General features: G+C 44.3%; 9 protein-coding genes across 16 annotated transcripts; 5 read left to right on the top strand and 4 right to left on the bottom strand.

Annotated features, from left to right (window-relative positions):
- The first annotated feature begins 408 nt into the window (after window positions 1-408).
- DPAGT1 (dolichyl-phosphate N-acetylglucosaminephosphotransferase 1) lies at window positions 409-7,802 on the top strand. Its single transcript, XM_074215234.1, has 9 exons — window positions 409-748; window positions 1,311-1,431; window positions 1,946-2,159; window positions 2,728-2,874; window positions 4,142-4,226; window positions 4,614-4,802; window positions 6,819-6,906; window positions 7,021-7,176; window positions 7,319-7,802. The coding sequence occupies exons 1-9, from the start codon at window positions 585-587 to the stop codon at window positions 7,382-7,384; spliced, it is 1,230 nt and encodes a 409-aa protein (XP_074071335.1). The 5' UTR covers window positions 409-584; the 3' UTR covers window positions 7,385-7,802.
- Window positions 7,803-10,491: 2,689 nt separating this feature from the next.
- On the top strand, window positions 10,492-12,295 carry H2AX (H2A.X variant histone). The gene has a single exon (XM_074215232.1). The coding sequence runs from the start codon at window positions 10,880-10,882 to the stop codon at window positions 11,315-11,317; it is 438 nt and encodes a 145-aa protein (XP_074071333.1). The 5' UTR covers window positions 10,492-10,879; the 3' UTR covers window positions 11,318-12,295.
- Window positions 11,787-18,442, bottom strand: HMBS (hydroxymethylbilane synthase). 5 transcript variants are annotated; one of them, XM_074215229.1, is made up of 14 exons: window positions 18,333-18,440; window positions 16,199-16,252; window positions 15,772-15,844; window positions 15,356-15,405; window positions 15,211-15,266; window positions 14,230-14,307; window positions 13,902-13,979; window positions 13,705-13,780; window positions 13,419-13,532; window positions 13,143-13,181; window positions 12,803-12,922; window positions 12,585-12,638; window positions 12,309-12,395; window positions 11,787-12,227 (listed from the first exon to the last, which is right to left on the bottom strand). In XM_074215229.1, the coding sequence occupies exons 1-14, from the start codon at window positions 18,360-18,362 to the stop codon at window positions 12,054-12,056; spliced, it is 1,083 nt and encodes a 360-aa protein (XP_074071330.1). In that variant the 5' UTR covers window positions 18,363-18,440; the 3' UTR covers window positions 11,787-12,053. The 5 variants fall into 5 exon arrangements, with proteins under 5 accessions (XP_074071330.1, XP_074071328.1, XP_074071329.1 ...); XM_074215227.1 differs by lacking the exon at window positions 18,333-18,440 and adding an exon at window positions 17,608-17,929; XM_074215228.1 differs by lacking the exon at window positions 18,333-18,440 and adding an exon at window positions 16,475-17,563.
- Window positions 18,443-20,170: 1,728 nt separating this feature from the next.
- On the bottom strand, window positions 20,171-34,070 carry VPS11 (VPS11 core subunit of CORVET and HOPS complexes). The gene is made up of 16 exons (XM_074215226.1): window positions 33,876-34,070; window positions 33,467-33,615; window positions 33,229-33,364; window positions 32,414-32,577; window positions 31,664-31,911; window positions 30,448-30,649; window positions 29,710-29,861; window positions 29,228-29,414; window positions 28,397-28,543; window positions 28,093-28,281; window positions 25,122-25,283; window positions 24,793-24,932; window positions 24,498-24,700; window positions 24,229-24,400; window positions 20,934-21,156; window positions 20,171-20,769 (listed from the first exon to the last, which is right to left on the bottom strand). Exons 1-16 carry the CDS (start codon window positions 34,042-34,044, stop codon window positions 20,605-20,607), a joined length of 2,808 nt encoding a protein of 935 aa, XP_074071327.1. The 5' UTR covers window positions 34,045-34,070; the 3' UTR covers window positions 20,171-20,604.
- Window positions 34,071-42,236: 8,166 nt separating this feature from the next.
- HYOU1 (hypoxia up-regulated 1) lies at window positions 42,237-62,541 on the top strand. 2 transcript variants are annotated; one of them, XM_074215224.1, is made up of 26 exons: window positions 42,237-42,335; window positions 42,856-42,952; window positions 43,062-43,155; window positions 43,332-43,410; window positions 43,604-43,758; window positions 43,945-44,021; window positions 44,226-44,407; window positions 44,642-44,757; window positions 44,903-45,095; window positions 45,328-45,462; window positions 45,601-45,683; window positions 45,791-45,923; window positions 46,489-46,673; window positions 47,413-47,551; window positions 47,794-47,854; window positions 47,986-48,065; window positions 54,003-54,191; window positions 54,301-54,473; window positions 55,403-55,490; window positions 55,606-55,728; window positions 55,925-56,058; window positions 56,289-56,373; window positions 60,473-60,710; window positions 60,827-60,892; window positions 60,984-61,034; window positions 61,168-62,541. In XM_074215224.1, the coding sequence occupies exons 2-26, from the start codon at window positions 42,871-42,873 to the stop codon at window positions 61,233-61,235; spliced, it is 3,009 nt and encodes a 1,002-aa protein (XP_074071325.1). In that variant the 5' UTR covers window positions 42,237-42,335; window positions 42,856-42,870; the 3' UTR covers window positions 61,236-62,541. The 2 variants fall into 2 exon arrangements, with proteins under 2 accessions (XP_074071325.1, XP_074071326.1); XM_074215225.1 differs by lacking the exon at window positions 42,237-42,335 and adding an exon at window positions 42,442-42,512.
- A 26,457-nt stretch (window positions 62,542-88,998) lies between these two features.
- Window positions 88,999-95,962, top strand: SLC37A4 (solute carrier family 37 member 4). Of its 3 annotated transcripts, XM_074215220.1 has the most exons (10): window positions 89,104-89,192; window positions 89,360-89,443; window positions 90,445-90,677; window positions 91,026-91,269; window positions 91,958-92,116; window positions 92,378-92,463; window positions 92,915-93,028; window positions 93,238-93,303; window positions 93,558-93,696; window positions 93,822-95,961. In XM_074215220.1, exons 3-10 carry the CDS (start codon window positions 90,516-90,518, stop codon window positions 93,986-93,988), a joined length of 1,137 nt encoding a protein of 378 aa, XP_074071321.1. In that variant the 5' UTR covers window positions 89,104-89,192; window positions 89,360-89,443; window positions 90,445-90,515; the 3' UTR covers window positions 93,989-95,961. The 3 variants fall into 3 exon arrangements, with proteins under 3 accessions (XP_074071319.1, XP_074071320.1, XP_074071321.1); XM_074215218.1 differs by lacking the exon at window positions 89,360-89,443 and having other exon boundaries at window positions 88,999-89,192; window positions 93,822-95,962; XM_074215219.1 differs by lacking the exons at window positions 89,360-89,443; window positions 93,238-93,303 and having other exon boundaries at window positions 89,000-89,192; window positions 93,822-95,954.
- On the bottom strand, window positions 93,384-97,750 carry TRAPPC4 (trafficking protein particle complex subunit 4). Its single transcript, XM_074215222.1, has 5 exons — window positions 97,365-97,750; window positions 97,003-97,177; window positions 96,809-96,912; window positions 96,137-96,263; window positions 93,384-95,810 (listed from the first exon to the last, which is right to left on the bottom strand). The coding sequence occupies exons 1-5, from the start codon at window positions 97,537-97,539 to the stop codon at window positions 95,732-95,734; spliced, it is 660 nt and encodes a 219-aa protein (XP_074071323.1). The 5' UTR covers window positions 97,540-97,750; the 3' UTR covers window positions 93,384-95,731.
- Window positions 97,751-97,981: 231 nt separating this feature from the next.
- Window positions 97,982-102,057, top strand: RPS25 (ribosomal protein S25). The gene is made up of 5 exons (XM_074215223.1): window positions 97,982-98,092; window positions 98,309-98,404; window positions 99,505-99,688; window positions 101,810-101,905; window positions 102,005-102,057. Exons 1-4 carry the CDS (start codon window positions 98,090-98,092, stop codon window positions 101,899-101,901), a joined length of 375 nt encoding a protein of 124 aa, XP_074071324.1. The 5' UTR covers window positions 97,982-98,089; the 3' UTR covers window positions 101,902-101,905; window positions 102,005-102,057.
- CENATAC (centrosomal AT-AC splicing factor) lies at window positions 101,919-109,347 on the bottom strand. The gene is made up of 11 exons (XM_074215221.1): window positions 109,178-109,347; window positions 106,995-107,158; window positions 106,042-106,140; window positions 103,875-103,941; window positions 103,734-103,796; window positions 103,253-103,317; window positions 102,943-103,042; window positions 102,828-102,858; window positions 102,493-102,585; window positions 102,284-102,416; window positions 101,919-102,202 (listed from the first exon to the last, which is right to left on the bottom strand). The coding sequence occupies exons 1-11, from the start codon at window positions 109,295-109,297 to the stop codon at window positions 102,172-102,174; spliced, it is 966 nt and encodes a 321-aa protein (XP_074071322.1). The 5' UTR covers window positions 109,298-109,347; the 3' UTR covers window positions 101,919-102,171.
- Window positions 109,348-121,896: the final 12,549 nt, after the last annotated feature.

The raw sequence follows: 121,896 nt of genomic DNA, 5'->3' as shown, positions 1-121,896 counted from the left end.
GGCTGGCCACGGGAGGCCTGACGTGGAGCCCGACTAGAGGAGACGGCGGGCACGCACTAGGAAGAGCCCGTGGCCACGTGGTGCGGCGAGGCGACCATCTTGAAAAAGGGCGAGGAGCGACTTCCCGCCGGGCACGGGCCGGGTCCCTTTTCTCGCAGCCCAGCCGCGAAGAGTTACCCTCCCTGCGGCGCGCCGTCTTTGCCCCGATCGCTCGGAGGGAGGGCGGCCCGTGGCCCTGCGCCGCCCGCCGCCGCCTCTGCCCGCGAGAAAAATGGCCGCTCGGCGCCCTCACGCTGCAGCCGGCACAGAGGAAGTGGCAGCGCGAAAAGAGTCCGGCTGGAAACTCCGGCCGGGCAGGTGCGGCGAGGGAGTGGCCCGAGAGGCAGCCCGCTCCGGAGCTGGGCCCGGCCGCCTCGGCAGCCGCCTCGCGAGCCCCGCCGGCCCGCCGCTCCCCCGCGGCCCCGGGCGCCGCAGCCCGTGGCCGGCCCCCGTCGCCTAGGAGGGCCCCGCATACCGGCGGGCTGTGGTCCCCGGGCCCCCCGAGCGGGCTCCTGGCGGGGCTCAACCCCGCTAGGGCGCCTTTCATGGCCATGATGCGGCCCTTCCCGGCGCTGCCGCTGCTCATCAACCTGGGCGGCTCGCTGCTGGGCTTCGTGGCCACGCTCACGCTCATCCCGGCCTTCCGGGGCCACTTCATCACGGCTCGCCTCTGCGGCCTGGACCTCAACAAGACCAGCCGGCAGCCCATGTGAGCGGCGCGGAGCGGGCGGCGGCGGGGCGGCGGGGCGGCGGGGCGGCGCGGAGCGGGCAGGGCCGGGGCGGCGGCGCGGAGCGGGCAGGGCCGGGGCGGCGGCGCGGGCGGGCACCGGAGGGGAGGGGAGGGGGCAGGAGGGGGCCGCCGGAGGAGGCGGCAGGGGGCAGGAAGGAGACCAGGGAAGAAAAGGGAAAGTCGGGAGCAGAAATGGGGGATCCCGGCTGAGGTGACACTAGAGAGAGCTAAAAACTGCAAGTTCCAGGGACAGGAGAAGCTTCTGAGAAAGCAGGATGGAGGAGAGCTTGGAAAGAGGCCTGGGACCTCTGGTCTGGAAGTGACAGACGTAGGCTGAGGCAGATACTAGGACCTGGGCAAGAGATGCTACTGCTCAGAGATCAAGGATGCCTCGAGGGGAGAGAATGCATATTAAGAATGGTTTCCTTGGAAATAGGCTTTTCATGCCTTAGCTGTGAGAGGAGGGGAGGATATGGACTCTACAATCTGGTTCTAGGGAGTAACACCCTTCTCCCCACTCCTCACCTGCCCTGTGTCACAGCCCAGAATCCCAAGGTGTCATCAGTGGTGCAGTTTTCCTCATCATCCTCTTCTGCTTCATCCCTGTTCCCTTCCTGAATTGCTTTGTGGAGGACCAATGTAAGGCCTTCCCCTACCAAGAGGTTAGTGAGCCTGGATCAAGGGATGCTCCTTTGATGGGGGCAGGAGAGAGTTGACACAATCTAGATTTCTCAGGGGGTGGGCTGTTTTGTTTTTTTTTTCTGGGGGAGGGGGCACAATATATGAGAGGACTGGTGGAACATGAACTGAACAGCATGGGGTGGCTATTGGGAAGAAGACTTAATTTGGACATTTCAGTTTGAATCCCAGTTAGTAACTCCAAGGCTTTCTCCCCATCAGTAGAGTAGAAATAAGGACCTCATGAGGGTGTTTTTGAGGAAAGCATTTTTTATTTTTATTTTTTTTAGGTTTTTGTGAGGTTAAGTGGCTTGCCCAAGGCCACCCAGCTAGGCAATTCCACCTGGCCACCCCAAGGAAAGCATTTTTTGCAAATCTGAAATGCTATAGAAATGTGAATGTTGAGCAGGCTGAGGAGTTTGCCCTTGGGCTGTTAGGGAGAACCTGGATGGAGGGGTAGAGGGAAAGACTTAAATCACCTCTCTTGTTTCTCCCCAGTTTGTGGCCCTGATAGGCGCCCTGCTTGCTATCTGCTGCATGATCTTTCTGGGCTTTGCTGATGATGTGCTGAACCTGCGATGGCGACACAAGTTGCTACTGCCCACGACTGCCTCACTACCTCTCCTCATGGTTTATTTCACCAACTTCGGCAATACTACAATCGTGGTGCCAAAGCCTTTCCGATCCATGCTTGGCCTGCATCTGGACCTTGGTGAGAATCCCCATTCCTGCCTCCCAGAATCCTCCTTTCCTCATGGCTCTTCTCTCTGAACCTTGGGACCCTCTTGCTATATCAGTGCCCTGGCTGTGTATCTTCTCAGTTCATGTCTGGAAGCCTTTGCTTTTACTGATCCTCATCTCCCTCTATGTTTTCCTTCTGCCCTGACATCCTCCATCTCTATCCCCTGCTCTGGGTTCACTTTAGGGCCTTGTAAACATAATTTTTCAAGTAATCAAGCATTTATTAGGTATCTATTATATAGGATACAAATACAAAAAGAGACAACCCTGCGCTCAAGGAGCTTATGTTCTACTGGAGTGGGGGGATACATGTTCACAGATTTTTATAAAAATACAGTATAAATATATAAATTTAATTCAGAGTGATTTGATGAGGGGTGGGGAGCCAGAGGACAGGAACTAAAATTTGGACTCAGAAAAGACCTCTTTGAAAGAGATGATGCTTGAGCCAAGCCTTTAAGGGAGGCAAGAGTTCCCCAAAGTGGAGGTCAGGAGGGAGATCCATCTGTCTCCCTGGTAACTATTTTTTCCTTCTCCAGGCATCCTGTACTATGTCTACATGGGACTATTGGCTGTGTTCTGTACCAATGCTATCAATATCTTAGCAGGAATTAATGGGCTGGAGGCTGGGCAGTCTCTAGTCATTTCTGCCTCCATCATCATCTTCAATCTGGTAGAGCTTGAAGGTAAGTTTGAATGTGGAGGGGGAGGAGAAGGAGGACAGGACTGGAAGTGTAGAGGAGTGAGCAGTTTATAACTGGGGAATTCAGAAGGGAAGAAAATGAGAACAAAGACAGTCAATAAAATTGGTCGTTTTGTAATGTTAGGGAATGTTATCTCATTTATCTAATGTTATCTCAGAAGATCTGTCTAAATCTGGTTCTGTCCCTGGGTAGCTCTGTGACCTGGGGAGGGTGAAGGGGTGGGGTTCACTTAAACCCTCTAATTCTCATTCACATTGAATCATATAAATAGAATATCAGAGATGAAAAGAACCTTGGAAATGATCTTAGTTGTGATTCATTTTGGATTCTTTGATAAATGTTTTATTGATGCTCTTTTCTTTCCTGCATCACTGTCACTTCCCAGTGACTCCTGGAGGTCATCTAGTCCAGTCTGCTCATTTTAAAGATGAGGACACAGAGTCTCAGAGAAGGGCAGTGGCTTGTCCACGGTCACATGGCTAGTAAGTGGCAAAGCCAGGATAGGAACTGCATTCTGGCTTGTAGTATAGCAGTCTTTCTACTGTGCCACATATACTTGGAGAGCATTTTAAGGTTTGTAAAAACTTTTGACATGTAGTATCCAGTTGAGTTAATTATTATTGCTTGGCAATAGGGATATGGAGATGAGAAATGAGTTGATATTATGCCATACTGGTCTATTTATCAATAAAATGCTAATACTGGTACTTCCTATCTCACACGGAAACAGTTGGTAAACTCTAATGTGCTATGTAAATGGGAGTTGTCATCATTCTTGAGAAACAGAGTAGTGTGGTAGAAGGTGTGCTGGACCCAGCATCAAGAGACCTGGGTTTAAAGCCCAGCTCCAACTCTGTGACCCAGGCAAGTCACCTGACCTCTCATTCTCTATGTTGTCATTTGTAAAATGGGGATAATAAGGTATTTACCCCACCTATATCACTGGGTTGTAAAAAAAAAAGTGCTGTATAAACCTTAAAGTGCTATAGAAATATGAAGTATTGTAATGCAAATTGTTATTGATAAATAACCTTCATAATGTATATATGGTGAAAATAGTTTTGGTAAGCTTTATGGAAGAAATGAAATATCATAAGTTGCCTGAAGGAAAAGCAGCACTGCAGCATGCATAGTGGATTGGAGAGGGTGCAGAGTAGTTTGGGGCCTAGGTCCGGATCAGGAGCTCAGCATTAAGCTGAAGGAGCAATTTTTCACCTGGATGATTTTTCCCTTTTCCCTGTTCTGAAAGGTGATTACCAAGATGACCACGTCTTTTCTCTTTACTTCATGATTCCATTCTTCTTCACCACTTTGGGACTGCTGTATCATAACTGGTAAGGGGCTATGCAGAGGGCAGATGTGGCCATAGTGTTGGTGGGAGCTTAGGCCAGGTGCTGAAGGATTTTTGCATCTGTTCCAGGATTTTTTTTCTGGGTCCTCAATCAATCCTAACCCATGGGGAAGTCTGTGTGTCAGGGAAGGAGTACTTAGGAATAACTAGAAATTCTGACCCCAGACTATCAGGGACAGGAGGAAGTGGGGGGGGGGGCGACTTGGTGAGAAGATGGAGGGGACAGGGAATGTTTTAGCCACAGGTCAAATTTTGATGCTCACAAAATCAAGTAAGGGATACTGGGTATGGGGATGGGAAATGTTGCCTGCCTGGTGATAAAGGTTGGTGATGCCCGCTGCTCCTGTTTCAATTCATCTCTTTTCCTTAGGTATCCATCCCAGGTGTTTGTGGGCGACACTTTCTGCTACTTTGCAGGCATGACCTTTGCTGTGGTGGGCATCCTGGGGCACTTCAGCAAGACAATGCTCCTCTTCTTTATGCCCCAGGTGTTCAACTTCCTTTATTCCCTTCCACAACTTTTCCATATCATCCCTTGTCCACGCCACCGTGTGCCCAGGTAACTTTTCTACATGGAATTATGAGGGAAAGGGAAGGAAGGAGACCCTTGAGTGTCATATATTCATATAACAAAGGAATCTAGATAATGGCTTTGAGGAATAGTCCTAACGCAAGATGGCATTTAATCAGACATAAAGATCAGGTCTCCTGTAATTCTGTATAAGTACATGGATGAAGGTTCACAAAGTGCATTGTTATAGACTAGCAAATGATACTGAGTTCTGGTTATGACCCCCCTCCCCCTTCAGCCTTACCATATTATGATGCATGTGACTCAATGGGAAGATCAGTTAAAAAATAAAAATTGTCATTAGATCTAATTTCATTAGATTAGTCCGAACAGCCTTGTTGAGATTGCCAAAACTATGAGGAAGCTTTTGCTGTTCTTTAGTTCATTATCCTTTCCCCAGATCTCTTTTTCTCTCTTGCTGATTTAGCTGCTTCTTCTAATAATGGTGATATGACTTACACAATATGTTTATTATAGTTAGAGATACATTGTGCAAAGATATCCTTCTCACTTGCCTTTTCCAAAACATTCTACCCCATGGTTTGATTTGATAGAAAACTGGGCTATTGGTGATAGTCTGGATGCTGCAGGAGTCTCTTGGACTTTGAATTGGTTTCTCTTCCTCCTATATTATCTATGCTGGAACTAGCACCAGCATGTGATTTCTGGTGATAGAATGTGACAGCCTTACTCACCTACCTGGGGAGGTTGTGACAAAAAATAACTATATAGATCTGGTCATTGGAGTCTACTTTAAATCCTGAAGTCATGATTAAGAGGGACAGCTGAGGGGCAGCTAGGTGGTGCAGTGGATAGAGCCCTTGCCCTGGAGTCAGGGGTACCTGAGTTCAAATCCAGCCTCAGACATTTAATAATTACCTAGCTGTGTGGCCTTGGGCAAGCCACTTAACCCCATTGCCTTGCAAAAAAAAACAAAAACAAACAAACCTAAAAAACAGGGACAGCTGGGAGGATTCATATTTTGCTGATACAGGTGAAATTCATGGACCAGCACAAAGCATTTGCCAAGAATGTTTCGGTTAATCTAGAATGAAAGTCAGAGATTTCTTTGTAGTTCCAACCATAAAGGGTGAGATCAGCCATATTCTTCCCATGACTAGCTGGACAGCTTCTAGGAGGCCAAAAAAAAGTCTCTGGGTTCTGGGGTCAGTGTGATTGAAGGTGGAAGGTCTGAGAGGAAAGACTGGACTGATGATTCTTGAAATGGTGTGTGCCCAAGAAGCACATAAAGATTTCCTTTAATGGTGCTGCCATTTACCTCATCCCCCATGTTCATAAAACTTTAAAATTATCATTGTTTTCTCTTTTCTCGCATACCAATCAAATACCTAATACTGCCAGAATTTCTTTTATGCATCAATCCTCTTTGGAATCCCTCAGTAGATCACTCTTTGTCCCCTGAGTAAAAGTCATACTGCTTTGCCTGGCATTCTTGGCCCTCTGAAATCTGGCTCTCACTGCCTTTAGTTTTTCTCCTATATCCTGTGCTCCAGTGAAACTGAACTGTTTGTTACCTTATTCAAATTTTCTACTTTGCCTTTTTCCAGGCTTTAATGTCCAATTTCTTCCTGCTCCCCCATCTTCCCTTTTGCCTTCTCTCAATTATGACACAGCCTGTCCTCCTTCCTTTACCTTTCAATCATTTATATGGGCCTTATTTACCTTCTTACTTTCCCCCCACCCCAATTTGTGTATGCCACATTCCTTGACTAGATCTTAATCTCCATAAAGACAGGAGGTGTCTCATCTACTCCGTTTACCTTTCCTCCAGTGCCTACCATAGGCCCTTGTTGACCTGAATGCCTGACATGTACATATTTTCAGGACTGTAAAGCACTTTATTAATAGACCTGTGAGGTAGAACTATTATAATCCTCATTCTACAGAGGAGGAAATTGGAATTCAAAGAGGATCTGAGGTTTCTACCACCAGGAAGGACTTCTACCATGCTCTACTGACTCTGTCACCTCATTTCCTCCACAGGCTCAACACCAAAACAGGGAAGCTGGAGATGAGCTATTCTAAGTTCAAGGCCAAGAACCTTTCTCTCTTGGGCACTCTCATTCTAAAGGTAAAGGTGACTCAGGCCAGTGCTCAGGCATTCTGTGGGACTCATGCCTGAGCAGGCCTGGGGGGGGGGGGTCCCTTGGACTGATGATCAACCCCCAACCCTCTGCTTCTCCAGGGGGCAGAAGCCCTTCGCCTGGTGGCAGTCCGTCGAGGTGAAAATGAGGCAGGGGCCTACATTGAATGCAACAATATGACCCTCATTAATTTGCTCATCAAGATCCTGGGACCCATTCATGAAAGAAATCTCACGTTGTTGCTTCTGCTCCTGCAGGTAATTCCAGTGAGCCAAGATGGGCATTGTAGCCATCCCTCTTATTTTATTTTTTTCTTGTTTTTCCAAAAATCCTCTCCCTGACCTGGTCACCTCCCTAAGGTCTCCTCTCTGCCTCCTTTTCTCATCTTTCTCTTTGCAGATTCTGGCTAGTGCTATCACGTTCTCCATTCGATACCAGCTCGTTCGACTCTTCTATGATATTTGAGTCCTTGACCGTGACTCTTTCCTACATAACCCTCTGTGCCCATCTCATGTGGATCCCCTTTTGGACCAAGACTGTATTCCCCATAAGCCTGTTGGGCTTCTCCCCATCCATTTCTGTCCTCAGATTCTCTCCTCAGGAGGTATCCTACCCTCAATGATTATTTATTGATTGTATTTGCCCTCTGGCCTCCCTTGAATTGACATTTTCTCCCCCTCCTTCCTTTCTGGAAGCCTCCTCGGGGCAGGAGGTAACAACTTTTTGGAAGCTTCGTTGCCTCTAAGGATCAGGCTAAGTCCGTGGGTCCCAGGAAACAGGCCTAAGCAAGGGTTGTGTGAATTGATGTGTTAATTGGGAATTAAGCATTTTGATTAAAAAGGAGCAACCTGGGTTGCTCCTTCAGTGATAATAAATGTGTTTGGTTCACTTTTTTAACTGTTAAGTGTGGCTCTTGTTTTCAATTGATTTTGTATATGGTGGGACACTTACTGCTACCTTCCCCCATTAGGCAAACTTCAATTCCTGATCACTCTCTTATCTTCTTTCTTCTAATCAGGTGTATCCAACCTTAGGCCATCAGCTGATGCGTTTGCTGTGCTCTGTGTTGGTGTAGTTTGCATTGAATTCGTGAATGGGTATTGAATTTTCCATGGAGTCCCTTAAGGGGTTTTTGTTGAGCACTTTAGCCCAGAAGAGCTAAAAAGTTGGATACCCCTGCATCTAGATACTGTGCTTCCCTTCCCTACTGGTGGGGAAAACTACTTACTTAGATAAGTCATGTAACAGCCCATGTGGAAAATTACATTGAAGAAAAAATCTCAGGTGGAATAGCTGTCTTCAAACTGTCTTTGAAAAATTGTCACATAAAAGGACTTATTTTGCATAGTCCCATTATCAGTGAATTGAGTTATACAGGCACAGGTTTGGACTTAGTGAGAGAAAACTTTTAAAAACCAAACACTTTATCAGAGCTATCCAAAAATGTGCTGAACTGCTTCAACAAGTGATGATTGTAGTGAGCTGGTCAGCCGCTGGAAGCTATTCAAGAAGAGGTTGGCTCATCCCTTGTCAAGGCTGCCCCTAACAAGATGGATTGATTGAAGCAAGGGTGTATTAAGTGCTTACTAAGTACAAAGCAAAGTGCTAAGTGCTGGGATGCACTTAGAAGAGTCAGGCAGCCCCTCCTCCCAGGAGTTTATATTCCAATGGAGGAAATGCCAAGGGGGAGCTTTTAGTTAAAAGTCAGAAAGAGGGGCAGCTAGGTGTCACAGAGGATAGAGCACTGACCCTGGAATCAGGAGCACCTGAGTTCAAATTCAGCCTCAGACACTTAATTACCTAACTGTGTGGCCTTGGGAAAGCCACTTAACTGTTTGCCTTGCAAAAAAAACCTAAAAAAAAAAGGAAAAACCCTATGGCTTTTAGGGGGGCAGCAGCAGAGGAGCTGGCAGTGCCTTGGCTTTAATGTGACTTACACTGATGAAATTGTATCCATTGATGATGTTTAACTATTTGGCAGTGCCAGGGACGTTGGGGGCAAGATCTTTTCTGGATCTTCAGGTGTTGGGGTTGCTGCACCTGCAGGAACAATTTATGGGCTCTCACTCTTCTGGGGCTGCTTCTCAGGATGACGGCTGAGGGTTGTGGGCAGGAAGCCTTGGTCCAAGCTTCTTGTGTTCACAGTCCTGAGCTGTCTCCATGAAGGGCAGGGGTGGGGATGTTGGTCAAAGTGGTGGTAGTGGCTTGACTTGCCCTTGCCCTGTGTCTCCTCATGGTGTCTTTTCTGTTTCATCTAGGCTGGTTTGCCAACCTTCTGTGTAGCCTTAGTGGGGATTGCTGACCCTTTACCCCAGGAGTCAGCTATTTCCCCTGGATTTGTGGGCTGGACTGATGGTCTGGGGATTGCTGACCCTCCTGGGGCTTCCTGTACCTATCTGCCAATTGGTGGCAATTGTTTCTGGTAGAGCTGACAAAGCTTGAAAGGGAGCATCATTTTTTTTAACTAAAATTTTGAGTGGAAGTAAAGAATAAGGGAGAAAGATATAGGATCAAAAGGTGGAAATCTGAAAGGTAAATAGAGTTTTTCTCTAAGAGGAAAATGCCTTGAAAAAGTTATTAGAACTAAAGAGAGGTAGAATAGACTGCTATGATGGGTTCTCTTTCCTGGATGTCAAAACTTGAAGCTGAGGCGTATATTGTGTAGCAGATTGGATTCTATTCAAGCTTTGGGTGGGTGGGTGGGTAGATGGATGTGTGGTAAAAATATTTAAGCGCTTACTGTGTTCAGTTTTGGTTCAGACTTTGACCCATTGGGGGTTTTCTTGGCAAAGATCCTGAAATGGTTTGCCATTTCCTTCTCTAGAACATTTTACAGATGAAGAAACTGGAGGCAGAAACCACCCCCCACCCCATGCACACACGACAACAAATGTGTAAAGCACTGTGCTAAGTGCCAAGAATGTCATTAGAAAATTAGAAAATGATGGAGTGCCTGCTCCCAAGAAGCTCACATTCCAAAGAAAGGGGCAAAATAGCTTCAAAAGTCCCCCTTCATTTTGATACTGATTTTAGAAGATCCTAATTTGGGGGGGGGGTTGTAGCCCATCCAGTTGGTGGATTTCCTTCCCGCCTCATCGAAACCCATTGAAGCAGGGCTTGGACTTTGACCTAAGGGGCAGGGCAGAAGGGAAAAAATTCAAAGCATAATTTTTTAGAAAAGATTTAATTACTTTTCTTACACTTGGTTTCTACATCAGCTTCACTTAAGACACCTCTCCTAGTAAGAAGGAATGGGGGGTGGGGGGTGGGGGAAAGCTCCTCAGCCCCAGGTGAGCACCCGCTGTGCGTCGCTGCGGGACCGCTGGGTGGCGCTGTGGCCGAGCGCGGCACCGTCGGGGGAGGGGCAGCAGGTGCCAGACATCGGAATGAGACGGGGGCCAGCCCCGGGGGGTGCGGCTCCTTCGCCTCCGTGACCCCACTTTTGGGCTTCCTCGCAGACCCCGCAGCCGACTGCCCTTTCCTTCTCCGGCTCGCTGTGCACAGGCGGAAACTGAGTCCAGCAGGGTCACTCTGGACGCGCCCCGCGGGCCGCCCCCTTCCTTCTCGGCGCCGGTACCGTTTGAACCTCGCGCGCTTCCGCCTGATTGGCGGTCTGGCGGAGCGGGAAGCCGGGGGTGGGGCGCACGGCCCGCCTTCTAGTTTGCCACTCACGATCCTATTCCCCGGTAAGAAGGGTTTTCAAATCCAACCAATCGGGAGGCACGCTCGCACGCTCGAGAGGAGGAGCCCGAGGAGCACCTCTAGCCAATCGGAAGCGGTCGCTGGACGATCCAGCCAATAAGTAAGCCAAGGCCGCGGTGACCGGCTGCCTTAAAGGCGGCCGCTTGGCCCGCGCGCCGGCATCCAGATTGCGGCGAGAGCTGGCGAGCGTGGGTGCGCACGCGCAGCCGTTACCCGCGGTGATCCTCTCCAGAGCAGTCCGGCGCTTCGTACGTTAGCATGTCGGGTCGCGGCAAGACCGGCGGGAAGGCCCGCGCCAAGGCCAAGTCTCGCTCCTCGCGGGCCGGGCTGCAGTTCCCCGTGGGCCGTGTGCACCGGCTGCTGAGGAAGGGCCACTACGCGGAGCGGGTCGGAGCCGGCGCGCCCGTGTACTTGGCCGCCGTGCTGGAGTACCTGACGGCCGAGATCCTGGAGCTGGCGGGCAACGCGGCCCGGGACAACAAGAAGACCCGCATCATCCCCCGCCACCTGCAGCTGGCCATCCGCAACGACGAGGAGCTCAACAAGCTGCTGGGCGGCGTGACCATCGCCCAGGGCGGCGTGCTGCCCAACATCCAGGCGGTGCTGCTGCCCAAGAAGAGCGGCGCCATCGCGGGGCCCAAGGCCCCGGGCAGCGGCAGCAGCAAGAAGAGCACGCAGGCCTCGCAGGAGTACTGAGCCCGGCCGGGCCGCGCCGGGCCCGCCCCACCACAAAGGCCCTTTTCAGGGCCGCCTCCCCCTCACCGGGAGAGCTGAGCACCGGCGCCCTCCTCGCTCCTCCCCCGCGCGGCGCGGCGCGGCGCGGCGAGGCGGCCCGCCCCGACACAGCCCCCGCCCGGACCCCGGCCTCCGGTCGGCGACTGGAAGCCCTCGGAGGTCTGGAGTAACTTAATTTTATTAAACGTTTTCTGTATTTTCTAAGTGCAGTTTCTTGTCTTTCTTGAGCAACACTGGGCGCGGCCCGAGGGGCTCCCCGGGTCCCACAGGCCAGCCCGTGTAAGCCAGAGGCCGGGGCCGCCTTTGCCTCGGGGGCCTTTGGGTCGGAATGTTAGAACCGTTTTTGTATGTGAATCCTGGGGCCCAGAGCAGGAATCTGATCGTCCACCCCCCTGCCTTTGTCTAGGCCCAAATAAAAGTTCCACCAGAGTAAATAAAAGGCGTTTTATTGACAGGTTTGTTACATTCAACATCCGACTCCACCAGAAGCGGACGGTCCCCCAGCCCCAGGAATTACTGAGGGGCTGGAACAAGGCACTGGGATGCTTAGCAGCAACAAGGTCCCCTTTCCCACACCTGAGTCCTGGGTGATGAAGTTTTTCTGCCGGGGGAAGTCCCTTTCGAGTTAATGGGGGGAGGGGTTCAGGGCACCCCAAAAAATTCTGTTATGAGCAGAAAAATGCCTTCAGAGCTAGGTTTAGTGGGCATCGTTGAGCTGTCTTGCTACATCCAAGATCTTCTTGGCTCCCTTGTTCAGCAGCAGGTTAGCAAGACTGATGCCCAGGTTTTCAGCTGCCGTTTGGGCTCCCTGAGGTATATTCCGGGCAGTGATGCTCACCCGCTGCATATCATCCTCTGGGCCGTCTTCATGCTAGAGAGAAGTGAATTAGCATAGAAGGTGTACAGCGGAGCCCTTGTTTGCCCTCCCCTCGAAGTCTAAGGGGCCTGGTACCTGGGCCAAGATGTTGATGGTTGTCTGCATGGTTTCCTTCAGACTATCTGAGCCATCCAGACTCCACACTCCTCCAGTCAAGTATAGCTGGAACACAACAGGTGGCTCGGTCTTAGAGGGAGGTCCGCCGGGGGCACAGAATTGTCATATTTAATTTTTGTATACTCTAAAGTAACAGTAGGCTATTAAAGCTAACCGGCAGCCATTCCTTAGGGAAAGGTGATTTAGGTGGTCTGTCCCAAGCTGTATTTAAACCAAGACAAAATAAACACTTACCTGCTCATCCTTGAGAACTGTATGGACTGCCACAGGCACGCTGCAACCTCCTTCCTATATAACAAGACCATGGTTTTGAGTTCCCAGAACTCTACCAATATGTTTTAATTGGAAAGGGGGATTCCACTATCAGATTTTCCCAACATTCATCTAGTTGGCTGATGTTTACTTTGTGTATAGCATACCCAGGTACACCCTCCCCAAGTGAAAGGTCCTACCAGGTGCCTCAGGAAGGCCCTCTCAGCAATGCAGCGGAGCAAGGTCTCGGGATCATGGAGCACCCCAACCAAATCCAGTACTTCCTGGTCCTTGGCTCGCACCTCAACGCCCAGGGCCCCCTGAGGAGAAACCCTGCATTGCATCAGGCCTTTCCTTTTACCCCAAACCTAACCTGGTTCGGGATGGGGCTGCCAAAATGATTTCCCAGTGAATCCCAGCTCTCCCCAGCTGCAGGGGAGAGAAGCCCAAAGGCTACCAGCCTTAGTTAGGAACAGGAGGAAGAACCCAAAATGCCCACACCCCCCGGAGCTCCAAGGTGGCTCTGGCAACTGAGCATACCTGGCCCACAGCATAGAGACATTCTTCAGGATACAGGAGCTGGAGGAGTAGAGCAGGCGGTCAGTTGTGGACACAAAGACAGGGGACCCTGCCAAGCACTATGACTGAGCAAGGCTGAAGCCCAGACTCTGGGTTCCCATCTAGAGCTGGTTTTCCCATTTAGATGATAATGTTTGAGTGAAGGGTAAGGTGATCTTGAGAAGCTAGAGGGAGGGTTGATTTAGCACCTAACATAAATATAAACCCTCCTGGTAATAAGTGATGGGAAAAACTCACCTGCCCTACCCGGTTCTGCCAACCCATACGTTGCAGTCCAGCTGCTGCAAGGATGATGGCACTAAATTCCTGCTGTTCATCCAGCTTCCGAAGCCGAGTATTAAGATTCCCTCTCTGCAGAAGTAGTGTTAAGGGCTACCACTGAGGTTTCTCCTAGCTGGGATGCTTCAGGTATCCAAAGCCTACTTCCCTTGGCTGTTTGCATGTCAGTCAGTGAAAACAGCCCTTCCTACTTACAGACATTTCCAGCCCTTATTATGTCCACCTCATACTGCCAAAAGGATACAATACTTTTGAATTCCAGATGTGGAAATTTCCTCTGCAACTGAGCTGCTCTACGAAGGGAGCTCGTCCCTACCACACTGTAAAGTCAGGGTTTAGGGTAGAAGTTAGCAGTGAGTAACCCTAACTGATCCTTCCCCCTTTCCTTCTTCAGCATCTGCCTTCCCATTCTAATTTCAGTGCTCCTTTTCAGACTCTTACCTCTTCTCTGGCAAAGTACCCAAGGTCTGCCCAGCATATTTAGGGTGGAAGATAACAGCATCATAGGGGCTCTCCCGCCTAGGGTGGAGAGGAAAGGGTTTTAAAGTGGGGAACTGGTAAGGTATTTGATCAGTTCACTACTCTGATTTGAGTCATCCCAATCTCTCTTCAAAGAAACAACCAAAAACTGAACAGTGATCTCCTAAGGTGTATTTAAAACTCTCCCAAGTCAAGAGAGTAACAGTGAAGTCAAAAAGAAGGTAACAGAAGGCTAAACATGAGGCGCACACCGCTCTCCAATCCCCTAGAATTCAAGATCGCCTCTTACTTGCAGACAGCACCAATAGTAAAGGCTGGGGGCAGGATAGTGGGCAAGTCCTTCAGGGAATGTACAACCAGGTCCACTCTGAAAGAACAGAGCCAGGGAGATGAAAACAAAAGTTAAAACAAGGGACAGTTTCCCATTACCTCCTAATCCCCTCAATGCTTTGGTAGAATGAGGACCAGAAAGACTAATCACAACTCCTATTTCTAAAACACTCCTTTCCCCACCTCACCCCAACCAACTTGTGCAGGAGATAAGTGGAAGCATTTATTTTACAGATAAGGAAATGAGCTCAGAAAAAAAGAAGAGCCCAGTCAAGGTCACATGGCTAGTGAAGTGCTGGGGTTGGTATTGGAACCCAGGTGTCCTGACTCCAAATTCAGACCTCCTTCCACAATACAGTACTACCCTACACTGCCTCTCAGAAACCAGGTTGGGAAGGGTCTTTTCTTTTTACCCAGATGCCCAAACACCATGTTTTTGTACCACTGGGCCAAGATATGGCAGTCACTTATATTCTAAACTAAGAGCTCACTCCAGGTCCCTGCCCTTTAGGAAACTGAGGACAGGGCTATAGTACCAGAAAAGAAGGCATAGTCTTTCTTTCTTTCTTTCTTTTTTAGGTTTTTGCAAGGCAAATGGGGTTAAGTGGCTTGCCCAAGGCCACACAGCTAGGTAATTATTGTGTCTGAAGCCAGATTTGAACCAAGGTACCCCTGACTCCAGGGCCAGTGCTTTATCCACTGCGCCACCTAGCTGCCCCTGGTATAGTCTTTCAACTCCCAAACCTACTCCTCCTGAAGTCCACCCTTGGCCCATATCTTCAGGGTACTAAACCCTTTGGTCTTTATAGCAAACAGGTCCTGGGGCAGCTGTGATCCCAGGAAAGTAGAAGAATAGTGGGGAGGTGGCACTCTACCAAGGCACTGAGAGTCCTGGGTTGGCCTTAAGGGTCTACCTCTCCTGCCCCACTCCTTCACTTACTCATTCTTTTCCAAGGCGTATTCCAATTCTTTAGTGAAGAGACTTTTCTCCCCAATCTGTCAGGATAAAGAGAAGAGCACTGTAAAATCCATGGAGTTGGGAAAGCTGAATGGAGACCAGTAGAAGTTGGAGAAGGAAGGGTTACCTTAGAGAGGGCAGTATCCAGGATCTTGTCCCCAGTGGTGGACATTGCAACTATAAATAAGAGTGATCAGTCAGTCAACACATATCTCAGGACTTGATATGTCCTCTACTTTACTCCCACCATGAAGCGAGCTGTACTAGGCCCTGGGGTAGAGGAAAGAATACTCTCTCTGCATGGGGAGGTGGCGGTGGAGGACCAAACTCAAACAGGATATAATAAGGACCAGATGAGTTATACAGACAATAGGAAAATACTGTCCACCATAGTGGACTGATCAGGAAAGATTGCAAGAAGTAGAGAGCAATGGTTTAAACTAGTTCTTCCATAGGTTAGAATTTAGAAGGATTATAGATTTTGCCTATGGAAGTTTCCCTCTGCTAATTCCCTCTCTCCCCTGGAATCGAATGAGAACTCACTGATTTCAAACTGCAGACCAGGGTAGAGGTCCTTCAGCATTGCCACCACACTGTCAGTCTGTATTCTTGCCAGCTGGGAAGCAAAGACCTGGGTCAGTCCTGCCCTTCCCTCCCTAAAGCCCAGGAGGCTAGTCCAAGACATATAACAAACACCAGACCAGGGAAATCCTGAGGGGCATAGACCAGAGAGGACAATTGTGATACAGGTGATCTGACCCAAGAACCTTCTGGGTGAGGCAGGACTCCCCTCAGTGCTCCCTCTCCAAAAAAAAAAAAAAAAAATCCAGCCTTGGATTATTTCTCAGGAGAGATCAGACTAAAGTCTGTCTTCTGTAGCCTCCTTCTCAGACTTCTGTAGCCTCCCTCTCAGAGTGATCCCCCAAACTCAGATTCCATGTGCCTATGATAGCAGGAACCCCTATCCTACCTGGCTCTTGCGAGTACCCACACGGATCACTTTCATCTTTGAACTGTTTTGGTTCTGTGGAGATAAAACCCAGAGTTATTACCCTTTTCTAAACCCTTTCCCCTGAAAACCCAGAGTTTTGAATCGAGAGAGACCTCAAGAGGCTGCTGAAAGGCTACTCCAACAGTCTTGCATGTGGATTTAAGTGTAGCTTATTTTTTTCTGGGCAAGAGGGTTTACTCTGATGCCATCCTCTCTCTACCTTCTTCAATGTCTAATTTCAGGTGATCTTCTTACCTGGGAAGAATAAAGCTTTTCCAATGGCCAGAGGAAATGAAGCATACAAAGCAGTCAGAAGTTAATGCTACTATACCTCCCAACAGGACTGTGCCCTGAAAGAAGAGTCTGGGTAAGGGAGTACTTGAAGGAGGTCCTGGACCCACCCAGGTGGGGAGGGAGATAAGCGTCATCAGGCCAGCCACAAGGAGGGTGGGGTCAAAACTGGAAGGGGAGGGGGAGAAAGGGAAGGCAGGGGGAAAATGTTCTCTGGAGCAACACTGGAGGTGGCCACACACTGGGCAACTTGTGCTGAGTCACTAACAGTTGGAGAGAAGAGATCAGTGGCCCACACCAAAGTGGATCCACTTAGACAACCATTGGTGCTACTCAAATATGCCTATAACTGCTAATGCCCTAGAAACCTAGTCAGTGATGGAGTGAAACAAGAGAAGGAGGAGCCTAAGAAGAAGCAAATTATTCTCCATTGATCTAGTGCAGAGCACAAATCTCTGGTTTCACCAGCAAAGGGACCTGGAACCAGAAGGGACACATTCCTTCCTTTAGCTAGGATTCTCTGAGAATAGCTGCCAAGGGGTCAGGAAGGAGGCTCTATGCCCTGAAGGCCTAATTATGGGAGCATGTTTAATTGCAATTGAGTCTGGCCACTGCACCTGACACCAGTTTTCCCTGCCCTAAGGACCATCATCATGGAGGGGGGTTCTTATTTCAGCTGAGAATATAGTTCAAGAACTTGTCACCTTGCTGCTGTGAACCACAGACATCTCCCAAATAAACACATCCAAAGAGACTCTGAGCAAACCAGAGTCAAGACCAAAACCCCTTAACCTGCCTAATAGGGATCTCTGCTGTGTTTCAGCATGTTCACTGGACAGATGAGTGAGCCCACAGAAATGAGTCAAGAGCATTCCAGAGCTCAGAAATTCCATGGAGGAATACCCTGGCATACCAGAGAATCTCAGTTCTACTGAATGGCACGGACGGTGGAGATAAATTCCTCTTTTCTCCCCAGTATCCTAGATACACCTTGGCCAATCATGGTTTTGGTGTTCTCTCAGGGACCAGCAGTAGCCCCTGAGGATGACTTGAATCAAGTCATATTAGGATCAGCGGGAGGAAATGGAGGTATTTACCCAAAAGAAGCTGTCTTTAGATGCTAGGGAGGGTACCCTGCTTGGCTCCAGGCGACAGTGGCAGGAGTCTTCAGGCAGACTCTGACAACATGTCAGGGAGGCTGTTTTACTATGTGACCTCCGAGATCCCCTGGGGCTTATGATTATGGAGAAGCAGCTCCTGGTGAGGCTGGGGGACAGGTTAGGTGGGGCGCCGGACCAAACGGCTCCCCCAAACTCCGAAGCCTGGAGGGGGCCTGGGATGTGAAGCGGCGCAGCTGGGGCATCTGTAGGATGAGGGCCGGGGGCTGGTGAGGAAAATGAGAGAAGCCGCAATTCCGGGCGTGTGGGTGCCGCGCGCTCTGGCTGCGGGGCCCGGGGTGACGCCCGGCCTGGGGGCGCTTCACCCGGGCCGCGATCTGCTCCCGGCCTCAGTGTGCGCACTAAGGCGCGCTTCCCCGGGCCCGGGCCCGCGGAGCGCAGGAGGGCTGCGGGGCCCCGCCTCTGCCCCAGGCCGGCCAGACGCCTGGGCGCCCCCGGGGCTCCGGAGGCCCGGCCGCCCCCGCCCACCCGGGCCGCTCGGGCCGGGCCCGCGCCCGGCTCAGGCCCTTTAAGCGGCGCTCCAAGCCCGGCGCCGGGGACGGCCCTTCCGACCAATCGGCGGCCGAGGCCGCGGCCCGCAGCCAATCGCTTGCCCTTTCCTCGCGGAGTCGCAAACCGGGGCCGCGGGCCCGAGACTCACTCACCCCTGCAGCCGCGTCTCCGCTCGCGGACATGGCTAGCGAGGCCGGGGCGCCGGGCGACTCCCCGGCCGGGCCGCGGGACCTCGGGCCGGCTGGGGGCGGCCGGGGCGCCTTAGTCCGCGGGCTGCGGCCGCCTCCGGCTCCCGTCCCCGGCGGAGGCGTGCGTCACTTCCGCCGCGTCCCTTAAAGGGGCAGGCCCGGCGGCGCCGCCCGCTACCTGGGCTCCCGCTGAGCCTTAGGCAAGACCTCCCGGGGACGGGCCCTTAAAGAGAAAGCCGCCGCAGCCGAACAAAGCAGCGCGAGCGCCCGTGACCCGTGTGGCGGCCGAGGAGGCCGCCCCGAGCCGCCCCGCGAGGGCAGGGAGTCCGGGCCCGGGCTCGGCGCGCACCCAGGCGCCGGGCGCTTATCGGATCCTCATTGCCCCGGGCTCCGGGCAGGCCCCGCGGGCGTCTCCGGGGCTCGGAGCCGTAGCCTTGGCTCGCGGAGGGGCTCTGGAGGACGTGCCGACCGTCGCGTGCCCGAAACGTTGCCTTGTGAGAGGCGTGGGCCCGCAGGGCACGGAGACCAGAGGGCGGCTCGGGGCGCCGGCCAAGCTGCCCGCGCTGTGGGCGAGGGTCAGTGCAGGTCACGCCCTTCGACAGAATCTAAGAAAATCTCCCCGAATGGGGAACCTGGAGAGTTCCGACTTGCCCAGACACCGAGGAAAAGCTAGATAACCACTTTTTTTGTCCCGAAGAACTAGTCATCAGTCATTTATTTAGTTGCAAATTATGTGTTAGGTGGAAAGGATGAAGCAAAAGAACTTGAGGATAATTATGCTTTTTTACAAAGGAAGAAAAAATAATGCTCAGTGTCTGGCAATAGAGACTTCTTAACTGCTATAAGGGTAGATGGTTTGTCCAAGGTGAGTGGAAGGGAAGGAGGAAGAGAAAGGATGGGAAGGACTGTTAATGCAGGCCCTTTGCTGAGTGCTTTAAAACTTTTTCTTTACATCCTCACCCTAGGAGGGAGGTGCTGTTAATCCCCATTTTGCAGTGGATGACTTGCTTACTCACAGCTGCTTAAGTGTCCAGGGTTAGACTTTAGCCTAGGACTTCAACCCCAGCACTAGCGCTCTACTTTGACAGAGGTTAACAGGATCCCAAGTGGCAGAGCCCCGGCTAAAATCCCAGTCTAATGACTTTCAGTCTAGTTGTTTCTCTGCTATTTTGCAAGGCACCCTAATCTCCAAACCAGCACATGTAGATAATCTAAATGCAATTTATTTGCAGCTTTGTTAAAACTGATAGGGTGAGATAACAGCAGCTAGACCCTTTCAAAGAGGGATGAAAGATTTGTTAAAAATCATTTATTCTCTACAGTCCTCCTTCCCTTCCATTTCAGTTTGCAGCCAACATATCACCTCCTAGCCCCCATGACAAGTCTCAGCCCCTTTAGATCCCTATGGGAATGATGCCTAAAATATTTTCTGACAAAACAGAACAAAAGTGGTCTTGGAGAGGGTGGCTAGGTGGCGCAGTGGATAAAGCACCTGCCTTGGAGTCAGGAGTACCTGGGTTCAAATCTGGTCTCAGACACTTAATAATTACCTAGCTGAGTGGCCTTGGGAAAGCCATTTAACCCCCATGCCTTGAAAAAACCTAAAAAAAACAAAAACAAAAAAGTGGTCTTGGGAGCCAGTTTCTGGATATCCCTGAACAGCAAACAATAGTTTTCTCACTTCACCTTATTTAAGAAGCCAAGTGTTCCATCAAGCATAGGAATGATGTAGAGTAGCACCACACCCTTCAAGAGTATCTCTGAGGCAAGAGGTAGGACAAGGAGTGCACTGGGCAGGTACATTAGAAAGGGCCAGGAAGGTCTTGCCTTTTTATTTACAAACTAGACTTGGACTCAAGCAGAAACTGATGTTTTGGGCAAAGAGGAAAGTAACTATGTCCATAGATACAAAGAACTTCCTTGGGTAGTTTTCCATGTTCCCATGGGATTATTATGAGGACATCCTTCTCTGTGGCAGCAGTCAGTACTAGGAAGGAGCAGATTAAAGAAGGGCAAAGGAGATGATGAAGAAGTAAATCTTCACTCCTAAGTGTTCTGAAGTCAGAAATGGGGAATAGGCAGAGGGGCAGTTACTCTCTAAACTATTCTTTGGGACTTCCCAGCAGGGAAGCATCTTTGTTCATTAAATTAGTCCCTGAAGCCTCTTGTTATTTGAATCCATCTATATGCATGTTTCATCTGCCCTCCCAACATCATCCTTCTGTTCAAGGTGTCCTTAGGTTCCTCGCTTAGAGTGCATGAGCAAATCTCTTTGTAGTCCAGCCTCCAGGCTGGTGCCCACTCTGCCCACAGGTGGATCAGTCAGCAGGGTCAACTTGTTGAAGACTCCACGTCCAAAGTAGTCAGCAATAACAGAGAAGCTGTCATTGGAGTACTTGAGCTGGCAGGCAGAAGAGAGAGAGAGGGGAACAGTTAGAATAGGGCAAGCAAAGTTAACTTGCTTAGTCACTCACTCACTCCACTGCTACCCTCTGCTCAGATGGCTCAGGACCCAAGAGTGGCTGGGATGGGTACCAGTACTTGTCCAGCACTTCCATTCCATACCTGATGCTGAAACTGATCATGCAAATCCCGTTTTTGCTCCTGGGCCCGGATCATGTCCATAACCTTGCGATTCTCAGGGAGGCAGGTGGGGCAATCGGCATCACTTTCTGAGTAGCTCTCAAAACAGTGTTGGTGGAATGAATGTCCACACAAAAAGTGGACAGAGGGCAGCTCCAGAGCACTGGTGCAGATACTGCACTTTGTCTTCTGGAAGATCTTTGGGCTATAAACAGAACAGAAGAGGGCTAAGATGGGAAAGTAATGGCACAAAGGACAAAAGTCATACAGCAGATAGCAGAATTGAACTTCAGTTAAGTCTTGGACCATAACCATTACCCATAATCATATTATTTCATCTTGGCAACTCAGAAAATGATAGAGGACTTAATACTAGGAATAGTCTTAGAAATCACCTAATTTTATAAATGATGAAAATCAATATCCAAAGTCAAAGTAATTGGCACATGGGCAAAAGTCACACAGGCTATGGCAGAGCTGGAATTTAAACCAAGGTTATTATCTAGCTCTACATCTTTATTTATAAAACTCAGTGCTACCCCCTAAAACGTATATAGTACAGGATGGGGCAAACATGGCCAGAAAAATTAGAAGGTATAACTGGACTGAGAGCTAAACAAGAACCATAAGTAACAAGTCTAATAAAAAAAGCTCCTGCAATTTGAGGCTGCATTAATTCAAATCTAGGTTCCAAAACAAAGTTTCTTTGGTGGCACCATATTCTTAGACCAAAACTCAAGCAAATCTTTGACCTTTCCTACAGCCTGCCATGTTGTCACACCAGTTCTACTTCCAAAACATCTCATGAATCTCTCTTCCCATTTCCTCTCCCCTCCACCTACTCTGGCCCTCATTGCTCTCCAAATTACTTCAGCTACCACCTGAGGCCCCTCTCCCACCCAATCCATCCTTTTATAATTTTACTCAGTGTGGGCTTCAAAGCTCTTCACCAACATCTTTTTTTTTAGTTTAGTTTTTTTTTTGTGGAGAAACAGGGTTAAGTAACTTGCCCAAGGTCAAACAGATAGTGAGTATGAAGTGTATAAGCTTGGATTTGAACTTGGGTCCTAATGACTCTAGGCCTAGTGCTCTATCCACTATACCACCAAGCTGCCCCAACCCAATTATTTCTCCTTCCAGTGATATTTCATATTGCCTTCTGAATCCAACAAAGGCTAAATGTACCTAAGATTTGTTGTTTCCTGACCTTGCTCTGTTCCTATGTATTTCCCATGCCTGCCTGGGGGAAGATGCCCCCAGGCCCCTCTTCAGCTCCCAACATCCTTCCCCTGTCTTCACTTAAGGCCCAGTTCAAACAGGTTCCTCTGTAACTGATTCAAGGTGATCTCCCAGTTAGCTGTGGGCCTTCATACCAATGTTGTCTTTCTGTCTGGACAGGCAACGTGGCAGTGATCAGACACCCTGGAGTCAGGAAGCCCTCAGCTTAAAGTCCAGCCTCTGACACATGCTAGCACAGAGACTCTAGGCAACACAACTCTCTCAAATGCTAAGTTGCTGGAGCTGCTGATTGGCATCAGTTTCCTTTAGTTTATATCAATGAAATTCTAGATAGGGGAGGGGAGGGAATTTGTATTACTATTGAGACTCAATCTTTAATTAAATGTTAAACTCAGGACCCCACAGAATAGGTCTTTGAATGTCTATGGAATGATTAGCACCTGTGGGTGCTCAGGGGCTGGGCAGATCACATTGAAGCAATATCTTCTGGTCAGGATGCCCCACTTCAGTGGCTGACAGGGATAACGAAAGGGTTCCATTCAGATGAGTTGAATGACATCAGGAAGTTTAGCCCCAGAAAAGAAGTGCAAAGATAGGGAGGAAACTGTGAGTATGGAAATTTGCTTGTGTTCTCAGATACTTCTCCCTCAAGGAGTAGCTTCATTCCACCAAGATATAGCATAAGTGCTATTTCCTGCAGCAAGTCTTTCTTGGTTCCTTCCCTCCTCTCCCCACCCCACTCCCAAGTACTTTCCTCCTACCCATAATACTCCACACTTAACTTCTTTGTACAGATGTATAGTATCTGTACACAAGCAAGCATTATTAAGTTTATATTTATGTCAAATTTTTCTTTGTTTCCTTCATTAGAATGCAAGTTCTTTGCAGGTAGGAATTTTTCATTCTTTGTACTGATAATCCTACCACTTAACAGAGTGCCTAGAATATGGAAGGTACTTAGGAAATACTTGAGGCTGTGCTGGTGGGGTCCCCCCCCCACTTTTTAAATCTTTTGTTTTGGGTCAGCTTAATGAAGAGAAGAAGGAGGGATCTGTTTGGAGATAGTGATGATGATGATGAAAAAAGTTAGCAGTGACATTTTTAAATTATTTAAGGAAAGGTGTTCAGAGACATGACAGTTGTTTTCAAACACATTAAAGTTGAAGTGCATACAGGGAGTAGACTTATTCTGCATCTCCCTGAAGGAAGTGTGTCCAACCTTGAAGGGGGTCTACTGTTTGTTGCTGTGTGGTTGTATTCCTGGGTAGTATGGGTTCCACTGTATTCAAAAATAAATACTGAATTCTGTATACAGCCCTTGAGGGGTTTTTGTTGGGCAACTGAGCCCAGAAAAGCTAAAAGGTTGGACACCCTGCCCTAAAGGATAGACCCAGAATCCCAAAGGATAGAAGTTAGAGGGAGAATGACTTCTGCTTCAACATAAAGGAAGAATTCCCTAACAGAGCTATTCAACCACGGCACGGACTGGCCCGTGACAGAATTAGCTGCAGGAATACTGGGGTCTAGAACATAAAAAAGGATTCACATTTGTATTAAATAACCTAAGGGGTTACTTTCAGTCTTAAAAGAATATGATTCTCAAAAACAGCAAGCAGCCAAAGAAAAACAAAGTCCCAGAGCTCATAAAAGGTTTGTATGTTCTAGTGAGGAATTTGCAGCCTAAGGACATTTTCACCTAGATTTTTTCTCAATTACGTCCTAAATTTTCTTTAATGACAGCTTTCATTATTTATGCCTTCTCTGTATTTCATACTAAAATATTTTGTCTGCTACAGTCAACTGTAAGGTTTACAGATGATCTATAACAAACTTTATTTTAGGCTTAAAATTCCTCTCACCCAAAGCTGGTTTTCTCATAGTATAACAGTTCTCTCTTGAGGCACAGAGTTAAAAATGAATTTTATTAAACCATGACCATTATTTGATCCAAGAAAGAGGCTCAAAAACCCATCATAAATCAAACTACTACAAAAATAGATCTATAACAGATTCTTTCCCACACCTAACCCCCAAGTACCTGGTCTTCAGCTCCTGGATCTCCTGGCGTATGCGGGTAGTTTCTTCCCGATACCTTCGCACCCGAAACTCATCTTTCTCAATCTGTTGGCTCTGCTTTTGCAGTTTCTGTACCAGATAGTCCTTGATGACAGACAATGTGGCTGTCGAGTTGTGAGCCAAGGTCTGCACCACTAAAATGAGAGGAGAGCAGAAAAAGAAAGGCTCCATGAATTGGCAGAACCTTGTTCAAGGATACCCAGCTCACAACATCCCAGGTCTCTCACACACCTAAGAGGGGTGGCATGAGGTTCTTGCTCTCAATGTGTTTGAGCACAGCAGCAACATATTCCTTGCAGTCTTCTTCCTTTCGAGCAAAGTAACTGAGTGCTTGTTCCCACAGAGAGGGTTCCTGTTCCCCATGCCGTTCACAAACGGCAATCACCTGTCGATACTGCTCATGCTGCATATGATAGTGCATGATCTGCTGGAACCTTGGGCCAGGGAAGGGAGTGAAGTCAGTGGCCAGCCCTGAGAAAGAGACTCCTCCTCTTACCCCAACTTCCCTAATGTTCCCAAGTCTTACAGTTTTCCTTGCTCATAGAGGTAGAGGACTCCATCTTGAAAATCATGCATCTGGCATAGAACCAAGGCCTTATCGAAGACACTGGAAAAGTGACCACTCTTCAAGAGAGAAAGTGCTTCAGCATGGAGCTTCTCCTTGACCTAGGGGAGTATGAAGAAAGCCAATGTGAGCAATAAATCAACTATCCCACACTCCCTAAATCCCCTTCACCCAATAGAATCCAGTCTTTTAATGACTCCAATACATTTATCAATCTCCTCACAAGCAGCCAAACCAATCAAAAGATTTTAAACCCACCAGTTGTCAATGACCCTCCAAAGAGAGTTTACCTGTGGATCCTTCTCATGAGCCCAATTCTGTAGTCTCAACTCTAGCAGAGTATCATAGACACCCTGGGATGAATCTGCCTGAACTTCAGTCATATGCTCTAGGAAGGCCTTCAGTTCCCTTGGGTTGTTGGCAAAAATAGGAATGAATTCCTCAGAATTGGCCTGGAGAGGACAAAGTGAAAAAGGATAATTGGTTGGACAGACTGGCTTGGCTTTCTTTTTTTTTTTTTGATGAGAAGTTTGGTTTATTTCTTTCAATTCCAGTAGTTCAGCAAAAAACAAATTACAAACAAACTTTAACAGAACAAAATGCCTTTAGCAAAGTAACTATAAAAGAAAACCAGAATTGCTCTAATAGTTCAGTGGTATTCTGTCATCAAAAACTTAGAAAATTCAAATAAAGCCAAAATATTACAATATAATCAAAATTAAGCTACTTTTACATAAAGTAAAAATGTAGGTAAAGGAAAACTACAAAAGGACAAGGGCACTGTATTGGGCCACAAAAAATGTTTTACATATCTTAAAGTAGCCTAACGAAGAAAATACTGCTCCTATGGTATTTATGCCTTTAGTGTTAACGGTATAGTTTAGACACTATGTGCAAGAGACAAAGTGCACAAAGAAGATAGAATGTATAGAATCTATATAATGGATAAAGTATCCACACAAATGAGATAATGAAGACAATTTTCAATTAGTTCTTCCTGAACAATAGCTGTACCCACCAGAGTAATTCTTTTCTCTGCAAATCATCATAACTACTTCCAGTTTCTCTTCACTACACTGACAAATCTCCTGCAGCCTTCACCTAGGAAGAACTCAACACCTCCCTCCTGAAGTATACAGCAATCTTAAAATATTTTAACATTTAATATACTCCTAACAAAATACAATACCTATGTGTATAGTACTTATTTTACTCATATAAACACTATGCTCAGCAGAATAGAAACTAGAAAGTGAGGACTTGTACACAAATGCTAAAAAGGATTGTCTCAACAAAATTGAACATGCCCACATCAACAGAACAAAATTAGGATGGACTGTGTGGGCCCTAATATGCAAAATCTCATGAAGGACTTGGGGATTACAACTAGATTCTCTAATACTAGATTCTACTAATATATTAACTGCCGAAGTACAGCTATTAATTAACATTAAAACCGAAGAAGTCAAATAAAACTACAAAACCAGTCTTTCAACTTAAGGATGCAAAAGTGCAAATGTCAAAACCACAAAAATCTCGATGTTACATTTCTATTTCAACTTTTGAGCATGTTAACACTGACTTCTCTATCACAATCATATGGAACGGTATTAAGCATGAGCATCTGCTTTATAGCTAGGTCTCTTGAAAAGGCTAGCAGCAACATAAAAAGGACCTGAAGGTTCCATTAGTACTCCTACTTTAAACAAAGAACAGGAAATGGACTTGTGGATTCATCCTTTAAAAATGCACCAAATCTCAACAGGCTTGCAAATTTTGTAACATTGTAAGAATTACATTTCTTATAGAACTCTTTAAGAGTCCTTTGGTAGGCAGGCTCTTAAAAGCTCAATCTGTAGAAGAAACCAATGAAAGTAAGATAGTGAGATAATAAAACTGTCACCTTTCAAAATTTGTATAAATGTTTGAAATGCAATGCTAATTATGAAGGCAATTTATGACTTGAGATTTCAGATATACTATTCTGAGAAAAATATCTCTTCTAAAAAAATCTAATTTTTGTCTATACCTAAGGAATGTACTGCTGTAACTTTTTGAAAGATTACAGGAACACAAATCTTAAGTATCAACAGGCACAATTCTTGATAGGACAGGAAATCTAGATTCTGTTCGGTGAAGACACTTATTTGGTTTGAATTGGAAAAGGACTGGGAGTGGGAAGTGGGGAGAAGAGAGAGGTTGTGCAAACAATTGAATGTACATCACAGAGTATTATTGTAGCTCAAAGTAGGTCAGGCCAGGTGCTTAAAATTAAGTGGGCTACATTGGTTTAGAACTTAGTGGACTACTATTTAAATTTTAAAATATTAAGACTCTAAGTTGACCAAAAACTGGATAGATAGAAAGGAGCAAGAATTCTTAGGGTAATCTTTAAAAAAAAAAAATTCTATTTTCTTTTGTTTCTTTACTCAAAGGGAATGTAATCTGATAAAGTTCTTTCAAGATTTTGCCCCTAATTTAGTGACTGATGCCAAAATGGTTCCTAGTTGTATAAAAAGACTGATTCTCCTTGTATGGTGTCAAGCACTGTTCCCAAGTACTGTACTTGCTTATTTATCCACAATAAACTAAAGCTTTTTTTAAAAGTCCATCTAAAATGTATACAAAACAATGAATTCTGAAACATCTAACACAAAATACTCACGTAATACCATTTTTTTCAATTTTTTATCATGCATGAATTCTGACTATATCTTCAGTAGAATTTTAGAGCTTATAAGGAAATAAGAGTAGCTCATTCACCCTTTCAAATTACCCAGCATGCTTATTATGAATAATCTCCCCTCCTTCGATTTCAATCTGCTCATAAAGCCATTTTCTGTTATAGCAACACTTGGCTCCACACTTGTTAGAGCCACAATTGGGACATGCGTAGAAACAGCCCAGGCAATCTTCATCAAGGCAGTCGCAGAGATCCATTCCACTCAGTATCAGGAGGCCCTGACTGTCATAGACTTTGCTCTTTGGTGGAATCACTTGCCTGTCTGAATTGGTTGCCTTGGTTTGCTGCCTTTTTTCTCTCTTACCAGTTTCTGGAGTAAATTCAGTTTGCTTTCCTGGATTTTCAAACTGCAAGGACCGCAGGGCTTTTGCAGTCCTTCCCTTGCCCGGGCGCGCCCGGCTCCTGCTGCCCCCCCCCCCCCTGCCCCAGGGCCCGAGGATGCCCACAGCCGCCCTCCACCGAGTCCTGGCTTGGCTTTCTTAACAAAGGACAACTACTAGCTTCAATGTCCTCCTCACCCTGCAGCCAGGTCTGTCAATATCCACAGCAACCTCTGCACAGGGCCGATAATCAGTGCACAGGACCTTCAGCAATTGGGTGGTCTGTTCTGGCACATGGTGCATGAGGATCTTGCCATACCGTTTCATATTGCTTTCTGCTTGCTCAAAGGGCAGCTTCCCAATATACTGTAATGCCTCCTGGTAGTTCTGAGAGAAAGGAAGGGTGAAATTATACTCTGGCCCAAGCTCACTGCTTCCTCCTCCTCCTCTGGAGTAGCATGCTAGGAAGGCAACTGTCTCCTGAGCCTAAGACCCTGCTCACCTTAATGTCCTCTAGCTGAACCTTCAGGTACCATTCATGATGAGCATGATTCTCAGCCAAATACAGGGCATGGGAATAGTAGCCAGCTTGCCGAAGGACCTTGATGGCTGTTTCTACATCAAAGTGTACTTCACTTTCACTCTTTGTCTATCAGGAAAGAGAAAACAAAATTATTATTATCATCAAAGAAGCAACGGAAATAGTGGAAACTGAACCAAACATGAAGCAGAAATATCATAATATTCCAGGCTCAGAAAAAGACCTTTTCACTTTTTTTTTCTTGGAGAAACCTATGTGTGAAACACAACTCTAATTTCCCCACATCACAAATATAAGACATATATGGAAAAAATTAAGCTTCAGGTGGTGCCTAAGGAGAAAAAAAAATACCAGGAAAGATAACCTGTTGTTCTGCTGCCTCTCACTTCCAAGGATAATGAATACTTCTCTGCCCCATTGAAGAAAGAAAATAACAATACCAGCCTCATGATATTATTGTGAGGATCAAATAAGATTGATATATGTAAAGTACTTTTAAAGTCTTAATATAACGCATGCCAACTATTACTGAAGAATAGTTTAACTATGTATAGCATGATTCTTTTTTTTTTTAGTTTTTTTTTTTTTTTGCAAGGCAAATGGGGTTAAGTGGCTTGCCCAAGGCCACAAAGCTAGGTAATTATTAAGTGTCTGAGACCAGATTTGAACCCAGGTATTCCTGACTCCAGGGCCAGTGCTTTATCCACTGCACCACCTAGCTGCCCCTGATAGCATGATTCTTAAGAGATGCTCCTTTTCAATACTTCACCCCCAATCCCACCTTCCCAGCACCTTGATGAATTCTTCTAGCTTGGAGCTGTCCTTGAGCTTGGTGTAGCAATTGAGCAACAGGGTGGTATGGTCAGCATTGGCCAGTGACTGCCGGTGTAGGGTTTGTAGATAAGCAGTTAAGTTGTGGATTCGTTGGGCATCCAGGAATTTTCGGATCACATAAGATGGTTCCAACTTCCCTATGGTTCTGAGAAAATGTACGTTAAAAAGAAATACCATCACTTAACGCAAAGAAAGAGAAGTAAGGAAGAAGGGTCAAACTATAATTATTAACAAAATGAGCTCTTCTGAAATAAAGGATGTTCATTTCTACTGATTTTCATGCTAGTTGACAGAACGTTAAAATCCAGATGTTCCTTCCCTCCTCAACCCACATCTTTTTTCTTATTTAAAAATATCAAAGTTTCTCCAATCTATGATTTGTTCTAGGTTGGCTGCCCCAACCTAGAAAACTTCCTGTGTAGGTTCAATGCCATACTGACCGGATGTACTGCTGAACAGCACCATCATGGTTTCCCTTGCTGTAGAGGTGGTCTCCATATTGCATGAAGATCTGTGCCAGACCATCGCTGTCCAGGTGCTGGCTTTTGGCCAAGTTGATTGCCATCTCAAACAAATTCTTTTTGAACAACATCTAGTGCAAGGAAGTGGACAAAAGGGAGAAGTGGCACTAGGAAAAAGGTTTCCCCAAATTGCCTCTCAAGAGCACAAAATCTCCAAAGCTAAAAGCCTCCAAATACTGAATCTACCCAAAATGTAGAAGATTCATTAAAATAATTCATAAGTCAACCTGAGAATAATCTGCATTCCAAGTCTGACCCTAGACAGAAGCTGGCTCTCCCAGGAATGCTTCAAAAGAAATCACTTCTGGGGGCGGCTAGGTGGCGCAGTGGATAGAGCACCGGCCCTGCAGTCAGGAGTACCTGGGTTCAAATCTGGTCTCAGACACTTAATAATTACCTAGCTGTGTGGCCCTGGGCAGGCCACTTAACCCCATTTGCCTTGCAAAAACCTAAAAAAAAAAAAAACCACTTCTCCTCAGGACCCCAACCCGGACCATTCACCTTGCAATAATATCTTAGGAATGCTAAATAAAATTGCAGAAACTTATAAATACCACCATCTAGAGGAGACAGCCCAGCCCAGAGGAGAACACCCTGATCCTGGAGCCCCTGCAGCTGATTTCCTAGTGCCTGCTCCAGGGAACCTGATGATCTTGCCTCCAGTTTAGTCTGTGTATCCTTTTCCTGAAGCACATGGACTCGCCCATCCCGAGTTAGCACGTACAAAGAGCCCCACTCAGCAAGTACATCCACCACATCCTCAAAGACAGAACTATAGGCAATGAATTTGTTGCAGAGATCATAGATGTTGAGGATCTGCTTGTCTGCACTCTGGGAATCCCTGCTGGTGAACTCTGACCTGTACAAGGAGAAGTGAGAGTCAGACCAGATTCAGTCCTACTTCATTTCCCCTCCCTTCTCCCCATTTTTCCTTCACTACTGTCCCTCAATATTATCCCTTAATTTACAACAATCCATCTTTTATAATCTCTAAAAGGTTTATCACAAAACACTCTGCTAGGAAGCATATAGAGAAAGTTTGTATCTGGTCCTCCAAATAAAGACACAGCTATCAGACACTGATGAGATAGAAAACAAGTGAATTCACTTTGTGTGTGTGTGTGATAAGTTGAGAAAGGAATAAATAAAACAGATCTGAAAAAAATACCAGAGACCAACTACCACTCTGTAAATGAAGAAACAATCTAGCCATAGAACTCAGGCTAAACACAATCACTGATGGGTATTAAGAGTCCTCAAATTGACACAACCTTTCCTTTCTTAGTGGAAGGTTAAGTTAACAAGAATATGCAGTTGTATATACAATCTCCATTCCTAAATGCTTGGGGTTGTTTTGAAAAAATTTTCAAGAAAGAAATTTTGTGTTTTGATTATTAGCTGTGTTAAAAATCTAATAAAAAACCAAACAAATATTTCTTATATACAAAAAAACCTAACTGAAAACATTATACCAATGTCAGGAAAGCAAATTTATGACATAAAGACTGTCCCCGCCTTCCCTCACTTAAATTTTTCTTCCAAACTATTTGGTCCTAAGATTTACCAGTACTGTTTCTCTGACATCTCCTTGCCTGAACTACATTTATTTAGGTGGCAAAAAGTGGAGACCAAGGTTTAGTTTCCTGCTGATGTTTGGTCCACAAGGAATGGGAAGCAAACACCCAAAGTTAAAAAATTCTAGATAGAGTACTCTAAGCCCTAAGTGTTAACCAGGGGAAAATAAAAGCAAAGTGAAGCTGGCAAAGTCATTAAGACTTAAATTCAACTTGTCATGGAAATTTATAGCTTTTTTCCTTCATATCCCCTCCAAACTTCTTGGTCCCCAGCTCCTCCCTACCCCAGGCCTCCTTACTTGGGTGAAATCTTGCGGTCCCGGGAAACAATAACAAGGTAGCCACGGAACCAGTGGGCAATGAGCTTATGGCCCTCAAAGGCAAAGCAAGGGCCACGTTCATCAGGCTGATATAAGTAAACACACTCATCCCCAGCAACAATAAACTGCAGGTCCTGAGAAGGATCACTTAGGGCTGAGCAGCGCAGGCCACAGCCATGAGTGTCTAACTCTATCCGAGGGTAGTCCTTTCCAGACAGACTGTAGGACTGCAGAAAAAGAGGAAATACATGTAATCACATAAGGATCTTTTTCCTTAATCTACCCTCATTTATAGGCAAAGACATTTTCCTCCTTTATCTACTAAGAGACAGAGGGCTTAGCTCAAGACAATTCCTAAGGGGTAGTGTAATCAAAGAGATCACATCTTTGGAGCAACTAAAGACTAGAGAGGTTAAATGACTTATCTATGGCAACTTGTCAAATCAATGGCAATAGTAAGACTAGAATCCTGCCCAGTCTTCTTAACCTGGAGTCCTTTGCTTCCTCAAAAAGTCAATAGAGAAGCAGAGTAAAGGCATTGGATGAGGGTTAGAAAATGGAGAAGTCAAGTATCCAGAATCAATTCCTCTACTTTGGGAATTTGTTAATCATAATAACCTCATAACTTGAGTAACAGAAAAAAAGAAAAGGGAGGGAAACATAAGCAACACAGAAAGGTAACAGTCATTTCCCCTGATTGTCCACCAAGGAAACAATCCAGACCCATACCTGCACATTTTCTGTTGTTACCACGAACAAGTGGGTAGTCTTGCCTGCTTGGCGGAAGGCCAGCCCAGTGACAGGATAGCTGCCTTTGTGCAAAATCTGGGTCTTGCTGTGCCGGTCCCTGGTGATATCACCCTTATTAAGGGTAACACTGCCATCTGTAAAGCCTGTAGAAGGTAATCAGACAGAAGGTAGTTAAATGGGTTTAAAGAAAGCAGAGAAAGGAATGGGGATCATGAAACATGGTCAAAGGGAAGAAATCTCTTCCAAAATACTCTCCTTTAACTCAAGTTTCCTATAACATGGTCAGCTGGATGGTTTGATATATTTTTCAAGTCAAATCATCAATTACCTATGTGCCAATACTAAATCCTAGTGGTACAAAGGAAGAGAAAAAAACAGTCCTGTGTTCTCAAGGAGTTCAGTCTAATCTGGAAGCAGATACAGTATAGAACAGATAATCCCAGAAGGAAGGCATTAAATCAGAAAAGACTTCTTGAAAAAGGTAAATGAATTAACTGCCTGGTCATTCAACAGACTTAATAACAATAACAATAATAATAATAATAATAATGAATGTTACTGTGATTTATAAAGTTATCAAGTGGCAAAAAGGGGTTTTGAAGCCATTTATCTGATTTCAAGTCCAGTGCTTTCACAGATATCAATCCGTGCAAGACCATGTGTACAGATATGTGCTTAATAAATGATAACAGAAGCCATAACTGAGCTATCTAAAGAGCTCTGAGGAATTTGGGCTTATTAAAAGGTCCCACATTCTCACTGTCTTCCATCTTAATTGACTAGATTGTGCTCACCAATAGCCATAAAGTTGAGATTCTCGTGAACTGTCAAACAGGACACCACGGTTGGCTCTGACCCTGGAATGGCAGGGAAGATGCGAGTGCAGAGGGGATTCCCACCATCTCTCTTCTCCAGATTCCAGACCTTCACCTGTGGTCAGAGCTCAGGCACATGAAACCCCGGTCCCCCTTACATCAACACTCGCTTCGCCTGCGACGATCCCTCCCTTCTTTCCTCTCCCCTGGCTCTTACCAGGGGGTTGATCCCCTCTTCGTCCTCTCCCACGGATGCCAGGATGTTGTGCTGTTTCAGCTGATAGAGATGGGTTACCCGGAGCTTGTAGGCCTGAAAGCCCGTGAGCTGCAGGGAGCGAGGCAGGAACCAGATCTGTCCTTCCATGTGTTCAGAGGAGTCAAGGATCCGTATCTACCTTACCCCTCTCTTAGATTCCCCACCTTACAACCAGAAACTCAGAAGCGATGAGGAGGGGCCCAACCCGGGCAACCTCAGCGCCTCCTTCGTGCCCCAGCCCCTGGAGGAGGAGGGACCCTCTCCTCTCGGATCCCAGGGAGGGGGGCAAGGTCCCTTCTCGGCTCGGGGGCCTCGGAGGTCGGGGACTCCCCCATCAGGGAGGGGGCCGCCCCGAGCCATGCAAGGATATCGCCGAAGACCAAGCTGCCCCGGCCCGAATCGCAGACGGTGATGCCCGGAGGAAGGCTGAGGGGCCTGGCTGCCCCGGGGCCAGGCCCGGCCCCATCGTTCCCCGCCGGATCCTTTACCAGCTCCTTGTCAAAGAAAACGAAGCGGCGCCACTGGAGGTAAGCCGCCATAGCGCCCCCCAGCCGACGCCCTCTCAGAAACAGTCACGTGAGCGATGCCCAAAGTCACATGATACTGGACCGGGGGCCCACGTGAATTGGGTTGTGTTTGCCCAGCTTCCGGGTTACAGTCACTGTCACGTGGGGGTCCTCGGCCTGGCGGATTGGCTGAAGAGGCGCGGGGGGGGGGCTCGTTGCCCAGTTCTCACGCATTGTTACTTTAGAGAAAGCTCTTTTCGGGGGCTGGTACCTCGAGCTTGAGGGGCCCGATGGGGAAAATGGAGAAGAGGGCTCTTACGCCGGCTGCTAGTTCCTGGGGAAGTGCTCGTCTTTCATTCAGGCTAGAAGTATGTGATTAAGCGCTTGAAGTACAAATATGGACGGGTTTGAAAAAGTGTAAACACATTTTACTAATAATCATTTGGAAAAATGCTCAACTTCCGTTTACTCATCAAATTGTCAAAAATAGTTCAATGAAATAAAAATATTGCATTAAAAAATTGAATACGATGCAATTATTAAATTTTAATACAATTAAATGCAGTTATTGAAGTTTCAAACATTAAATTCACCAAATTGACAAAAATAATTAGATGCAATCACATCCGTGGATTAAATGTACACAATTGATTTAATTGCAAGCTTGTAAATGTGGACAGGGACGCTAGATGGAACATTAGCTGGAACTCGGGTCCTGGAACCTGGAGGGGCCTCAGATGGTAACTACCGGACCCTGGGCAAGTCACTTAAAGTTTGCCTCAGTTTACTTTTTGTAAAACGAGATAGAGAAGGGGATGGCGAATCACTCCGGCGTCTTTGCCAAGAAAACCCCAAATAGGATCACAGAGTTGGGCGTGACTGAAATGGCTGTCCTGCAATCAATCTGAGAGGAGACGGTAAAAGTTACAAAACTAGCCATACACACTGATGTAATTATTGTATGGCAGGGAATGTGCCTAGTGGAAAATATTGGAAACGAAGAATGATGTGTCCGAGCATTTTCAGAGCAGTACCATACGAGTGGTGAGGGGAGAGGGGGCAGAAAGTTGGTATAAGCCCGCCTGGTTTCTGAAATCACGGAACAAAGCAGGTGCCTGAGGTGAAGAGGGGGCGCGGGTGTTTACAAATAGTCACTGGGGGGGGGGGTGGCTTTATAAAGCGGGAAGGAGTTCGACTTCCGGGTGGAATTAGAGGGGCAGCTTGCCATTGGCCAGCGGCAATGTTGGCCGCGCCTGCGGGACCTATGGCGAGCCCTCTCTCTGTGGGCGGGGCCGGAAACTCCTTCCGGGAGCCCAGCTCCCGGTGTACCCCTGGCAGCCTGGCCCAGTGGGCTCCGGGATGGCGGGGAGGTCTCCAAAAGCGCCACGGGCTTCTGCCTTCCTCTTGCGTGTGGTGGGAGGGAGGAGGAAGCGAAATTAATTTAAAAAAAAAAATATGCTTCAGTCTACATACAGACACCATCTGTTCCTTCTCTGGGGATGGATAGCATTTTTCCTCATTAGTCCTTCAGAGTTATCTTGGATCATTGTATTGCTGAGAATAGCATTTTGTTGTTATTGTGTGCAATGTTACCCTGGTTTTACTTTTACTTTGCATCAGTTCATATATGTCTTTCCAGGTTTTTCTGAGAACATGTTGTTTATCATTTCTTTATTGCAAGGCAATGGGGCTGAGTGATTTGCTCGAAGTCATATAGCTAGATAAATATTAAGCATCTGAGACTGGATTTGAATTCAGGTCCTCCTGACTCCAGGGCTGGTGCTCTATCTACTGTACCACCTAGCTGCCCTCCTGTTCATCATTTCTTATAGTACAGTAGTATTCCATCACAATCATATTCCACAACTTGTTAAGTCATTCCTCAATTGATGAGCATTCCTTCGATTTCAAATTCTTTGCCACCAGAAAAGAACTGTTATATTTTTGTACATATAGGTCATTTGCCTTGTTTTTTTATCTCATTTGGAATATGGACCTCGTAGTGGCATTGCTGGGTCAAAGAGTATGCATGGCTTTATAGCCCTTTGTGCATATTTTCAAATTGCTCTGCAGAATAGTGGAAGCAATTCACAACTTCACCAACAATGCATTGTCTCCCCTCCAACATTTGTAATTTTCTTTTTCTGTCCTATTAGCCAATCCAATAAGTATGAGGTAGCATCTCAGAATTTTTTAAATCTGCATTTCTTATTCAATAATATCACTGAGATTTGAGATAGTTCTCAAAACTAAGACTAAGGAAGACTGTCTTCATATACTACCTTTACTTACCTCAGTTTCCTCAATTGTTACATGAGCATAATGATAAACACCTTGCAGGACTGTTTGAGGATCAGATGAGATATTTGTAAACAGTGCTTAGTATTTACTTATAAAAAGTGCCTGAATTATAGGCACTTATACATGCTTATTCCTTCCCTCTCCTTCCTTTTGATGAGTTCAAGAAAAATAAGCTTGGTACAGAAGTTTGAGGCTGAAGCAATGAAAGACTTCCACTCTCTAGAAGAACATTGTAGCACTCATTGCCAACAGTAAAGTGGCTGATGAATTTTTTTATTGCATTAATGGAAATTCCTTAAAAAAAAAAATAAGGGGAATTGGCTAATCTAGGTCTGATTTTGACTTACAAGAGGCAACTGCTTCCCAAAATGGAAATGATAGAACAGACTTAGTGATAAAGAAGGAGGAGAAAGTTGAGTATGATCTAAAAACATACCCTACTTTTTGCAACAGGATTCAGAAAGAGAATAGAAAAGATTCCATGGCTCAAATTTCTAAAAGGAAAGCTGACCCAAGAGAGGTGAGAAGCCCTGAAGAATGAATCTCTAGGGGCGGCTAAGTGGCTCAGTGGATAGAGCATCGGCCCTGGAATCAGTTGGACCTGAAGTCATTCGGACCTGAGTTCAATTCTGGACTCAGGCACTAATTACCTAGCTGTGTGGCCTTGGGCAAGCCACTTAATCCCATTGCCTTGCAGAAAGCTTTAGAAAAAAAAAAAAAAAAAAAAGAATGAACCTCTAAAGACAAATAAATTATTACAATGGGGGTGGCTAGGTGGCGTAGTGGATAAAGCACTGGCCCTTGGAGTCAGGAATACCTGGGTTCAAATCCGATCTCAGACCTAGCTGTGTGGCCTTGGGCAAGCCACTTAACCCCGTTTGCCTTGCAAAAACCTAAAAAAAAAAAAAACTTTAAAAAAAATGAAGAAAAAGAGGCAAGCTTTCTAAAGAGACTAAGATGGTTGGACAGAGATTCAAATTATGCACCAGCTCAGGTTTAGAAGAGACATGCAAATAAACTGAAAGCAAGGATGGGTGACTGAAGGAGGATATAGAAGTGGTATGATTCCTGTAAAAACAGAATTAGGGCTCGTTAAGCTCAAAATTAGCTTAGTTATGTTTTGTTATAGTTGTTTAGTCAATTAGTCAAGTCCAATTCTTTGTGATCCCATTTGAGGTTTTCTTGGCAAAGATACTGGAATGATTTGCCATTTTCTTCTCCAGTTCAATTTGTAGATGAGGAAATTGAGGCAAACAGAGTTTAACAAATTGCTCAGGATCCCATGGCTAGTAAATGTCTGAGGCTGGATTAAAACTCATGAAGATAAGTCTTCCTGATTTTAAGCCCAGTCCAATTTCCTGTAAATACTGTGCAAGTTCAAATATTAAAACTGGCAGGTGCCAATCCAATCCACTCATTTTTCAGATGAGGAGATTAAGAGATGAAGTGGCAATACTGGGAAGTCACTGATCAAATTATAGCATATGAACTTAATGGGATATCACTGTAAAAATGAGAAAAAAATTAAGTAAATGAAATGACTACCCTCCATCACATAGTTATTAAGTAGCAGAATCAGAATTTGAAATTTGGTTTTCTATCTCCAAATCTAGTGCTTTTTTTCATAATACCACGTTGCTTTTATGTTCATATAAGGGGATTTTAGATGGGGGTTTATGAACCATATGAATGTAATGGAGTATTAATGCTTCATAAAAAAAATGATGAAATATTCAGAAGATGAATAGGCAAGATCTTTAAGATCCAATGTGTCACATTGGATAGAGCACCAGTCCTGGAGTCAGTCCAAGAGTTCAAATCCGATCTCAAACATTTAATACTTAGTTGTGTGACTTTGGGCAAATTACTTAACCCCATTGCCTTGCAAAAATAAAAAATATATATTAAAAAAAATCTGATTGCTAGGGAAGTGAGCAAAACTAGGAAAATGGTTTAAACAATGACAATATTATAGAGGAAAAACAACTTTGCAAGACTTTGGAACTCTGATTAATGAAATGATCAATCTTTAGCCCAGAGACAACTCACTTCCCCCATTTCTGTTAAAAAAGTAATGGGACTTAAAAATCCAGAATGAAACATTTATATTTGGACATAGTCAATGTGGGAATTTGTTCTACTAGAATATGCATGCTTGCTGTGAAGGTTTAAAATTTTTTTCTTGTTTTAAATTTTTTTTTAAATAGTTGGTTTTAAAAATTGATTAGTGAGGGTGAAGTAGAAGGGAGAGAAAATAAATGCTTAAATTAGTAAATAAAAATAAAAATAGGGAGTAAGATAATAGATAACCTTTAAGTTCTGAAATAATCCTAGCTACTCCTCAAACTATAAACTCCCTTTTTGCGTCCATTTCTAATCTACTTTGTTTTTATCAGCTCTATGAATTTGTTCAGTAGGGGAGTTATTAAGAGATAAATATGATTTATTCGTATGACCTATAACAGATTACTCAATGTTATGGGGAGGGGGTAGGAAAGGGAACCTAAAAGCTTACAAAAAGATGAAAGTTGAAAACTATCTTTGCCTGTAATTGAAAAAATAAAACAATACTTTAAAAAAAGCCAAATAGGAATAGCTAAATTATTTAGATACAGAAGTTGAAACCAGAGAAATTGTCTCTTATCCAATATCATGTCAAAGTCAGAACACCAATATTGAACCTGTAAAACAGATTCTCAATAGATCCCTGGAGGAGTGTCATTGGCAAATCTTATTATGGATTTTTTTTTTTGTAATAAGTCATGGAAAGTGTGAAGGGAGTCATGGTAGAGACAGTCCACCTGAAAAGCTGTTCCTCAAATTTCAGTTGGGAATCCTGGGTCTGAAACAGCAAAGTTCTTTGGAAGTCAAATAAGACTCCCTCTTCCTATATACTCTGTAATTAGATCTTCTGGGTGTGTGTCTACACTGACACTTCTAGGGTATCATCATGGGTTTACCTTTTGCCTCAGTTGAGATGATTAACTAAAAAAGCTCTGTGTTTGTGTGTCTGTGTGTGTGTGTGTGTGTGTGTGTGTGTTTATAAATATATTTGGATTTATTCAATATAGAAAACATTCTCAAAGCTGAATATACAGCTTTTTAAAATTAACTTATAGGTAAGAGAATGAGGACTGGAATTAAAAACTTTAGTTAGCCTTTATTCTTCATAATTATAAGTGCAGTCACTCAGAGGCAACAATACAAGGAGTTTCTGGCAACTGTTCCTTCCCCTCCCCCAAATTGTTACCTTTACTAAGAGAAAGCTGAATATACTGTAGTTTCAAGTGGAAAATTTTCTAATGAGAGTTCCCTAGCTCCCCCTAGTAGATTTTTCCATTTCAATGGATAGAGATCAGTATTAAAATGAATGGGAGGACTTGAAAAACTTATCTTCTCTCTAAAACTTTCCTATTCTGTGGGAATAGGGAGAGGAGGGGGCAATGGAGGAGGGGGAGGGGGGGAGAGAGAGAAGGAGAGGGAAAGGGAGAGAAACAAAGACTGAGACAGAGGGAGGAGGAGGAGAGAAAGGGGAGGGGTGGGTGGGGAGGGACAGAGAAACAAAGACAGAGAGAGGGAGGGAAGGAGAGGGAGAGAGAGAGAGAGAGAGAGAGAGAGAGAGAGAGAGGGAGGGAGAGAGAGAGAGAGACCACAAAGACAGGAAAGGAAGAGAAAGAAATTAAGAATTAAGCTAGGGATTTAGAAACGACATTAAACAATTCACCAGTTACTGCTTAGTAACTGATAATTAAAAATTGCTAATTTCCCCTGCTTTTTTTTTTCAGTGTTAAAACCCTGGCCTATGAAAAGGAAAACAAGCTCCTTGAGATTAGAAATTAGTTCATCCCTTGTGTTTGTATTCCCAGCAAGTCGAACTAGGTCTGCACAGCAAAGTTCTTTATAAATACCTGTGGAGAGAAAGTTTGCAAAGAATCATTCTTAGTTTTGTTTTGTTTTTTTAATTATTCTTGTTCTTAACTTGGTGCACTGAAACACCTTTGCCCTTCATTTCTCTTGGCAGGACTTTGGATTCTTTACTTGAGTCAAACAGACTTTTGGATAGGGCTTCCTTTGATACTTTCTTCTCATGGTACTGCCTTCCAGGATGGGTGTATGACAATTCTTGCAAGTTATAAAATCTTTATGGAGCTTGTCCCTGCACCATGTAAATAGACTGCTCAACATTCACCCCACTAAGAAGCTTTTCTTAACCCTACCTAGTTTCCCCTCATATTTAGGGATGAGATTTTCAAGAGAACTGAGTTTACATGCCCTTGTTCATGTGCTACACTTGTTTACAAGATTCTTCTCTTTTTTCTTCTTTTTCTTGTCTCCAGTTTCCCTAAATCCAGGGGATTATGTCCTTCACTCTGATCCTCTTCATGGTGTGCTGCATATAGTGGGTCCTGATGGAGCTGGCCGATAACTCAGAACAGGAAGTAGTGAGCGCAACTGCTTAGAAGCCTCAGTCTAATCTTTTCCTCATACTGGAACCTCTTGTGAAACTAGTCAATCTCTTTCAGGGTCAGAGAACAAAGCAGGTGCCATTCTGGCCGCCTACACCAGCTACATGTAGTCCCTTTGGGGAATATTCTGAAAGATAAGAGAAGCCTTTTTTCCTTGCTGCAGCTACCTCATTCCTACCAAAACATATTGCAAGATATAATGGTCTCAGGATAGCTATCTGGCAGATTGGATAGAGTCAGGAGGACCTCAGTTCAAATCAGACCTCAGATGCTTGAGACTTATTAGATGTGTGATCTTGGGCAACACCATTGCCTTGCAAAAAAAAAATTATAGTGGTCTGTATTGTATTGGTCAAATATATATTGCCTAAGTATCCAGAAACATGCTAGGTGTTGTGGATTAATGTTCCAGATTTCTGTACTATGTATTTCACAAGTACATTGTGAAATAATGAGCTAGGAGTTAGGAGACCCTGGTTCCTTGTCTTGGCTGTGCTACTGACCAGTTATGTCAGAGAAATCATTTAAGTTTTCTTGGACTCAGTTTCCTTATTTGTAAAATGGAGAGCTTAGACTGGGTGATCTACAAAATCCTTTAGCCATGAGATTCTGTGCTTAAGCCTGTATCCAGTAAATGTAGAGGTATCTGCTATTGACTCTGCCTTGGCATAATGTGGTTGGAGAAACAGATAACAACATGAGTAAATCTGAAGATGACAAGGAAAGGATATGAAGTCAGGAACAGCAGGGATTGAAGAGAAGAGAAATAGGAATGTGGATTGGCTATGTCAGGGAAAGTTTCCTAAAGGAAAACCATCTTTATTTAAGCTGGCCCTTCAGAGCCGTCTGTAATTTAAATAGGTAGCGCTGGGGCTGCGTAAGGAAGACCTAAGTTCCAGCCTGGCCTCAGACACTTACAGCTTGTGTGACCCTGGGCAAGTCACTCAACCTCTGTTTGCCTCAGTTTCCTCATCTGTGAAGTGGGATAATCAGCAGTAGCCTCAGTCTCCGGGTTGCCACAAGGATCAACCAGGGAACTGTAACTGGAGCAGCGCGGTGCCCGGGTGCGGAGGGCATCGAACTGCCAGCGAGGGGTAGAGTGCGGTGGGGCCGCGGCGCGGAGGGGGGAGGGGGAGGGGCGCAGAGCTCTGCGGCTCCGCGGCGCGCCCGCCCCCGGCCCGGCCCCGGGCCCCGCCCCCAGCAGCGCCACTGCGGGCCGGAAGGAGCGGGCAGCTGGAGCGCCTGGCGCGGCGGGGGCGGGGCGGGGGCGGGCCGGGGAGGGGAGGGGCGGCCTTTAATGCTGCGCGGTGGACCTATGGCAAGGAGGCGCCGGCGGTTACCCCGAGCCCAGGGCCTCCCCTCCCCCTCCCCCGTCTCCGAGGCAGGGGTTGGGCGAGACGCGCGGAGGGGGGGCGGGCCTTGTACGTGGCCCAATGGGAGGCCGCGCCGGGCGGCGGGGGGGCGGGGCCGGGCGCGCGGCGCAGGTCCGGGTGCCGGAGGCTCCAATGAGCGCGCGCCGCGTCCGGGCCCGGTTGGTGCGCGAGACGCCGGGGAGAGGTCGGTGGCTCCCGTAACAGTTTGCAAGCCCGAGGCGGGGAGCCGCGGCGGCGCGGGGGGCTCGGCTGGCTGCTTTGTCGTCGCGGCCCCTGCGGCGGGGCCCGCGGACGGAGCCCCGGAGGTCGCGCGGCGGGTGGGCGGAGAAGCCGGGCCGGGGGCGTGCGAGTGCGGCCCGCGGTGGGTGCCGGGCCCCGCGTGTCGCCCCGGGCCGCTCCGCAGGCCGTCCCCCTGGGAGGGCGGCGAGCACCTGCTGGTGGCGGGCGGGCGCCCCCGGGCCCCCCGGGCGCCCCTGCCAGCTCGGGCCTCCGGTGGATGTGAGAACCCGCCCTTTCACGTGGTCCGCCGCCCGAGGCGAGGGCTGTTTGCTCCCAAGCTCGGACTTGAGGGTCTCGGGGGTCCTCGGCTTGGCGGGAAGAGTCGGGCCGCCTCGGGGTCAGGAGAGCAGCCTCACCCGGCACAGCCCCCCCAGCCCCCCTCCCCCACCCCGGAATTTCAGTTTTGTACTTTGTCTTCCCGCTAGGCCTCAGGGGCTAAAATGGAGCGAAAGAGGAGGCCCGGGCACCTGCCCTGCTGGACCCTGCTGGCGGTGTGCTTGGCCAAGCTCTTGGGGTCGACTGGTACGTATGGCCCCCCTCCCTCAGCCGGAGCAGACCCGAGATGCTCCATCCCTTCTCCTCCCTAACCACACACAAGCGTCCGCTCAGGGACTTTCTAACTGTCTCTCAGACGCACTGGCCGTGATGTCGGTGGATCTGGGCAGTGAATCCATGAAGGTGGCCATCGTCAAGCCTGGTGTGCCGATGGAAATCGTGCTCAACAAGTGAGGACAGCCTCTTGGGGAGGAGGGGCTGCTAGGGGCCTGGGACCTTGCGGGGGAGATGGGCTTTTCTTCTACCTCTCAGCTGCTTCATTTTTGTTGTTGACGGGGAGGGAGTTTGGGTCTTCACTCTTCTTTTCTGAGGTTTCTCTGATTTTCCTCCCTCTCTCTCATCTTAGGGAGTCCCGGAGGAAAACACCTGTGGTCGTAGCCCTGAAAGAGAATGAAAGATTCTTTGGGGATGGTGCAGCAAGCATGGTGAGCTAGAGACCTTCCTTTTCCATTGATGGTAGGGAGCTGGGAACCGGGCCTCAGAATAGTGGCTCCTCCATAGCCTCCAGGAAATGTAGGGCAGTTGACTCTCAGGCTTGATTAAATCCCTAGGGGCAGAGGGTGTGAAGGGACTTGAAGAAGTAGTATCTTGGGGTTACCACGACTCTCTGTTCTCCAGGCCATCAAGAACCCCAAGGCCACCGTGCGGTACTTTCAAGACCTGCTGGGGAAGCGGATCGATAACCCACATGTGGCACTTTACCGGGATCGCTTTCCTGAGCAGGAGCTCGGCGCTGACCCACATAGGCAGACTGTTCGATTTCTGTTGAGCCCGTGAGTGACCACTCAGCAAAGAATTTTATTTCTTAATTTTTTTTTTACTCTGTGCTGGGCAGGACGTGGGGTGTATGGTAATAGTTGTCCAAACTGTTTTTTCCCAGAGAGGGGCTACAGTGCAAATAGTCCTTCTGACATAGTATCTGAGTGTTCCTTCAATCATTTATCTGATCCTTCCCTTAGGCAATTACAGTTCACTCCAGAGGAGGTTTTGGGCATGGTTCTCAATTACTCTCGTTCCCTAGCTGAGGATTTTGCTGGTAAGTGACAGGGCTGCTGATAGAGGCCTGGTTGCTCCAGGATATGGATAGGAAGTAGAGGGGACTGAGGAATATAGGGTACAAGGGTGGGAAGTATTGACTAGATCATGGGCAGACCCAAATATGGGCAGTAAATTTGGAGTTTGGGTTGAAAATTAGGAAAGGCTATGTGAAGGTGACAGGAATCCCTCTTCTCTTCCACAGAACAGCCCATCAAGGATGTAGTGATCACTGTGCCAGCCTTCTTCAACCAGGCTGAGCGCCGGGCTGTGCTGCAGGCTGCCCGTATGGCCGATCTGAAGGTGTTACAGCTCATTAATGCCAACACTGCCACTGCCCTCAGCTATGGAGTCTTCCGCCGCAAAGATATCAATGCTACTGCCCAGGTACTGAGAAGGGAGGAAAAACTGGGAGCACTTAGACTGGGGGGGTGGGGGTGGGAGGATTACTTCAGCTGGCATGGCCTGGTCAGTAAAATGCAGAAACGACTCTGCTGTGAGTCCCTTGATCCGTGTTTGTCAGGTGGAGGGTTGGGACAGTCTGGAAAAACCCCCAGTTTGGTTTCTACATGGGTAAGACAGCAGTGTGTGCTGACTTGCTTGCCCACACTCTGCCTTCAGAATGTGATGTTCTATGACATGGGAGCGGGCAGTACTGTGTGTACCATCGTCACCTATCAGACAGTGAAAACCAAGGATGCTGGTACTCAGCCCCAGCTGCAGATCCGTGGTGTGGGGTGAGTGGTCAGCAGGTTTGGGGGAAGGCTGTGGTGGTTGGGGGGAAGGGGTGTGGCCAGCAGCTCAAGTTTATATTTTTTACGTGATGAGGGGAGGCTAAGGGGTTATGAGTTCTTTTTTCCATGTTCCCTTCCCCCCACCTAGGTTTGATCGAACTCTGGGTGGCCTGGAAATGGAATTACGACTGAGGAAGCATTTGGCAAAACTCTTCAATGAGCAACGCAAGGGACAGGGGGCAAAGGATGTTCAGGGAAATCCTCGGGCCATGGCCAAACTGCTTCGTGAGGCCAACCGGCTCAAAACCATCCTGAGTGCTAATGCTGACCACATGGCACAGGTGCCAGCCAAACTTGGAGGGTTGGGGAAGACCTTGCTTTCTTAATTCTTCTCTGGTAGCCAGGCTCCCTGGCCAGAGTTATGTTTTTTGATTGGGCTGTGGCCCTTGGCTTTTCCTGATCCCTCACTTTTAAACTCCTAAAACTTTTCAGAGATTGAGTTCTTCCCTGTCAAGCCCAGAAAAGGGATCCTCAGGAACATGTCCTTAACACTGATCTTTGTCCCTTCCCCAGATTGAAGGACTGATGGATGATGTGGACTTCAAAGCAAAAGTGACCCGGGCAGAATTTGAGGAGTTGTGTGGGGACCTGTTTGATCGGGTGCCTGGACCTGTGCAACAGGCTCTCAGCAGTTCGGAAATGAATTTGGTGAGGGGAGATGGTCTGGCATTGCATTGAGACTGGGGCAAGGGAGGAGGGTTCAGTGGGGAGGTGAGGGAGGGAGAGGACAGTTGGGGGGAGGGAGCTGCTCACTCCCTATTCCACACTGTGCTTCCTCCTCCTCAGGAAGAGATTGAGCAGGTGATCTTGGTAGGGGGTGCCACTCGGGTCCCCAAAGTACAGGAGGTGTTGTTGAAAGCTGTGGGCAAGTAAGTTCCTGGGAAGTTGGGGTGAGCTGGTGGATGTGTTGGGCTATGCAGAACATTTAGAAAAACCCCTCATTGTCCAATCTCTTCCTTTTGTTCCTCTACCCCAGGGAGGAGCTGGGCAAGAACATCAATGCTGATGAAGCAGCTGCCATGGGTGCAGTGTACCAGGCTGCTGCCTTGAGCAAGGCCTTCAAAGTGAAACCCTTTGGCGTTCGGGATGCCACCGTCTATCCTATTCAGGTAAGCAAGCCTCTCTGTCTCCTTGACTTTTTTTCCTCTTTGGTTTGTGTTTATCGAATATCTTCTATGTGCCAACCAGTGTGAAGGTGCTAGCAATTCAAGGACAAAAACAACTTAGATTCATCCTTCTTTCAGGGAGTTGACATGCTAGTCACACATCCTACCCACAGATTGGGCCAGGAAGACCTGGGCCTTAATAATACAATACTGGCTGTGTGACCCTGGCCAAGTCATTTAATCTGTGTCTTCTGGGCAAATAGGGATCCCTGCGAGTGTACATTGACTTAGAAAACTGGAAAATAATAATTATGTGTGTTGTATTGTTTTGTTTAACATTTCCCTGTTAAATTTTAGTTGGATTCTCTAAGGTGACTGTAAATTGCAGAGATGTGTTTACCTGAATGAGTAGAGGAAGTTTCCTTAATTTAGAAGCCCTGGTGCCAGTGAAATCACAGGTCCTCACTGTCTCCATCTCTTTCCTCTCCTGGTCTGGCTTGCTGTCCTTCCCTTTCCTCCCCCCCACATTCTCACTTTACTTGTATCCCCACTTTTTTCCCATTCATAGGTGGAATTCACAAGAGAAGTGGAAGAGGCAGGCCCTCGAAGCCTGAAACATAACAAACGGGTCCTGTTCTCTCGCATGGGACCGTATCCCCAGCGAAAAGTCATTACCTTTAACCGCTACAGCGATGACTTCCATTTCCATGTGAACTATGGTGACCTGGGATTCTTGGGACCCGAGGATCTCAGGTGAAGAGGCAGGATATGCGAGTTGTGGGATAAGGGTCTGCAGGATGATGAAAGGAGAGCTTCTAGGGGCTTAAAAAATCTTTTTTTTAAATTTTACTTAAGGCAGTGGGGTTGTGACTTGCCCATAGTCACACAGCTAGGCAATTATTAAGTGTCTGAGGCCAGATTGGAACTCAGATTCTCCTGACTCCAGGGCCAGTGCTGCCCCGGGCTTAAATACTTTTAATGAAGGGAAGTTATGGAGATCTTATGTCCAGAGGAATTCAGATAAGAATTGAAAAATTCAGACCATTTAAAGAAGTGGATCATTGAACACTTAAAATGCTAGAAAACATCTGTTTTCAGACTCAGAAACTGTTGGCTAAACTTAGGTATATAGATGATGCATCTAATAGGGAAGTGTTTTGAGTTTCTGCATTTAAAGATATTTCAAAATGTTTAGTGTGTATTTTTCAAAAATATTTAGAAATTGATGCTCTGAAAGAAAGGCATTGAATATTAGACAGGTGCTAGGCCTGTAGAAAATGGTAGGAGAAGCAAGGAATCATATAGACCATGAAACCAAAATAATAAATTCTTAGAGTTGAAAGGATCTTGGAAGGTCTTTGAAAAAATCCATCTTTCCAATCTAAACAGCAAGCCCCTCAGAAGTCATCCACTTCAGACACCTGGCAAGGCGTGGGGAGGTTTTTGTCTTGGGCCACATGGGAGCTGAGGGTGTGGTTTGATCTCCTCCCAGGGTATTTGGTTCTCTGAACTTGACCACAGTCAAACTGAAAGGAGTGGGGGAAAGCTTTAAGAAGTACCCTGACTATGAGTCCAAGGGCATCAAGGCCCACTTCAACCTGGATGAGAGTGGTGTCCTGAGCCTGGATCGGGTAAGGTTTTTTTGTTGGAGAAAAGAGGGAGATGCCTAATATCCATTTAGCTCCTGACCAGCTCCCTGGGTTCTGGAAGAGGAACTACATGGAGGGGTATTGGGACACCAGAAAATACCTAACTACATGGGGAGATAAGGCATCCCAAGGGGAAAAAAAATGTGAAGGACCAAATACAAATGAAAATTTAACCTGTATGGTGCCACTCCATAAGGTCCTAATGCTGTGAAACTCATTTCTAGGTGGAGTCTGTATTTGAGACAACAGTGGAGGACCGGCCTGAAGAGGAGTCCACTCTCACCAGTAAGGAAGGGGCCAGATAGGGATTCAATGTTTAGAAGTTTCATGTTGATAAGCATGGATCTGGGGTGACATGTAGTGTGGGTAATAGTACTACCCTACAGTCCTCTAATCCTGGACCTTCTTCCCCCTAGAACTTGGCAACACCATTTCCAGCCTTTTTGGAGGTGGCTCTACTCCAGAGGCCAAGGAGAATGGGACAGACACTGTGCAGGTGAGCTCTCTTCTCTAGCCTCCTCTTCCCAGAGTGATCCACAGCCAGTTCAACTTAAATGTTAACGAAGTACAATCCAGAGAGGACTTCCACCCAGGCCTGGCAGAGAGTAGCCAGAGACCATTTGGGTTCTCTTTTGGTGATGTGGTGGATTCCAGAAATCCCCAGGAAGGATCACAAGTGGACTAATGGAGTTGTTCCTGAGCTGGTGTTTGGTGAAGTGTGGTGACTATCTGTTACATGCTACTGGGTCCACTTAGTATTAGGAGTGTACTTGTTTCTTCTACTAGAAAACTGTGGACTGGCTTATTTTTCTCTGTAGTCTTCACTTTGTAAATAATCCCTGATAGAGAGGAAGGAGCTGTGAGGGAGCATTGACCTGGGAACCAGAAAGTTGATTCTGATCTGCCCTTCACTCTTTGGGTGGCTTGAAACAAAGCCTCTCCACTCTCAAGGCCTTGGGTTGGAGCAGCTAATCTCCACAGTGATAGCTCTCCACTTTCAACCTTCCACGATTGAGTGAACTCCAAGGATTTGGAAATTGATTCACAAGCAGGGGGAGCCACAGAAGGTTTTGAGCAGAATGTGATATGGCCAGATAGGAGATGAAGGGTGGGGAGTTGGGGCTGGGGATTTGAGGAAAACCTGTTGCAAGGTTATTAAAGTCATAAGCAAGGCTATCCTGACCTAGGATGAGGCCTGAGAGAATAGAGAGGAAGGGATAAAGTAAGAACAACTAGGAGAGATTTCTTTATCCCTCCTATTTTCATAGCTAAATATAACCACAAGGTTTCAAATGTGGGAGACTTGATTTTTTTTTAAATACAGGGATGAAGTTTATTTCATTTAGGGCCATCCAGTTATGGTAGGAGCACCTTTTGGTACAGAGTCTCTCATTGTTGAAATTGTTTATGCAGGGCTTTCATTGACTGTTTTGTTGGAGATATCCAGGAAGGAATTATTTGTGACCAATTAAAATTTCATGTTTATTTTAAGGATATATTCCTCATCCATTTATATCACTAGGATATAAATCTTTCTAAACTGTTTGCCTTCTCAAAGACCTGTTAATTCGATTAAATATTGATCAGGACATGGGACTCTGCTATGCCATGGGAATTCTGGAAATAGTCCAGTGAAGCCAGCTGGCTTGAAATGTCTCTGACTTTCTCTTATTCTATAAGCAAATATGGTTCAGTGGTGGTCTTGGGCTAGATAGAAGGATCTGGGGTTAGGGGTTACTTAGTTAACTGGTGGGGTTGAGGAGGTGGCAGACCATAGATCAGAATTAGATTTGGAGATGAGTGAAGCCAGAGTGATAGAATGAATGAATCAGAAACATAAACACTTATTATTTACTATGATCTGGGCTTAGTGCTGGAGATAGAAATAAAAGAGTGACTGAGGAATTTTTGTTAGCAAAAAGTTGGCCAGAGTGTTTCAAGCTGGGAAGTCATAGCGATGGAGAGTATAGTATTATGAGAGTCATGCCCTTTCCGGAAGCATTGACCTGATTATTGTTCCCAGAGGGAGTGGGTAAGATGGCAAGGAAAGAGCCAGGAACTAGAGAAGGCAGGGGGAGCAGAATCATAGCATCTCCAAGATGGGCAGGACCTCAGGGACTCAAGAATCCCCTGCCCATTAAGTGTGAGGGAGGGGATACCAAGCTCTCAAGAGGCAAATTCCCCTTTGGGGTAATTCTAATTATTAGCAAGTGTGGACTTACTCTAGTCCTTCAATGAACCAGACCTGGCCTTTCTGTGGGCATGAGTCTTTCCATTAATTTGTCAGCAGTCAATCTATCCTGTGTACTTGCTCCAGTTCTTGGGATGGAGCACATGGAGATCTCCTGGCTATCTCTAGCTCTCAGTATGTGACAGGCCCATCTGTTTCTCCCTTCTTCTAGTCTTACATTTCTCTGATGGTGTCCTTTTCACTACTTCATCTGGGTCATGCTTCTTTTGTAATGTAGAAGTACCTGCTCACTGCCACCATGTTTGCAGCTCTCCAGTGTCCTTTGGGGGAATCCTTAACTTCAGACCTGCTTCTTGACACTTCTTACTCTTTGCTCCTAATTCTCCCCAGTACTTGGAAACAGCTGTGATGTCTTCTGCCCTGCCCAGGTCATCTTATCTCTAGCCTAACATTTCTAGTTTCTTTAACCCATCCTTAATATGTCCTGTCTTCAGAAGGTTCTTCTGTACTGTGGCTATCTTTAGAACGTTCTCATCATGATCATTCTGGAGCTCAGAACTAAATTCATACTCCAAATGTTGCCTGGAGAAGATCATGCTCCCTGATACATCCCAAGCTTATATTCTCATTTTTAGTTGCCAGTTGGCTTGAATTGAGTTTGCATACCACCAAAGTCCCCAGCTCCTTTCCCAGTAAGTAGCTTCCCAGCTATGTCCCTTCATCTTATACTCCTAAAGCCAACTTTCTGGATATATTGACTGCTGTTAAAATGGAATGTTTTTAGATTCTGTCCAACATTGTACCTTGTTCAGATCATTTTGGATCCTGATGCTGCTTTGACTAGCATGCCATATGTGGCTTTAGATCATGAATAAAAATGATCAGTGTCATGGAATCTGTTGTTTTGATTTCTCATTCAACTGCTTGGAACCCTTGACTTCCTTTGAGATTTATCTCAAGTTATGCCCATGCTAAACCTTTACTAATTCCCTTGCTGCTAGTCTCACAGATTATCTTTTTTGAGTTGTATTATTTATATATTTTTATATGTACATGTTATCTTTCCCAATAGAATGTAGGATCCCTAAGGGCAGGAGCATTTCACTTTTACATCCCTAGCATTTGTCTGTGTCCAGTTTGCAATAAACAGAATCTGAGGCATTCCCCAAGTGGAGGAAGCATATGCCTAGTAATGACTACCCAGTTAATCAACCCTTTTAGAGTCTGTGCTCTTCTGCTTTGCTGAAATCTGGGTCAATGACATAGTATTCTCTGATCTGCCTGTCTAATATCTGTACTTATAAAAGGGAAGTAAGGTTAGTTCTGGCCTCACCTATACTTTTCTGAAATAAGGTTTATCGAAGTCTTTTTTTGTGTGTGTGTCACTATAATTTCTCCCAATATCCCATCTCCTCCCAAATAGTCATCCTATATAAAAAATATTTTTTAAGACCAAAAAAAGGGGTGGGGGGAGGAAAAAAGATGAATACATTGGGGGAAAGTCCAAAAATGTGCAATGTGGGACACCAATGGGGCCTCCTCTATCTCTACAAAGGGGCATGTTGTCTAGTTATCTTCTATCATAGTATCTCTTTTTCTATCTAGAACAGCATTTTCACAAGACAGTATGATCCATAGGAAAATATAGATGACAGATAGTAGATCATTATGCTCATGCTGAATAGCTTGAAGAAAACATCCTACCTTTCTGCCTTTATTCTTCTTTGGATCTGGGTGGGTTGTCAAGACTTTGAATTCCCTGCTGTCCCCTCTTCTTGATGAAGCCTCACTGGCTTTCTGGGTTGCTCCATTTCTAGATTGCAGTCACTCTTATCTTTGAAAAAGGTGTTCTTTGATTTACCAGAATCCCTGGTATATTCACTGGCTTATTGTTTGAGACTCAACTCTTTCCTTTTTTGAAAATGGAGTAACTTTTCCTGCTATAAGACTCCAGCCCCTAGTTCTTTCAATAACAACTGTCTGTAACTCAGCAGTCACATCATTGAGTTTTCTCAGTGTCTTGAGATAAGTATGTATGAGGTATGTATGAGGCTGTTGACTTGAACCTGTCTAGGGCAGCAGAGTATTTTTATTCTCTCCACGCAATTCAAATCTTTATTAGTAGTCATTTTTGTTGTCGTTCTTTTCAAGGAAGTGTTGCTCTTGATAGAGAAATACTTTAGGGGATCTACGATTTCATCAGCAGTGCAGATCACAGTCCATACATACCCACCCCCCCTTTTGACTCTTGTTTACATCCTCCTTACACAGTGGAGTCCATCAAGCATGTTGGAGACATTCCTCTAATTTTGGACATAATGTGGGATCAGGACAGCACTTATGTTATCCATCTGTTACCTATCCATTTTGCTCTGCAGCACTCACTTTTATAGTCATATTTTTCTGTCTATCTCTTAGATATTTTTTATACTTCTTTTTCCAACATGTTCCTAACATGCAGAAACCTCTTTTAGGCTCTCTGCCATTCCATTGTCTGTTGGATGGTGAACAGTTTTTATTCTTCATAGAGTGGTTTTCCATGATTCACTGCTGGGTAACATCAACAGAAGATAATTGCTGTTAAGATGTGTTTGGGAGTTTTGGGTTTTGTTTTGCAAAGACTATGATAATAGATTGGTTTTTTTTAAACTTTCTATTGATATTTTTCTAATTACATGTTAAGAAAATTTTTCAAGATACATCCACATGTATAAGTTAAACAATTTTCTTCCACCCTCCCTTCCCACTTCCCCTTCTCTCAGTGGCAAACATTGTATATGTTTTGTACATGTTATTTAGCTTGTTTATATATATTAGTCATTTTCTGTATGAGGAATTAGGACTAAGGGAAAAGAAAGAAAACCATGGGATAGGAAAGAAAAAATAAGAGAAATTTTAAAAAGTGAACACTGTTCACTCCAATTCTGTGGGGGTTTTTGGTTTGTTTCACTTTATTTTCTTTGTCTGGATGTGTGGATGGCATTGTCCATAACAGGTGTACCTGAGTTGTGCTAACTCTGAACTGTTGAGATGAGTTGCATCCATCAAAGTTGATCAACTCACACTGTTGTTATTAATGTATACAATGTTTTCTTGGTTCTGCTCTCTTTGCTCAGCATCAGTTTTTGTAATTCTTTCCATACTCCTTTAGAGTCTGAAACCATTCATGGTTTCTTTTAGAACAAAACATAGCCATAATATTCATTGACCATAACTTGTTCAGCCATTCCCCAACTGATGGGCATCCCCTCAATTTCCAGTTCTTTGCCACTACAAAAACTGTTATGAATATTTTTGGAACATGTGGAATTTTTCCCATTTTAGGCCTAGTATTGATATTGCTGGGTCAAAGGGAATGATCAGTTTTATTGCTCTTTGGGCATAGTTATGATAATAGATTCTTATGAGCCCCCCCTTTTTTTTTTAGATTTTGCAGGGCAGTGGGGTTAAGGGACTTGCCCATGGCCACATGGCTAGGTAATTATTAAGTGTCTGAGGTCAGATTTGAACCCAGGTACTCCTGAGACCAAGGCCATTGCTGTATCCACTGCGCCACCTAGCTGCCCCAATTATGAGCCCTTCTTAAGTATATTTCATACCTGACCTATAACCTGTCATTTCTATTTTTTTTTTTATTTAAGGCAGTGATATTAAGTGACTTGATCAAGGTTACACAGCTAAGAAATTAAGTGTGTAAGACCAGATTTGAACTCGGGTCCTCCTGACTTCAGGGCGGGTGCTCTGTTCACTGTGCCACCCAGCTGCCCCCATTTTGATATTTTTAACCCATCTTCTTCTCTTATGTTTTTATTTTATTCTATCTTTGTTATTTAATTCGAAGTATTCTTGAAGGATTCATATGAGAGTAAAGTACAGATTTAGAGAGGGTGAGGGAATGGGAAGTTCTGATAGGATAGATTTAAGTGGGGGATTTCTCATTTCAGGATTTTGGAGGTGATGGTCTGACACAACTGAGGTGTGCGTGCGTGCGCGCATGCATGTTTGTGTAGTATAGATAAAGAGGACTATCTTTATCAATCAACAATGGCTTGCTTCTCCTTTATAGCAACATCAGTAATAACCCAAGTCATATTTGGGGTCTTGTTGATTTCTTTTATGTTTTCTGCATCTCTGCCATCTGGTGACCTGGGCTTTACGTGCAGGGTCCATGGTTGTGGCTAATGGCTAGGCCCAGCAAATACTCTCTGGGTTAGTCTGATTTCTCTTCCCACCCCCTTTTAGGAAGAAGAAGAGACTCCAGTCGAGGGAGGGAACAAGGAAGAGCCTGGGGAGCAGGCAGAACCCAAAGAGGAACCCAAGGTCCCAGGTGAAGGGGACACTGAACCTCCAACCCCTGAGCCAGTAGATGGTACAGCTCCTGAGGGAGAGGCTGCACCAGAAAAGGGTGATGCAGAAAAAGCTGAGGCTCAGGTGAGCTTTAAGGGGAGAATTAAGATCACCAAGAGGTCTGGAGAGAAGGATCAATCCTGACTACTTGATTATGTGCTAGAGCTTTTCGTGTTAACTTTCCAATTCCCAGGAACCAAGTGAGCCAGGAGAGCCAGGACCAGAGAGCAAAGCTCAGACCCCCGAGGAGGAAAAGAAGCCAAAGGTAGCCCGGAAGCAGAAGATGGTCGAAGAAATTGGGGTTGAACTTTCTGTGCTAGACCTTCCTGACCTCCCAGAGGATGAGCTGGCCCGTTCTGTGCAAAAGTGAGTTGTAGCAGGGAGTGGTTGGAGGAGGAGGAGGAGGACCATCTGACTATCTCCCTAGAACTGACACATGCCTTTTTTTTATCTTAATTTTTTTCCAGTTACATGTAAAGATAGTTTTCAGCATCCATTTTTATAAAATTTTGACTTTCAAATATTTCTCTCTTCCCTCCTCTCTCCCTAGCATAAGAAGTAAATCTGATCTAGATTATACATGCATAATCATGTTGATCATATTTCCAAATTAGTCATGTGAAAGAATCCAGACAAAAGGGGGAAAAAAAACTTGTGAGAAAGGGAAAAGAAAAAACAGATTTTGAAAAGTAAAAATACTATGCTCTGATTTGCATTCAGACTCCATCCTTCTTTCTGTTCATGGCATTTTTCAGTTCTAGTTTTATAGATCTTTGATTATTCTATTACTCAGAAGAGCCAAATCTATCATAGTGATCATCATACAATGTTGCCATTAACAGAATACAGTGTTCTGATTCTGCTCATTTCACTCAGCATCAGTTCATGTAAATCTTTGCAGGTTTTTCAGCAATCTACTCGTTCACCATTTCTTACAGCACAATAGTATTCCAATACATTTGTAAACCAAGCTTGTTCAACCATTATCTAATTGATGGGCATCCTTTCAATTTCTAGTTCTTTGTACAGAAAGAGATGCTATAAATGTTTATGTGTGTCCGTGTGTGTGTGTGTGTCCGTGTCCTTTTCTCTTTTTTATGATCTCTTTTGGATACCAACCTAGTGATCATATTGCTGGACCAAAGGGCATCACAGTTTTATTGCCCTTTGGGCATAGTTCCAGATTGCCCTCCTGAATAATTGAATCAGTTCACAACTCCACTAACAGTGCCAGTTTTCCCAACCCTATTTTCCTTTAATGACACTTGCCTTTTTGACCCTTATCTCCACCCCAGGCTTCAGGAGCTGACCCTTCGAGACTTGGAAAAACAGGAAAGGGAGAAGTCAGCCAACAGTCTGGAGGCCTTCATCTTTGAAACCCAGGTCAGTTGCATGGAAGATGACAGCCTGCAAGCTGCCCTTTATTTGCTTGCCAAGGGACTAAGATGGGAGGTCATCTCAGCTCTGTCTTCAACAAAGATATCTTTTGTGTCCCCAGGATAAGCTTTACCAGACAGAATACCAGGAGGTATCCACTGAGGAAGAAAGAGAGGAGATCTCTGGGAAGCTTAGTTCAGCTTCCACCTGGCTGGAAGATGAGGGTTTTGGTGCCAGCACCAAGGTGAGGTCAGGAGTCACTGGTTTGGAATCGAAAAACTTGTCTCCATCCCTCCACCCCACTATTCTACCTCATAAAATAATAAAGTTGGTAGGAGTGGGGCAAGGGCCATGATTCCCAGGAATGTTGAGGGAAATGTTCAGAAATATGGTGGCCAGGACCTCCAGGGCTATTGTTTTTCCTTGTCAACATCCAATAGGAACTGAAAGAAAAGCTGACTGAACTGAAAAAGCTATGTCGGGGACTTTTTTTCCGTGTAGAAGAGCGAAAGAAGTGGCCTGAGCGTCTGGCTGCCCTGGACAACCTCCTCAATCATTCCACCATCTTCCTCAGGTAGGTAGCTGAAGGTCCCACCTGACCTCCTTGATTCCCAGCATTTCTAAAGCATTGGAGATCATCCCTTCTTACAGAAGAAAGGACTAGAGAGAAGAGGCTATTGACCCATAGTTAGGGTTTGAGCAGCTCTCCTGATTGTAGTGTATCCTCTCAAATCTGCTTTTCTTCCTCCTCTCTCTTCCTGGTCCTCTTTCTTTCAAGCTGATGAGCTTTTGTTTGATTTATAGGGGTGCCCGGCTGATCCCAGAGATGGACCAGATTTTCACAGAGGTGGAACTGAGCACACTGGAGAAAGTCATCAATGAGACAGGGGTAATTAATCCCAAGTGTCCTGCCCACTGAGCAAGGGCTCTAGACTGGTCACTTCAGGAGAGATCTGGACAATGACAGCCTGGTTTAGTAAAGAGACACGGCTGGAGATGGAGTCAGAGACTTTAGGTCAGATCTTATCTCAGTATTGAGTGGCTGTGTGACCCTGGCCAAGCCATTTAACCACTTCTCTCTCAGTTCCTTCAATTTGTACAATGTGGAGACCTACCTCACAGGGAAGGAGCAAATGAAATCTTGTGTGTAAGGCATTTTGTGAACATTCAAGTGCCATATTAATGTTGGTAATATTGTGATTAGGGCTTGTAAGGTATATGCATAGTCTCCTATAAGAGATAAAAATAGAAAAAAGAAAATAACAGCCCATTTAATTATAGTGCTGTACAGTTTACAAAGTGCTTTTTTTTTTTATGAGGCTTGGCCCTTAGTACTAGTTGATAAGAGTCATTTTCTTCTGTTTTACAGATAAAGTTGTATGATTTGTCTTAGTCAAAGACTAGGGAGCCAATGGGCAGGGCTCTAAGGTCTGTCCTGCTGACTTCCCATCCTGTGCTTTTAGAAAGAAGGGCAAAGGGGTGGCTAGGTGGCACAGTGGATAAAGCACCGGCCCTGGAGTCAGGAGTACCTGGGTTCAAATCCGATCTCAGACACTTAATAATTACCTAGCCGTGTGGCCTTGGGCAAGCCTTTAACCCCATTGCCTTGCAAAAACTTAAAAAAGAAATTTTAAAAAAGGGCAGTTGCACCCCTTTGTTTTCCAGATGAAGAAATTAAGGTCCCAAGAATGCTTTGTCCCAACACACCCAGATGGTTAGGAGCTGAGCCTACTCAATCCTAAGGTTCAAGACTCCTCAAGTCCCCAACTTTTTCTAGAATATAGGAACTGCATGCTCAGTCCTAGTTGAATGGTATGGTCATTAGACACTATTTAGAGACAGGAGAAACTACTCTTAAGGAATGGTTCCAGAGACTAGGACATTAGATCTTCAGAGGTCAGTTGTATCAGTCTGCACAAGAGGCAAGAGTGAATGCTGTCCAGAGCATTTCAAAATGGAGCTTTAAGGGAAGGGGGAGAATTTATTCATATCTGCAGAATGTCTGAGAAGACATTCTAGCCAAGGAGAATGGGTTCAGTGGGAAAAGTGTTTGCTTTGTCCCTCCTGTGCTTAAAACATCTTTTTGTTGGTCAGGGTGTATGATTTCATCCATGGAGGGATTTCTTCTCCCAATCAGATCTCTTGACTTCCTTGTTTTAGATCTTTGGCTGCCTGGGGCTCTGAGAGGTTCACACAGCCATATGTTATGTCCTGATTTGGCCGACCCTCTTGCATTGAAACCATTGTGTGAAAGGTGTTGAGAGCCTTTTATTTATGCATAGACAAGTAAGACCAGATCCCTGCCCTTACCAGTTGGTATTCTAGGAGAGGAGCTCACCATAAGGCTGTTGGAGGTTGTGGGAAGAAATTTTTTCCAAACTGAGAGGATGAAGGGATGCTTTATGTAGGAGATGGGATTTTGACAGAAATGTGAGATCTCAAGGAGGGTATCCCAGAGCTAGGAGGTCATATGAGGAAAACCTGTGGCGGGGGGGGGGGGGTATACAGTTAGGTGGTGCAGTGGATAGAGCACTGGCCCTGGAATCAAATCCGGCCTCAGACACTTAATAATTACCTAGCTATGTGATCTTGTCAAGTCATTTAACCCCATTGCCTTGTAAAAAAAAAGAAAAGAAAAGAAAACCCAAGGCGTGGCAAAGAGTTCAGTTTGGTGGGAAACTTAGAGCCCACACAAACAAGGAAATAAAACCTTAAGTATATTTGATAAACAACAGAGAACTAGTAAAAGACTTTGAGCAGAGAAGTGACTTGATTAATTCCTTTGCATAAGAAAATTTAATTTGGCATTCCTGTGAGGGATGGATTGGAGGTGAGAGAGTGAAGGCAGCAGCAGAATAGCAGGCTGCCACAGCAGCTCAGGGAAGGTCTAATGTTGTCTGTTCTACTGAGTTCATGAACATAAGAAGAAAAGGAAAGTATAAATGAAATACTGCAAGTAGAGCTGGAAGGAGCTGTCAACAGACTGGCTATGCAAGGTGAGGGTTGTGGGGAGTCAGTTAGGATGCAGGGCTGGAGCAAAGGTTAGTGACTGTTGAAACCTGCCAGAGAGTGGAGCAAGAGATTCAGGAGAGTAGAAGGCTGAATCTTGGGAGAAAGTTCCCAAGTGAAGCAATCCCAGGGCTTTGTGCTCTGCCTGCTGCTATGGCTGGGGGACATTTAACAGAAATACAAGACGTTCCCCTTGTCCTCAGGGAATTTTGTGTCTAGAGAGGGAAAGGAGACTAGCTTGTTTTGGCAAAGAGCAATCTTTTCCCAAGATGTGAACTAGAGAACCATTTAGTAAATGCTTAAACTATGACAGAATAAACACTAGATTTCAGTGACTCGTTTAGAGAGGTTGGATCACAAAATCTCAAGACTAGAAGGGACTTCAGAGATCATCCAGCTTTCCCTTGAAGTCTTTCACTGATGGAGATTCAGGGTTTTTGGTTTTAATTTAAGCCAAAATCTACCTCTCTGTGACCCCTCTCCCTGGTTCTTAAGCCAAACAGATCTCATCTGATCCCTCTTCCATCTGAAATCCATTCAGATACTCCCAGAGATCTGTCATCGGTTGTTCCCTCCCTAAGTCAGCTCAGCTTCTCCAAACCCAACCTTCACTCAGCTTTTGTTTTCTCACTTGTAAAATGAGTAAGTTGGACTGGATCTGTCTCTGACTCTAGGTTTCTGGGTCAGGGTCCCACCCATTTCCTTCAGCTGGTTCTTGAGTGATGTGGTTTCAGATCTCCTCAATCTCTTAGTTTGTCAGTGTCTCACCTAAATTTTGCATAGAGCTGACCTGCATAGAGCTGACCACCTCACTTGAGCCATGGTCTGACAAGGACAGTGTACACAAAGTGAAACTATTCTTTCTCTTAAGACATTATCTCTCTTGGTGTGGTTTTAAGATTGCCTTAGGTTTTTTTTGGCCTCTCAAGTGATTTGTAGTCACTCAACACAAAGGGTGTTTGTGCACTGGTGCGTCGGAGTCTTTTTTCATACCAGTTACTTTAATCACACCTTCCCCACCTCATGTTGTGCAGATTCAGATGTTTAAACATTAGCATTATGCAGTTTTGTGTGAATATTTATTCCCATTTAGAAGAGTGGTTAAATGGACATCATAAACCACCAGAAAGTTGGGCAGGGTGAGCATGGACAAAGAGGCAGCTACATGTGAGAGGTCTCAGGATAGGGATGGGTTTGAGAATCAGGGGTGATGAGAAGTGAGGGGGATAGGAAAAAAGTAGAGGCAATGAGTGTAGACTTAACAATTAGAAACTTGTAGGGGAAAAAGGAAGGATTAAGGAAAGGGAGGTTATTTTGGAAGGTGGGTTTTTTCCTTCCCCTTTTTTATTGGAGCTGGAGAGAATAGCAGGTGGAAAAGAGCCAGTCAGTCAGTGGGCCACCTATTAAAGATTTGTGCAGAGATATGATGTGATGAAAAGTTCACTTTATTCCAACAAGCATTTAAGAGTCTTCTTTGTGCCAGTTAATTTTGTTTTAAAAAAAATCAGTAAGAATTTGTATTCTTTATTTTTTGTTTTGTTTTTAGATTTTTCAAGGCAGTGGGGTTAAGTGGCTTGCCCCAAGGCCACACAGCTAGGTAATTATTAAGGGTCTGAGGCCAGATTTGAACTCGGGTACTCTGACTCCAGGACCGGTGCTCTATCTACTGTGCCACCTAGCCGCCCCAAGAATTTGTATTCTTCAGGATGGAAAAAATATTTAAAAAATTAAACTAGCCAATGCTGAGAGGTAGTTTGGTTTAGCTGAAGGCTGCTCTCAGAATCCAGAAGACCTTGGTTCAAGATTTTTCTCTGACATGTAAGATTCTGTGACCCTGGATGAAGTCCTTTCACCTCTCAATGTTTGTAACAGTGAAATGAAAAGTGTGTGTCCAGATTTAAAGAGTCAGTAGGAGATCAGTACCCAGCTAGGCTTCCCCCTCTACTTCAAGCTGATGGAGTCTTGTGCCCAATCCCTAGGCCTGGAAGAATGCCACCCTGGCAGAACAAGCCAAACTCTCCACCACTGAGAAGCCAGTTCTACTTTCAAAGGATATTGAGGCAAAGATGTTGGCTTTGGATCGGGAGGTTCAGTACCTGCTGAATAAAGCCAAATTCACCAAACCCCGGCCTCGGCCCCGGGACCAGAACAAGACCCAGACTGACCCTTCACAAAATCAAAGTACCACTGCCCAGGAGGAGGTCATTCCACCGCTGGGTAAGAGATTCCCAGTCATGCCCTTTGGTCTTTCTTTGGGTGGGTGAGAGGAAGGTATGTGACCTCTTCCAGAGCCACCTTCCCACTCATTTCTTGTTCTTCCCTGTGATCCTCAGATGAAGATGCAGAGCCCATTCTAGAGCCGCCTGTTGCAGGGGAGAAGGCAAAGATTCCTGATTTAGGTGAGTGGGATCATGCAGGGAAACTTGGCCTAAAGCTTGCTCTGCCCTTCCCCACCATGCTGGTGTCTGATCTTTTCTCTTCCCACTTTAGGGCTTGATCTAGGAGAGGCTGAGCCTTTGGAATTGAGTGGACCAGGGGCAGGTGAGGCTTGAACTGAGAACATGTCTCAAGTGGGTGGAGGGATGGGTGTCCCTAGGGAAACATTGGTGATCTCTGCCAAGAAGCGACAATGTCTTTGTGCCCCTGCCTCATCGCTCTTTCCTTCCCTCCATAGATTCAGAGCAAAAGGAGCAGCCTCCACCACCAAGGCCACAAGAGACCCGGTCAAATGACGAGCTATAGCCGTCCCCTCCCCTGACAATCCCCTTCCTCCCAACCATCTCTATTTATTGTCCATTGGGGGGAAGGGGATGGATCTTCCCTGAGGAGGGAGAATGAAGAAGCAGCCCCCAGCTCCCTTTTTCTTCTGGTGGGGATATTAGGGGCTTAATTGGAGCTGCAACCTCTTTCCCAGGCCCTGGCAGCACATCTTGAATGTTTCTAGATCACCCCAAGTTCTTTTGCTATGCCTGGAAGTGGACAGGGACTAGCATGAGAACAGGCAGCTGAGATGGGCTGGGTATGAGGGTACATCAGGAAAGGGAGGGATTCCTGTTGGTACACTTGGAAATAAAGGTCTGCCTGTGAGAGAGGTGTGGAAGAGTGGGGGGGGGCTCCAGGAGAGAGGGGGGACTGCTGGCCTGGGGGGGTCTGACCTTCCTTTCTGGATCTCCCCCCTTTCTCTCCAAATCTCCATGGCCACTAAACAAATACTGTCCCATGTGCACTTATTTGGGGGGAGGGGAGGGAGGACTAAAGGAGCCAGTCGGTGTCCCCTCTTGGTCACTAAGTTGGGTGCCTGGCTCCCCACCTGTCTCCTGGCTTCTCTTTCCTCTCCCACCCACCACTCATGATTTTCCCCCCAAAGAGGCAACCCTGTTGCCTTTGTCTCGGGGCATCACTAGATTGAGGTTCTGCTCTTGTCTGTGGCCTCTTCCAGTCAGAGCAGGGTCCGGAGGTGAGGGGGCATGGTGACCCATGCACACCTGGGGTTGCCCCTGTAGCTTAGGTAGGGATGGTGGAGGTAGAAATCCAGAAGGCCTTTTTTGGGGAGCTGAGGTGGGAGGAGAGAGGAAAGCCGAGCTTGGGTCGAGGGTGGTAGATGGGGCTGGTGAGGGGGCAGGACTGGGGTGACGGCCCCCAGGAGGTGCTGCCAATCTCACCTTGGGACTGGCCCCTGGGGCCGCCACCCTTCCCCTGGGCAGACCAAAATGTGCTTTCTACTGTGAGCCCCGGCCCGGGTGGGGGCCTCCCTGGCCGGGGCCAGATGCCTTTGGGGGCCAGGCGTCAGAAGGGGGGTGTTGTCAGTTCCCGGGGTGTAGGTCAGGAGTGGGACCCCCCCTGCCTCCTGTCTGGGTCTCCATTTTCCTTTTTTCTTTTTTGCCACATTGGCAGAAACAGGGCCCTCTAGTGGTCTCCCCACCCCTTTCCTGAGTATTTGGGTTCTTTGACTAGGAGTTGGGGCCGGTTGGACAGTTTTGAGTCAAAAAGTACTTTGAGACATTGTTAATTGAGAAATGGTTTCAATAAAATATTCGCTTTTCTACAACCTGCCTCTGTGTGTCAGTTTTCTTTTATTAAGTTTCACTCTGGCCCTGAAAACCAGGTGAGGGAAAGGACCGAGCCCACCTGGGGGCAGCCGGCGAGCAGGCCCCTCCGGCCAGGCCAGGCGCCAAGCCCAGGCCGCCCTGAGCGCCGTGCCTAAGCCTGGTTTTATTTGTTGCCGTGAAACAGAAGCCAAAATAGACAAAGTTTGAGGGAGAGAAATGGCAAGAGCGCCATGTGGGCCACACGTGGACAGTTAGGTTTCCACGGCGCCCACCCAGGGACTCGGAGGGCGCTGGGCCAGGACCCAAAGTGAGCTGCAGGAGACTGGACCCGCGCCGGCTGGAAGCAAGTGGCTGGGCTGGGGGGCGCGCCCAGGAAAATCCCTTTGAGAGTTGAGAAGAGAATGGTCCGGATTGGGACTGGGAGAGACCTCCAGGCCCTGCAGAGGCAAGAGGTGCCAAAGAAGCAACCCGGGGGATGTGTGGGTGCGCATGGATGAGATCTAAAAGGATGGGATGTGGCAACAGATTGGACATCACAGGGAGGCAGAAGGAGACATCAGGGATGGCACAGAAGTCTTGCACCCAGGTGACTGCGGGGATGATGGTGGTATCCTGGACAATTTTTAAGAATTTGAGGAGAGTTCTGTCTTGGACATGTTGCATTTGAATTATCCTAACAGACAGTAGGTTCAGGTTAAGTGTATCCCTGGTTTAAACATGAACTCATTTATAAAACTGTGGAAGAATATGGCAGAAGATTGTCAGTCAATGTGCCAGGTGGTTTTTTTTAATAAAACAAAAATGATGAAAGAAAAAAAAATCATAGAAAGTTTGACATGAAAATAACCTTCGACTAAGATCATTCCAAGAGCATGTATAGATAAAACTAAGAGTAAAACAAAAAGGAAGTGAGATTTGCCAACATTTCTGCATCATTCTGACCTTAGCTGTGATAGAGGAGCCACCATTTAGGACTGCAAACTGATATGATTTTTAAGAAGATGAAATTATTGTCAGCAACAGGACCAGGCCATATGCACATGAAAGATACCCATGTTGGAGCCAGAAGCAATGAAATATCCATTTTCAAGATATTTTGGGAAAAAATAACAAGGGGGGAAAAAAAACTCAAACCCACTTCTCTGAGCTTCCCAATTACTGTGAAGAGCATGACTACCCCTCCAATCACTCAGGTTCTTTCTCTATATCCCTTGCATCTCTCTTCTCTAACCTCATAACCAGCATCCTGGGAGCCATCTCTGATCAGATTGATCTGTGTTTTACCATTGTACTCAGATGACTCCAAAGGAGAAGGTGAGGCTGGTGACTTTGCACAGTCCCTTTTCACTTAAATTCAATTCACTTGCAAGGCATGCCATCACATTCCCAATGTCATGGCTCTTTTCAAGAATGAAGGACCAACAACAACCTCCATCACCCTAGTGTAGACTGGAGTTAACTCTGGCCCAAACATTACGATAACCCCTTACTCCTAGCCTCTTTGGACTCCAATCCATTCTCTCCACATTTGCCTAAAGTAATTTTGGCAAATGGGTCTGACCTATTATTCTTTAATCAAATAGAACTCTGGGATTTATTTTCATGTCCTGACCCCTTCTTACTGGTTTGTCTTCTCATACTTTCTTTCTTTCTGAAGGGGTCTTGTTTCCCATTTCACCCTCGAGATGCTCCATTTTCAGTCTCTGTCTTTGCAAGGGCTATCCCTCATGTATGGAGCATTCTCCTTTCTTTCTCACTTCTGTCTCCTGGAATCCCTGATTTCCTTCAAAATCATCTCAAGCACCATCTTCTTTGAAACAAAGCCCTCCTTGATTCCTCCAGGAGCGAGTGCCCCACCTCCTCAGACTACCTTGTACTCATTTTATACATATCACGTATAAGTTTGTGTTCATTTTGGCTCTCCGAGTAAAACATAAGCTCTTAGAGGGTAGGGACTATTTCATTTTTGTCTTTATTTCCAGTATAGTCCCTGACAGCAAGGTGGCACAGTAGATAGAATGCTGGACCTGTAATCAGAAAGACCTTACTTCAATTTGACCTCAGATGCTTAACTCCAAGTCACTTAACCCAGGAATGCCTCAGTTTCCTTATCTGTAAAATGGGGACAAAAGATAATCTACCTCTCAAGGTTTTTATGAAGATCAAATGAGATATAACATTAAGTAAAGCACTTTGCAAACCTTAAACCTATATGTAAATGCTAGCTATTATTATTAGGCAATTAATAAATAATTGTTGATTGATTGATGGTCAATATTATTACCAAAAATATGATAATGGACATCAAACTACAACTTTTTCATCTATCTATAATAATCTATATGTATATGCAGACCTGGATGAAATTCTGAAAAAGAAATGCTTGATTTTCTGCAACATCACACATTCATAGTTGCACAATTAACTAAGAGATATAGGGAATGCAAGATCCTGTTGTGTTATATGGGCCACTATTACACAGAATATATCCAAAAGGACAAAGGAAGGGGAAGGAGCATTTATTAAGCACCTACCAGTCATCATGCTAAGTGTTCTTACAAGTATTACCTCATCTGGTCTTTACAGTAACCCTGTGAAGCAGTTGCTGTTATTATTTTCATTTTACAGTTGAGGGAAATAAGTGCACTATCTAATGGGGAATGGACCTGTATTATTATACTTATTGATGAATTGTTAATATATTGTAGATACAAAGATTTTCTCCCTTTTGACCACTTCCCTTCTTATCTTACATGCCTTAAGGTTGTCTTTTGCAAGAGCATTTTCAGTTTCAAGTAATCAGTTATCTGTTTTGTCTTTTGTAATTGCTTCTATCTTGTTTGTTAAGAATACGCTTTTTACCTATAGCTTACTCAGATACATAATCAGTTTTTCTTCTAATTTATTTATAGTGTGATCTTTACTGTTAAGGTCACATATCCATTTAGAGAGGGAGGGCTTAGTTTCATAAAAGCAGCAAGCTCCTTGGACGAGGAGGGGGTACTCCAAAGTATCCTCTGAGAATGGAATGCTTCAATTTGCATGCCAAGATTCAGGGTCACAGGTGCAGAGAGGAAAGAAAAACTGGTAGTTGTACAATATTATTTTTGGAATCACAGATGTACTAACCTTAAAAACATTAGTATTTTTCTGTGACCTAATACTCTATAGCAATGGTTTACATGCAGAGATTCTATGAACTATTGCTTCCCTTAAGGAGAGACTGTCATGGTGGTCTCAAGACCACCAGACCTTATGTTACAACATGTCCTGGTATTAAAAGTGTAAATTAATTTTTGTACTATTATTATTTTTATTATTTTCCCACAGCCTGGCCCTGAGCACTGAATATTTCTTCAGCCGCTTAGGTTGTTCTCTTAATTCTTTAAAGAGTAGTTTGTAATTGAATCTATACAAGTCTTCTGTGTATTTTGGGAAGTTGATCCCCAGATATTTTATGCATCTTGTAGTTATTTGGAATGGGATTTCTTTTTTTTTATTATTGCTTCTTGTGATTTCTTATTACACAGAAATGCTTTTGATTTTCAAGAATTTATTTTGTAGCAGACAACTTTGCTATTGTTTCAGTTAGTACCTTTTCTGATTCCCTGAGATTTTCCACATAAACCACTATATCATCAGCAAACAATGATAGTTTTATTTCCTCTATTACTAAACTTATTCCTTTAATTATTTCTTTTGTCTTTTTGTTAATGTCAGCGTTTCCAGAACTATGTTTAACAATAGTGGGGGAAAACTATTTTTAAAAGTAGTGGGGAGAATGAGCATTCTTTTTTCACTCCTGTATTTATTGGAAAGGTTCTATTCCATATGATATTTGCTTTTGGTTTTAAATTGCTAGTGTAAAAAGGTCTCTCAAGGGGCGGCTAGGTGGCATAGTGAATAAATCACTGGCCCTGGAGTCAGGAGTACTTGGGTTCAAATCCGGCCTCAGACACTTAATAATTACCTAGCTGTGTGGCCTTGGGCAAGCCACTTAACCCTATTTGCCTTGCAAAAAAAAAACCCTAAAAAAAATAAAAAGGTCCCTCAAGGGGGCAGCTAGGTGGTTCAGTGGAGAGCACCAGCTGTGTAGTCAGGAGCACCTGCATTTAAATCAGGCTTCAGACATTTAATACTTTAGCTATGTGACCTTGGGCAAATTATCTAACCCTATTGCCTTGCAAAAACAAACAAAAAAAAAGTCCCTCTTTTCCAGTATTTTGTAGAATTTTTGGTATAAAGAAAATTGTACCTGGTTAAAGATTTTTCTGCATCTATTGAAATAATACAATTTTGGATATTTTAGTTTTCAATACAATTATGTTGGTTGTTTTTCTAATGTTATAATCTGATAGGATTTTGTTTAAAATTTTCAAGAAAGTATGATTGATATTGGATCATATTTTTCTTTCCATATTTTATATTTCCTTGGTTTAGGCATTAAGACTATATTTGTCTCATAAGAGGATTCTGCTAGAGTTCTTTCTCAGTTTTTGAGAATAATTTGTATAGTATGGGTACCAATTATTGTTTAAAAGTTTGACAGACCTGAGAGACCTGTTATAGAAAATGCCATTCAAATCCAGAGGAAAAACTTTGGAGTAAGAATGCAGACAAAGCAGACTATATTCAATTTTTGAAACTTCTTTAATGTTTTTTCTTTCATACCCAGTTTTTTCTCTTTAATTCTAATTTCTCTTTCACAATATAATTACTACGGAAATATGTTAAATATAGTTGTACATGTACAACTTTTACCAGATTGTTTGCTAGCATGGGGGAGGAGGGTGGAAGAAAAATATAAAACTCATAAACTTGCAAATGTTGAAAACCACCTTTGCATTTAATTGGAAAATAAAATAAAATTTTGATAGAATTCTTTACCAGGTCCAGTGTTTTGTTTTTTAATTTTTGGTAGTTCCTTTATAGCCAGATCTGTTTCTTTTTCTGAGATTGGATTATTTACATCCTCTGTCATTGATAGATTGACTACTTCATATTTTTTTATTTTGAATTAATTAATTTATTCTTATTTTGTACAAATAATGTTTTTTATACTTTAATAAAATATTCTTGTTTAAGAGTAAACATAATACCCCTCCCCCAAAAAATATAGACCCACATGAGTGATAAAATAAAGGGGAGAGAAAAAAATTAAAATTAAAAAAAAATAATAATAATAATTGTAGGTATGGCCATGTGGCACAGTGGACAGAGTGCCATCCCTGGAGCCAGGAGCACCCAAGCCCAAATCCAGCCCCATACACCCAACAATCATCCAGCTGTGTGACCCCATGCAAGCCACCCCAACCCCACTGCCCTGCAAACCCCCCCAAAAAACCCCAAAATAAAATAAATTAGTAATAATAATAGTAGGGGTGGCCAGGTGGCAGACAGAGTACTGGCCCTTAAGCCAGGAGCACCTGGGTCCAAATCTGGCCTCAGACACCCAACAATCACCCAGCTATGTGGCCCCAGGCAGTCCACCCAACCCTATTTGCCCTGCAACCCCCCCAAATAATAATAAATGTGCTTCAGTCTGTGTTCCAACACCACCAGCTCTGTTGTGGGTGGATCACATTCTTTATGATAAATCCATCACAAAAGTTACTTCCATATTTTTCCACTATTGCCATTGCTGATCGGAGCTCTCTCCTTTCCTATTTCTCCACTACCATGTACTATATTTTCTCTCTCCTATCACTCCGTCTTTGCTGTAGGGTAGCTGAGTGGTGTAGCAGACAGATCCCTGGCCCTGGGGCCAAGAGGCCCTGAGCCCCCCTACCACCCCTCAGGCCCAGCATCCACCTGGCCCTATGGTCCCAGACAGGCCATCCAATCCCAGCCCTTGGCAAGAAGTAAAAAAGAAAATGTATTATATCTGACCACTCTCCCCCCATGGTCCCTCCTCTCTTCCATCATTCACATCCCCACCCCTTCCCCCTGTCCCCCTTCTCTCCTTCACACTCCACATGTCTATACCCCATTGAGTATATATATGCTGTTTCCTTTCCTAGCCACCTCTGATGAGAGTGAAGATTCCCTCATTCCCCCTCCCCTTCCCCCTTCCATATCATTGCAATAGCTCATTGTAATAAAGAAAAATCTTATTAGATGAAATATCCTAGTCTATTCCTCCTCTCCTTTTCTTTCTCCCATTACATTTTTCTTTTATCTATTGACTCCATTTTTGCACCACATTATATCTTCAAATTCAGCTTTCTTCTGTGCTTCATCTATAAAAGCTCCTTCTACCTGCTCTATTAAATGAGAAGGTTCATATGAGTATTATCAGTATCATTTTTCTATACAGGAATACATGTAGTTCATCATGATTAAGTCTCTCATATTTTCCCCTTCTCCTCCACTCTCTATGCTTCACCTGAGTCCTGTATTCGAAGATCAAACCTTCTGTTCAGCTCTGGCCATTCTAGCAGGAACATTTGAAATTCCCCTGGTTCATTGTCCCTGGAAGAGGACATTCAGTTTGGCTGGGTAGTTGATTCTCAGTTGCATTCTAAGCTCTTTTGCCTTCCAGTATATTATATTCCAAGCTTTTAATGTAGTTACTGCTAAGTCCTGTGAGATCCTGATTGCAGCTCTACGGTATTTGAATTGTGTCCTTCTGGCTGCTTGTAATATTTTCTCTTTGACTTGGGAGTTCTGGAACTTGGATATAATATTCCTGGGGCTTGTTTTTTTTGGATCTCTTTCTTGGGGAGATCAGTGGATTCTCTCCATTTCTATTTTGCCCTCTGCTTCTAGGATATCAGGGCAATTTTCCTGTAGTAATTCTTTGAAAATGATGTCAAGGCTCTTTTCCTGATCATGTCTTTCAGGTATTCCAATAACTTTTAAATTATCTTTCCTAAATCTGTTTTCCATATCAGTTGTTTTTTCAATGAGATGTTTCACATTTTCTTCTAATTTTTCATTCTTTTGGTTTTGAAGTATTGTGTCCTGATTTCTCATAAAATCAGCAACCTCCCTCAGTTCCATTCTACATCTAAAGGATTTGTTTTCCTCAGAGAGCTTTCTTATCTCTTTTTCCATCTGGCCAATTTTGCTTTTTAAAGCATTCTTTTCCTCAATAACTTTTTGAACTGTTTTATCCATTTGACCTATACTGTTTTTTTTTCTTAGTTTTTTAGGTTTTTTTTTTTTTTTGCAAGGCAATGGAGTTAAGGGGCTTGCCAAAGGCCACACAGCTAGGTAATTATTAAGTGTCTGAGGCCGGATTTGAACCCAGGTACTCCTGACTCCAGGGCCAGTACTCTATCCACTGCACCACCTAGCCGCCGCCTATGCTGGTTTTTAACATGCTATTTTCTTCAGCATTTTTTTTTTGGATCTCCTTGACTAAGCTGCTGACTTCATTTTCATGTTTTTCCTGCATCTCCCTCATTTGTTTTCCCAATTTTTCTTCTATCTCCCTCACTTAATTTTCAAAGTATTTTTGAGCTCTATCATAGCCTGAGCCCAATTTCTGGTTTTCTTGGAGTCTTTAGATGTAGGAGCTTGTACTTCCTCACCTTCAGATTAAGTGTTTTGATCCTTCTTGGGATCACAGGCAAAGTATTTCTCAATGGTGCTCCTGATTTTCTCTGCTTACTCATCTCCCAAGCCTGTGCCTGGTTTTGGGGTGCTTCCTGAGCTTTTGAGTATTATTGGGACACCTCCCCATAAGGATCTCCATGTGTAAGGCTCTGTCCTCCCTCCTGGTCTCTGAATGACCATAAGCGCACCCCTCTGCCACGGGGCTGAGGTGGGGGAGGCCCTGCTGTTCTATAGGGGGGCCTAGACTGCGATCAGGATCTGAATGTGGTCAGAACCCCAGAGTCCTGTTCCAGGGAGAGGACAGAGCTTGGCAATCTCTCTCCACTCCCCTCCCTAGACTCAGCACTCATGCCCTGGGGGCTCCTGCTTATGTGTTTCTGCTTCTGGTTCCTGGATCTGGGCTGCACTGGCCATGTTGCTCGCTGTGTGCTCTGAGGACTGGGCTTCACGTGCTCGCTCTGGCAGAGGTCCCCCGCTGATTGGCCAACTTTTGCCTGGTGTTCCACAGGGCATAGGTCAGGAAACCCCCCCCTCTGCTGTGAGCCAAGTCTCCCAGCACCCTGGTGCTGCCTCCAGGAAGCTGAAGTTCCTTCGCTCTGGTGGGCCACCCCTCTGGCAGACACCCTTCTAGCCCCGGGGAGAGCAGAGCCTTTCCTCTCTTTTCCAGGTTACCTTGGGTTGGAGAACTGCCTCACTGCATCCCTCTGTAGATTCTGTGTCTTGAAAATTTAGAGTCCTTAGCTTATATTTTAAGAGAGAGTACCTATATATATAACTGCACATAATATTCTGCTTTGTTCATTTTATTTCTTCTGCTTTTGCTGTGATTTCACCTTCTGGGACATCAACATTGTGCCTCACTCTTGAGTTTTGTCTTACTACTGGACTCCAATGTCTCTGGAGGGGAGGATAAGGCAGATGACTTTGCAGAACTTCATATAAATCCAATTCACTAACACTATCCCCAACCTGCAATTTCAAGATGGGGAATGCTGCTATTTCTTCTTTACTTTTCTTCATTATTTTCTCCCCTACATATCTTCTACTTCCTTCTTCTTCCTCTTCTTTTTCTCTTCCCAGATTGATCCTTGTGTGATTGCAAGCCAGGTCATCTTTTGTTTCAATTCTTAACTAGCCATTAGTTATTGAATAGGCATTGGCTCAGACTAACTGAAAGCTGACAAAGATCTCAATTTAAAAAGACCAAGGTCACCCACTGTATCCTGGGCCATCTTCAGTTGTCTTGATTTTTTTTCTTGGTTCTAGACTCAGATGATGAAGAGTGATGCTGATGAATTTTCACAGCTCTGCCTCACTTAAATCCAATTCATTGTCAAGACATTATCCTCATGATGTCATGACATTTATCTTCAAGAACAAAGGATCAACAAATGATTTCATCTTGCTCATTTTCTATTTTATTGATTTCATTTTCTTCTCTCCTCTTTTTAATAAGATTATCTAAGGGTTCATAAATTTTATTAGTCTTTTCAATGTTTTTAGTTTTATTTATCATTTCTATTTTTTCCAAATTATTTCTCCTCTAATTTTTGCTATCTTCTCTTTTGTACTTAGTTTTGGTTTGTTTATTTGTTAATTCTCCAATTTTTTTAGAATGCATATTCAGCTTATTAACCTCTTTTTCTATTTTGTAAGGATATGATTTCTTCTAAGGACAGATTTAACTTCATCCCAAAAATTTTGTTATGTTGTTCATCATTTTCATCATTTTCTTTTACATAGTTGTTTAAATGTTCTTTAGTCACACATTATTTAATATTTGATTTGGGGGCGGCTAGGTGGCGCAGTGGATAGAGCACCGGCCCTGGAGTCAGGACTACCTGAGTTCAAATCCGGGCTCAGACACATAATAATTACCTAGCTGTGTGGCCTTGGGCAAGCCACTTAACCCCCACTGCCTTGCAAAAGCTAAAAAAAAAAAAAAAAAAAAAAAAGATTTGATTGTTAAATTTCCATTTGGGTCCATTTCTTTTGTTTGTGGTCCCTAAATAAACTGTATTGCATTATGGTCTTTAAAGGATATATTGAATATTTCTGCTTTGCAATATCACTATGCCCTAGTACATGATCAAATTTTGTAAAAGTTGCATGTGGTGCAGAGAAATATGTATACTCATTTACTTTCCCATTTAGAAGACATACTATAAGTCTTTTAACTTTATAGCTTTTTTGGAAACTTTTTCAGTTCCATTTTTCTCTTTTATTTTTCTCTGGACCTGTTCAAAACTGATAGAAGGATATTGAAGTCTCCAGTTGCTGTTGTGTTGCTGTCTGTGTCTTCTTGAAGCTTAGATGTTTCTTTCATAAAGTTGAATATTTAGGCATTTGTAGCATATACATTTATTATTGATAATTGGTTTGTTTTCGATATTTCCTTTCATAATAATACAGTTTCTTTGTTTTTCCTTTTTTATTTTTTGAATGTTTATTTTTGTTTCATCTGATAGCATGATGGCAACTACTTTTTTTTTGGATATACTTGATATACAATAAAATTTTTTCATTCCCTCAATTTTCTTTTATGTCTTTATTTTTAAAAATTTATTTCTTGTAAGCAACAGATTATAGGGTTTTGTTTTCTTATCCAGTCTGTCATTCATTTTCATTTTGTTGCTTTATTTAATCCATTAACATTGAAAATTGTAAGAGTCAGGTTTATATTTTATTGCTTTTCATGTTACCCCTCTTCCTTTAGAGTTTTATTAATTACCCTCTCTTGTTTTTATCTGGTTATATATTTGTTTTTTAGGGGTCTTTTTTTCAAGGCAATGGGGTTAAGTGGCTTGCCCAAGGCCACACAGCTAGGTAATTATTAAGTGTCTGAGGTCAGATTTGAACCCAGGTACTCCTGACTCCAAGGCCAGTGCTCTATCCACTGCGCCACCTAGCTGCCCCTGGTTATATATTTCTATCCCTTCTTTTTTCCTTTCAGCATGTAAGTTCCCCCTAGTCCAGTATACAACTTTTTAAAATTTCATTTTTTATGCCCTTTTTGAAAAAAAGGATTTCTTTCACTCTCTTCATTATCCATTTTCTATTTATATTAGACCTTCTTTCTTTGGTTTCTGATTCTTATAATCATCTGATCTCTCACTTTTCCTCAGTATTCTTAATACAATTAAAGTTTCCTTACATGCTTTCCTCCATTGTCTTGTAGATTTACTCCCTGTAGTCCCCTTTTCCATTGTGCCTCACTCTCGGAGTAATGCCAATTATTGTAGGTGTCAGGAAAGCCATGATAAGGCACCTCCTTCCCTCTTGATTTATGCCCTCTCTTGTAGACCCTTTCTCTGCTATATTTTGCCTGAAAAATCTCCCCTTTGGGTTCATGCTCTCCTCCTTTGGGTACCAGTAGTTTCCAGGGCTTTCAGCTCCCCCCCTCCCCAGACAAGTAGATTTTTCAGGTCCCAGATCCCTCAGGCTTCATCCATTGAATCATCCTTCAACCATGAAATCATTCATTAGTAGAACTCCCTCCCACTTCAAAGTAAGGTCTCCTTTATTTCCTCCTTTTTCAGTATTTTCCTCCTCCTTCTCACCCATTCCCCCTGTAAGCTCTTCCTGAGACCACAGTGATTGCCACCCCCCCCATTGCTATCCATTGATTTGAGCCTGGCAGATCACACTCCTTTTTTTCCCCCTTCCTTTCTTGTCCTCATCATTTTTAATGTAGTCCCACAAAAGAACTATTCGCCTGTATGCTGAGTGTTTCCAGGTTTTGTCCATTATGCCCCCTGTACACTTCTTCACTTTTGCCTCTTCCAGATTTCCATCTTCAATCCTATCTCCTTGTGTACATTTAGTCTCTTAGTTGCTTTCTGTATTTTTCACTCTTGCATTTCTGTTGTGTGGGGTGTTTAAGGTACAAATAGTCTTTTCGTTCTTTATTGTAAAAAAAAGTTTCAATCTCTTCCTTATTACCGAATGTCTATTTTTCTCCCAGTAAACTCAGATTTACAATGTAAGTAATCCCGACCTCCCTAACCCTTCAGAACACAATTTCATTCTCTCTTCTTTTTCTAGTGAGTGTAGAATAGTCTTGCATTATTTAAATAATTTTGCCTTTGTATTTGAAAATCTTTCTCCTGAGGATTTGTAGAACTTGTTTTTGAATTGAATTGTAAATTTAACTACTATATGTCTTAGAGGTTGTAGCCTTGAAAGCAAGCAATCTGTGAGTTCTTTCAATTGGGATTTCATTTTCTAGGTTCAAAATTTCTGAGCAATTATCTCCTATTATTTCCCTAATTATGATTTTAGGGTTTTTTAATTTGTCATGTTCTTCTGGGAAACTATAATCCTCAACTTTTCTCTATACATTTTGTCTCCAAGGTTCATATATTTTCTTTGTATAATGAGCATATTTTCTTTTAACTTCTTGTTTTTTGCTTCTTTTCTTTTAAATTGTCTTTTACATCTCTGTTTTTGCATTCCCAATTTATTATTTTCTCTCTTTGGTTTCTTTGATGACATATGCCATTGCAGATTCAAGTTTTTCTATTCTCTTTATTGTTTTGGTGCAGAACATAAATTCTGCTTTCATCAATTTTCATTTCTTCTTTAAACCACTCAGAAACAACATGTTGTGGCTCTACATTCTCCTCAGTGTCCCAGTTAAATAATTTTCCTGTGTGCAGTATTTATTCACAGATGTCTGAACTCATTTACTCAATCTGGATGTCATATTTCCTTCTATGATTACTGATTTTTCTTTTGGTTTATCTGTTTATATTCAAGGTCTTTAATATTTCTTCCTTCTATAACCTTAGGTACTTTTGATCTTCACACCTCCACCCCTTATTTTCTTTATCACTCACTTCCTGACTTCCCTCTGACTGTGGTTTCTGTGGGTGGCTCTGTCTCCTCCCATACTGACAAGCCTCATTCACCAGCCTAGATCTCTGTCCCTGTTGACTTTAGGATGATTAGAACTGGCTCCAGCTGAATTCAATGCTCTTTTTCTCCAGCTTGGTGGAGTTCTGCATAACTCCGCACATGCCAATGTCTTGTCCTAGTGATTTGTCCCCCTCCCTCTGTTCCTTAATTCTTTGACTCAGCACCAGCAGGTTAGAGCAGTTTCCTCACCATGGCAGTTCAGAGCTTTGCAGCATTAGTACTTTGGGTTGCACCTCTGGCAGGCTTTTTGCTGCTAAAGGGCTATAGCCAAGCTAGTTATAGATGCCCAAGAAATCTGGACTTGGGGGTCTCTATGGCATTGGAAAGGGGGGGGCATAGTGTAGAGATAGGAGAAAGAATGCTGAGTAAGCTCAGAGTCACTGAGAATTTTTTAGGGTTTGGGTTTGTTTTTTTTAACCTTTTGTATTTTGGAAAAGTTTGAGAGGTTAAGGGGATTGGAAAAAACGTCTAATCAGACATCTTTTGCTCACATTTCTACCACACATTAGATATTTGAAGTCTGGGGTAGGGTTCCTTACAAGGTTGGGGGAGGAAGTATTTTACCCATATTGCTGGGGGCGGGTATGGTGGGTCCCAGATTTGGAAGGTAGCAGTTTAATCTCCTTTGTTTTTTCCCTCCCTCTGTGATTAGACTAAACACAGTTAGTTTATCAAAGTAAGACAATAATTGGGGAAGTCCTACAGACTAATTTAGGCAATAAATACCCAAGAGTTAGAGGACTCTAAAATCCAAGAATGAGATAAATCTTCTTAACTGAACCAAAACTGGCCTCTAACATGTGAGTAGCCAGAGCTCTAACAAAGGTTAGATACAGGAAAGTCAGGAATCAAAAAGAAGTTTAATTTCAAAGTGAGCAAAATACTTGCAAGCAGAAGCCCACCTTCCTGAGAAGAGCTCATGTATTATGGCATATGGCAGGGTAAAATTTTTATACATGAAAGCCACAAGAATGGGGTCCAGTACAGTTGTGAATAAACAGTTCCCATGATTGGCATTTCTTGGGACAATGTTGGTGTAACTGGGTCCTGTGGGAGCAGTCTCTAAGTTATTATAACCATTGAGCCTTAAGTTGTTTGGGTTTTGAGCCTTGTGATTCTTCAGTGGTAACTGAACCAGAGTTAGTGGTTTAAGAACAGGAGTAAAGCTCCTGATTCAGTTCACTTAGGAGTTATGGGCATGGGAATTCAGAAACTGTTAGTATGTCAGAAGATTTTGATCAATTTGCATATTGGCTGCTTCTGGTTCCCAGGTCTCTGGGAAAGAGGAAGTTCCAACAAATCCAAATGGTTATCAACCAATATGAAAGTATGGAGAGAACATCTGGTGCTGGTCAAAGCAGTACATTTTGCCAGAGGATGAGATAATCCAGAGGGTAAGTGCAAAGGATTGTTGTTATGCTAAATTCAGGGCACAGTCTCTTTGCTGGACCTTAGATCTGGAAAACAGGATGTCTTCAAATATCTTGCAAATCTCAACTCAACTGGTAAAAGAATTATCATCCCCAATATGTCTCTGGAAGGTACAAATACTAGAAATCAAAGGACATATTGGAGTATTGAATTTTGCCAGCATGCCTCTATGGTTTTGGGAGACTTCCTTTCACTATTCAAAGTGCTCATCTCATTCTCTTTGCCCTGCTCTCCCCTCTCTCCTTTTCTCTTCCAAAATTCTGTCAGTCAACTAGGAGTCTTATCTTTCTATACATACACAATATATAGGGTTGTCTTTCAGGTACTACCTAGCTCAGCTGGAGATAAGACTATAACTGTATTTACTTGTCTATAAACATATATCTCCCCAGTACAATATAAGCTCAAGTTCATAGAATTTCATTTTTTTCCTTAAAGATTTTATTTATTTTGAGTTTTACAATTTATCCCCTTATCTTACTTCCCTCCACCCCCACCTCCCACAGAAGGCAATTTGCCAGTCTTTACATTGTTTCCAGGGTATACATTGATCCAAATTGAATGTGATGAAAGAGAAATCATATCCTTAAGGAAGAAACATAAAGTATAAGAGATAGCAAGATCAGACAATGAGATATCAGTTTTTTTTCTAAATTAAAGGTAATAGTCCTTGGTCTCTGTTCAAACTCCACAGTTCTTTCTCTGGATACAGATGGTATTCTCCATCTCAGACAGCCCCAAATTGTCCCTGATTGTTGCACTGATGGAATGAGCAAGTCCTTCAAGTTTGATCATCACTCCCATGTTGCTGTTAGGGTGTACAGTGTGTTTCTGGTTCTGCTTATCTCACTCAGCATCAGTTCATGCAAATCCCTCCAGGCTTCCCTGAAATCCTGTCCCTCCTGGTTTCTAATAGAATAATAGTGTTCCATGATATACATATACCACAGTTTGCTAAGCCATTCTCCAATTGAAGGACATTTACTTGATCTCCAAGAATTTCATTTTTTGTCTCTCACATAAAAAATTGTTTGTTAGTTGATTCATCCATTTGTCTATTGCCTAATGCATAAGAAGTTATGAAAGGAATATGATTCAAGGAAAATTTAATCTTACAAAAGAAATGGGGAAGATCCAAGATGGTCACATTAAAGCAGGAATTTCCAGAAACGCATTCCCCAAAAAACTCCAAAACCTGTCAAATTATGACTCTAGTCAAAATTTAGAGAGGCAGAATCCACAGAAAAACTGAGTGATACAATTTCCCAGTCCAAGACAACTTAGAAGGTCTGCAAGAAAAGTCTATTCCACTGGGACTGGGGTTAGAAAAAGCCACAGCGTAGCACAGAAGGCTGGCTTCCAGACCTCTTGGCCCAGGGCTCATCAGGGATAGCCTGAGAGAACTCTGCCTCACCAGAGTGAGTGTGGAGCCAAGTTCCAGCCTCAGAGCAGCCCTGTGGTGAGAACCTGCAGTGGGAGTCGGCAGAGCCACCCAACATGTCCAGAGCTTTCAGCCCATAGACAGTAAGGGGGTCAGGGGAGATTGCAGCTGTTTGCCCACACTCAGATCCAAGTTGCAGTCTGGGCCCCTACGACACCACCACAGTCTAGCAGGGGCTTTCCTGGCAGCTCCAGGGCAGAGGGGAGGGCCTGAACACAGTCAAGAGAGCAGTCAGAGCCTCTCATAAGACCTTGGAGGAATTAAGGTCCCTGAAGGTTGTCCCCAACCCCCCCCCCCCAAAGCCTTGGAAATTTGGTAAATCAGTCATAGGCTGAAGAAATGAGCAAACAACAGAAAAAGAAGAATCTGACCATAGAAAATTACTTTTGTTCCATGGAGGATCAAAATACATAGTCAGATGATGATTAAATCAAAGCTTCTGATCTAAAACCTCCAAGAGAAATAGAAAATGAACTCAGGCTATGGATGAGCTCAAAAAAGACTCTGAAAAGCAATTAAAGGAAGTAGAGGATAAACTGGGAGGAGAAATGAGCCAAGTCAGCAACTTGGTGAAAGAAATAAAAAAAATACTGAAGAAAATAACATATTTAAAACCAGTTTATGTCAAATGGAAAAAGCAAAACAAAAGGCAAATGAGGAGAAGAATGACTTAAAAAGCATAATTGGCCAACTGGAAAAGGAGATAAAAAAAAGGTCTCTGAAGAAAATAACTCCTTTAAATGCAGACTGAAACTAAAGGAAGCTGATGACTTTGCAAAAACTCAGGAAGAAATAAAAGTATAGCAAAAAACCCCACAAAAATAAGAAGAAAATGTGAAATATCTCATTGGAAAAACAACTGACCTTGAAAAACAGATCCAGAAAAGATAATTTAAAAATTATTGTTTACCTGAAAGTCATTCCCAGGAAAAGAGCCTAGCCTTAGATGGCTAGGTGGCGCAGTGGATAGAGCACTGGCCCTGGAGTCAGGAGTACCTGGGTTCAAATCTGGTCTCAGACATATTATCACTCAGACACTTAATAATTACCTAGCTGTGTGGCCTTGGGCAAGCCACTTAACCCCATTTGCCTTGCAAAAACCTAGAACAAACAAACAAACAAAACAAAAACAAGTCAGGATTACACAGAATCTGACAGCATCTACATTAAGGGCTCATAGGGATTGGAAGATCATATTCCAGAAGGTAAAAGAGCTTGGTTTACAATGGAGAATCAACTACCCAGCAAAACTGAACATCTTCTTTCTGGGGAAAAGATGGACTTTCAATGAAACAGGGGACCTTCAAACTTTTCTACTGAAACAACCAGAGCTGAACAGAAAGTTTGATCTCCAAATACAGGACTCTGGTGAACCATAGAGGGGGTGGAAGAGAAGGACTAATTATGAGGAACTTAAATGATGTTGAACTGTTTCTATTCTTGCATGGTAAGAAGATAACTGATAACTCATCTGAACTTTCTCATTTATAAGAACAGTTAAAAGAAGCATATATAGACAAGGCACAGGAAGGAGCTGAATATAATGGTAAAAAGATGGAGTCAATGGGAGATAAAGGAAAGTACTGGGAGGAAGAGAAAGGAGAGGAAGAAAGGGCTAAGAGTCAAGAAAAAGCTTTTACTTTTTAAAAATTTAATTTAATTTTTATTTTTTTAATTTTTTAGGTTTTTTTTTTTGCAAGGCAAATGTGGTTAAGTGTCTGAAGTTGAATTTGAACTCAGGTACTCCTGACTCCAGGGCCAGTGCTCTATCCACTGTGCCACCTAGCCATCCCTTTTTTTTAATTTTAAAAGATTTTATTTATTTTGAGTTTTACAGTTTTTCACCTAATCTTATTTCCCTCCCCCTACCCCCACAGAAGGCAATTTTCCAGTCTTTACATTGTTTCCATGGTATGCATTGATCCAAATTGAATGTGATGATAGAGAAAAATCATATCCTTAAGAAAGAAACATAAAGTATAAAAGATAGCAAGCTCAGATAATAAGATATCAGTTTTATTTTCTAAATTAAAGTTAATAGTCCTTGGTCTTTGTTCAAACTCCACAGTTCTTTCTCTGGATACAGATGGTATTTTCCATTACAGATAGCCCTGACTGTTGCACTGATGGAATGAGCAAGTCCATCAAGGTTGATCATCACCCCCATGTTGCTGTTAGGGTGTACAGTGTTTTTCTGGTTCTGCTCATCTTACTCAGCATCAGTTCATGAAAATCCTTCCAGGCTTCCCTGAATTCCCATCCCTCCTGGTTTTTTTTTTTTTAAATTTATTTTTATTAAAGATACTATTTGAGTTTTACAATTTTCCCCTCAATCTTGCTTTCCTTCCCCCTCCCCCCCACGGAAAGCACTCTGTCAGTCTTTACTTTGTTTCCATGTTGTACCTTGATCCAAATTGAGTGTGATGAGAGAGAAATCATATCCTTAAAGAAGAGAAGAGAAGTCTAAGAGGTAATAAGATCAGACAATAAGATATCTGTTTTTTCCTAAATTAAAGGGAATAGTCCTTGCACTTTGTTCAAACTCCAGAGCTCCTTATCTGGATACAGATGGTACTCTCCTTTGCAGACAGCCCGAAATTGTTCCAGATTGTTGCACTGATGGAATAAGCAACTCCTTCAAGGTTGAACATGTTGCTGTTAGGGTGTACAGTGTTTTTGTGGTTCTGCTCATCTCACTCAGCATCAGTTCATGAAAATCCTTCCAGGCTTCCCTGAATTCCCATCCCTCCCGGTTTCTAATAGAATAATAGTTTTCCATGACATACATATACCACAGTTTGCTAAGCCATTCCCCAATTGAAGGACATTTACTTGATTTCCAATTCTTTGCCACCACAAACCCAATGCTTTGCCACCACAAACAAGAAAAAGCTTTTTCAATGGAGTGGAGTGGGGGGAAGGTGAGGGGGAATGGGTGAGCCTTCATTCTCATCAGAAATGGCTCAGAGAGAAAATAACATATACACTTAATAGGGTTAGAAATCTATCTTACTCTAGAGAAAAGAGAGGAAAGGGATGGAATAAGGGGTAATGGGGGAGGGAAGGGGGGAGTAGGTGATAGAAGAGAGTGAAGATCTTGGGAGAGGGTACTCAGATACAACACACTTATGAACAGGGACAGGATGAAAGGAGAGAGAAAATGGAATAGATGAGAGTGGAAAGGAATAGAGTGGAGAGAAATACAGCTAGTTATAGCAACTGTGGGAAAAATATTGAAGCAACTTCTCTGGTGGTTATGATGGGGAAGGCAACTTGTCCCAGAGACAGAGTCATTGGAATCTGAACACAGACTGAAGTACACTTTTTTTTTCTCTCTCACTATTCTTGAGGTTTCTCATCTTTTTTGGAGGAGGGGGATTTATGATTACTCTCACTACAACTTATTGTAATAATATAAAATAAAGAAAGAAAAAAAGAAAAAAGAAAAACTTGGAAAAACTTAAATGATCTGATGCAAAGTAAAATGCATGTAAATGATCAGCTGTGAAGGACTTAGCTATTCTCAGCAATACAATGACACAAGTCAATTTAGGCTTTATGATGAAAAAATGATATCTATTCCCAGAGAAAGAACTGGTGATGTCTGAATATAGATTGAAGCTTTATTTTTCTGGAGGTTTTTTTACTTTTGGGAGGTTTATGATTTCTTTCGCAATATGACTATTATAGAAATGTTTTCCAAAACTTCACATGTATAAACTTTTTTAAATTATTTGCTTTCTTATTAAGGGATATAGGAAAGGAGGAGGGGAAAGAATTTGGAACTCAAAAGTTTAAAAACATATTAAAACTTGCTTTTGTAAGTAACTGGGAAAATAAAATGCTAAATAAAAAAAGTGGGGTAGTCATATCATTTAACAAGAAACACAGAAAACAAATGAAAAATTAAGATGCTGGATTCATATCTGTGAACTCTCAAACTACCTAAAAGAGATGGCTCATGTGAGGAAGATTTCTGAAATGGCAAAGAACAGAATCATGTAGGAAGAAAATGTATGGGTTTGTAGTAGATGAAGTAAATACAATGATAAGATCAGAAATTCTCTAAAGTATATTAAAAAGTATCTGTCTTTCTTTCACTCTCTTCCTATTCTACTTCATAGTCTACCCTAGGTTTCTATCTACCTTGTCTTCTCCTAGTCTTGGCTGAGTTCCTGAACATTATCTTGCCAAACAGATGTCCTCTTTCTGATAAATGTTATTTCCTATTTTACTACTTTTACTCATTACTACCTCTCCTCCAAGCTCTAGCTTGCCTGAAAAGTCTTCCAATTATTCCTCTACTGTCAAATCCAACCCATCCTTCAAGACTCAGTCAACATCCCATATACTCCTGGTAACAACCTTCTCTGATGACTAACCCACAAAAATCTTGCTTTTCTGAATGCCTATCTCTTTTAGCTGCAAGTCCTATTGTCTTCTAGCACTTACTTATCCTCTCCTTTTAAAGAATAATGTAGAGGGGCAGCTAGGTGTGTAGAGAGAGCACCAGCCCTGGAGTCAGGAGGACCTGAGTTCAAATCCAGATTCAGACCTTTAATAATTATCTAGCTGTGTGACCTTCAGTAAATCACTTAACCCCGTTTGCCTTGCAAAAACCAAAAAAAGAAAAAGGATAATGTAGAAAGAGTAGACTTGGAGTCAAGACCTAAATCTGAATCACAATTCTGTAAGTTATCAGTTGTACAACCATAGCAAAGTCACTTAATTTCTTTTTTTTTTAGGTTTTTGCAAGGCATATGGGGTTAAGTGGCTTGCTCAAGGCCACACAGCTAGGTAATTATTAAGTGTCTGAGGCTGGATTTGAACCTAGGTCCTCCTGACTCCAGGGTCAGTGCTCTATCCACTGCCCCACCTAGACGCCCCACACTTAATTTCTGATTGTCAGTTTTCTTATCTGTAAAATAGTGATGATACCTACTTCATAGGTGATTGCAGGGAATATAATTTGTAATAAATGTGAATTGTTTATATAGCTGGTTTTTCTAAGGAGGAGAACTAGTCAAGTTAGGGAAATCGCCAAAATTGGCCAATACTATATAAGGGGGTGTAGAGAAATACCACAAGGGGGCAGAGTAACCACTAAGAGTGGTGAGCATTGTATACTCAAGACTGTCCACACTTTCTTTGTCTGGGGGAACCTGGAAAGAGGGACATCCTTTCAGGACTCTGCTTAGGAAAATGGAGATGGGAGGGTACTCATTTGAGCAATAGTGTTTTTATTATTTAATGTTTCCATTTTGGGTCCAAATCCAATTTCTAGTTGTGAGATCAGGGATATTTTTACCTTAGGTATCTCATGTATAATATGATGATAATATCAATAATACTTTCCTGTGTTGATTAAAATGAACTCATGGAAATAATTTTAAAGTGCTCTATAAGTGTTAATTATTAATGTTATTATTATAAGTGCTGGCTAATACCTGAGTGACATTAATTCATTTCAGTCTATTTAATATATTTATCAACAATTCCCAAATCAAAATAAACCCGTTGCAACTGAAGAATGGTTTAATCAATTATGACATAATAATATAATAGAATATAATAGTGCTATAAATATGAAAAGCACAAGAAAATATGAAAAGAGGGGGCAACTGGGTGGTGCAGTGGATAGAGCACTGACCATGAAGTCAGAAGGACTTGAGTTCAAATTTGACCTCAGACACTTGATAATTACCTAACAGTGTGATCTTGGGCAAGTCACTTTACCCCATTTACCTTGCAAAAAACAAAAAAAAAAGAAAGAAAGAAAGAAAAGAAAGTATGAAAAGAGGCAAACAAAATGAAGTTGACAAAGCCAGAATTGTAAATGCATTTACTACCATTGTATGAAATAGCAAGGGAGATCACATGAAGTAAACTTCTGATGGAAGGGCAGTCTAAAACCCTTTTCCTTGCCTTTTTTTTGTCAATTCATTTTTGTCAATTCATTTTATCAATCCATCCTATTTAAAGCTCAGGATTTTTTGTTGTCATTATAGATCATGTTTTGTATGGTGACTTGATTCTTTGTTTTTGTTGGTGGTAAAATTTGTAATAATTTTTAAAAAGATAAGCTAATTTCTCACAGAATGAGAACCCTTAGAATAATTTGGCTAAATTATTAAAGGTATGGAGAGGTAAGATAAAGGATGGAGGATATTAAAAGTAACAAGAAGGGTTAAAGTAATTCTCAAAAGAGGGTCCTATCACTGTTAGTTAAAGTTTTTCAGTTAAAGTTTAAGTAAATTTTCATATTTCATTTTTTACAATTACATGTAAAAATGATTTTAAACATTCTCTTTTAAATTTTGATTTCCAAATTCTCTTCCTCCCTTCTTTCCTTTCTCTCTCCCTCCATCCTTGAGACAATAAATAATTTGATATAGATTATACATGTGCAATCATGCAAAGCAGATTTCCTTATTGGTCATATTGTAAAAGAAAACAGAATAAACCCCCCCCCCAAAAAAATAAAAACCAGTATGTTTCTGTGTTGAGACTCTTTCTAGGAATGCACATAGCATTTTTCATCATGAGTACTTTGGATTTGATCATTGTATTGCTGAGAAATTGCTAAGTCATTCACAATTGATCATCATGCAGTATTGTTGATACTGTATACATGTTCTGGTTCTGCTTCACTTTTCATCGATTCATTTAAGTCATAGTTTTTATTATGACATTTTCTTAGATTATTATTAAGTTGAAATTAATAATAAAATAAGAAAAAGATCACAGATTTAGAAGTGGAAGGGATGTCAAAGACCACCTTATTTTACAGATGAGGAAACTGAAGTCAAGGGCATTAAGTAACTTGTCCAATGTTACACAGGCAGTAAAGATGGGAACTGGCACTTAAAGATCTTGTAATTCTTTTCACTACACCATGCTATTTTTTTACGTTAGCTTTTTAAGCTAGTTTTTTAAAAATTTTATCTTTTTGTTAAATAAACAAGCATTTATTTTTCTCTTTCCAACCCATTCCCTTGAAAGAAAAAATAAAACAAATCAAAAATCAAACTTGTACCAAATATGCATACAATAACCTAACAGTAACCTGCTTTAATAAAATGACTCACAAATTGATTCAAAACTGATCTCCAATAATAGATTGTTCCCAGAAAACAAATTTAATTCAATAAAATTTAAATGAGAGTCAAGGGGTTATAAATGGATAGAACAGTTCTCATCAATGAGGGCAACTGGGTGGCCGAGTAGATAGAGTACCAGGTGCAGAATCAGATCTACCATCAGACACTTGCTAGCAGTGTGATGCTGGGCAAGCCATTTCATCCTATTTTTCTGTTTTCTCATGTGTAAAATGAGCTGGAGAAGAAATGGAAAAGCACTCCAGAATCTTTGCCCAAAAAAAAAAAACCAAAACCTAAATGGGGTTAAGGAGATTTGGATAGGACTGAACAACAGTAAAAAGTTCTCAGCAAAAGGAAGAATGGTTCTCTAGCTTATACTGGTTGTGTCATGCTAGGCAAATTACAATTTCTTTATGTTCCAGGTAACTTAAGAAAAATAGTTAACATTTCTATGTTTGTTTTTCCATAACAAAAATGTGCTAGGAGAGCTACACTTATTATTTCTTTTGATTGTTAGAATAACCTTGGGAGAGGTGGGTGCTCAATATCCCATTTTAAAGATGATGAAACTGAAGCAAGAAATAGAATCACACAGCCTTTCAGTATTTGAGGTTGAATTTGAATTTAGTTCTTTTTAACTTCTGGTTCAACACTCTATCCATTATGCCATCTAGCCACTGCTAAGGCTGATATGTATTGGTGGAAGTTACTCGTAGCACTCCAATGGAATCCAAGTTCTATCCTTTACTCTCTATCTTCTAAGATCAAATAGAATTAGATAAAAACAATGAAAGGGTAATATAAAATTTACCATGGTGCCCCAATTTTTTTATTTTTTTTAGTTTTTGCAAGGTAATGGGGTTAAGTGGCTTGCCCAAGGCCACATAGCTACGTAATTATTAAGTGTCTGAGACCAGATTTGAACCCAGCTACTCCTGATTCCAAGGCCGGTGCTTTATCCACTACGGCCACCTAGCCACCCCAGTGCCCCAATTTCAAAAAGGCCTGAGAAGTCTTAGTGACATTAGATAAAACTGACATCAACCCAGAAACTATATTATTCTATTTATTTTTCTCTTTAATTTTTTATTGATTTTTTTACATCACCATCATCATTTCCAAATGTCCTTCTTCATTTTCCTTCCCACCCTCATTCCTTTGTAACAGAGAGTAAAAAAGAAAGCAAATGAAGCAATTCAAATGTACTAAAGATCTGAAAGTTCATACATTCTTCACTCATTGTCCCTCATCTCTACAAAGAATTAATTGATCAATCAAGAAGTATTAAACACCTACTATAGTTGAAATACTGCTAAGGCATTGGAGATAGAAATGTAAGAAATAAAAATAATTCCTACTTGCAAGGCATTTACAGATCAAACCTTTTATTTTGTTGTCATATTAGAAAGTACATATTAAAAGAATTTTGTGCTATGTTGTTCAGTACTTGTCAATTCATGGGGACCCCTTTTGGGATTTTCTTGAAAAAATGATGGAGTGGTTTACCATTTCATTCTCCAGTTTATTTTACAGATGAGGAAATGGAGGCAAACAGGGTTAAGTGACTTACCCAGGATCATACAGCTTTATGTTGAACTAAGGAAGATGTCTCCCTGATCCCAGACCTGTATGCTACTTAGTTGCCCCTACCTGCTATACAACAACTTAATAATATATATCTAGATAGGTATAACTTTATATACTCAAGGTGAAATATATATGCATTTTATAACTGTAGTAAAATTTGTATAGGAAAATCTCACAATCTTGCAAAATGAAAGCTAAAAATCACTAATAGAAAATTTTAACAGAATATGATAACCTAAAACCAAGATACATAAGAAATGACAGAAATGAATAGAATAATTGGACTGAAAATACCAGTAAAAAATAGTAGAATCTGTGATCTTTTTTAGCATATGTACTTAGTTAATAAATCCTAATTAGTTGCCTGAAGTCCTGAAAGTTAAGAGACTTGTTTTAAGACAAATATCTAGTCAGTGTCTAAATTTGAATCCAAGTGATCCAGGCCCAAACTTTTTGCCTCTTTTCAAACTATGAAGCTTCAAAACAATTAAAAATGGTCTATTTTGACTTAGCAATCTCATTGTAACTTCATTCTTAAAAAAAATCAAAGAGGAAAAAAGGACTTCTCTGAATAAAAATATTTATACTTTATAATCACAAAGTCTGGAAGTAATCTATTTTTCAATGATAGGCAAAATGGTTGAATTAATTATGGAATAGTTATGGAATGGAATGTTATAGGACTGTCGAAATGTAAATGAAGAAAATCTGGAAAAGATCCAAATGAAGTGATCAGTCAAATCTGAACTGTCTAGTTCTGACAATGATTTTTTTTTTAGATTTTTTAAGGCAATGGGGTTAAGTGATTTGCCCCAGGCCACACAGCTAGGTAATTCTTGTGTCTGAGGTCCGATTTGAGCGCAGGTGCTCCTGACTCCAGGGCCGGTGCTCTATCCACTGTGCCACCTAGCCGCCCTCTGACAACAATGATTTAAAAAAAAAAATGAAAACCAAGCCAAAGTAGGGGACCTTCAAAGTTGAAAAGGGAGATAGCACATGTATCTTTTTGTGTGTGTGATTTGACTATTAATTCATTTAATTCTAATTTACTAAACTGAAGACTTGGATCTATATGGCTTGTTTTCCCTTACTTGAAAACAGGAATGCTAGAGAATATTTGTGACTCCAGGGGTCTCCCGGTGTGTCTCCCCTTATCCAGGCTGAAACCCTTTTAGGCTCTGGCAGCTAAATTCTGGAGTTGCCCAAGAGCCACAGCATGGCGCCTCGCTCAAGGGCCGGGGAGCGCAGCGGCTGAGGCGGCCGAGCTGGGCCGCCCACCTTCTGGGTCTTCGACCCTAGTGTTCCCGGCTGCAGGGCCGGCCCACGTCCCCAGGATGACTCCGTGCACTCCTCGTCAGCTTTTCGAGGTCTTAATGTGAGCCTCGGCGGCGAGGGAAGGCGGCCGAGGCTTCGCCGCCCCCGGACTGGAGGGCCTCCCTCTCCCTTCGGGGGCGGCCGCCCGGCCCCGCCCCGGCCTGCGCGCTGCGGCCCCGCCGGGGCTTGGCCGCCGCGCGCTTCCCGGCCTTTTCCAGCGGCCGCGAGCAGGTAGGAGGCGGCCCGGGGGCCGGGCCGGGAGGGAAGCCCGGGGCCGGGCTGTGCCCCTCGCGCCTCCCGCCGCCGCAGGCCCTCCTGCAGGGCGGTGCGGGGCAGGAGGGGGAGGGCAGCCTCGGGCGGCGGCCCCCGGCCGCCCGGAGCACAAGGCGCCACTGTCCCTGGTGCGCACGGCCCGGTGATCCCATTGAGGCTGCCCAGTCACCCTCTGTGACCCCGCGGCTGCGAGGCGGCCCGGCGGGGGACACGAGTGGGGGCGCGCTTGGCTCCTTACCGACCTATTCGTGCTTAAGAGCGGACACGCCCCCCACGTAGGCCCTCGGGAGGAAGGAGGGAAAGGAGAACTAGCCGGGGGCCGGGCCGGGCCCGTGGGGGCCCCGGGGCGGGGTGAGGGAGCCGAGGCAGCGAGGGAGGAGCGCGGCCCCGGCCCCCTCGGGACTCCGGCGGGCCCCGGCAGGTCGGCTGCGCCGTTAATCACCGCGGGCGGCGGCGGGGCCCGGGCGGGGGGCGGCTTCCCCCGCTGGCCCCGGCCCCGGCCCGGCCCCCGCCGAGCGCGCTCCTCGCTTGCCCTCTCCTTCCAGGACACTGGCTCCCAGGGAGCCGCCCCGCGCTTAATGATTGCCCAGACGGCGGCTATAAAGGGCGCCGGGAGCGCGGCGCGGGGAGCGCGGAAAGCCCCGGCTCAGCAGTTTGTGTGTGCGTGAGCGAGCCGAGCCAGCCGGGGCCGGGCCGGGAGCCGGGGCCGAGCCAGCCGGGGCCGGGCCGGGGCCGGGGCCGGGAGCCGGGGCCGAGCCAGCCGGGGCCGGGCCGGGGCCGGGGCCGAGCCAGCCGGGGCCGAGCCAGCCGGGGCCGAGCCAGCCGGGGCCGGGCCGGGGCCGCGCCGGGCCGGGCCGGGGCGCCCTCCCAGCCCGCATCATGGTGGCCCGCAGCTACAGGTATTACCGGGCCGTGATATTTTCTGCCATGTTTGGGGGCTACAGCCTGTACTACTTCAACCGGAAGACCTTCTCCTTTGTCATGCCGTCGCTGGTGGAGGAGATCTCGCTAGACAAGGATGACTTGGGTGAGGACCGGCGGGTGGTGCCCAGTGTGCGGGGTCTCAACAGAGGTTGAGAGGGTCCCTGCTACCTAAGGAAGGAGAGTGGGTGAGACAGGAGCGGATCCGTTTGGCTCTGAAATGAAGGCCGGATGCAAAGCCCCTCACTGAAGTGTAAACCTTCCCTCCCGCAGATGAGGAGACTTAGACTGGGGCATGGAAGCTACTCCCCAAGGCCATATTGTTAAGTGTCAGCGCTCTGCTGCCGGCCCAGGCAGGTGAGAGCGCTGTGCAGGGCACCTGCAAGTGAGCTTGGAGTGCTGAATGCGGGGTCTCGTCCCGGGAGCCGCCGGAGGCCTCAGCCTGGCTGATCTCGGGGATAGGGGCAAAGCCCCCGGCTCAGATCTCAGGCCCTTAGGCCTGGGCTTGGAAATAACGTTGGGGCTGGTAGATGAGGAAAAGGGAGCTATTCCGCTCCCCAGGCCTTCTTTCTTCTCCCAGACAGCTGGGCTGGAACATTCCCAGAGACTGAAAAGGTCAAGGTTCATCCTGGGGCTGGTGCTGAGGGGGAGGGCTGGGGAGGGGGAGGGGAGTGAGTGTTGTGGAAGAGGAGTGAGAATGAGCACCCTCACCTCACCTTTGGTCCACAGCCCCATATCTCACCTGCTTTTTTACCTATCCCATGGTTTCTGACCTAGTGCCCTTTGACTTTCCATTCTAACTGCCCTTCCCTCTTTTATTTTTAAAAATAAGTTTTACTGATTTTTTTTGTTTTTAGTCATTTCTGGGAATAACTCCCTCCTTTCCTCTTTTTTAGAACTCTCCTCTCGCAACAAAGTTTATTTTTATTTTGATTATTTTTGGTTTTTGCAAGGCAATGGGGTTAAGTGCCCCATTGCCCAAGGTCCCACAGCTCGTTAATTATTAAGTGTCCGAGACTTGATTTGAACTCAGATCCTCCTGACTCCAGGGCCGGTGCTCTATCCACTGTGCCACCTCGTTGCCCCTTGCAATAAAGTTTAAGCCAAAATACCGGACCACGCCTGATAAGTGTGGACAACATTCTTCTCTAATAGACCAGACTCCCTTTTCCCAAGCCTAGAGAAAGGAGGGAGGGATGTTTCCTTGTTTTCTGAGACCATTAATAATTTTTCTCTTATTCACAGTTGGGCTCATTTTAGTGTTCTTTTTGTTGACATCGTTCCAGTCACTGTATACTCTACCCTTCCCTGTTCCCTAATCTCTCACTCCCTGACTGTTCCCCATACCCTTCTTGTAGGACTCATCACCAGCAGCCAGTCAGCAGCATACGCCATCAGCAAGTTTGTAAGTGGGGTGCTATCTGACCAGATGAGTGCCCGTTGGCTCTTCTCATCTGGACTGCTGCTGGTTGGACTGGTCAATGTGGCCTTCTCCTGGAGCTCTACAGTGTCTGTCTTTGCTGCCCTGTGGTTCCTTAATGGGCTGGCCCAAGGGCTGGGCTGGCCTCCCTGTGGAAAGGTGCTACGAAAGGTAGGCACCAGCCCCCATGCTTAGGCTGGCCCAAGAGATGCTCATAGGATGTCAGGAGAATACATCTTCTTGCCTCCGGGGCCAATTCCTCAGGAACTCAACTCAGCTCAGATTGCCTGTCAAGATATTTTGGGCACTCGGGTGGTAGCAGGGATCAGGTGACAGCCTGGAAGAAGCCTTAATCTTGGCTTTCCTTGACTCTAGCCTGTTACTCAATCTCCCCAGTCCTTCCCCATGCCCCCCAAACTGACAGATTCTTCTTGACTAGGTGGTGGTAGGGGGCACGGGTGTGAAACCCCTCCTTGGGGGATGGGGCAGGCACCCACCTTGCTATATTCTATCCCTCAGTGGTTCGAACCATCCCAGTTTGGCACCTGGTGGGCCATCCTGTCAACCAGCATGAACCTGGCTGGAGGGTTGGGTCCCATCCTGGTGACTATCCTGGCACAGAACTACAGTTGGCGTAGTACTCTGGGACTCTCAGGGGCACTGTGTGTGGTCGTCTCCTTCCTCTGCCTCCTCTTCATCCAAAACGAGCCAGCAGATGTTGGGCTACAAAACCTTGACACTACCCCCAAAAAGGGCAAGAAGGGTGAGCCTCCCCCACCCCTCCACAGTCATTCTTGCCCTTCATTAACTCACTTGCTCAACTCATTACTTCACTCAAATGCATGTTGAGGGCCTATTAAATGTCCAGCCCCAGGCTAGGGTCTTAGCCCTCTAGGAATTTAGAATCTCAATGTGGGAGATGAGTACCAGGGCAGGGGAAGTAACATTTAGAGTACAGTTCTCCCAATGAAATCAGTGTTTCAGTTGAGTGCCAGAGGAATGGTGAAGACAGTGGATGCTGTGAATCCTCTGTATTCCTCCTCATTCCTCAGTCTCTGATCAGGAGACTGCTGGTCCAGGCTTGGCTGGTCCCTCTCCTTCTCTGTCCCTTAGCTGCACTGGATTTTCATTCCCAGCTGCATTACAGGAATATGGACATTTCCCAGGGCCCAGTACAATTTCCTAGAAAGTCTCTTGCTGCTTAGCTTCCCTCTTTACCCCACCCTTCATCCCTTCTCCTGGGCCTCAGTTTCCTCTGGACATGATGTCTAGAAGGTTATATATGGGGCAGTGGAAGGGGGGGATGTCCTTTAGGCTGACCCCTGTGCTCTGAGGCTGGACTTTGCTCTAGCAGCTGGTTAATGAGTGTTGGGGGCTTGGGAGGAGGCAGGGAAGGGAGACAAGGCTGAGTCTTGGTCTCCCTTAATCCCCTTCTCTACTTCTGCCTTTAGGGTCCCAGAATGAGGAGAGCACTCTTCAGGAACTGTTGCTATCCCCATACCTGTGGGTTCTCTCTACTGGTTACCTGGTGGTATTTGGGGTAAAAACTTGCTGTACTGACTGGGGCCAGTTCTTCCTTATCCAGGAGAAAGGACAGTCAGCCCTTGTGGGTAAGTCAATTAAGTCAATCCCCAGAGATAGTGGGTTTCTAGAAGCGGTGGACACAAGGATAGGCTCAAGATGCACAGACAGCATTGTAGATTGGGGGGCACAGCTTCCCTGTATAGTCATAGCCTCTACCTTGAAGTTTGGCCTTGCTTCTGGATTGGAATGGCAAGAGATGTCAGAACACCAGTTCTGCCTCTGAGTTTTAAGGTAGGTAACCTCTAGGCTCTTGCCTTTCTTTCTCAGCACCTTTCTTTCCATTACAGGCAGCTCCTATATGAGTGCCCTGGAGATTGGGGGCCTTGTGGGTAGCATTGCAGCTGGCTATCTCTCAGATCGATCCATGGCAAAGGTAAGTGAACAGAGAGAAAGAGAGAGAGAAAGGCACTGGTGGCAGTTTTGATCTGACCATCTCCAGGACAGCAGATGTAGGCCAACAGGTGGGTAGGGAGAGTCAAAATTCTTATTCCCAATGATGGAATAAGCACAGGAAGCCACAGATACCAGGCACTATAGTGCTGTGGAGAAGCCTGAATATTCCTTCTCCTTGGCTGTGGGCATTGCCCACTGGAGGGGGGGCGGGCCCTGAGCTGTAGCAGCTGCCAAGCACGTGCTCCATGAAGGAAAGGGAGGGAAGGGTGGAGTTTGGCCCCAAGACAGTGACCAGCCCCAGGGCCCCCAGGAGGTACGAGGCCACTACTTAGCACTGGGGTGGGATTGCCAAAGCCCTGCTGTGTCAGAGTCCATGGGGGAGGTGCTCTGCCTTTCTCTAGGGGTGTAACACCATTCTTGATATTGTGCAGGTGGGGCTGTCTGTATACGGGAACCCACGCCATGGGCTGTTGCTCTTCATGATGGCTGGGATGGCTGGGTCCATGTACCTTTTTCGTGTCACAGTCACTAGTGGCTCCCCCAAGGTGAGAGGGATGGTTCTAGGATAGGAGAAGAGTGGGGGAGGTGTCTGGATACATCTGATCTCCTGGACTCTAGCCTTCCTTCCCTCCATTTCTGTCTCTTAGTTTTCTCCAACATATATTTTATCAAGACCTCATTTCCCCTATTCTTCTGGATCTCTTGAGTTATCTTGGTTCTTTTGGGTTTCTCTGCTTTTCTTTAATACCTCTAGGATACTGCCTTCTGGACACCAGCTCTACACCCTCTGGCTGAGCTCACAGGCTTCACAGAGCATGAGGTGTCTTATCTGTCTCTTTTCTGCCTTCCTGGCCCCCCCCCCCCCTTGCCCCTGGTTAATGCAAACACTGCTATGATTCATTTCATGGAACCATGCACCTTCTCTCTTAACATCTGGGTTGGTTTCACTGTTCATCCTGTCCTAGTGTCCTTGGGATATCTTCTTGACCTCACTCATTCCTGCATCCTTTCCATCCTCTCCCTTCTAATGATGGTGTCAAGTCTCTTTGGTCCTAAATGTCACCCTTCTTGCAGCTCTGGATCCTGGTCCTGGGTGCCATTTTTGGTTTCTCCTCCTACGGTCCCATCGCCCTGTTTGGGGTCATTGCCAATGAGAGTGCCCCTCCCAATTTGTGTGGTACTTCCCATGCCATCGTAGGGTTAATGGCCAATGGTGAGTCCTTCCCCACCCCCCACCAACTCCTATTCTGCCCTGTCCTGTTCTGCTCTGGTAGCATCTTTGGTAAAATCCTCTTGGTAGCCTATATTCAGTATGGTCTTTTCCATCTCTTCTCACAGTGGGTGGATTCCTGGCTGGGCTACCTTTCAGCACCATCGCTAAGCACTACAGCTGGAGCACTGCCTTCTGGGTGGCAGAGGTGATCTGTGCCATCAGTACTGTGGCCTTCTTCCTCCTCCGAAATATCCGAACCAAGATGGGTCGGCTGCCCAAGAAAGCCGACTGAAGGCAGACACAGGTCTTCCTTTGGTGCCTGTGTGTGCTTCCCAGTCTTCATCTGGCAGTGAGCCTCCGGCTTCCCTTTTTGCCTCTTTGCCCCATGCAGGCATTGGGATCATCATAATAGAACAGGGCTCCAGTTCCCAACACCCTCTGCCTGTCAATTTATTTAAATTATAACCTTTGTCCCCAGAGTACGGCAGCTTTCCATCCTATGCCCAAAACAAACAGTTACACAACTGAGCCTGCGTCAGGGTTAGGTTCCCTGTACCCCATCACCTCCCACTTCTGCCCCTCTCCCTTCAGTATCGAGGCAGGGTCCTAGGCAGAAGGTAGAACAGCTGGTCTACTGACCTGACCTCCCCCCTTCAGATGATACCCAGAGACACCATATCAAGGACTTTCTGATTAAAACCTGGGGGCAGGGTAGTGGTGGCGGCGCTTTTACCTTTTATACTCTCTGAGACTGGAGTAGGAAGTGAACTCAAGCATTGTAACAAAAAAAGAAAAAACTAGATTTGATACTAAGTGTTATCAGTAATTTATTTCTATAGAGCTATAGAAGAATCTTGACTCAGTTTTTGGGTTTTCTCCCCTTGCCAAAACTGGGGGGGGGGTACCACCAGACAAAGGAAGCTGGTTCCCAACAGCTCCATATCTTGGTTAGTCCTCCTACATGTAAGATATGCTACAGCATTTCTAATTCAAATACCTTACTGTTTGTTATCTCTGACAAACAGCACCCTAACTTCTGTAGGTAAGGCAGCTTTGTTCAGAAACTTGTTTCACTGTTATTTTTTAAAACAAATTATCTCCTCCCTCTGTTTGCCCTTAATGATTTATAGTGTCCAGAATGAAGGCAATGGTGCCACTGTACAGGTCACATCTGTAATTAAGATTGCCTAATTTGGTGTGTCACCTTTCTGGGAAGGACATGGACAAGAGAGAACAGTTTTGAGTCTTATCACTTGAGAATCACCTGAAATCTTAGGGTTTTGGTGGGTGAAAGAAAATTCTAGGTGTCAGTTTACATGGAGCATAGTCTCCATATAGTAAACATTTGACATGTTTCACGTGGCCCTAAAGTCCAGAATTCAGTGCTGCACAAGAAGGGTGTTTCATGAGCTATTCGTGTGAAATGGAGGAAGTTCCTATTGGCAGAAAAGGCCAGGTATATCAGAAATGTTGGAAGGGGACTTCCTTGGTCCTTTGATTCACCTATACCTAATAAATAGTTGTTACCTGGCCTTTGCCTTCATGATGTGGATTTCTTAGCTCCCTTCCATTTCTATAAGAGCTATCAAGCAATTGAGTTAAGTCTCAAAGTTACACTCAGAAGCAGTCAGAATTAGAATTTGGGTCTTGGATTATTCAGTTTATGCTCTTTCTACTGAATCATGCTATAATCCCTTATCTGCTTCTCTAGTCATTTTCCCTGCTCCCATTATTCTCTTCTCAACTGTCTTGCTGTCTTCTAATGCTTTTCAGCATCCCCAAAGTAGGAAACCAGGTTACCTCAGGGTTCATAGGATTGTTTATTACTACAGCTTCTTCAATCAGGTCTCACTCTTTCCATAAATAGATCTGTACAACCCATTATATACAGGGAAGAATTGGTTCTTAAAAAAGGACTACACTACTCTCTTGCTCAGAGTTCATGCTTTCTTGATGTGCTCTAACATTGGTATTTGGATCTCCATCCCAGTAAAATGGCTGAGTCTGTCTCAAGATTGGTTCTTTGCTGGAGGGCCTATGATCCTGGCCCAAAAGTCCCAGCCTTCTCGGCTACTTCCAGGGCTAGCTTCAAATTCTGGTCAAACAGCTCACACCTGGGTTGAGACCAGAAGCCACAAGTAAGAGGTGAAGGACAATGGTGACAAAGTGACACTTAATTGTGGAACACAGGATGTTAGTCCCTGTCTACTTTAAAAGGTAATGATAGCAGGGTGGCTAGGTGGTGTAGTGGATAAAGCACTGGCCCGGAGTCAGGAGGACCTGGGTTCAAATTCGGTCTCAGACACTTAGTAACAACTACTTAGCTGTGTGGCCTTGCGCAAGCCGCTTAACCCCATTTGCCTTACAAAAAAACTAAAAAAACCAAAAAGGAAAGATATCCTTTCAACACAGCTGATAAAAATTAGAAGACACAACTTACCTGATGGGCATCTCCAAGGAGTAGAATGGATTCTTGAGGGCGAAGTCTGAGTAAATCTCATAGATCTTTCGCAAGAGAGAATCAATTCCACCTTGTCGAGGATCTGCCAGTACTACAAACTTGATACCTGTGGATTGTAAGGAAGTGGGTGTGTGTGTGGTATAGGAGGAAAGAACCCTTAAAGAATAAATCCTATTTTTTATTTTAGCTTCCCACAAACTAGCTATAGGACCTTGAGCAATTCGCTTAGGCTCCTTGGGTTCCAGTTTTCTCATCTGTAAAATGAAGTTGCTGGATTAGAAGACCTCTAAGGTTTTTTTTCAGCTCCAATAATCTTTTTTGTTTTGGTTTGGGCTTAAGCGGCTTGCCCAAGACCACGCTGCTGGGTAATGATTAAGTGTCTGAGGCCGAATTTGAACTCAGGTCCTCCTGACTCCGGGGCCGGTGCTCCATCCACTACGCCACCCAGCCGCCCCTGCAAGTCACTTCTGAATCTTCTCATGACACATTGCTAGATGAGGGAAAAGCCCAAAGCACCAACTCCGCACAGGCGATGCTCTCCGCGGGGGCATCGCGGCTGTGGCTCAGGGGTGGGAGGGCAGCTGGGCCACAGGCAGGCTGACTCCCGGGGCCCCGGGCCCCTCGCCCCCCGCCCCGGCCCCGGGCGCGCACCTGTCAGCGTCTGGAAGCAGTGCAGCTTGAAGGTGTCGGTCTCGAGCATCTCGATGCCGGAACTGCCCAGCTCGGGGGACAGCTGGGAGCCGATGGCAAACAGCCTGGGGGCAGAGGAGGCGAGCTGCGGGCGGCCCCCGGCCCCAGGCTCCCCGCCCGCCGGCCCCGCCTCCCCCACGCCGGGCGCAACTCACGAGTGGAACATGGAGGCCAGCATCAGCTTCTCGTTGGAGGTGAGGCGGGGCCGGCCGAAGCGGATGGACACGGGGTAGTTGGCGGCGTTGCCCAGGTACTCCAGCACCTCCTTGCCGTCCGCCGTGTACTTGCCGTTCACGTCCGCGCCATTGATGGACAGAACCGCGTGGCCCACTGCGGGGGCGGGGCCGATCAGCTCCGGACGCGCCCAGCCGCCCCGGGCCCGCCCCTCCGTCCCCGGCCAATCCGCATCGGGCTCCCCGGGGCCCGCCCCGCCCCCGGACGAGTCGGGTTCTAGTCCCGCCCCCTCCCGAGCGGCCGCTCCTCGGCCCCGCCCCCACGCGCCCAAGACCCCGCCCACCCCGGATGCCGTCCCGCTGGCCAAAAGCTACGAGAACGCGTTCGTCGTGTAGCTTGAGCAGCAGGTCCAGGGGGTAGCTGAAGGTTTTCTCAGCTTCCGCACGGGGCGCGTAGTTGTCCAGCTGGTAGATGAGGCCGCCGGCCTTGTTCACCACATAAACGCTGAAGATCGCCATGGCTCCATTTGCGGCTGCTTCCGCTTTCCCGTCCTAAAAGCTAGCTTCCCCTCCCTGGTTGTTCCACGTGATCCTCGACCGGCCCAACCTGCTTCGTGGAGGTTGAGGGGGGAGAGGAAAAATTGCAATGCATGTTTGTTGGTTCTACTCGCATTTCTAGTTCATCATTTCTGTAAAGAGTAATTATTGAGTTCAAGGGTAGTTTCGTATCTTTTCTTTTCCTTCTAGCAGCTAGAACGCATTGTTGCGACATAAGCGCGGCGCACCAGATTCCCCCCGTGTTACTATAGTAGCCGCCTACGCAGTGTTCCGTGGTGTGATGCATCTTGGGAATTGTGTCCACGCCTCTTGAATCTGAAGGGTCTGAGACTGGGTGAGTTACGAGATGTCTGCTGGGAATTGTAGTTCGCCCCGTTTAGTTCCTTCGGCGTAACCCCGGAAGCACTTACGAGACAGACGGCGTTTCTGCGGCCCCCCGGACTACCCACTTCCTTTCTGTCGGACATCTTAGCTCGGAGGCGGTTGCAGTAAGAGTTCCTGAAGCTTCGCCATGGTGAGGACCAGGGGCTTGGGGCTGGGGTCCAGAAAGTGAGCACGACGGAGAGGAGAAGGGAAGAGGAGGGCGGCTTTGCGGCCTAGAGGCCGCGGCGTGGTGGGGGCCCGGGCCGGGCGCGCTCTCCCTAGGCCCACGTGCTGGGGGGAAGGGGTCCCGGGGCGGGCCGCCGCTGCCCGGCCTCACTCAGCTCCCGTCTCCGTTGCCTCCCTATAGCCGCCCAAGGACGACAAGAAGAAGAAAGATGCCGGCAAGTCGGCCAAGAAGGACAAAGATCCCGTGAACAAGTCTGGGGGCAAAGCCAAGAAGAAGGTAAAGGCGGGCGGGCTGCTCCCTCCACGGCGCTGCTTTGAAGGAACAGCCTTTAACGGGTGGGCTCGAGCCTAGTCGCATAGAAAAGGGATTAAAATTGATCTCTGGCCTCAGGTTAGCTGAGATGGACAGTTTGAAGGCGATTTCTAGTCACTCAGGAAAAACTCGCCTGGATTACCAGAGCTGCCTAAACATGAGGTTGGGCTGCTTTACTCGTTCCCTTTGATTGTAAACTCCCCGAGCACCGAGGTAGATGGTCTTTGCCCTCTTCGCATCTCTCCGGTGCTCAACGGTGTTAAACCTGTTTCAACCTGCCTGAAACGTAGCAACCTAATTTAACACTTATTGTATGTCTGGCTTAGACTGAATTAAGATGAATAGGATTATTTCTGGAAAGTTTGGATGAGATTTCGTGTTTGAGAAATTTGTAGCTAGGTAGGGGCTGTTAAATAAAATTTGTAAATATTTTTGTTGAGGCGGCAAGAATTCAAAGTACCAACCCTACAGAATTTTTTTTTCTTGTGCAACTCTGTCCTTTCTTATTTCTTTTATTTTTTTGTAAGGCAATGGGGTTGTGACTTGCCCAAGGCCACACAGCTAGGTAATCATTAAGTGTCTGAGGTCACATTTGAACTCAGGTCCTTCTGATTCCAGGGCTAGTCCTCTTTCCACTGTACCACCTAGTTGCTCCTGTTCTTAATTCTTAGAGAAGACCATGATCTAAAGGTGGGGGTTACCATGACTTGCTCAGAAATTGGATTTGAAATGAGGGTTTGCTGTGCATAGAGCAGGAACCCAGTAGTCAGGGAGACCTGAGTTCTAATCCTGTTTGTGTGATCCTCTGGTAAGTCTCTTAATCCTCAGTGCAGGGACCCAGCATCTATCAGAAGTAACTCCTGACTCCAGGATCTCTCAAGTCTTAGTTTTGACTGCTTTGATTTTAGGAAAGTCACTTAACTTAAATTTGAGTCTTAAAAAAATTTGTCTATAGAAAATAATTTTTTTCTGAGAAATTGTCTGAATTTAAGTAATTGTAAACTTCAGGTTATTAAATGAGAGCATCCTAACAGCATATTTTTCTGTTTCTCTTTCTCGAGCAGAAGTGGTCCAAGGGAAAAGTCCGAGACAAGCTCAACAATTTGGTTCTGTTTGACAAAGCAACGTATGACAAACTCTGCAAGGAGGTCCCCAATTATAAACTTATCACCCCTGCAGTAGTCTCAGAGAGACTGAAGATTCGGGGTTCTTTGGCCCGAGCAGCCCTCCAGGAACTGCTTAGTAAAGGTAAAGCTTGGACGAGAGAGCTCATAGATTTTTTTTTCACTAGCCATTCTGATTTATTTTGACTATATTTTGAAGCCCTGTTCAACCTGCTTCATCTCCTGTCTCCTGAGAAGTTTGATATACAGGATATTCAGTCAGTCAATAGTGAGTACATGCTGGGGGGGTGGGCACCATACTCAGTATTGGAAATACAGAGACAAAAGACAACCCTATCATCAAGAGACATAACATTCAAACAAATGTATATAGAGCAAGCTTTATACACGATAAATAGAATACAAGCCTATTGAGGAAAAGTTTCCTGTGGAGCTGGGGTATCCAACCTTTTGAATCTTCCTGGGTCACATTGCCCAAAAAAAACTCATTAAGGACTGAATACAGAATTTCTACCCTACAACAAAGGCCACTATATATATGTCTTATAGTCCAAAGGTTTGACAAAACCTGAATAAGGTGGGATTTTAATTAAAATGTAAGGGAGGTCAGTAGTTGGAGCAGAGTAGAGAGAACATTCCATACATAAGAGAAAGTGGCCTAAACAGAGTATTTTTTTCATGGAACAGCCAAAGGAGCTCAGTGTTTCTGGGTGAAAGAATGCATGTGAAAGGAGTAAAAGGACTGTAAGGCAGGATGGTGTGGAGAGGTGGTGAGATTATGAAAGACTTTGAATGCCAAGTAATATTTTCTATTTGATCCTGGGTGCAATAAGGAATCACTGACACTGATGATCTATGGTCAGACTAGCAGTTTGGGAACTTCATTTTTATACCCGATTGGATTGGAGTGGGGCAAGATGTGAGGCAGATAGACCTGCCAGTAGGTTTTTTTATTTTGTTTTTAAATCAAAACTTGCGGTGATGAGGACCTGCACTGAGGTGGTGAAATTGTCAGGAAAAAAAATGTTTCAGAGATAGTGCAAGGTGAAATCAATAGACCTTGGCAAATAGGACTAGATTGAAGGATCAGAGGGCTTTTTTTAAAGGGGAGAAATCTAGATATACAGCTAGGATACAGGGCAGAGTAAGAGGCAAAATGCTTTAAGAAATTTGAGGTGTGGTAGATAATTTTAGGGTGAAATTCAGGCAAGGTTTCACATAAGATGGGATCTAAATTTGAAGGAACTTGGAATAAAATAAGGTTGGGGTGAAGCATGTGAAGGCTTTGAATGCCAATTCAGAGTTATTGGAGACTTTCTATTAGGGAAATAATGATCTTGGTAGGAAATTTACTTGAAGGATGGTTGAAGAGAGAATAGAGTAGAGGCAGGAAGGATAGACTTCTGCAGGAGTTAGAAATAGAAGAGTTGTACTGAGAGTAAAAGAAAAGAGGTAGGTTGGGAGATTGGTTGTAGAGTAATATTTAGCATAGATGGGGAAGAAATGAAGAGTGATTCTATTAGCCAGATGGTGTTTATTTTTGTACATTTTGATGTGCTTAGGATGACACGTTTGCAAACATGAAATTTTTACAGTGGAAAGAACATGGCTTTTTAAAAAAAAGTTAGGGGCTTTTATTAAAATCTATATTTTCTACTTGTGACCTCAGGCAAATCTCTAATTCTCCAAGCCTCTGCTTCCCCATCCACAGATAAAATGAGGAAATGGGAACAAATTGGGACATTTCAGATGGAAAAATCAGAAGATGTTTTAAACTTAGGACAAAACTGAAATCACTTTTTTCCTGTAAATTCTCTTCCAAATCCCCTCCCCCCTTTTTTAAAGCCACCATCTTTTCCTAGATTTTCAGAACCTACATGAGGAGCTAGCCCCAACCTAGGACTGCAGTCTGATCTAGTAGACCAGACCTTCTGTTCCTCCACATCAAGGATGGGGAACTGTTTAGACCAAATGAAGGCTCTGATCAAATAACAAAAATTTAAAGTGATATAATTCAGAGAGGAAGGCAGAAGTTACACAAAAGGAAATGGTTCCCAGCATGAAACTTGAGTTTATGGCTCTAAAAAGGCCCTCTTGGTCCAGCTTTTGACATTTCAAAAATTATGGGTAGAGGAAAGGAGTTACCAAAATATCTATTTTTGAATGTCAACATGCTTCTTTCAGAGCCTAAAATTTTTGACTTTTGCCTTTTAACATTTTATGCATGACCCCCCCCTCCCCCCAGGTCTGATCAAGCTGGTTTCCAAGCACAGAGCTCAAGTGTTATATACTAGAAACACCAAGGGTGGAGATGCTCCAGCTGCTGAGGATGCATGAAATGGTAAGAGGAAAACTTCATTGATAACATTTATTGAAGGAAAATTGGGTAGGACCAATGTGAATGTGGCTGCTTCTAATTATGATTTTTTTTTCTTGGCAGGTTCAACATTTTTGTGTACATTTTCAAAAATAAACTTATTGGACTAAACCTGCCATGTTTTTTCCTGGAGCTATAATTAACTGAAAGTTGGGGGGGGGTTATTTACAATATCCATACCATATTAACATAGGTTGTAAGGAAAGTCATGTACTTGATGACAGGCCCATCTACTGCTTTGTTTCCGCTTTAAATTGATGCCTGTAAAGAAAGAAATTCAAAGATAAGGTTGTTGAGATTAAGTTTAAAAAAAAAAAACTAGCATAGGCTGAGCCTATTTACCTAGATTGCCAGCGACGCCCATTATTCCACACCCTGCCAAAGGAAGGCAGCCAGCCTGCACCTGTACTGGAGCAGTGGTCAAAATTGGCCCCTACTCGGTCTGGGGGTAGCTTTCTCAATTTCTGCTTCTCTTCTGCAAGGGAATGGGGAAGGTTTGGAACATTTAAGTGTCAAGAGAAAAGTCAATCCCATCTTAATAACTCACTCACTTTCTTTGAGGAATTCTTCATAAGAAGGTCCAATCTGGAATGTTGAACTGTTGCAGTCTTCATCATCCTGCAACAGCCAGGGAGGGGTAGCCCCTAAAAGAATGAGAACGAGTTGCAAACAGTATGTGAGGGTATCCCCTTCTTACAAATGAAGTTCTGTGACAGGGACCAGAATATTAAGGTTATTTGAAAATTCTTAAGATCTTAACTCTAATAAAGTTGACTGGCAGCATGGTGGATATAGAGTGGTGAATGTCTTGAGTCCTCACACAGTTGGGAGGCCCAAGTGAAAGTTGCATGTCAGGAAGAGATCAGGATTAACTCTTGTATCTTACCTGAATGAACATTGCCAACTCCAGGGGTATCCTATGTTAGGGAGGAAAAAAAGGCCCATTAAAGACAATGCTCGACTTTATATTTATAAACTTAGGAGTTAGTAAGGCACATTACCTGATGTCCAATGAAAGTCAGGGATTGTGTGGCTTCCATCCAATTCAATTCTGGGGCTCCAAGTGGATCCATGGTGAGCTGTTGTGAGCTGGAGGCTATCCTGCAAAAGAAAGCCGGAGAGAGCCTGGAGGTTGAGGTCCTTAGCAGCAAGCAGACTGATACATGCCAGCCATAGAACTTACAAACTCAAATGCCCAGATATCTGCTACATGTTCACAGGAATGCCACCACTATTCTATTCCATTCCTAGCCTAAGCATCTCCTGTTGATAAAATCTGAATTAAAAGGGTCCTCTTTTTGGTACTCTTACCTGTTTGTTCCTTTCCAGATACAAGATGTTGAACAGCCCTCTTCTGGGTCAGGTGCTGCCTGAGGCTGAGTTTGATTCAGGAAAAATAAATGTGTCTAGAATTCTATACCTGCCTGTGATGTCCTCCCCACCCTTCAGATCCCAGTGCCCAAAGGACAGATTGACAGCTGAACTGTGCTGCCCAATGTGCAGAAACCCCTCCCTGTACCAATAACCTCCAAGCAGTCTCAGGAAGCTTGGCAAGGGTGATGCCCCTCCCTCCCTTCTCTGGGATCCATAGGATCTAGGTTGAGCCCCTTTCCAATCACCCCTACTCAGGCCAGTCTGATGCCCTAGGAAGTCAAGATGCCTTCAGTTGTAGGGTTCCAAGCAGAACATGTGTTCTCAAGGAGTGCCCCGTAGGTGAGCTGTCGGGGAGCTGAAAGCCACTCAGAGACCAGCCAGGGTGGATACTGCTCTGGAGCCTCCGCTGGAAACCAACCTCTAAGACAGACTGCACCACCTCCAGCCGGCTGCGTTCCACCTCTCGAATCTGGGCTGCCATCTGTGGGGGGGCAGAGTAGATTAAGATGCCATCCAAAGCATAGGGAGTACAAATTCCTATAATCTCACCCTAACATACCTTTTTAATCATTTCATCCTCTTTTTCCTCATAGGAGTCCAGAGCCTTTACCATGGATTTCTTGAATCTGCAAAGACAGATTAGAGGGATGGGGGAAAGCAGACATCCTGATCTGGGAGACATAGCCAAGTGAAATGGCCATTGAGATTGCTCAGGAAGAAGTAAAGGAACTCCTCTTTCCTTAACCAATCTATACAACCTGAAACTCTACTTTGGCCCCATTCCCAAACTTGTGCTTTCCCCAGTTACTTCCCCACCCCCTTGTTTAATCTCTTATGCAACTGCACTTTCCCAAACCAAATCTAGAGTTTTGATCGCATACACCACCTTGGCATCCTTGATTAGTCATACCTGCCTCCCTCCAAAAGACCCAAACGTAGGATAATTCATGGAAATGTTGAGGGGGGGGGTGTTAGGGAAAGATCATTTGGTTCTTACGTTTTTTATTTCAGTTTGGGTGATGCTTAGTCAACTGGGAATGAAATAATTTGAAGCAAGGTAATCTAGCATTTCCTTTCACCTCATTGTGGAAGGCAAAAAACCCAGACCTAGCTAATAGTATTAGTACTCTGCAATTAGCCAGACTGACTAAAAACTGGTTTTCCTGTAGTTTCATGGTTCTAAGTCTGAAACAAGACCTTGGTTACCTTCTCTTTTACCATATCCATGGCTACTAACTACAGTAGGTGATTCATTTTAAAAGTGGTGTTGCTAAAGATTGTTTTTCACTTCAGTCCCTGAGACAGCCAACCTTATCCCAGCCTGCTTTAGCTTTACTGTCCTAGGTTTGCATTAGCTGAGAAGCCCTCAAAGCTCCCAAATCCATTTACTAGACTCTGGTAATACATCTATCTGCTCCCTCCCTATGTGAACAGCCTCTCCTACTTCTGAAGGCTAGATCACAGTTGCAAAATTATGATCATGCATTTTAGCACTGAAAAGGAGGCCCCAGGGGGGCACACTTTTTTTTTTTGGACTTGGCCAATGCAGGAATAAGTTTTGTTCGATGTTTCGTGTTTAAATTTTGAATTTAACTTTCATTGAGGTACAGGAGAGAAGGAAGGCAGATCTTTGTGAAAATAAAATATTGTATCTTACATTTCCTTTGTATCCTCTTCACTAGAGCAAAAAGCTAGTTAAAAAATAACAGTGCTATGCATATTAGTAGATTGGTAAACATCTGACTTGAATTACACAAGTAACCTCATTACTCAGGTGAACTCTGTAAAAATCATCCTATGATGCTAGTAAGTACCCTTCAATGACTAAGTTGACAGTCTTTACAAGGTATGTATTGTAGCCAAAAAAATGCTGATCAACCCTAGTAATGAATCTCTGAACTTAGCAAGTTTGTCCTTGAATGTCAGAAAAGATGAAATCCAAATTAAAAGGCTCAGACTTTGCATCTTCATAAGACCCATTCGTTTCCCTTCCTTGGCCTACATAGACTTGAGATCCCAGGTTATTTTCATTATAGTCATTTTGAATATTTGCTTACTTCATTTTACATTTGATTTCTCTGAATGTCTTACCTTCTTCAATTCTTCCAGTACAGAAATATTTCATGACATAATGAAATACCACAATTTGTTCAGCCATTCCTGAATCAATAGGTGATTACTTTGTTCCCAATTTTTGCTACCACAAAATGTTCTGCTACAAATGTTTTGGTATACTTGATGCCATTTTGGGGCATCCTTGTGATAAATGCCCAGCAGTGAGGCAGCCAGGCCCTGGAATCAGTAGGACCCGAGTTCAAATGTGACATCAGTCACTTGACTGTGTGACCCTGGGTAAGTCATTGCCTACTGCCCCCCCCCAAGCATACTGATAAATGCCCAGCAGTGGTATCTTTTATTCAAAAAGCTTGAACAATCTAAATACATTTTTTTAAAAAGGTTTTTCCAAGGCAATAGTGTTAAGTGGCCTGCCCAAGGCAAGGTAATTACCAAGGTTCTGAGGCTGGATTTGAACTCAAGTACACTTGACTCCAGGGCTGGTGCTCTAGCCAGTGACTCAGAGCAACCTTTCATATGGTTGATGATGTTTACAATTTTTTCTTTTGAAAACTGTTTTGACTCTACTATTGGGGCCACTGTTATTTCTACAATACCAAGATTTCACCTTTTTCCTCCCCACTTATTGATCCTCATAACCAATAACTTACCGGGTGTATTCTTCCTGGGAGACCAAGAACTTTTCTTTTAGTAGGGCATCTGCCTTATTCTCCCACCAAAATTTCCTAGTTGCTTTCCTATGGTCTGGACTGTAGATGAAGAGAATGGGATACAATAGTTGAGAATTTCCCCCCTTTTTTTGGATATAATTTTCAAGACAGTTTCTTCCAATCAACACTTTCCAAATTAAATTTCCAGAAATCAGCTGAGCGAAGCTGCCTAATCAATAGATCACAATCAACAACATATATGTCATTTTAAACTTTTATGCTTTTTTCCAAGGTAATGGGGATAGATGACTTGCCCAAGGTCATACAGATACTAAGTATCAAGTGTCAAGCTGGATTTGAACTCAGGTCTTCCTGACTTTAGGGCCAGTGCTCTATCAACTGCACTACCTAGTTGCCCCAACTTTATTGATTATTAACAACAACAAAAAAAAGAAAAATGTGTGCTTTGATAAGGTATTAATATAGCCCTTTGCATGGGATCTGAGTTCTATTGCTAAGCTTTTCTTTCTAAAGGAAAGGATGGAGAAGTCCCTGCAATAGTCATTCCATAGTAAATCACTCCTATGGGTTTCACTGTATGATTAAAGATTATAGGTATAGGAACCTTGGGCTATTTTCCCTTCTCTGGTACAGGAAGAGCAAAGCTCAAAGACATGGAATGTCCTCAACCTAATACTCTTATCTTTCCTCCATGTGCTTCTGCAATGGCTATATCCAAACCCTGGAAGGTATTTCCTCTTCTTCTTTGGTTTCCCCTTCAAGAATCAGTTCCATCATTACCTTCTTCATGAGACCTTTGGTAGTATCTACTGACCAAAGTTACTTTGTATTTCTCTTGTATATTGTGTGTGTGTGTGTGTGTGTGTATATGTATATAGGGATGTGTACCCACACAAAGCCCCGCCCTCCCTGCACCAGCTCCCTCTCCATACCAAGCCAGATGTTCCAGCAGACCTCCATGTAGCACAGTCATGTTTCCATGGCTCAGGTGTTTCTGAACTTTACAGCCACAGCACAAACACCAGCAGCACTGCTCATGCTCAGGAGAATAGCGTTCCACCTGGGTAGTCCGGATTGCTTTTCGGGCAGCCTCCACCTGGTAAAAGAAAAGGAGACAGAAGGAGTTCAAAGTTAATCCATTCATCCTTTAATTCAGTGACCACTTCACCAGCCCCAAGCCTTTGCAGAATGATATGCACTTCAACCTGTAACATAGTTCAATCTGTAACAGTCTATGAATTTATTCTGAGTCCCTAAAAAGTAGCTATCAAGAGTCTGACAAGTTCCATTGAAGGACAACTTGCTATATCTCAAGACAAAATTCTTCAAGTTTTTGAACAGCTCCAACAGTAGTTTTTTTTTATATCAACAGTCACTCATTTCCTGGTTCTGTCCTCTTCAACTTGGTATAAATCATTATAATCCCTCTTCTAAATGACATTCTTTTAAATGCTTGAAGTACAGTTCTCTTCTATTTGTTTTTCTAAGGTAAAAATGACTAGTTTATTCAAATAATCCCTGAAGCCTTTCAGTTATCCTATCTGCCCTCCTCTGGATATTCTCTAATTATCATTATTCCTCCTAAAATCTGCTGCCCAGAACCAGGGAAAGTAGTCCAAATGTCATCTGAATGGGAAATGGTACAATATTATGGTACCTATATCCTTAGATCTGCATACTCCAGTTCTCTCATTTCATTGTAAGGCTAAATAAAATAACACTTTTGACTGCTGTATAATTCACATTCAGATGAACTGTTATCTAACCACGCCTCCTCATCTTCTATTTTGGAAATTGCTTTCTTGGACACAAGTGCAAAAAATGTATTTCATTAACTTTGTTCCCTTTAAATTTCATCTTAAGATTAAGCCCAATGTTCTAATCTATTCAAATATTTTTGGATCCTTACCCTGTCATTCAATAAGAGAGCCTTCCCTCAGATTAAGGATACTTGCAAATTTGGTAAGCATACTGCCTAAATATAGTCACTGAGAAACACATTAAAATAGATAACTATTGCTTCAGTCTTATCAGTTAGCTAGCTTTGAATGCCCCATACTGTCATTTACCTACACTGTCACAGTAACCATTTTTCCCTGTCCACAAGAATAGAATGAAACTTTTGTTACATTTTCTTCCTGATATACCAGGTTAACACACCCTGCCCTGCCAAAAATGCAAATTGGATTATTTTGGCATGATCTCTTATGCCAGGGAATTTTTTTTATTAATATTTTGAAGAAATACTGTTGATCTCTTTTGGACCCCTTATTTTCTGTTTTCTATCATCTGCCATAGATGACCACTTTAAATCATGTATAAAATGACTAGTATGTGTGATGTCCTGATTTTTTCTTTTTTTAGGTTTCTGAAAGGCAAATAAGGCCATACAGCCAGGTAATTATTAAGTGTCTGAGACCACATTTGAACTCAGGTCCTCCTGACTCCAGGGCCGGTGCTCTATCCACTGCGCCACCTAGCTGCCCTAATGTCCTGATTTTTACTGCTGTAATTTAAATTTTTTAATTTACAAATTTAAATATAATTATTCTTGAAGAAGTCTTAACTGGCTCATGCTTTGGGATCATCACTTCCAGTCTAGATATTCACTAATGATCCCTTTCATTAAGTCAACAAGCATTTATTTTCATTCATAGTTTGCTTATCGTATCTTTTCATTCTAGCATTTATTTGCGGACTGTTCACTTCCTTCAGAGGAAAAAGACGACCCTGTGGTCCCGTCCGGAAGTTCCCCTCCGGCTCGGGACACACAAGTGGCCGGTCCCGTCCCTGCCAGCGGCCGCAGCCGCAGGACCCGAGGATGCTCTGCGCATCTGCGCTTCAGGCGTTTGCTCTCGGGCTCCTCTGAAGCATTTCTGAACTGCAGAGGGAGGGAGGGAGATGGGGCCTTGCCGGGTCGGGGTCTACCTCCTCGGCCCGAGGCCGCTACTATCCCGGCCCCCCGGAACCCTGATGGAGCCTGACCTTCCCGGGCTTCACCAACTCCTCCTCCCCGGGACCCTCCCAACGGGCCCCCCGGCCCCCAGGCTCCTCATCTTTCTTTGCCCCCAAACGTCCACTTGTGCAAAGACCCCCCTCCCGGCCGAGGCCCGACCTGAGGCAGCAGCCGCTCCAGGGCCGCCCTCAGCTCTCGCTGGTGTTTGCGGCTGTAGACGTGCCCGCGGCCCGAGAAGAAGCTCTGGCGGCACAGGGGGCAGCGCAGCGCCGGCGCCATGACGCTCCGCTCCGGCCCAGGCCGCCTCCGAGGCGCCGCTCCTGACCTCCGACCCGCCCGGGACCCGCCCCTTCCGCCCGGACAGCGGGGAGGCTTCGGGCGCCTCCTCCTGCGGCTGCGCGGACACGCCCTCTGCCCCGGACGGCCGAGGCCCGGATCTCCCGCCGGCTCCGGCGGCGGCGTCTGGCCCCGCCCCCGTGGCGGAAGCGGAAGCGGAAGCTGATCCCGGACGCGCGCGGAGCCTCGCACGAGGCAAAGCCGGGGTTCGAAGCCGCGTCCCCGGGTGGCGGGGCCGGGCCGTGGCCCCGTGTTGCGCGCCGGGAACGGGCGTGTGCTTGGCCCGAGGCCGCGGAGGAGCGGCTCGGCGGCGGGTCCCGCAAATAGAGCCACGGGGAGCTTGGAGGCTCAGGCCCAGCCCCGGCTCTCCCGAGGCCCCCACGTGGCCGGCGCCTGAGCGGGGTTTGACCCCAGACCTTAGCACTTCCGGGGCGCCTTAGCGCCTCCAGGGCCCGGGCTGCCCCTCTCTGCACAGAGGGGAGATGAAGTGTTAGGAGGGAGTGGAGATGGAGGCTGATGGAAGGCCCCTCTCCCTCCTGGGTGCTTCCTGCCCTGTCAGACCCAGGGCCCCGGGGCAGCCACTGCCTCGTGCCCCTTTGTATCCCCTTGCCCCGGGGCTGCGCGGGGCTGGAGCCTGGTGACTGGGGACGGGCAGCAGCTCGGGGAGCTCCTGGAGCCAGGAGGCCTCGTGCCCTGAGCTCAGAGCTGACCCCAGCCGTGTGGCCCTGGGCAGGGTCACTTTCCTCATCTGTAAAGTGCTGGAGAAGGGAAAGGCAAATCCCTCCAGTATCTCTGTCAAGGAAACCACCAATGGGAGCTGGGGGTTCCACCATCTCTCTTTTGAAAAAAAAATTACTGCTTTCTTGTTTTTATATAACCTACAAGGACAGCTAGGTGGTGCAGTGGATAAAAGCACTGACCTTGGAAGTCAGGAGGATGAGAGTTGGAATCCAGCCTCAGACACATGTCACTCACTAGCTGTGGGACCCTGGGCAAGTCACTTAACCCTGATTGCCTCACATCCAGGGTCATCTCCAGTCCTCCAGAGTCATACTTGCTGCTGGACCCAGATGGAGTCTGGAGGAGAAAGTGGGGCTGGTGACATTGCGCAGCATCGCCTCACTCAAATCCAGCTCTTGTGCTTGGCATGTTATCCCCTACCTGATGTCCTAGTCTTTGAGAAAGAAGTATGAACATCATCATCATCAGCATAACCTACACTTCGCATTGTATCTCCCCTAAACACTTCTTTTTATCTGAACAAAAAAGGAGAAGGGAGGAACCACTGAGCAAAACTGACCAACAATTCTGACTCTAAGAATGGGGGTGGGAGGCCCCTCCTTATTTTTCTTTTTCTTTTTTTAAGGCAAACGGGGTTAAGTGGCTTGCCCAAGGCCACACAGCTAATATCTGAGTGTCTGAGATCAGATTTGAACCCAGGTACTCCTGACTCCAGGGCCAGTGCTTTATCCACTATGCCACCTAGCTGCCCCTTCCTTCTTTTTATTCTTTGCTGTCCAGCATAGTCATTATAAAAATTTGCAGCAGTTTTATTTGATTATTTGATCTTTCTTTTATCTTCTTGCATGTTAGAGCTGTCTAAATTACAGCTTGCTTGCATAGGATCCACAGTGAGATTTTATGTGGTCTGCCCATGGGTTTTAATTTTCATGAGTCAAAAAAATAAAATAATAATTTACATGGAATGTGTATTAGATTTTTGAATTCCAGCACTAATAAATAATCTAGTTGATGTCAGTTTTCTTTGGTGTTTTCAATTGACCTATGGGATGTATTCAGTCTATATGATGTAGACTAGTCAATATGCACCTACGTTATACTGTTGTGTTGTCACTTTATTGTTTTGTGTTTGTTTTCCCACTTTGGACCTTTGACTGTCATATTGTTGACTGGCTCCCCCACTTTCTAAGAAGTTATGAGGCAATCTTTTATATCTAAGAACCTTGAACCTGGAGTCCTCATGTAGCACTAATTTCTGTTGAACATGGACTGTATTTTTTTTATTCTGGGTGTGACCCTTGAATAATAATTTTAATGCCACCCTAAGATAGCCTAAGGTTGGACAGCCCTGTTATAGGTCGGTGTGTCTATTGCTTTTCAGGAAGCCAGGTGGCAGAACAATCAATAAACATTTTTAAAGCACCCACTCCTGTGTCAGCCAATGTGCTACAAAAAGAGGCAGCAGCACTGGATCTGGAGTAGGAAGTCTGGAGTTCAAATCTAGCTTCAGATTTTTAGGAGCTATGGGATTTTGGGAAAATTCCTTAACTTATGTCAGACTCAGTTTCATCATCTTTAAAATAAGGATGATAATACTTCCCAACAGTTGTTGTGAGGATCAAGTAAATATATACAGTGCTTGACAACCTTAAAAGAAATATAGCTTCATTACTACCTATTGTTATGCTGCATACTTCACTTTGCAGAAATTCATATAACAATTATAATTTTTTTACATGTGCTAGATCTGGCTTGATTTTTTTACCCCTTGGGTAATTTAGTTTCTTTTTTCTTTTTTTCTTTTCTTTTTTAAATTTTCTCTTTATTTACACATTACTAAAATATTCTTGTCTAAGAGTTTACATAATACCCCTCCCCCACAAAAATATAAAACCTCATGAGGAATAAAGTAAAAGGAAGAAAAAAAAATGTGTTTCAGTCTGTGTTCAGATATCATTAGCTCTGTCTCTGGGGTGGATAGGATTCTTTATCATAAGTCCATCAGAGAAGTTACTTCTATATTTTTCCACAGTTGCTGTTGCTGATTGTGATTCCCTCCAACCATTCCTCCTCACTACCATTTATTATGTTCTCTCTCTTCTTTCACTCTGTCCCTTTTCAAAAATGTGCTGTAGGCACCTGAGTAGCACAGCAGACAGAGTATCCGCCTTGGGGCCAAGAGGCCCCAAGCCAACATTCCACCCCAGAGACCCAGCAATCACCCAGCCCTTTGGTCCTAGACAGACCACCCAATTCCAGCACCTTGCAAAAAGTAAAAGAGAAAATGTGTTATATTTGACTATCCTCTCCTCTCCTATAATCTACCCTCTCCTCTATCACCCACATCCCCCTCTCCCCTCCTCCTGTCCTTCTTCTCTCCTATTTTCTCTAGATGTCTATACCCTATTGAGTGTGTATGCTGTTTCCTCTCTGAGTCATTTCCTATGAGAATGAAGGCTCCCTCAATCCCCCCCTCACCTTCCCCCTTTCCATACCATTGCAAAAACTACATGAAATATCTTTTTTTTTTTAGGTTTTTGCTAGGCAATGGGGTTAAGTGGCTTGCCCAAAAGGCCACACAGATAGGTACATGAAATATCTTAGCTTATTCTATCTCTCCTTTCTCTTACTCCCAGTACATTTCCCTTTCACCCATTAACTCCATTTTTACCACATATTATATATTCAAATTCATCTCTCTCCTGTGCCTCATCTATAAAAGCTCCTTCTACCTGCGCTATTAAGTGAGAGGTTCATATGAGTTTTACTGGTATCATCTTTCCATGCAGGAATACATGCAGTTCATCATCAAGTCCCTCATAACTTACCCTTCTCATCTACTCTCTATGCTTCACCTGAGTCCTGTACTTGAAGCTCAAACTTTCTATTCAGCTCTGGTCATTTCAGCAGGAACATTTGAAATTTCATCTTTTCTCCTGGAAGAGGATGTTCAGTTTGCTGGGTAGTTGATTCTCAGTTGCATTCCGAGCTCTTTTGCCTTCTGGAATATTATATTCCAAGCCCTATGAGCCCTTAATGTAGTTGCTGCTGAGTCTTGTGTGATCCTGACTGCAACTCCATGATATTTGAATTGTGTCCTGCTTGTAAATTGTGGCTGCTTGTAATATTTTCTTTCTGACTTGGGAGTTCTGGAACTTGGCTATAATATTCCTGGGGGTTGGTTTTTTTTAAATCTTTTTCCAGGGGGGGTCAGTGGATTCTCTCAATTTCTATTTTGCCCCCTACTTCTAGGATATAAGGGCAATTTTCCTGATTAGAAATTCTTTAAAAATGAGGTTAAGGCTCTTTTCTTGATCATACATTTCAGGTAGCCCAATCATTTTTAAATTATCTTCCCTGAATCTGTTTTCCAGATCAGTTGTTTGTTTTTCAATGAGATATTTCACATTTTCTTCTAATTTTTCATTCTCTTGATGTTGAATTATTGTATCTTGTGTTCTCACAAAGTCATCAGCTTCCTTTAGCTCCATTCTACATCCAAAGGATTTATTTTCCACAGAGTTTCTTATCTCCTTTTCTATCTGGTCAGTTCTGCTTTTTTAAAGCATTCTTCTCCACAATAACTTTTTGAATGGTTTTATCCATTTGACCCATGCTGGTTTTTAACATGTTATTTCCTTCAGCAGTTTTTTGAATCTCCTTGACTAAGCTGCTGACTTCATTTTCATGTTTTTATTACATCTCTCTCATTTCTTTTCCCAATTTTTCTTCTATGTCCTTTACTTGATTTTCAAAATCTTTTTTTGAGCTCTGTCATAGCCTGAGCCCAATTTCTATATTTCTTAGAGTCCTTAGATGCAGAAGCTTGGATTTTCTTAGCTTTAGATTGAATATTTTGATCCTCCATGGAACCAAAGTAATTTATGTTCAAGTTCCTTTTTTTTCTGTTTACTTATTTCCCCAGCTTGTGCCTGGTTTTGCGGTGCTTCCTGAGCTTTTGGGACACCCCCCCCCCCAACAAGGAACTCAGTGTGTGAGTCTCTGACTGCTCTCCTGGTCTGTGAATGACCACAAGCATACCCCTCTGAGGGGGGGGGGTCCCTGCTCTATGGGGGGCCTAGACTGTGACTAGGGTCTGAATGTGGTCAAAGCCCCAGGGTCTTGTTCCAGGGACAGAGGACAGACCTTGGCAGTCTCCCTCCACTCCCTTACTTTCTGTGGGCTGAGCACTCAGGGCACAGCTGCCTGGAAGCTCCTGCTGGGCTGTTCCACAGGACTGCCTCTATTTCCTGGGATCTGGGCTACACTGAGGGCCATGGCTGCACTGAGGAGGAACACCCTGGTCTGGGCTTCGTGCTCGCTCTGGCAGAGGTCTCCCTGCTGATCTTCCAAGCTGTCCTTGGTGTTCCCTGGGGTGCAGGTCAGGAAATTGCCTCTGCTGCTAGGAACCAGCTCCCAGGTACCCTGGGGCTATTCCTGGGAGGCTAAAGTTCCTTCACTTCAGAGGGGAAGTGCTTCCCCTCCAACTCTGTGGAATAGAGTCTTCCCACTATTTTCCAGGTTACTTTGGTCTGGAGAATTGCCTCAGTGGATCTTTCAAGGGTTCTGTCTCTTGATAATTTAGTTAGAGTCATAATTTTAAGGTTTTTGAAATATTTTGGAGAGAGCACCTAAGAGAAGCTGTTCTTCTGCTGCCATCTTGGCTCTGTCCCCCCCCCCCCATTTTTCTGGCTTGATTTTCAACATAATTCTGAGATAGATACTGTTAATATCCCTGAATTAAGGTGAGAAAACTGAAGCTGAGAGTTTTGATTTTTTTTTGAGTTCTAGTAACTAACTGAGGAAGGATTCTAGATCTCTCTGACACCAAGCTATGCCTCTTGTGGGCACCATATGCCTTCCCATGTTTCTCTGTCTTCAATAGTCATTATTTCTTACTGCATAACCTAGTAATATTCCATTAAATTCCTACACTATAACTCTTTTTAGCCATTTGGCAATCTTTCCTGTAGATTTCAAAGTTAATTTGTTATCATCTCCCAGAGACTCAAGATCCCTCTTCATCTCCTGTGCAAAGCTCTCTGCTAAACCCTGGGGATTCCAATTGAAAAGGAAGAAATCTCTGTAGCTCCCATTCTAATGTGGAAGATCACCCCTGGAAGGTTTCAGCTGCAAGTTGGATGGGAAGTTCTTGTGGTCTTGAGGCTAAAGATGATAATACCTCATCCTAAATGCTATTCCAACTGATAACAATAGTATCAGTTTTGATGTTGAACTTTTGATCACATGCCAAGATCTATCTTTTGCTGAGGCAGCTGGAGGAGCTGTGGCTAGGCTACATCTCCATGAGGGTCCTTCCCAGGGTGGTGATTGAGGATACTGGGTTGAAAGTCCTGCTATTTCCAAGGCTGTTGGAGTCCTGGGCTCAGGGTCCTGCTTTATCTCCCTCAGGGTCTCAGGGGAGATGGTGGTCCAGATGGTGGTGGTGTGATTTGACTACTTAGCCCATGCTGCCTCCTGTCCCTCCCTCAGGTTACCCTACTGCTTCTGCTTTATAAATCATGGAGTTCCATGGACTTCAAAGAATTAAAATGGTGGGTCATGCAAAGGGCAATTGAGCAGTGCCTGGTAGGCATGAATAGACAAAAGGGTACAATGTATATATGGCAAGGTTGGAGTTAGGAAGACTCATATGCAAATCTGACCTAGCTGTGTGATCCTGTGCAAGTCAACCCACTTTCCTCAGTTTTCTCATTTGTATAATGAGCTGGAGAAGGAAAATGGCAAATCCCTCCAGCATCTCTGCCCAAAAAAACCCCAAATAGAGTCACAAAGAGTCATACACAGATGAAAAACTATTGAACACCTGAAAAAAAGAATAGGTTAAAATATTGGTAACAAAAAATTTCAGAAGAATGGTGTAAAGGTTATCATTAGAAATATAAGAGCAGAAAAGAAAATCAGCCAGTCAAGTAGAAGGATGACTGATAGACAGTCCACCTAGCATATTCATAATCTCATGATATCTGTGGAGTGGTCCTCAGCATATCAGGTAGATCCTTTCCATTCTCAAAAATATTTTTGAGAGGACTTGAGGGAGAAGAGAAGTATCTGAGTTATGACCTACCTGGGTAGAGGGGATATTGGCACTGACAAGCTCACACATGTATGGAAGAATTAAAATAGCTATAGTTCTGCTTACAATGACTATTCCCACTAAGTGAAGCAGCAGCACAGGTACAAGAAATTTGTGAGCTGCTCTCAGAGGAATCTTTGCTCAGACAAATTCATTCCTTTAATTCCTTTGTTCATTCCTTTATTCAACAAGTATTAGGTACCAAAGGAGCTACAAAGATCAATCTACAAACATTTACTAAGGATCTATGACATGCCAGGCTCTGTGCTAGGGGTTGAAGATAGAAAAAGAGGCAAAATACATCCTTTGCCTTCAAGGAACTCACAGTCTAATGGGGAAGACAGGTAAATAAATACATACATATACACTGACTTTATACATAATTGTCATCAGTCACTTTCCAGCCCTGGCTAACTCTTTGTGATTCTATTTGGGGTTTTCTTGGCAAAGATATTTGGAGTGGTTTGCCATGTCTTTCTCCAGATCAAGTTACAGATGAGGAAACACTGAGGCAGGGTCACACAGCTAATAAGTATCTGAAGCCAGATTTGAATTTAGGAAAATAAGACTTTCTGATTCTAAGCGCAGTGTTCTATTTATTTTACCACTTAACTGCCCTCATACATGATAGACAAGCAATAATTAAAAGAGAGAGAAGGCATAGAAGAGGCTTTGAGAAAGGTTTCTGGTACAAAACAGGATTTTAGATGAGCCTTGAAGGATGGATGAAGGGAGAGAGTATTCCAGTTATGGGGGACAGCCAGAGTCAAGAGATAGAGTGTCTTGTTCATGAAACAGTGGTAGGAAGGAGGGTATAGGAAACTAGAAAGATGAGATGATTTTGGGACTGAATAAGAAAGGCTTGAATGACAAGGGATTTTTTATTTGATTCTGGAGACAATAGGGAGCCACTATGGTTTATTGAAGAGGGAGGTGAGTGACATGGTCAGAGATGAGCATTAAAGAAATCATTTCAGAGGCTGACTGGAGAATGTATTGAAGTGAGAGACTTGAAGCAAGCAGAACCACCAGCTGCCAAGCAGACTCATTAAAAAGCACTAGTCCTAGAGTGAATGCTCAAGGTTTGCACCAGGGTGGGGGCAGTATCAGAGAGAAGGGGGCATATTCTAAAGATGTTGACAGCAGATTGGATATGGGAATTGGAGACAGTGAAGAGATGAAGATGACACCTAAGTTGTGAGCCTGAGACACTGGGAGGTTGGAATTGTCCTTTAAACTATTTAGGGATGGTGAAAGTTGGGAAGGGTTTATGGTGAAAGATAATGAGCTTGGTTGTGGATACAAGTTTAATATATCTACTGGACATCCAATTTGAACTTTCTGAAAGGAAGATGGAGATGGGAGGTCAGCATCAAACTGAGGGCAGGATAGATAGATATAAGAATAGTTAGCATAGAGATGCTAATTAAAACCATGGGAATCCATGAGGAGATTAACAAATGAAGGAGTATAATAGAGGATAGGGCTTATGACAACCCTGAGAGACACCTATAGTTACAGGGTGTGATCTGGGTGGGGATCCAGCAAAGGAGACTGAGATGGAGTGGATAGACTAGTAGAGGTTGGTGTTGCAAAAACCTAGAGAGAAGAAAGTATCCAGGAGGAGAGAATGATCCAGAGTCAGACTGCAGAGAAGTCCAAGAAGAATGAAGCCTGAGAAAAGACTTTTGATTTGGTGATTAAGAGATCACTGGTAACTTTGGAGAGAGCAGTTTTAGCAGAATTTAGTGGATGAGGTTGGAGATTGTAAGGGGTTGAGGAAGGAGAGGAGAGAATGTGAAGGCACCCATTGTGGAGGGCTTTTTCAAGGAGTTTATATACCAAGGGCAGAAATAATACAGTAATTAGCAAGGATGTAAGGATCAAGAGAGAGTTCTTTGAGGATGGAGGAAATATGGATATATACATGGGCAATAGGGAAGGAGTCAGTAGACAAGGAGAGGCTGAAGAAAAGTAACAGAGTAGAAATGACAGAGGGGGAGGAGATGGGATAGAAAGGGACCACTTGGGTAGGGAGGGGGGCTAAGCTTTGGTAAGGAGTAAGATCACCTCTTCATGGGTGATAGGAGTGAAGGAGGAAAGTGTGGCAGAAAGTATCTGAGTTATATGAGATAGGAAGAGAGGAGAGGGATCTCATGGTGAATGGTCTCAATTTTTTTTTTTGTTAAATATGAAACAAGGATCTCAACTGAGAGGATGGGGAGAGAAGGACCTGTGGGGAGTTTGAGGAGAAATGAAAAGATTTGGAAGAGCCATTGTGAAGAGTGAGATAGTTGAGGTATGGTGAAGGTTTGTGTAACAAAAATCTATACTGAACTCAGTCAGAACAGTTGTGTGATTTTATCCACTTTCATTCAGTAGCATATATTTAGGAACAAAGTTGGCAGATGGTAAGAGTCAGTAGAGTTGAACTGGTTTCCCAAAGGGTTAAGTTGGAGGAGAGAGAAGACAGTGACTAGCATAGACTGGAGAAAAAATTGGGATGACAAGGGACTGGAGGACATGGGATGGACTAACAGTAGGGTTTGACAAGGGAAAGCAGAGACATATGTAGAAAGCTAAAGGATCTCAGAATTTTTATTTTAGGTCAAGGTATACTAGATAAAGAGTTGGGTTTGATAAAGAAAGGCAGAAAGCTGATAGACTATGGTCAAATAAAGCATTTTAGAATTCTTATTCATATGAATGCTGTATTTTGTGGATAATGGCTATGACCATCTCTGCTTGTGGATAAGGTATGAGTGGATTGAGGAATAATTAGGGTGCCTGAAGAGGGATCAATATGTATATTTGAAGTCTTCTAGTGGGAACACTGGAGTTGGGGGGAAAAATTCTGATCTAGGTAATTGAATTTGTTCCAGAAGGAAGAACAGTTAGTCTTGAGTAGGGTCTGAAGTCAAAAATCTACCTGGATATTGATTGATTGGTAGATCTGATTTGCATGAACTTCAAAGGAGAAGAGGCTCTTGAGTGTTGAAGGTTGTAGGACAACCTGAAAGTGGCAACTCACAGTCTGATGGGAAGACAAGGCACTCACACAATTGTCAGTAATAATTTACATTTCAATAGTTCACAACTATGTGAAGTAGTTTATTACAGTTTCAGACAAAGGATTAGACAGGAATCCTGAGGAAAAGCTAAAAATCATCTCTTTGGACCTTGATTAATCTTGTTTAAATTTTCCAATCCAAAAAATCTATTCCAGGGAACAAGGGGAGGCAAGAGTATCAACTCAATTTGTATTGTGATTACTGAGATCTTATCCCTTCTCTCTATCTCTGATGTGCTAATCCCCTCAATTCCCTTTTCCTTACTCTCCTCCTAAAGACAGTCAACTGGACTGAGGGAAGGTCAGGAAAGAAAGGGTATTCACCTGTTCAGAAAAGGCAAAAGGGTGAGAAGAATTAACCAATAAGAATGAAATCAATTAACTACAAATTAACAGTATCAATTGCCAGATGGTCTGGTATAAGTAGAGTTGAGAGATCAAAACCTTATAAATCAGCAGAGTGGAAAAAAAAATACAGTTTGCCTGGTCTCATTTGTCTCTTGATATTAGAATTTTATCTGGTTTTATTATCATCTTCTCTCTTTTCCCCACCTACCTTCTTGCTTTGAGCTCCCAGATATAAATAAGACATGTCTGAAGATAAGAAGAAAAAAAACAAAACTAAACCCCACACCAAACCCAAGCCAAAAAGTCAACCTGAATCTGAACCTGGACTTGAACTTAACCCTACATTCGACCCTGGACCTGAACCCAGAAATGTACCTATATCTACATCTGAACCTGGACCTGAACCCAGAAATGTGCCTACATCTACAATTGAACCTGGACCTGAACCCAGAAATGTGCCTACATCTACAACTGAACCTGGACTTGAACCCAGAAATGTGCCTACATCTGAAGCTAAACCTGGACCTGATCTTGCACATATGTTTAAACCTCCACCCAAACATAGACCTAAACCAGCACATGGGTATAAACTTCCACCCAAACCTGGACTTGTACCCCAATATGTGCCTAAATCTGAAGCCAAACCTGGACTTGAAACGAAGAAAGAAGACAATCAAAGTAAGGAGGAAGAAGGGGAGGGGAGGGAATCAGTAATAAGGTGATTTCCAAATCCTGATAAATTGTTTTAGGGATTAGAGATTTGTGAGCCTGAACCTTTTTCAGACCTGTGTTAAGGGGCAGGAATAATTGGGAAATAGGCATAAGAAGTAGAGTAGGGTCCAGATAGGCCTAGAATTGTCCTTAGTTGAATGAGACAGACTGGAAGTAAATCACAAATGGTAGCTTCTTGTCTCGTTCCTCACATCTCCCAATACTATATGTGGGTAAAAGTAGATAAATATGAACAAAAAAAAAATCACAACAGTGAATGGGGCAGAGGGAAGGGATAAGTTGAGAGATATATTTACCTTTTTTGGTGTCCATGGTGCCTGGTACACAGTAGGTAGTTTCTTTTCTCTTTCTTTCTTTCTTTTTCTGTTTTTTTGCTAGGCAATGGTGACTTGCCTAAGGTTACACCACTAAGTAAGTATTAAATGTCTGAAGTTAGATTTGAACTCGGGCTCTCCTGACTCCAGGATTGATGCTCTATTCACTGCCCCGCTTAGCCACCCTCAACAGGTGGTTTCTAGGAGAACATAAGAAGGGTTCTTTCCATTGTGTTTCTAGCTATTAAATTAATAAACTAAATATGACATATAGCTGGTTCTTTTGTCTCTTTAACAGTAACTAGTATTTGAAAATGGGTCTTCCCTCTAAACCCTCCTCTGCTGAAAAATTAATGTTTTCTATGTCAAACTGGATTTTGATTTCTTTGGTTAAACATTTCCAAACTACATTTGAATCTGGTTCCCCATGTACTTGGAGTTTTGAGGATACCCTGCCACCCAGCAGCAAATTTGACACTTTTGGTCTGAAGGACTATATAGATCTGTTGTTGAGGCTAGAGTTAATGGAAGGTAATAGATTGATTTTCTGATGATATCAAATGTTCTCTTCTCTTTGAGGGGGCTTTATTTTTAGGGGAAAGGAGATTTAGGGAGTTATCTTGACTTTTATAGTTTTTTTTTCAGTCAAAATTCCCCCACAGTTTTTGGTCTTTGTTTGGGTAAGCTGTATTCAATAATGTATTATGAGTTTGCTTTGGAGTTGAGGGACCCCTTTTAATTTTTTTTTCTTAAAGATTTAGATGTGAACTAAATTCTGTTGTTTTTTTTAGGAGAGACCATAGTTGACTACCCTACCCCGCCCCAGTACCTGATAGTCAGGGAACTTATGTTTACCCCTCCCTAGGATTCTTTGGTACCTTTAAAGGAATTTGGGGTATCTAGTCCTTGCCATTCACTTCAGTCACACAGTGAAGGTGTCTCCCCAAAGTTTAGGGGTGCTCTGAATCCCAGTTCCATTTAATCACTTAATTTTTACAAAGGAATATTAACTTTAGAGGTATAATGTATCCGTTTCCCCTTGTCCAGATATTAGAGGAGTGCATAATCCCCTTCCCTTATCCCTTAGTCCCTGGGAAGAAGTGGGGATGAGTTTCACAGTTTAACTAAGGTGTTTATAGTCTACTAGAGAGAAATATGCAAAAAAACCTAAGGACTAAACAAGAAATAGGCAGAATATATTGGATTTAATCAACAAAGAAAGGGCAGTAACTTTAAGGAA

This window comes from Macrotis lagotis, chromosome 1, assembly GCF_037893015.1.
Source record: "Macrotis lagotis isolate mMagLag1 chromosome 1, bilby.v1.9.chrom.fasta, whole genome shotgun sequence".
Taxonomy (NCBI): Eukaryota; Metazoa; Chordata; class Mammalia; order Peramelemorphia; family Peramelidae; genus Macrotis; species Macrotis lagotis.
This window is presented reverse-complemented; position numbering and strand designations above follow the sequence as displayed.

Coding starts and splice junctions, on each gene's coding strand:
- HMBS (XM_074215228.1), bottom strand. CDS start 16,519: ATGCTTCATTTCCTCTGGCCATTGGAAAAGCTTTATTCTTCCCAG. Junction 13,182..13,418: donor GGCAGAACCGGGTAGGGCAG/GTGAGTTTTTCC, acceptor CTACTCCTCCAG/CTCCTGTATCCTGAAGAATG. Junction 12,639..12,802: donor GGGCCTTCCTGAGGCACCTG/GTAGGACCTTTC, acceptor CTTGTTATATAG/GAAGGAGGTTGCAGCGTGCC.
- VPS11 (XM_074215226.1), bottom strand. CDS start 34,044: ATGGCGGCTTACCTCCAGTGGCGCCGCTTCGTTTTCTTTGACAAGGAG. Junction 29,862..30,447: donor ATACACAGACTAAACTGGAG/GCAAGATCATCA, acceptor TCCTTGCACTAG/ATGTTGTTCAAAAAGAATTT. Junction 24,933..25,121: donor CTCATGAGAAGGATCCACAG/GTAAACTCTCTT, acceptor ATACTCCCCTAG/GTCAAGGAGAAGCTCCATGC.
- SLC37A4 (XM_074215218.1), top strand. CDS start 89,045: ATGGTGGCCCGCAGCTACAGGTATTACCGGGCCGTGATATTTTCTGCC. Junction 92,117..92,377: donor AGGACAGTCAGCCCTTGTGG/GTAAGTCAATTA, acceptor TTTCCATTACAG/GCAGCTCCTATATGAGTGCC. Junction 93,304..93,557: donor CAGGCTTCACAGAGCATGAG/GTGTCTTATCTG, acceptor CCCTTCTTGCAG/CTCTGGATCCTGGTCCTGGG.
- TRAPPC4 (XM_074215222.1), bottom strand. CDS start 97,539: ATGGCGATCTTCAGCGTTTATGTGGTGAACAAGGCCGGCGGCCTCATC. Junction 97,178..97,364: donor CCAGCGGGACGGCATCCGGG/GTGGGCGGGGTC, acceptor CCGCCCCCGCAG/TGGGCCACGCGGTTCTGTCC. Junction 96,913..97,002: donor CTGGCCTCCATGTTCCACTC/GTGAGTTGCGCC, acceptor CTCTGCCCCCAG/GCTGTTTGCCATCGGCTCCC.
- CENATAC (XM_074215221.1), bottom strand. CDS start 109,297: ATGGCGCCGGCGCTGCGCTGCCCCCTGTGCCGCCAGAGCTTCTTCTCG. Junction 102,586..102,827: donor AGTTGGCAATGTTCATTCAG/GTAAGATACAAG, acceptor TCATTCTTTTAG/GGGCTACCCCTCCCTGGCTG. Junction 102,417..102,492: donor TGAAGAATTCCTCAAAGAAA/GTGAGTGAGTTA, acceptor ATTCCCTTGCAG/AAGAGAAGCAGAAATTGAGA.
- RPS25 (XM_074215223.1), top strand. Junction 98,405..99,504: donor GGGGCAAAGCCAAGAAGAAG/GTAAAGGCGGGC, acceptor TTTCTCGAGCAG/AAGTGGTCCAAGGGAAAAGT. Junction 99,689..101,809: donor CCAGGAACTGCTTAGTAAAG/GTAAAGCTTGGA, acceptor CCCTCCCCCCAG/GTCTGATCAAGCTGGTTTCC.
- HYOU1 (XM_074215224.1), top strand. CDS start 42,871: ATGGAGCGAAAGAGGAGGCCCGGGCACCTGCCCTGCTGGACCCTGCTG. Junction 45,924..46,488: donor CCACCGTCTATCCTATTCAG/GTAAGCAAGCCT, acceptor TCCCATTCATAG/GTGGAATTCACAAGAGAAGT. Junction 61,035..61,167: donor ATTGAGTGGACCAGGGGCAG/GTGAGGCTTGAA, acceptor TTCCCTCCATAG/ATTCAGAGCAAAAGGAGCAG.
- DPAGT1 (XM_074215234.1), top strand. CDS start 585: ATGGCCATGATGCGGCCCTTCCCGGCGCTGCCGCTGCTCATCAACCTG. Junction 2,875..4,141: donor CAATCTGGTAGAGCTTGAAG/GTAAGTTTGAAT, acceptor CTGTTCTGAAAG/GTGATTACCAAGATGACCAC. Junction 4,227..4,613: donor GGACTGCTGTATCATAACTG/GTAAGGGGCTAT, acceptor TCTTTTCCTTAG/GTATCCATCCCAGGTGTTTG.
- H2AX (XM_074215232.1), top strand. CDS start 10,880: ATGTCGGGTCGCGGCAAGACCGGCGGGAAGGCCCGCGCCAAGGCCAAG.